The 144,179-nt window shown below is 37.0% G+C and overlaps 2 protein-coding genes and 1 non-coding gene across 8 annotated transcripts; 2 read left to right on the forward strand and 1 right to left on the reverse strand.

Moving 5' to 3' along the window:
• The first annotated feature begins 27,564 nt into the window (after window positions 1–27,564).
• LOC131154841 (extra-large guanine nucleotide-binding protein 1-like) lies at window positions 27,565–51,986 on the forward strand. Of its 5 annotated transcripts, none has more exons than XM_058107624.1 (8): window positions 27,565–29,282; window positions 29,443–29,580; window positions 29,672–29,776; window positions 30,084–30,269; window positions 31,914–32,088; window positions 48,588–48,832; window positions 49,192–49,364; window positions 50,009–51,986. In XM_058107624.1, the coding sequence occupies exons 1-8, from the start codon at window positions 28,050–28,052 to the stop codon at window positions 50,592–50,594; spliced, it is 2,841 nt and encodes a 946-aa protein (XP_057963607.1). In that variant the 5' UTR covers window positions 27,565–28,049; the 3' UTR covers window positions 50,595–51,986. The 5 variants fall into 5 exon arrangements, with proteins under 5 accessions (XP_057963607.1, XP_057963609.1, XP_057963610.1 ...); XM_058107626.1 differs by having other exon boundaries at window positions 27,567–29,282; window positions 48,591–48,832; XM_058107627.1 differs by having other exon boundaries at window positions 27,568–29,261.
• A 1,955-nt stretch (window positions 51,987–53,941) lies between these two features.
• On the forward strand, window positions 53,942–54,014 carry TRNAA-CGC (transfer RNA alanine (anticodon CGC)). Its single transcript has one exon. It is a non-coding gene; the product is annotated as a tRNA-Ala (tRNA).
• Window positions 54,015–60,846: 6,832 nt separating this feature from the next.
• On the reverse strand, window positions 60,847–111,393 carry LOC131154843 (uncharacterized). 2 transcript variants are annotated; one of them, XM_058107630.1, is made up of 17 exons: window positions 110,962–111,393; window positions 105,565–110,551; window positions 105,293–105,481; window positions 100,283–100,397; window positions 83,545–84,601; window positions 80,869–81,316; window positions 80,099–80,152; window positions 77,137–80,002; window positions 71,073–71,186; window positions 69,919–70,049; window positions 67,396–67,488; window positions 67,018–67,287; window positions 66,252–66,891; window positions 62,582–62,657; window positions 62,290–62,501; window positions 61,772–61,850; window positions 60,847–61,406 (listed from the first exon to the last, which is right to left on the reverse strand). In XM_058107630.1, exons 1-15 carry the CDS (start codon window positions 111,204–111,206, stop codon window positions 62,402–62,404), a joined length of 11,385 nt encoding a protein of 3,794 aa, XP_057963613.1. In that variant the 5' UTR covers window positions 111,207–111,393; the 3' UTR covers window positions 60,847–61,406; window positions 61,772–61,850; window positions 62,290–62,401. The 2 variants fall into 2 exon arrangements, with proteins under 2 accessions (XP_057963613.1, XP_057963612.1); XM_058107629.1 differs by having other exon boundaries at window positions 61,772–61,932.
• Between the last annotated feature and the right edge of the window lie 32,786 nt (window positions 111,394–144,179).

The raw sequence follows: 144,179 nt of genomic DNA on the forward strand, positions 1-144,179 counted from the left end.
CAGCAGATTTGGAGAGAACTCCATCAGGAGCGTCGTGGTAGCTTCGAATTGTCGATCCGACAATCGGTGGGGCTGGAAACGAAGAGAGAAGGGAGAGAGAGTCGTAGAGAGATAGAGGCTTCTTAAAAATGATATTTTCCCCGAATTTTTCATACTTATAAAATAAAAGATTTCGTCGACGAGGCCGACCTTCGTCGACGAGTCCTTCACAAATTTCATCGACAAGACCCTGTATTCGTCGACGAAATTCAGGCTGTCTCAGAACCCCCTCTCGGTATTTTCTCGTCGACGAAGCCTTGCTGACCCCTTTTCCTTTAGTCCTTCCAAAGTTCAATGAAGCGTTCGTTGACGAAGTCGACGGCCTCCTTCTATTTCCGGTCTCCATTTCCCTCTCTTTATTATTTGATTACCATTTTATTTGAGTCGTTACACTGACTATCACACTGCAGCACCACACCATCTTACTGTAACCCCAGCTCTATGACTAAACTAGTAAGCCATAAGGTTTGCTTTGTAGCTTCAACAACTGTCATATACTCTACCTCAGTTGTGGACAACGCAACCAGAGACTGAACCATGGATCTTCAACATATCGGTCCTCCTACAAGGGTAAACACATATCTCGTTATAGGCCTTCTGTCATCCATATCTTCAGCATAATCTGCATCAACAAACCCCATAACTAAAGGACAACCCTGTTGCTTGTCGAACATGATGCCATATCCCAATGTACCCCACAAGTATCTAAGTATCCATTTGACAGCTTCCTAATGTTGCCTTCCTGGATTAGAGAGGAACTTGCTCACCACACTTACCGCATGAGCCAAATCTGGCCTCGTACATACCATGACATACATTAAACTCCCCACAGCACTAGCATTGGGGACCACTGACATGTCCTAGATTTCCTCATCCGAACTTGGGTAATCTGCAGTAGACAACTTGAAATGATTCACTAGAGGTGTACACACCGGTCTTGCATCATCCATGCTAAACCTCTCCAACACCTTCTGCACATAACCGCCCTGAGATAACCATAATCTCCCTGCAGTCTTGTCTCGGCGAATCTCCATCCCAAGTATTTTCTTAGCTGAACCAAGATCCTTCATGTCAAATTCCTTATGCAACATGTCCTTTAACTGATTCACCTCAGTTAAATCTCTTGCATCTATCAACATGTCGTCGACGTACAATAACAAGAAGACAAGAGAACCATCCTCAAGATTGTAACGACCAGAAGAATAATAGTATTTAAATAATAAAGAGGGAGGGAAATGGAAACAGGAACAGAAGGAGGCAACAAGCGTCGTCGACGAACGCTTTGCATTCTTTGATGACATTGCACTTTGAATATAATAATTCGGAAAACTTTACAGAAGGCCTCGTCGACGAACATAGGGAGTTCGTCGACGAGCGCATAAGTAGGCCTCGTCGACGAAGCTACACCTCGTCGACGAGAAGATACCGAGAGGGGGTTTTTGGGCAGTCTGAATTTCGTCGACGAGGAGGTAGGGTTTGTCGACAAAATTACTTAAGGACTTGTCGACGAGGTGACGTGTCTCATCAACAAATCCGGCCCTATAAATAGTGAAAACTCAAATTTTTATCAGATTTTCAACGCAAATTACCCCTTCTCTCTCTCTCTCTCTCTAAAACGCACCCCTCTCCTTTTCTCTTCGATTCCAGCCCCGTTTCACGCCAGATTGACGATCTGAAGCCACCACGACGCTCCTGGCGAAGTTCTCTGCAAGTTTGCTGGAGCTGATCGTTGGTGGAGTTGGTTTGGATTTTGTCACAATCTCAGGGTAAGACATTTTATTCGGTATTTGTCTTTCCCTCAGTTATAAGAAATACAATACAAAAATAAATACTAATGTTTTGTTCTAGGGGATGTGGTTTTTAGGGTGTTGAGTGGAGAACCCTGCGAGTATAGGACTAGAGTACAGTAGGGACTTTTCGGAGATAAGGTAAGGGAAATATGCTATGCTAGGAAATTTGAATATGTTAATAGAAATTTTACCAACATGTATGTATACCAGTTATTGTAGTTTTCTAAATATGTGTTCTTAAAGTATGTGTGGCCTGAGTCGATAATATTTGATGTAGAACTTTATACAGTTTTTCCAGTATTTGAAGTTATACAGAACATATAGATATAGCCATATATTCACAGAGATTATATAGAAAGATATACGGACATATACAGCTTTTATTCAAATAGTTTCACAAAACATATATATAAACATATATATATATATATGTATACATATGTTTACTCAGATCAGTATGTTATAGTTTTATACAGATCAATATATTACAGATGTGTATCCAGAATAGTATATTACAATTTTACTCAGATCAGTATATATAGCATATACAGTATGTCATGTTTCCTATTACCATAACATTTAGAGTATACAGACAGAGTATATAGATATATATTTCATAGACAAATATACAAAGATAGCATCAAGATGCTACAGATACAGAGTATAGAGATTACAGAATTTATAGTACAGAAAGATAGCATTATGGTAATTTTGGAAATATGATGAAAACAGTAAAAGAGTAGATATGTATATATATATATAGTATCAGATCGCTGAGGAATGATTACAGACAGATACAAATAAAGAATACAAAGCACGGTACCGTTGCTATATACAGAATAAAGTGCAACCACATATCTCAGATAGTGTGTGGGTACCGTCAAACTGTGCTCGGAGAGGATGCAGCTCCCTAGTTCACTAGGTTAAGGGGGCTAGTTTGACGAGGTAGCAGCCAGTCTCGAGTGTGACAACCCGAATAAATATGGAATTAAATAATAAAAAGGAAAGGAAATACCCAGAGGACTCGTTGACAAATACAGGGAATTCGTCGACGAGGGTAGAAGAGAATTCGTCGACAAAGACTGAATTTCGTCGACGAAGAAATACTGAGAGAGTTTTGAGTCGACTGAATTTCATCGCTGAGGACTGAATTTCGTCGACGAATTTATTGAAGGATTCGTCAACGAATGACGTGGCTTGTCTACGAATCCAATTATATAAATATGAAAAATCCAAATTTTTAACTTCATTCTTAAGCAAGCTTTTCTCTCTCTCTCTCTCTCTCTCTCTCTTCGATGTTGGGCCGGATTTACGTCAGTTCGACGTTCTGAATTCACCGCGACGCTCCTAGGGAAGTTCTTTCCAAATCTGATGGAGTGGATTGTTGGTGAAAGCAAGTTAGAAATCATCCCTGAGTTGAGGTAAGACTTTTTAAGTCAAATTTGGTCTTGTGATAGTTATAAAAAATGATGTAAACGTAGGAATACTGAAGTTTAATACGGAGAGTTTTCAGTTTCAGGGTATTGATTAGGAAATTTTACAAGGGGTAGACCAGGATATTATAGGGGCTTTTCTCAGTAGCCAGGTAAGGGAATAAATTAAAGCAGTTACTTTCCATGCAAATTATTATTAATTATAAGTAAATTTAGTTTCGGAAAAGTATATGTTATATTTGTATATTATGGTTGAAATGTACGTTTGGGAAATACTGCTATTATGTTGAAATGTATATGTATGTATGAGATGCCAGAGGATTACGATTTTTGAATAAGAAATATGATTTTATACAGCGCATGTATGACATGAATATTATTTTACGTGAAACGTATTATGATATGAAAGATTTTATGAGCAAAGTATGTTTTCAGGTATTATGAAAAGATAAGTTATGTTATGATGATTTTGACGAAGACATGATAATTGATTTATTTTCAGAATGTATATACTTGAAATGATTTCGCCACGAGGCAGTAGTTATATTATGTTCAGCACGAGGCTGTCATTACGATATGTTCGGCACGAGGCCGTAATTATGATATGTTCGGCACAAGACCGTAATTATGTTATGTTCGGCACGAGGCCGTATTTACGATATGTTCGGCATGAGGCCGTAATTACGATATGTTCGGCACGAGGCCGTAATGATGTTATATATGATCACGTATTATATTTTATCAGAAGCCGGATGTTAGTTTAGTTAAGTTCAAGGGCTCGGTACCGTAGCTTATAGATCAGATGTTTATGATCAGATTAGTGCTAACCACCCCACGAGGGGGTGGGAGATGGATAGTCGATGTGACTTTCAGTAGAGTGTGGACATCCACCTGGCAGTCTGGACCAGGGTGCGGTGGGCCCATCGTACTTATCGATATTTTTGACTCGTCAGTGGTCGGCCAGCCATTGTCGGGTCCCGCTTTTGGGCTTCACAACCCGTCATAGGGGGTAATACATGACACCAACTAGCTATTCATCCTGGGTATGTTTTCAGTATTATCTGTATAACGGATGTTTACATACGATATGATTTATCAGCAATTGTGAAAGTATATGATTATTCAGTATATGATGATAAATGTCTACAGATATATGAAATGTACTGTATATGTATAGTTACATTAAATATTCATGTTGTCACACAACTATATTTAGTTTATTTTACCTTACTGAGAAGTGTCTCACCCCCGAACATTAAATGATTTTCAGGAAATCCAGAGAGATCGGCGGGTTAGGGCCGCTGTTAAGTGGTTGGAGCTTCCCTACTAGAAGGGTAAGTGTTGAACTAGGATCAGGAGATTTTTATTGTATGATCCTAGTGTATTTTGACTTTTTGGAGGTTGTATATAGGAACAATATTTTGATGATATAGTAAACTCTGGTATTATGTCTTATGGTTGGAAGTTTGAGATTTTATGTTTACTACTGCTTAGGTTTCCGCTATAATTGACAGGTGTCCTCGTTACCCACGGGTTCGGGTCGACTTTTCCATTTATTATGTTACATTATATATTGAGAAATTGAGGTCGTTACAGTTTGGTATCAGAGCCTAAGATACTAGGTTCTGTAGACTATAGAGTGCAACAGTAATAATACCAGAGTATAGGATAAGGGAATTTGAGGTCTAGTTTTGTAGTCTAGATGCAAGACTTCCGTGGTGGTTTGTGTGATTTTCCTGGGGTGACGATTTCAGGAAAGTCATTGTAAACTATTGTTAGGTTGGGTATCTAGGTTGCAGGATTAAGCCTTAAATTGAGACCAAGAGAGATAATTAATTAGGAGAAAAATATTATATGAGTTGGATGAGATGTATAGAGAAAGGAGTTTTAAGTTAAGTTATTTGTTTTCAGGATGGACCTTGGTGGCAATAGTGCCCACACCAGTGGGAGTGAGGGTGTTGGACCCTCAATCGCTGTGGGTAGTGATTCGAATGCCGTCCTATGCAGCGTGGCACAGCAGGTTATGGCAAAAATTGCTAGGAGTTCAAAGGAACAGGGTGGTCCATCGATAGGTCACGGTAGCTCGATCGAGAAATTTATAAAGATGAGTCCTCCAGATTTTTCAGGAGGGACAGATCCTGCAGTTGCTGAAAACTGGGTGCAGGAGATAGAGAAAATATTTACAGTGCTGTAGTGTTCAAAGGAGCAGAAGGTACTATGTGCCACCTACAGACTAACTAGAGAGGCCGAGAGATGGTGGTCGGCAGTGAGACTATTAAAGCAGTAGAGGACTATACCTGTGGAGATGACGTGGGAGCGGTTTAAAGAAATATTCTTCGACAGGTATTTTCCAGCCTTTTCCAGAGAAGCTAAGATTGAGGAGTTCCTGAATTTGAACCAGGGACAGCTATCAGTGCAGTAGTACGCGGCGAGATTCATCGAGCTATTTTGCTTCGCGCCGTACATCATTCCAGATGAGGTAAAGAAGGTACGATAGTTTGAAAAAGGCCTGAGAAGAGAAATATATAAGCAGGTATCAATTCTGAAGTTGTAGGATTTTGCTGAACTAGTGGATAGAGCCACTATAGCAGAGATTGGTGATCGGTTAGAGGCTGAGGAGTAGAGGCAGAAGAAGAGATCCATACCTTCTAGATCCCAGCAGGGGGTTGAATGTGGTTTATGGAAGAGAGGTGGCTATTATAGAGACCGGAGACAGGAGACCGAGAATCGCGGTTTTCAGGGTGTGCAGCCATCTCTAGCTTGCCCATCTTGCGGGAAGAGACACCTGGGGGAGTGTCGTGTCGGGCGAGGTGTCTGCTACAGGTGTGGGAAGTCAGGACATATGATGAGGGAGTGTCCGACACAGAATTGTGCTGCTCCTACTCCTAGACCTGCACTAGGAGGTTATGAGGCACCACGTGGAGGTCAGCAGAAGAATATGGCCCCAGCCATAGTTTTTGTTTTGACGTCGGGCGATGCTGAGGCGGTCGATGACGTGGTGACAGGTACTGTTAATGTGTTTTCATTTAAAATTATTACACTTTTTGATTCTGGTGCCACACACACGTTTGTGTCCTTAGGGTGTGTTAAATTAGGTGGGGCGGAAATGCAATCATTAGATGTCGAGTTATTAGTGGCTACACTAACCGGGTCAGTAGTGAGATGTAGTAGGATGCTCCGTGGTTGCCCAGTTGATGTTCAGGGGAGAATTTTATCTGCTGATTTGGTGGTACTGGATATGCACGGGTTTGATATCATCTTTGGCATGGATTGGCTAGCAGCTAATTCTGCTATTATAGACTATCGTGCAAGAGAAGTGATATTCAGACCTCCAAGGAAACTAAAATTCAAATTTACAGGGTCGCAAGTGCAATAATTACCTCAGATGGTCTCAGCTATTCTGGCGAGGAGACTACTTCAGAATGGTTGTATGGGATTCATGGCCTTTGTGAAGGAAATGTCAGAAAATGAATTGAAGCTTTTCAATACACCTATGGTAAAAGAATTTATAGATGTGTTCCCAGATGAATTATCATGTTTGCCACCTGATTGTGAGGTAGATTTTCCTATTGATCTACTTCCAGGTACAGTGCCGATTTCTAAAGCACTGTATCGAATGGCGCTAGTAGAGTTGGCAGAATTGAAAGATCAATTGCAGGAGTTGCTTGATAAGGGTTTTATACGACCTAGTGTATTGTCATGGGGAGCTTATGTGCTATTCGTAAAGAAGAAGGACAGGTCTATGAGGATGTGCATAGATTAAAGAGAGATCAATAAAGTGACAATCAAGAACAAGTATCCTCTACCCCGTATTGATGATTTTTTTGACCAACTCTAGGGTACACGGGTGTATTCCAAGATCAATCTCAGGTCAGGCTACCATCAGATAAAGGTGAGAGCTGAGGATGTATCGAAGAAGAATTTGAGGACCAGATATGCGCATTATGAGTTTCAGGTTATGCCATTTGGTCTGACGAATACTCCTGCGATATTTATGGATTTGATGAATAGGATTTTTCATCCATATTTGTAGTTGTTTTTATTGATGATGTACTGGTCTATTCGAGGAGCTATGAGGAGCACGAGATGCATCTGAGGAGGGTTTTGCAGATGCTTAGGGAGAAGAAGTTGTATGCAAAATTCAGTAAATGTGACTTTTGGCGCGAGAAAGTTATGTTTTTGAGGCATGTAATATCGGGAGATGGAATTTCTGTAGACCCTAGTAAGATTGAGGTGGTAGTGAATTGGGCTAAACCGAGGAACGTTCAGGAGATCAGGAGTTTCTTGGGGTTAGCTGGTTATTATTGTCGTTTTGTAAAGGGGTTCTCAGCTTTGTCAGGACCTTTGACACGACTGACGAAGAAGAATGCCAGATTTGAATGGGACAACAGTTGTGAGCAGAGTTTTCAGGGGCTGAAGCAGAGGTTAGTCACAGCGCCTGTATTGATCATCCTGTCTGGGGGTGAGGGTTATACCATCTACAGTGATGCATCCTTGAAGGGACTTGGCTGTGTGTTGATGCAACATGGCAGGGTAGTGGCGTATGTGTCTAGACAGTTGAAAGAGTATGAAAAGAACTACCCTACCCACGATCTTGAGTTGGTTGCAGTGGTACACGCGTTGAAAATTTGAAGGCATTACCTGTACAGTAAGCAATGCGAGATTTTCTCTGACCATAAGAGTTTAAAGTATTTCTTCACCCAGAAGGAGTTGAATATGAGACAGAGAAGGTGGTTAGAGTTAATTAAAGATTTTGAATGTATTATCAGTTACCACCCAGGGAAAGCAAACGTGGTAGCTGATACACTGAGCAGAAAGTCTGGGGTATCAGCGTTGGCAACTATGGAGATCCAGCATCTGATCATGATGGATCTAGACAGACTCGGTATTGAATTGATAGAGAGTGATACTCCAGTATGTATCGCCAGCCTAGTGGTACAACCTACTCTGTAGGAAAGAATTAAAGCCGCCCAGAAAGAAGATCCAGAATTGATAGAGTTAACGGACAGAGTGTAGAATGGTCATGGAGATGAATTCTGCATTTCAGATGATGGAGCTTTGCGGTTTCGTTCCAGACTGTGTGTTCCTGTTGATGCTGACATTAGGAGGACTATTTTAGATGAGGCTCACAGATCTTTGTATACAGTTCATCCTGGCAGTACGAAAATGTACAAGGATCTGTGAGAGTTTTATTGGTGGAGTGGTATGAAGAGGGAGATTGCCGAATATGTAGCCCAGTGCTTGACGTGCCAGCAGGTAAACCTGAGCACTAGAGGCCGGCAGGCCAGTTGTAGCCGCTATTTATCCCAGAGTGGAAGTGGGATCATATATCCATGGACTTTGTTTTAGGGCTGCCATCAACATCGCATGGTCAGAATGCGATTTGGGTGATAGTAGACCGATTAACTAAGTGCGCCTATCTCCTCCCTATAAAGATCAGCTATTCCCTTAGCCGATTGGCGGAAATTTACGTTCAGGGGATAGTTTGTTCTCATGGGGTGCCTATATCTATTGTGTCAGATCGAGAACCACGATTCACGTCACGATTTTGGAAGAGCTTGCAGGAGGCTCTCGGGTCTCAGTTATCATTTAGCATGGCATTTCATCCTTAGTCAGACGGACAGACTGAGAGGACGATACAAATATTAGAAGATATGCTTCGTGCATGTGTACTAGATTTTGGGGGTAGCTGGACTTAGTTTATGCCACAGGTAGAGTTCACGTACAATAATAGTTACCAGTCCAGTATTTGCATGGCCCCGTTTGAGGCATTATACGGTAGGAGATGTCGATCTCCTTTGTATTGGGATGAGATAGGTGAACGACGAGTTGTGGGACCAAAGCTGGTACAGCAGGCGTATGATAAGGTTCGGCTTATCAGAGAAAGAATCAGTGTAGCTCAGAGCCGACAAAAGAGTTGTGCCGACCATCGCCGCAGGAATTTGGAGTTTGATGTGGGTGGTCACGTATTTTTGAAGATAGCTCCATTAAAAGGAGTTATGAGGTTTGGTAAGAAAGGTAAACTTTGCCCTAGGTTTATCGGTCCATTTGAGATTTTAAAGAAAGTTGGGTCGGTGGCCTACAGGCTAGCTTTGACACCTACACTATCCAGGATACAAGACGTATTCCATGTATCTATGTTGAGGAAATACATCCCAGATCCTTCTCATATTATCAGTTATGGTGAGATAGAGCTCAGTGATACACTAGTTTATGAGGAGGTACCAGTGCAGATTCTGGACAAAAGGGAACGAGAATTACGTAGTAAGAAGATTCCTCTGGTAAAAGTTCTATGGAGGAATCATGTAGTAGAAGAGGCTTCTTGGGAACTCAAGGAACAGATCAGACAAAAATATCCGCAACTATTCCCAGAAGTTTAAATGTAATTTGAAATGTGAGTAAATATGTAATGTTTCTTGTACAGGTACTTGTAATGTTATAGGTAGTATGAGATACTTATTTCTGGAAGAATTTTCTTTTAGTATATGTAATCTTCCAGAACTTGAGTTGTAACCACGGTGTTCCTCCGCCATAAGTGAGGGTGAGTAATAAAATAAGTAGACCAATTTGCCTAAGGGATGATAAACTATGTGAATAGTGAATTTCGAGGACGAAATTTTATAAGAAGGGGAGAATGTGACAACCCGAATAAATATGGAATTAAATAATAAAGAGGAAAGGAAACACCCAAAGGACTTGTCGACGTAAACAGGGAATTTGTCAATGAGGGTAGAAGAGAATTCGTCGACGAAGACTGAATTTTGTTGACGAAGAAATACCGAGAGAGTTTTCAGCCGACTGAATTTCGTCGACAAATCCAGTTCTATAAATATGAAAAATCTGAATTTTTAACTTCATTCTTGAGAGAGGCCTGAGGAGAGAAATTTATAAGCAGGTATCGATTCTGAAGTTGCAAAATTTTACCGAGCTAGTGGATAGAGCCAATATAGCAGAGATTGGTGAGCGATTTGAGGCAGAGGAGCAGAGGCAGAAGAAGAGATCCACACCTTCTGGTTCCCAGCAAAGGGTTGGATGTGGTTCGTGGAAGAGATGTGACTATTATAAAGACCAGAGACAGGAGACTGAGAATCGCGGTTTCCAGGGTGTGCAGCCATCTCCAGCTTGTCCATCTTGTAGAAAGAGGCACCTGGGAGAGTGTCGTGCCGGGCAAGGTGTCTGCTACAGGTGCGGGGAGCCAGGACATATGATGAGGGAGTGTCCGACATAGATTGGTGCTACTCCTGCTCCTAGAACTGCACGAGAAGGTTACCAGGTGCCACGGGAGGCCAGCAGAGGAATGTGGCCCCAACCAGGGTTTTCGCTTTGACGCCGGGCGATGTTGAGGCGGCCGGTGACGTGGTGGCAGGTACTGTTAATGTGTTTTCATTTAAGGTCATTGCACTTTTTGATTCTGGTGCCACACACTCGTTTGTGTCCTTGGGGTGTGTTAAATTATGTGGGGCGAAAACGCAATCATTAGATGTTGAACTATTAGTGGCGACACCGACTGGGTCAGCGGTGAGATGTAGTAGGATGCTCTGTGGTTGTCTAGTTGATGTTCAGGGGAAGATTTTATCTGCTGATTTGGTGGTGCTAGATATGCACGGGTTTGATATCATCTTTGGCATGGATTGGCTAGCAGCTAATTCTGCCATTATAGACTGTCATGCAAGGGAAGTGATATTTAGACCCCCAGGGAGATCAGAATTCAGATTCATAGGGTCACAAGTACAATCTTTACCTCAGATGGTCTCCGCAATTCAGGTGAGGAGGCTGCTCCAGAATAGCTGTCTAGGATTTGTGGCTTTTGTGAAAGAAATGTCAGAAAATGAATTGAAGCTTATTAATACGCCTGTGGTGAAGGAATTTACAGACGTGTTCCCAGATGAATTACTAGGTTTGCCGCCTAATCGTGAGGTAGATTTCCCTATTGATATACTTCCCGGTACAGCGCTAATCTCTAAAGTACCATACCGAATGGCGCCAGCAGAGTTGGCAGAACTAAAAGATCAGTTGCAGGATTTGCTTGATAAGGGCTTCATACGACCTAATGTATCGCCGTGAGGAGCTCCAGTGCTATTTGTAAAAAAGAATGACGGATCTATGAGGATGTGCATAGATTACATAGAGATTAATAAAGTGATAATCAAGAACAAATATCGTTTACCCCGTATCAATGATTTATTTGATCAGCTCCAGGGTACACGGGTATACTCTAAGATTGATCTCAGGTCAGGCTACCATCAGGTAAAGGTGAGAGTAGAGGATGTATCGAAGACGGCTTTTAGGACCAGATATGGGTAATAACGACCTGCTTAATTAACTGGATTTTTTATTTCTTTTTTTATATATACTATAATATTCTACATGCTCTGATACCATACTAGGGTAAACCCAACCATAAACCTAAGCAGCGAGAAGCATAAACCACATAAGCATTATCATTTGAACATATATATACATATCTCTGTTCCCAAAGCACCCTCAACTAGCTAGGGTATACAAAATCATTCCCAAAAATGTATTCAAGCCCCTCTACCTGCGAGCCTGATCTGCTCGCCTACCTGGATCACCAGAAAAATAATTCAACACTGGGATGAGCCAACGCTCAGTAAGAAGAAATATGTTATTACTAGTGTGTGGCAAATGAACTGCTATATCATGAAAATCTAATTTCAAATAAACACGTATAACTGAAGATATACTGAAGTATAAGTGATAAAATCCACCACCCCTGTCCCTATTGCTTAACATGACAGTATTGGAGTTTATTATTCAAAATACTTCTGATATAAGTAAGTATGTTCCCTGTTCCTGCAAATATATACATACATAATAATAACTGAAAATGTTCCCTGTGGCTCTCTATGTATCATGACTTACCCCCTCATGACAGGGTTGTGCGACCCGTAGGCGGGATTTACCCTGACTGGCCAACCAGGAATAAATCACTATACTCAATCTGCCCACCTCAACCCATATCTGGATGGGGAGCCTAACCTTTTCAAGGGTCTAGGTGATTGACCTTACCACGTATTATCTGAATAGGTGGTTGCACTCATATAGTAACATAGTATCTGTAGCAACGGTACCGTGCTCTGTAGCTGCAAGTTCAACAGGGTCTGATATCATATAATATATTTCTATATATATATATATATATATATATATATAATTTACCATGATTCTGCAGTACTAAAATAACCATGATGCTGCATAAACTGTAACTGTAGTTCATACGTAATACTGAGAACTATATAATCATAATACTGATATTCGTGTAATCATGGTACTGGGATTCATAAAATCATGGTACTGAAATATTGTAAAATCAGAATACTCAAATATCGTAAAAACATATATTCGTACTATATTCATATTCAAAAGCCACACGATACTGTAATACATAATTTTCATCATTTAATAAACTATATAATATTTTAAAAATACCTAGCATAGCATATTTCCCTTACCTAACTACTAGAAAGCCCCTATGGAATACTAGCCTAATACCCGTAGGGCCTTCTACAAAACACCCTGAAACCAACATATGCCAGAACAAAATATCAGTTTTTTTCTACTTATATCGTTTCATATAACTGTCATAAGGCCAAAAATAGGTTAAAAGGCCTTACCCTGAATTTGGGATGAAATCCAACTTCGATTCCCCAACAATCCGCTCTGGTAGACTTGTGGAGAACTTCGCCAAAAGCGTCGTGGTAGCTTCAAATCTTCGATTCGGCGACCGGCGAGGCCAAAATCAAAGAGAGAAGGGAGAGAGTGACGTAGAGAGAGAGAGAGAGAGAGAGAGAGAGAGAGGATTGAAATATGCTTAAAAATCTAGTTTTTAGCTATTTATAGGGGCAGATTCATCGACGAGACACGTCACTCACGTCACCTCATCGACGAGTCCTTCATTAAATTCGTCGACGAGACCTTGTATTCGTCGACGAAATTCAAAGCAGCCAAAAACCTCGCTCGGTATTTTCTCGTCGGCGAAGCCCTGTATTCGTCAACGAATTTTCTTCTGCACTCGTCGACGAACCCCTGTATTCGTCGACGAAGTCTACAACCTCTTTCTATTTCTGTTCTATTTCTCTCCCTCTTATTATTAAAATACTTATTATTTTTAGGGTCACTATAAGTGGCATATTAAATAAGTGTTCTAACTGCATCTAGAATAAATATGTTAGTGGCGACTCCGTTGAAATTTAAATGACTCATTTCTCAGTCCCATATATTAGACCAAACTTCATATATTATCAAGTTCACCACTTAGTTGAGGCGATTTGGAGATTCGATCCTATCCCTTTTGTAACGACCTGCCTAGTTTACCAATTTTTTTTTCCCATAATAATACCTAATATAACCATCCTAACAAATCATAATCAACCTGGACCCATGGGTACTAGGGATGTACTTGAAATACAACACGGATGCTTAAGCAGCAAGAAACGTAAAATCATATACATATCAAATTATTCAACCAACACAATACCAGAGTTTTACTACAATTGTCATATATATACGTATCCCAAAATATCCAAAAGTGGCCTAGGGTCACCACCCAAAAATCTGTCAGACCTTAGCAAAATGACTTAAATATATATATATATATATATATATATATATATATATATATACGTATCCCAAAATATCCAAAAGTGGCCTAGGGTCACCACCCAAAAATCTGGCAGACCCTAACAAAATGACTTACCCTTTAAATAGGGTAGAACAACTGAACTCTAACGCTACGGAGCTTTATCCGCTCTTTTATCTGGAGCTCCTGAAATGTTTATATAGTTAGGGTGAGACACCTCTCAGAGTAAGAAATAAAACCAATATAAGTGGGGGGCAAACAGGAGGAGTGGCGTTGGGAACAGACACAAGTACAAAAAGTCAGACGTGAGAAAAGGAGCGAGAGAAGATTGGTGGGAAAAAAAAGTGGAGAAGAACAGGATATAACAACCAGACTGAAGGCGTAACATAGAATCATCCGCAGAAAGTCCTATGCTGGCCATTCAATATAAATAAACAGTTAGAGGCGAATCAAACTCTCTACCAACCAAAAGGAATAATACAGTTTCTTCAAACCCAATACGCCATATCAACACACAAGTAGATAGTTTCTTTATAATTTCCCACGAAGAGGGAACCTGTATAAGGGATACTTCCACTCTTCCAAACCACCATGGACCAAGGAACCGTAGTTCCTTTAGTTATCCAGAAGTTATAGCAAATGAAAGAGCTAGAATGATTGAGGTCTCATTCCTCAAAAAGCTGAAGCAATGCATCCAGGTGGTTCGCACATCTTCACATAATCTGATTCTTAATTCTAATGAGCTTTTTGTATAGTGAGAATTCATCATTTGATATCCTGGCCTCCCACAGACTTGAACCTTTCAGGTAGATTTAATTGACGCATTTGGACCAGACAAAGCCTTTTTAGAGTGGATATTCCAAAGTGTTTTTGTGAGCAAGGAAAGATGCCAGGCTTTCAGATCCAGCACATCCAGACCACCTATCATTTCACATTCTCTCTCCTTTCCCATCTATCATTTCACAGTCTCTCTCCTTTCATTCAGTAGTAGTTGCAGGTCACCATCTGAGGGATTGTCATGCAATTTTTGTTGGGAGAAATGGGAAGCATTAAGAGCTTTTACAGGTTTTTTTAGGCCCTTAGATCCCCCAGAATCCATCTCTGATTAGCAATCACCCTGGCCAATTTGCTCCAAACCGTACCATTTGTCCAAGTAAGGGAACACCCTAACGATCTCAAATCAGATAGACTAGTCATTACTCCTCCAATGACTACTACAATTATACTTATGGAGTCTTTTGCTCATTTCAAAACTTATTGTTCTTGATGTTGGGAATTAACATGAAATTCCCCAAGTGCCAGCGAGGAAGAAAGTATCAAAGGCTGCAGCATAGAAAAGTCGTTAACTGTTACAGAGATATCTGATGGGGAAGATGAAAACGATGATTTCAGCGATGAAGATTTTAAGGTGGATGTGGTAGCTGGTCGCCCAGAATATGGAAAGAATGGGAGTCGAAGAAAACAAGTAGCAACAAATGCCAAATCGACAGCAACAATTGCATGAAAGAAAAGAGGACAAGATAATAAGCAGCAGCCTCAGCTAGTAGGACAGAAGCTACTGACGGACATTTTGAAGCCTGTAGAGAATCCATGGATTTCACTAGAGAAGAAGAGTAGTTCAGTGTTCGGCAGGGTAGGTGGTAATGAAAAGAAGGCAGCGAGTAGCTGAGAGAAGGTGAATTCTAATTCTGCTTCTCCTTCAGACGACAATCCCCCTTTGGATTGTCTTTACATTTCTGAATGTTAAATGGTTTCACCCTTCATGAATCCTACAAAATGTAGAGATTTGTAAATTATTTCCTTCTTCTATGTTATTAACATGTTCTAGTATATAAAGTTGGGACAACACTGTCCTGCATTTAATGTTTTTTAATTTTTACTTCTTCATCATATATGTATCCATTATCGATAGGAGTTAATAGAACTTCCTCCTTTACAGATCATAGGTTATAATTTTCGTCTGGCTCATGTTTAACTTTCTACATTTTGGATTGTCATTAAATTTCTGATTTAATGATTGGTTCTATTGTGCCTTTGCTTAGCATTTGGTTTGTGCATTCAATGATTCCAAAGTATTCCAATGTTTTCCCTCATTTAGTTCGAATTCCATTATCGAGAATAAAGATTTTTCATTGAAGTTGTTCATTCATATCTAAATTCGCAACATGGTATTAATTAACAAAAAATCTTAATTTATATTTAAAATAATAAGACATACCCTCCTTTCCATATCAATCTTATTATGAACAATAGATTAATGCTCCATGCCAAGGAATCTATTAGCAATATGTTTGTGGTCAAAACATCAAAATTCTTATGTTCATGAAAATTTTGTATCTTCAGTAACACAATTCTGAAGCATCCGAAAGTCAAAGGATACAATGATGCCACAAACCAACTGTTGTAGAAATACAAATGGCTCGGTATACACTTTTTAGGATTATATTTTTTTGGGTAGTTCTAAAGATAAATCATCATATCATACAACTCTTTTACTGAGTATACATTTCAACCCTATTCAAGTTGAATTGCACCTAATTGAATTCTTTCCTTTTTCCTCAGGGGCCCATTTGGTGTTACTTTCAATATTGTGAAAATAAAAGTAGAAATAAAACCTAAGAAGCATACATAGAGAGACTAAATTATATTTCACAACGTTACATTCACGAGATTCGTATACATTGAACCTATCAAATTACTATACTAATTTCGGCAGAGTCCTGTTTACAAATTGACCATATCCATCCACGCACCTGTGCAAAGAAAACATTATTCAAATACAATTGATACCATTATGTTCACAACGTTACATTCACGAGATTCGTATACATTTAACCTATCAAATTACTATACTAATTTCGGCAGAGTCCTGTTTACAAATTGACCATATCCATCCACGCACCTGTGCAAAGAAAACATTTTTCAAATACAATTGATACCAGTATGTTCACAACGTTACATTCATCAGATTCGTATACATTCAACATATCAAATTACTACACTAAATGATGCCTGCTTGTCACTTTACCTATTGCTGCTCTATAGATTTAGAATTAAGAAAATTACATTATGTACAAATGATACTCCAAACAATTACATTATGTACAAATGATACTCCAAACAAATACATTATGTACAAATGATAGATTCTATACAAATAGATGTTGTACAAATGAAGTCATTAATAAATACATTATGCCCAAATGAATAATGAATAAATACATTATGTACAAATGAAGTTGTAAACATATATCTGATGTACAAATGAAAGTATGAACTAATTAACAAACACATATATCGCCTACTCGGTACCGCATGGAGGTCGTCTCCGATGTCAGGGTGGCTGCCGTCTGTGTCTACCCTCACCCAACTGCTCGTCCGTGTCTGGCTTCCGGTCACGTCGACGAGCTACATGTCTGTTGTCTCCACTCATACGTACTGGATAATCCATCTCTAAGTGAAGCGGACGGGGAGCTATGTCGTATGTAGTCTCTGGACGAGTCTGAGCTGGCAACTCGGGTGCGTCCACCTCCTCCGCATCGAAAGGGTCGTCTAGTAAGTACGACATCGACGGCATCGCGGCAGAGTTAGATCGATAATCCACCGGTTTACTAGAGGATCCCGCAAAATTAGCAGCTGTTGATGGGGCATACTGTGCGGACGGCCTAAACACATACTCCTTATGTACAATGGGCAGTGAGAAGGTCGGACTCGATGGACGGCTGGAGGTAGCTGCTCGACCCCCACGTATTGGAGCTGCTCAACCACCTCGTGGGGCCGGGGGCCGGCGTGGGGTAGGGATCCGTCGCCCGTCCTCATAGACAATGTTCAAACCAACTCTCGCTAAATCGCTCACAGCGGGGTTTGATGATAGCGAGTCGACCTGGTGTAATACGTCAGCCTGCAGCATACGAAAATAGTGCTAAGAACATTGAACTACTAATGTAAACGATAACAAATTAGGTATACGTTTGAGTAAGCGTACGAGGCTCATGTAGAACACCACAGTCCTATCTACGAAGCGACATGTGATCGACCTATACCACGCATAATACGGATCCTCCGAACGCATCAGGCCATTTGCCCGCACTCCCTCGACGATGTACTCCCGCCTATGTCCCCACATACTCACGTACATGGCATGTTCCGTAGCCCAATCTGTGTTCCCTCGACTACGACCATCAATCTTGTGCAAGTCCTCCCCACGTACATCGACCCCCGAAGTACAGAAGCGACCGGGGATGCCCTGTCGAAAGCCAAACTAGCGCATCACTCATTCTGGGAGATGCCACTCGACAATATGAAAACATATGAGTGGCACTCAGGCAACCCAGAGGTCCGACCCAACTGCATAGCCAGTTGGTAGGTCGGCAACAATGTCATCAGTGTAGGGCGCCCATACGAACTGCGCGTATACATATAGTAAATGTCAGAGGTGGGATGAGAATATATGCAAATATTGAAAAATACTATCAATACACATAACCAAGACTACCTTGTGCTCCCGGTGCATGGCCAGCTCGAATTTGTACTAGGGCAGCGTGTGTTGCGCAACATTAGGCGCCAACAACTGATCCCTCCACCTGTACACAATGAAACGTAAGTTAGCAAGGTGTAACCACTAGTACGTAGTACAACTAAAGGAAATGATTTTAAGTGGAGTTACTAACCTCCACGCGCGAGTGGAGCTGGGTCAATCGGCCGTCCGTCCTCGTCCCTTTGAATAAGACGCCGGAGACCGCGGCATGTAGGAGCTAACGACGTGAATCTCTCCCACGCCCAAACCTGCAATAAGTAGAGTGCTCCTCCGATCTGTGAGTGCGACACCTCAGCGGCGCAGCACATCTCCCGGTACAGCCAAGCTAACGTCGCAGCACCCCAACTATAATGGTGTATCTCTCCTCACTCCGCGAGCAGTGGAAGGAACATCAAGTGTGCGTAACTCCCCGATAGGTCGCAGAACAGCGTCCCACATATCAATCGCAGCATGTGGGCACGTGTGTGACACCCTATAGTGTGATCATCAGCATCAGCCGGAAGCTGGCAAAACATCTCCCCCTCTAGAAACCGCATGCGAATGCGGGCACCAACAAGCTCACCATCTGGAGGCACCACTCCTAACAATCTCTTGCACATGCGGCGAAGTCATCCCCCCTGACCGACGCCTCCATCCTGTACTGGTCCAGCTGTACGACTAGTGATGGGCAACCCATCAATCGGTAGCCCGAACAACACCGCGACATCCTGTAATGTGATCGTCGCCTCCCCGTGCGGCAAGTGGAAAGTGTGTGTCTCTGGCCTCCACCGCTCGACCAACGCAGTCACAAGATGCCAATCCAACTGGATATGGCCAATCTGATATATCCCATAAAAACCTACGTCACGTATCCAATCAATGATGCGAAGGTCTGCACCTATCCTATCCTGTACGCTCTAACTGGCCCCTCGGAAATATAACACATTAGTATGCGAATGGGTCCACGCCCGACTAGACCGGTGTCGATCGCCCATACTCTGTATAGTAGTGTCGGACGACCCTGGATCGATCCTGCAAACAAGCCAGAATATTGAAAGCATTAACATAGAAATCATAAGAATTGAGTATCTGTCCCCGGTGCTTTGTATGGTGGAACCGAACAAAAATCTCAGGGTTTATCCTATATGTGTACAAATGAAAATATCTCACCAAGTTTTCATCTGAACATACACTATTCTCGATTGATGGACACAGTGACTCAATTGCTCAGAGACAAATTGAGCATTGAGCATGGAGCATTCGCGTGTTCACTGAAAAATGAAAGCGGTTTGAGGATTTAACATTTGGAAACAAATTGTTTAGAAGGAAGGAGTAGAATGGCAACTGAAAACTTGTCGTGACGCGAGGAGTATGAGTACGCAAATCCCGGATAACCTATAAGTTATAAGTCAGTGCGAAGGTCCAGCTGCATCCCCAGGTTGGGTCCTTCTCGGACATCTTGTGCGGTTATGTCCTTCTTGACGGCATATGCTACACGTGATATGTTTCCGACCTTCCCGAGCATCCATCTCGTTATGTATATGTGAGCTCCTAGGCCGACCTTTATGTCAAGCGTATGCAGGATTTGCAAGTTTGGCAACGAGCAAGTTGGCCAATATGCCTCATGCATGATTGGATAAAATTCGGCAGCATATGTTGCATAGTGCTCGGCAGTGCTCCAATATGGCTCAACAAACTGGCTCGCATTTAGCCGTGTCTCGGCATAGGCTGCAAGAAGGTGCGAGTAGAGATAGTGTAAAGATTGCCACTTCTCGCAGGAGCATTCGCGCCTCTGGATGCTCAAAGTTTGGACATTGTTTCCTTTATAGGGTCCCCGCTGTGCGTTCGTGATGCTAAAAGTACCCCTAGACCGGTTGAACGTCATGACTCGTTGTCCGGTCGCCTTCAGCTTCCTTCTTTCCATCGCTAGCAATATATGCGGAGTTAACGTATTTCCTCCAGATATTGCGTTACGAGCAGCCTCCCATTGGCTATTAAAGTAATGTGCAACGCGATAAAATGTTAGTTACACGAGAGCCGTTATGGGAAGGCTACGTGCGCCTTTTAATACGGCGTTGAAACATTCGACCAGGTTGGTGGTCATGTTTCCATACCTCTTTCCACCGTCGTGGCACTAAGTCCATATATGAGGAGGGATCTGATCGAAGAACGACTTGGCTGGCTCTCCACCCTCATCGAATATCCTTTCCATCTAGGTGTCAAATTTTCTCACCTGATGCTCCCTTCCCGCTCGCTTAGCCATTCGCTTCATATTGACACTCTACACTTTTGTATTAAAGTTGCTCATGACATGTCGAAGGCAAAATCGGTGGTGCGCACGTGGTGGTTGCCAATCAAGATTGTGCTGCACCACAGCTATAATCCCTGGATGTCGATCTGATATGAGGCAAATATCGTCCCTGTCGGTAATCAAACGCAGAGAACACAGAAACCAATTCCACGCGTCGAGGGTTTCCTCTTGCACAATAGCGAATGCAAGGAAAAATATTTGCCTATTTGCATCAGGGCACGTCGCAATAAGGAGTTTGCCCTTATACTTACTGTACAAGTGTGTCCCGTCCACACATATAATGGGAGGGCAGTGACGAAAACCCTGAATAGATGCTGCAAATGACCAAAATACAGATACGAAGGTTGCGCTATTAGTGCTACCTGGAACAGGAGTTGACCTCCACCTGACTATAGTCCCAGGATTGTACGCACGCATCGCTTCTATCCACTTCGGTAACGTTTCATACGATTTCTCCCAATCACCGAAGACTTGGGCTATTGCCTTCTGTTTTCCCAACCAAACCTTCTTATAAGAGATTGAATACCCGAATCGATGATCAATGAACTCCTTCAATGTAACGATCGACGTCGATGCATCTCCCCTGATTATATTCACTATCTCCCCAGCAATGAGGGACGACGTGATTTGGTTATGGTCCTGCGATATAAGTTCATTCAGACACGTATGCGGACCACTATATTGGGTGATTTCGAAAAAACGGTGTATCATCCGATACATGGCACGCAATCTCCACGTGCAATCGTGGTCCTTACACTTAGCAACCCACAACTCAGGAGTAGATTGCACCACGTGGAAGTCATGGTGGGTGTGAGTGTGATATATTCGCACTGCGGCGATCAGCCGATCCTTCGAACCGAAGAGCATCCCCTTACTCAACTCAGAGGATTCTTCCCAACAAGTGACGCGTATGAGAAGCTCATCAACCGTAGTTAAATCTGCAGCAGCTAGGTCAATATGACCGTACAACGGAAGCTCGCAGATGAATTGCGCGTCAAACGTTGCGTCGTCCGTGTCATGGTGAGGTAAGTTCACATCATCGGGGACATCATTTAACCCTTCACCCATTTCCTACTCGTGCATGTGTTCTTCTTCAATATGAACATCGTTCGTAATGTTCATGCCCTCGTCCAATGCGTCGTTCGCAATGGCGAACAACGATGCTGGTCCCGCACTCGGGACGTCTTCGCAACCTCCCTGCAGAAACGTGTGAGGAACAGGTGCTTCGTACTTCGACGGCTGGAATGACGATCCCGGATATTCGTTAAAATCAACCGTGGACATAGCACGAACCTCCCCACCAACATCGACCTGATGTGTTTGTTCGGTGTCTTCACCGACTTCATCCAATTGCTCCGCGAGCACATCTGGTTGCCTAACTGCGATTACACCCACTTGAGGAATGGTCTCGACATACAATTGCATCGTTAAATATGTCTCACCGACACAGTGTGCGTCCAATACAATGCGCAACCCATAATCATCTGATATCGGAACAACCTCGTAGAACGCTGTATTATTTAACTCTCACGCAGGGTATCTCGCGGTCACCCGCAATACATATTGATCTGGATCAATATGCAAATATTTATATATATTTGTATATAATTTACTTAATTTACACCTACGGCCAATTCGAATAAGTCGAACTGGCAGACTACTATATCTAACACCATCTAATGCGGTTATAATGTTCCCCCTATATATAAAAATACCGTGACTGGATCACTGCTTGAGCTTCCTGCCATTTAGATCGGCGATCGGGAAATAAAAAAAATCTACGCAAGACAAAATTGTATATATAAGTGATGTGTAAATGAGACGAAATAACTAATAACTATAAACCAAATAGATGTATAGAAATTCTAATGAATGAATGAACTTAGAGTTTGGACCTAACTTTCCCACCAAGAAAATAAATAAATGAATTCAACGTCTATGAATAAACAACATGAATATGTATTGATTTTCCCCATATGACATATACTTCGGATTTTCCCAAAATTGTAATTCAACTTAGAATCCAAAGAACTATGAAATGGTGCTCTTAAGAGTAATTTTTCCAAAATGGTACTTCGTACTCTGCCTCATTATGGGTTGAGTTGCCACTTATTTTGAAGTTCAATTTTGTTAAGTAGCCTTTTGAGGATTCATTGCTAATCTAAACAGCCATATTCAAAGGAGTTGAAGGGATCTTTTGGAAAAATGTTACTTAGGACGCATAACATCCCGATTCATGAAATGGGAATGGGATCGTTTTATGGCAAGTGCTTTAAAATGTGAACACTACATTTATATCGATATATTGGTGAAAAATACATAAATTCGGAGAGGAAAAAAACTCATTACTACTCTCCTCTAATAATGTGACCTTTTAGCTATCATCTCTACGGTGTTCCCAATCAGCGTCATCGACGGTGACTAGTCGAGGCCGGCTTCGCCCTTGTGCCGTTGGATCTTTAATGGTGCTCTGTGGACTATGGCCTCCTCAGGCACCCCCCACCCTAGGATCTTATACATATGGGGCTTGTCTCATGATGAATTCCCCACCTTATCTGCTCTTACTTCCTTTGGATATTTTTATTTATTTATTTGTATTTTAAATATAATTTTTGTAAGTTTCAGTTTTTTAGTGTGATTGGTGAACTAAATTATTAAGTAATTTTAATAAAGTATATTAATTTAAACAAAAACACTAATCTTCCCAAAAATTTGATAAAAAGACAATCACATATCCTAAGGTTTCAAGAATTTTAAATATTATACCAGAGGTTTTAAGACTTTGTAGAACGTCCGCTGACATTTCAAGAATTTCAATGATCTCTCTTGAGATTTGTTAAAAATGCACAAATCTCACTTTTAAATTTGCAAAAAGACAAGTTTTTTTTTTAAGATAAATTTCATTTTCTTTTGACAAACATCAAATGAGGTTTTTAACATTTTTGATACTTTAGGAGACGTCCGTGACATTTTTGAAATTTCAGGAAAGATATTTGTCTTTTAAGCAAACTTAAAAAAAATGAATATCTTTTATCCTATTAATTATTGTATTCTAGTAATCATAAGAGAGGGAGAGGGGACTTAATCCAGTCACTAGGACCTCTTATTTGACAATAAAAAATTTACAAATGATACTCCTTATATTATAATTATAAAGTTCTATTCTAATCTATTCCATATGTTTGAAACATGCGGCTCAACTTGAACTTTATTATGTGGTTGGTTCAAGGTATGAGATTGATTAATTAGGAATTGAAACTAAAATTCAAGGAAAACTAAAGCTTGAAATTAAATATAAGAAACATCAAAGGCACGTGTATATATATACTCTATGCGTTATCTATGAAATATATCATAGGCATTACATTCTTAAATGAGCTAAAATTATTAAAGTTTGTGTAGGAAATAAAATAAGTCAAAATTTAAATTCTAAATTTTGTTAACTCATAGAAAAGTATATGCACTTAATACGATAAATGACAATACAATTTATAATTACAATGTGCACTCACATTAACTCAAAGCATCAATTAAAATCATACAATTTACATGTTCTTGAAAAACTTTAGTGGATGTGCCCAATTATATTAAAAACAGCAGAAGAAAATTCAAGGATTGAATAACAAAATTTCCCATTTTGAAGGTAAACTATATGATCTAATTATAATTGCACAATTATATTAAAAAGATTAGAAGGAAATTCAACAAATTTAGTGAGTGGAGGAAACTTCAACAAATTTTAGGGCTGGAAAGATAATGCATTTTAGAATGAAACAACAATCCAAAAAAAATAAATAAATATTGAACAACAGTTTGAATGGAAAAAATAAAATATTATCGGCAAAAAATTAAATTCAAATACCAAAAAAATGAAATACAAACCTTAAGAAAAGTGTTTATCCACGAATCTTTCAACACAAATCACAAACTCTGTCTCTCCGATTATCAAAGCTTTGGATGAAATAAAAATAATTTAAAAATTTATGCACTGAACATGGAAAACATAACTTACCCCATCTCCTTATATAACTCTCGATTTGATGAAACCCGCAACGGTCACCTGCTCCGGAGTCTTCCTTCAACGGTAACCTGCTCGGCTCTGCAACAGGTACTGTCTGTTCGCGCAAGAAAGGAGGAAGAACGAGCGAGGTTATTCTGAAACAAATCTTGCTAATCCAAGTAGCGAGATTTGCCACGCGTCGAAAGCCGGGTGGATGGTTATTTAAATCTCGCTACTCGAAGTAGCGAGATTTACCACGCGTCAAAAGGCGGTTGGCATAGGATTAATTATCCCAACAAAATCTCGCTACTTGGAGTAGCGAGATTTACCACGCATCAAAAGACGGTTGGCAGAGATTTACCACGCGTCAAAAGGCGGTTGGCAGAGCATTAATTATCCCAATAAAATCTCGCTACTTGGAATAGTGAGATTTGCCACGCGTTAGCACGAGCCCTTCAGTCAAAAGTAAATCTAGCTACTCCAAGTAGGGAGATTACGTCAGAGTCAGTCTTGGAAATACTTCCCAGAATGAGGTATTATTTAATATATATTTTTTTTAAAAAGTTAAAACGGGAAAAAACTCCACAAAAACTAGTACCTCTTGGGACGAGTGATGAGATGGCGGTGACGTCAGCCGCTCGTCGTTGTTGACATTGGGAGTCTCGCTATGCACCAAGTGGTCCAAGCTGCAAATGACAACTAGCGCTTTGTGCGACACATTCATGTGATTGTTGATTTTTGATAAGTTAGATTTTTTGGACTTAGGTGCCAGAGTAATCTCGCTAAATCGTGGATGTACGCTGTAGGCAATAGAGTTTGAATCCGAAATTTTACCGTTGTCCAAAACCGTCTAAGGAACCTCCTTATCGTCTGAGCTTATGCCCGGACTTTTCCTTTACCTATTTTTGTGTGTGTATATATATATATATATATGTGTGTGTGTGTGTGTGTGTACACGCACAAATATAATATTGGTTTCCTTAGTTGCCTCTCTTTGACTCACTACTCCCATTTTTTATTTTTTAAATGTGCTTGGAGCCCTACCAGAACAAATGGTTTGACCACGAAAACTCATGATTAAATGTTGGGCAGGGGCTTTGAATCTATGGCTCTATATATTATATACTATTCAAAAATATATTCCTCAATTTCTAATAAATAGTTTTAAAATATATATTAAATATTAAGAATAACAAATACAATTTTATATTTGGGAACACTCTATAAACAAAAGGATTTTTAATCTATTGTTTTTTTTAATCCTTTTTAAAATAAAGAGAGTGAAACCTAAAATGTGAATGATCATTAAAAAAAATGATACTTAATTAAATCTATTTTATAAAAACTAAAACAAAAAACTTTAAACGCTAGATCAATTGCCTAACTTTTTCGATAACTAAAATAATCTACCAAAGAATTATAAGTTCATTTAAATTTTACTTCCATCTAAAATTATGAATTCATTTCGATTTGAAATTCTATTATATAGTTAAAAAATTGTATTGGAAATTTTCAAGAACCCATACAATAATTTTTAGAAACTTGTACTTAAAAAAAAAAATAATTTTCGTCTTAAAACGGCTTTTGCAAAATTATTCTCAAAGAATCAAAGAATGCATATATAAAATTTTGCAAAGAAACGCAAATTAAATTTACTTTGCAACTTTTTTCTTTCCATTCTCTACTTTCTATTTTTCTTTTAGATCCTGTTTGGAACTTAGAATATCTCGAAAAAGAAAGAAAAATATCATGAAATTCTCATTTTTATGTTTGGTTATCAAGGAAAATTGGAAAAAAAATAATAAAAAAATATAGTAGATCTATAAACAAAAATTTGATCTTATACACAATTAATATTTAGTTTTTTTTTCTAATTATTAATCATATCTAAATAATTTTCATTTTTGACATAGTAATTAGTAGAGAAGGAAAATATAAGGAAAAATGAGTTTCCTCCTTATTTTCTCTTCTTTTCCTTTTCCCACATGAGATCCTTGATCCAAACAGACCATTAAAATTTATTTCATTGAGGATTTTGTTTCAAAAAAAATAATAATTAATTTTTCATTAATTTTTTCTCAATGTCGAATTTCACTGCAAATTAAAAAAGTATTCTAAAAGAAAGACGAAAATAGTAATGACTATGAAATTAGAATTTATTCACTCATTTCTTATATATATTTTATTTTTATTCTTACTTTTCTTGGCATTTAAATACAAAATGAATAAATTTCTTCATATTTTTTTCTCAAATAATTTAAGTTCCAAATATGACATCATAAATGAACATATAGAAACTTGAAAAATATCGGATCACACTGTCAACTTAATTTTGAAATCAATCAAAAAGATTGATTTTAGGTTAAATATAAAATTAATGCAATCGTTTCGATGGATTCATCTAAAATCGAATATTTGAACATCAATACCTAAGTACTATAATTAATATCTATCTGAATAGGTTACAGGATTACATTAAAATAGACCCCAAGGTTGATTCGGATCGATATTTGTTTGTATCAAACTTGGTCCCTAAAAAAAGAAAAAACTAAACTACTATTAAAAGAAAATAAAATAAAATTAGAGGGACATGATCCTAGGTTGAAGTTCAACGTATAACAATTTGTTTTAGACGTGGTCGAAACGCAACAAATTAGAATTCTAACCAATCCAACGTGTCAACCACGTGATTCCATTGACTGAGGCAACCAGCTATGTTCCTCTGTACTCGAGCACACCGAAATCACGATGGCCTGCTATTCTGACATGCACTTTTATGACAAAGATACCCTCAGTTTAATCCCAAAGTACCCAGAAAGCCCCCAAGTACAATTGACAGATGCAGCATATCTATTCCCGCGACAGGGCCTTCGTCCTCGTTTTGATCCCTTCTTCTTTTCCACCAATTCTGAGCAACTGCCTCTCGTTGAAGAGTTGAAAATTGGCGTTGGGTTTCTGAAAAATTTCCTGCATCAGTCCTCTCCCCGGTCTCAGCTATTTGCTGGTAAGAGAAGACTCGCTCATTGATATCTTCTTACCGGTTAATGTGTTCATACATGTGTAGATATCCATGTAGTCGTGAAAGATTTTCATTTTCCTTCTTGAAATTCTCATGGACGAAAAATTTTCATTTCTTATGTGTTTTTAAGAGCTGGTTTGGGTTAGATGTTTAATTTCCGAGAAACAAGGAAGAGAGTGGAAGAATTTCATGGGAGGACTCTTTTGCTAGAAGTTGCTTCTCTGTCCTAGCTGGGGAGAGAGTGAGAGAGAGTTATTGCTTAATTTCATGGCTATGTTTTAGGGTTTTTGTGTTTAGGTTCAGGATTTTGTGTTAGAGTGTGAAAAAAACCAAGCAGGAGGATGAGAAAAATTTTGCCCATTGTGCCTCCTACTCCGGAGGAGGATGATGATAATATTGAGTACTCGTTTGCTGCGGAGTACTGCGGTCCTCCGGTCTCCCACAATATTCCCCAGGCGGTTCCAATCAATGTCCAAAAAATCCCAGTCGCTGCCGCGGTCGCTGCAGCTTCTGTATCCAATAATTTGTCCTTACCAGTTATCCAACCAATTGTAAAGAGGGGTCCATTGAGCAAGAAGTTGTCAAAGGAATCAAGACCTAGGTTACACTCCATATCGGCAAATCCTGAGACCCTTTTAAAGCAGAGAGTTGAAGATAGCCATGGTGGTGTGTTGTCAAATGAATTGGTTTGTTATGGCAAGGTGAAGGTCTCTAATGGTCATGATATGTCTTGCAAACCCTCTAATGCAATTGATGATATGGAGGCATTAGGCTCTACTGATAAATGTAATCACAACGTCTCAGATGGAACTGCAAGTTCCACTACATCTTGTTTTTCCAATAGTCATGATAATTCCCACGAGTCAGTGGAAAGCTCAGACGCATTGGGGCTGCCTGAAAATTGCAAACAGAGTGCAGAGTTTCAACAATACCTAACTCCTGCGAACTGGGTATCAACAGAGTCTGCCATGAGCTCACGAGCTCTTTCATCAGAGATTTCTTCTTGTGACAGGGATGATTCCAATAATGAGACTCCTTGCAATATAAGAACCTCAGTCGTAACTTTCCACAATCCTGAATTAGGCGATATGGTTCATGAGGTATCTGGTGATGTGGAGGCCGAAATTTCCCAGGAAAGGCAAAGTCCTGAAAGGACAGTGAGGAAAGGGTCGTGCTACCGATGCTTGAAAGGAAATCGGTTCACTAAGAAGGAGGCTTGCCTTGTGTGCAACGCTAAGTATTGCAAAGAATGTGTGCTGAGAGCAATGGGATCAATGCCAGAAGGAAGGAAATGTGTCACTTGCATTGGTTATTCAATTAACGAGTCAAAACAAGGGGCTGTGGGGAAATGTTCTCGACTGCTCAAACAGCTGCTTACTGAGTTGGAACTTAAACAGATAATGAAAGCTGAGAGATTGTGTGAAGCAAATCAGATGGAAGCAGAGCGTGTTTGTGTGAATGGAAAGCCTCTTTCTCAGGAAGAGATGCTTCTACTGCGGAGTTGCTCAAATCCACCAAAGAAGCTAAAACCGGGAAACTATTGGTATGATAAAGTATGTGGGTTTTGGGGAAAGGTGAACATTGATTCCTATATTCCTGCTTATTTGTATTCTCTCTCTCTCTCTCTCTCTCTCTCTCTCTCACACACACACACACACACACACACACACATGCGCGCCAAACTCTTTAAACATTAACTGATATTAATTTATGGCTATGGGCCATGTCAAACAGGAAGGACAGAAGCCTTGCCAGATTATTACCCCCAACCTGAATGTTGGGGATTCCATCAAGCGAAATGCTAGCAATGGAAATACAAATATACTGATAAATAATCGGGAGATTACAAATGCAGAGGTCTTTATGCTGAAGGTTGGTTGCTGGACAGGATCAGTTTTTGTTATAAATTTATAATAAATGCTTTTAAATTTGTAAGATCAATTCTGCTATTAATTGTTTGCAGGCAGCTGGAGTCCATTGTGCAGGAAAGACTAGTTTTTGGGTGAGTGCAGATGGGTCCTGCCTGGAAGAGGGACAGAAGAATGACATGGGGCCAATATGGGATAAGGTGCGTTTGCATAAGTTTGTGCAGTGGAGGAGCCTGAAAATTTTCTTTCCGATGCAGAGTAGAACTACAATACATACCTTCCAAAAAATTGTGGATACAACTACAATTTTTTTGGAGGGGGCAAGAGAAATATCTTTGATTTTTTTTTTTTGGGGTGGGGGGAGGGGGGAAATGCCAACCCCAGCCCCTTGCTCTGCCAGTGAGGATGTGCATTAGCATATTTATTTATTTTTCTCTTTTTTTTTTTTGGTTACTTGTCAGTCATTCAAGTATCTGAAGTGCCTTTTTTTTTTTTTTTCTCCAACAGAGTCGAACCAAAGTTGTTTGTGCTATCTTTTCTTTACCAATTCCTCCTGAGCCTAGGAATCGTTCTGGGGAAGAAGTGAATGGCCTCATTAATGGAAATGTGCCAAGCTGCCTTCAGCACAGCGAGCTTCATAAACTTTTTCTTGTTGGTTGTAATGGATCTGGGACAAGTACCATGTATAAACAGGTAAGACATGAACAGGGCAAACACTCATTTTCCTGTATTTTATTCTTTTTGTTGATTATCGGACAATGGTGAATCCAGTAGCGCAATGTCTTTCGATATATGGTTTCATACAATATTTTAATTATATTATCAGGCTTCTAGGGAATTATGCCATTTGTAAGTTTTTTCGGGCCTATTTGGCGTCATTTATATTTTCTGTTTTTGTTTGTGTGTCGTGAAGAAATAGATTATGAAAATGCATTTGTTTATGTTGTCAGTTTTCAGTTTCTATTGTTGGTTTTTAGCAGCTTTATAAAAAACTGAAAACTAGATTTAGTGATTTTCAATTGTTTTGGTAACTTGTTGTTGGAATATTTTAATATCCAGAATTAATTTTTTTCGATTAAATCATTCATTTAATACATACTTTTTAATTAAAATTTAAGTAAAATAATAATATGAATTTAAAATATAATTAAAATAAAAATATCCATAAATTTCATTACGAAATATATATATTTTTACTATTTTTCAAGTGTCATGTACAATAATAAGATTGTTCTTCTAAAGTGAATTTTGAAATATACTAAGTAAAATAAACAATAATTTAATTTTTATTATAGTATTTTAATTTTTATTATTTTAATCATATTTTAAAACTGTTATTTAATTCAAAATCAAAATTGAGCATTTGTTTAATCAAGTTTTTAATTTGTTTTTGTTCTACAAATATTAACCGAACAAGTTGCTAGTTTTTGGTTTTTAGTTTCTGTTTTTGGTTTTACATTTTCCTTTTAATTTTGATAGTGATACCAAATGGATCCTAAGATATATAAGCAAGTCACCTATGGGAAAAGAGGTTCAAACTGGGTATTGAACAGCAGTGAAAGCTCAAAATCAAATGTTATTTATTGATTCATATGTTCCACCAGTAAAAATAATTTTTTGTTGCATTTTAGTCAAAACATGTAAGAAGTTATATGACAACGGAATTCATTCCCATTTGCAATACTGCCATTAAATATTTTTTTGAGGTACACAAAAGAGCAACAATATCATTACAGCTATATGTCTGTACTACACAAAGAGGCAGAGAGAGCGAGAGTTTAAATTTTAATTATCATTTTATGCTGTTAGATTGAGTTTGGTGTGTAAGATGAGGTTTTATCTTTAAATGACAACTTGTTCATATATATAATTTAAAGTTTCAAATTATGGCTGTTAACACCACATAGTGGATATATGGTGTTCTTTTGATGTAATCATCCCTTCTTGATAAGCTGATTGTGAAGCGGAGGCCATAGTTCTTTCGTGGGCTTTTATTTGTTAGATGTTTCTATGATGATATTAATAGGGAAGCTCTATGTAAATAGTTTGTGTTATCCTGCATATTGGATTCAAAATTTTATTGCACTGCCCCTTTCCACACTCCCTAAAAAAATGTTTTTGAGTATATGCAAATATGCTTTTAATGATATTGAGTTTTTATCCATGGTTGCACCAAGTAGCACTTTGAAAGTTGTAGGAAATGGATATATTGCTTGAAAAAGTTCTCATCAAGTGTTGGTCAATATTCTCTCTATATTAGTTTCTGCTAATAAAAAATATAACTTTTTGTAAGGTAGAAACAATTGGTGCACATATTCATTTATGAGCTTTTCTCAGGCAAAGATTCTGTATCATGTTCCCTTCTCAGAAGATGAGCGTCAAAATATTAAGCTCATGATCCAGAGTAATCTGTATGGCTATGTTTGTTTACTTCTTGAGTGGCGTGAACAATTTGAGGAAGAAAGTTTGAGTGCGATGGAAATACAGTCTAGTGATCAACCTGGTCCTTCAGGTACATGGAGATTTGATTTTTATATTTTATCTACTTTCCCCATTTCTGTTACATGGGTTGTTGTCTGCATTGATTCACTGGAATTGTGGAAAAGGGTCTGTTATTGATATTTGTAAATTAGTTAATTTCATATCTATATTTAAAGCAAACAGAGACTTGGAGTGAAACCCTTTAAAATAGGTTCACTGTATATTCATGTAAATAATAATGCATCATATTTGAGAGCTGTGATGTATTTTATGTGCAATGACCACCAAATTATAGTATTTTCATATTTAGAAGATGAAGCATAATATTCAAATTGACTGCATTACAATTTTAATTCAGGAACAACAACTTCTTATTGTATATTTTGTCATTACAGAAGCAATCTGCATTTGTCAGAAAATTCCATTAAAAGAAACACTATTGATCAGAATTTTTGAGCCAATGGTTTAAAATTATTGATGTTTTCCAAGTCTGCAGTTGTTAAATGAGAAGTCAGTATATCTTTACCAACTTTTTTATGTGTTCAGCTTCTATCAAAATCAAAAAATTGTACTTCTAAGCTGAGATCATTTTACAATCCGAGCAGCTTCTTCATAGAGAGAAGTTTTCTTTTGGTTATACTTATACCAAACAGTGACAAAACCATGCCATAATGCACCCCCAAAAAAATATAATAATAAAAAAATAAAAAAAATCGAGGTTCCCATGTTTAGTATTGAGGAATATTAAAATTCTTTTATTTCTCATCTAATTAGGGTAAAATGGACATGACATGCGTATCAAGTACAGTATAAGATATAGAAATTCTAACTTTTTGATCTCTTAGGTTGTCTAATGTCTGAATAAAATGGACAAACAGAAAACAACCCATGGGATTAATCCTGATAAGGTTGAGATAAGGTTTTGTTAGCACTGGAGGAGTCCATTGGTGGGCTTGATTCACATGGGTGAATACCAACTTGACCCAAAAGCTTAAGCCTATTAGGTCTTGGGCCCAACCATGTATATAAGCACCTATCATTCACTCAATTTTTCCAATGTGGGACAAACTCACAAATGGAATTCTCACCAATCTCCTCCCCTCACTTGTGAGTTCCAACTGCTCCCCCTTGATTGGAAACCGTCTCCTTTATATGGGAGTAACTCCAATTCCCCAACAGTTGCTCAAGTAGGCCTTATCACTGGCGCCTTACGTGTCTCGGATTGCATTCCACATGCCTCTAAACCAATCTTACCTCCCACGTCTTGACCTTTTCAGATCCATCCCAAGCCTAGATGATCCTTTGTGGCCTCGGTCACACACTTGGTCCTCCAATTGTTAGCACATAAGGAGAATTAGTTTCATGTCTCGACTTTTGCGATGTTGCTCACCCAGAGTTATGTACAGTCGGCTCTAATAGCACTTGTTAGCACCGGAGGAGTCTATAGGTGGGCTTGTTACACATGGGTGAACACCAATTTGACCCAAAAGCTTAAGCCTATTAGGTCTTGGGCCTAACCATGTATATAAACACTCATCATCCACTCAATTTTTCCAATGTAGGACAAACTCACAAGTGAAATTCTCAATAGATTTTGATGAAAATGATGGCATTGGCATTGTCCCAAATTTTCAATTTTATTACATGTTTTGCTCTTGTTCGATGTAGCATGCATGGTGGAAATAGCCAGTAGCATCCATCAGATTAGAGATTAGGATTAATTCCAAGGCTACTTAGGGGAAATGAGACTAAGAGAGCAATTAGTGGCAACTGGCAGGTGAGATCCCTGAGGCAATGGTGGAGGACTGTGCCACTGGGTGAATCGTCAATCCACACATCCAACTCTCAAGAAAATTTTGAGCAGATCAGAATTGGTAAGCAAATGGAAAGGGGAAATTCTGTATTGCTGAGATCCAAAAGTGCAAGTTGAGAATTCACCTCTGGCACCTTTTTTGTCCTCCACTGTATTTCTGTGCAGGAATATCTTGCATTGCCAAAATCTCTCTCTTCTCTTGAATATTCTTGGGATTAAGCCTGAGGTTATGTTTGGCTCACAAAATGTTTATTCCTAGAAATGGAATATTTGTACTAAAATAATTTGATAGTTTACGGGAAAAAAGGTGTTATTTCCATAAAGCAAATAGCAATGTATAAATTTTTATGAATCCATTGTTAGGACTGTGTGAGCAATAAACAAACACCAGAAAATTGAGGGACACTAGAAATTTATGTGGTTCGGTCTAGATCGACCTACGTCCACGGAGCACACCACAATCCACTATACAACCGGAAAAGAATACAATCTCTCAGACAGCTCTCTCCTCTTCTCTCTTCCTCACTCCTCTACACTCTCTCCTTCTTCTCTGTACATTAACCTCTCAACAACTCTTCTCTATTTATAAATAGTTGGAGTAAATTACAATAAATGAAATTAAGGAATTACAGTAAATCATCTTCAATCAATAGCCGCGGATTATAGCTATGTCGTGGACTCAACCAGTATCAGTATATGAATAAATGATGTGCTTAAATATGTCTTCAGGCATGAAGACCAACTGAAGTTGAACACAACTTCAGCTTCTTTGTAGTCACCACCTTTGTTAACATATCTGCCGGAATCCTGCTACCTTGGATTTTTTCAAGTGTCAACACGCCGTCCTCTATTAGAGATCTGACAAAGTGATAACGCAGTCCAACATATTTAGTTTTGGAATGAAATGTGAAGTTCTTTTTCAGATGTATCGCACTCTGACCGTCACTGTACAAAACATTCCTCTCCTGCTTTAATCTAAGTTCTGTTATCAAACCCTGAAGCCAAATCATCTCTTTTCTAGCTTCTGTGACTGCTACATACTCAGCTTCTATAGTGGATAGAACAACAATCTTTTGTATCTGTGACATCCAACTAACAGCTGTTGTGCCAACAGTGAATATATATCCAGTGGTGCTTCTGTGATGATCAATTTCACCTACAAAATCAGCATCTACATACCCTTGAATTTTCAAATCGCTTTTGCCGAAACATAGGCACTTATCAATAGTGCCATGTAGATATCTCAAAATCCACTTCACTGCTTCCCAGTGAGTCTTTCCTGGATTTGACATATACCTGCTGACAGCTCCCACTGCTTGGCCAATATCTAGTCTGGTACCAACGATGTAGACACCTCAATTTTACCCAGACCATTCTGAGAAGACCCGACATGCTAAAAAGATGACCTTGTATTCTCGGGAATGGAAGGATCCGATTGAGTCTCGGTTTATTTCAAAATTGAGTCCCGTTTTATCTCAAAATTGGAGTCCGGGTTGTTTCTAATTGAGTCTTTTTCAAAATTGAGTCCTTATTTATTTTTATTGAGTCCCGGTTATTTTATTTTAAATCGAGTATCAGTTTGATTTTAAGTTGAGTCCGGATATTTTAGGTTGAGTCTTTCATTTTTAGAAATGTTGATTAAGTTTCGGAAATTTTTTAGATCGAGTATCTGTTTTTATTTTTATTTTTGGCTTCATGTTGGCAATGAAATTAAAAGAAAATAAATAAAAATCAAAATAAAAGAAGAAAAAAAAATAAAAAGAAAAGGGGTGCTAGGGTTTTGAAAAAATTTATAAAAGGAGGGGAGAGCTGCTGGAGGCAGGGAGGCAACACAAAGAGCCGGGGCGGGGCCATTCAAAACAAAAAAAAAACCTAGTTCTCTTCCTCCTTCCTTTTCTCTCCTGTTCCCTGCCTCTCCTCCGTCTTCTTCCTAGGCACCAGCTAACCTCCCTCCGGCTGCCACTGCTGCCCCCTCCTCACTCCCTCAGACCAGGCCAGACCACCCTCTTGCTCCATCTGCTGCAACCACCCAAAGACCCAGCCACCTCCTTCCGGCCACCTCAGCTCTTGGCCAACCTCAGCAACTTCTGCTCCACTGCGACATCACCGGAAGCTGCTGCAACATCAGACACACAGCCAAGGCCAGCCACCACTCCGTGGAGCCCAGCAACCACGGCCAGCCATCACCCAACCAAACCCAGCAAACATGTTGCTGGCGTCACCTCACGGCCACCCAGCAGCTCTCCGGAAACTCCCGCAGGCTCTCAGCGCACCATCTCCCTTCCAGCAGCCCAGGCAGCCTCCTACACTACCGCACGAACCACACCAAGCACCCATAACAGCAGCGGCCTCACACACGATCACTCCCCCCTCTCCATCACTCTCCTCATATCTCCATTCTCTAACTCTTTCCTTTGTACGCAGGGCAGCAGCAGAAAACACACACATGGCCTTGCCCATCTCCGGCCATCATCTCACCATTCCTCTTCCCAGACCCTAACCGTGAGCCACCCACAAGCTTCACAGCCACTCAACAAAAAACCAGCGGCTCTTCTGCTTGAGTCTCTGAATCTCCAACTCCGGCGGTGCCTCCTCCGGCTACCCAGCTCCGACAGCATGCCCCCTTTGAGTTTCCTGCCTGCATGCAAGCACACACTTGCACGTATTCATTGGTATATTATTTCTTGTATATACTTACTGTGTTGTATTAAATTATTATGGTAGGATTTGTTTTTTTTGTTTTAATATTTAAAGTTTAAATTTTTGTTATATTTGTGTATGAATTAAATGATTAATATTTGTAAGATTTTCAGTTGTTGTGTATATTAAATAATTAATAATGTTTTTGTAGGATTTTGAATGTCATAATATTTGTTTTTATAGTTAATATTCATATTTATATTTTTTGTTATATTATTATTGTAAAGTTTCTATTATAGAAATTTGTTAAAGTTCAGATTTTTGCTACATATGTAATATTGTTGTAGAATTTTTATTGATATTTTTATCATATTAGTATTTTGGTGTTAACATTTTAACAATATGGAATACTTATTATTTTGGTAATATTGTATTACATACTTAATAACTTAGTGTTTTATTGATATATTATATTTGGCAAATTAACATTTTTAGCTACATACAACAACAACAATAACAAAACCAAGCCTTAGTCCCACTAAGTGAGGTCGGCTATATGAATCATTTTCCGCCAATTTATGCAATCATGAACCATTTCTTTTGATAAATTTAAGGATATTAAATCCTTACTCACTATCTGCTCTCAAGTTATTTTAGGTCTACCCCTACCCCTTCTACTGCCCCCCCACAGTAACTAAGTCATTCTTCCTCACATGTGCACTATAAGGCCTACATTGCAAGTGTCCATACCATCTGAGTCGTCCCTCCCTTATCTTATCTTCTATAGGAGTTACACCTAACTTACCACGAATATGTTCATTCCTTAATTTATGTTTCAATGTTATACCACTCATCCATCTAAGCATTCTCATCTTGACAACTTTTACTTTTTGGATATTATGTTTCTTCATCGCCCAACATTCCGATCCATATAGCATAGCTAGTCTTATAGCTGTCCTATAAAACTTCCAATTCAATTTTAAGGGTATTCTACGATCACATAGCACACTTGAAGCACTTCTCCATTTTACCCAACCTGCTTTAACTCTATGCATTACATCATCTTCAATTTCTCCTTCAGTTTGCATAATAGATCCAAGGTATCAAAATCTACAAGTGCTATTTATTTCTTCATCATCAAGTTTAACTTTGTCTCCAATATTCCTCCTATCATTACTAAAATTACATTTCATATATTCTGTTTTATTTCTACTTATCCTAAAGCCTCTAGATTCTAAAGCTTCTCTCCATAATTCTAACTCAGCCTCTACTCCATCCCTAGTTCGTCAATTAATACAATATCATCTGCAAACAACATACACCATGGAACCTACTTTTGAATACTCTTAGTCAATTGGTCCATCACTAAAGCAAAAAGATAAGGACTCAAAGCAGATCCTTGATGTACACCTATGGTAAATGGAAATTCTTTAGTTTCTCCATCTATAGTCCTTACACTAGTCATTACTCCATTGTACATATCCTTAATGACATTGGTATACCTACAACATATACCCTTTTTTTCTAAAACCCACCATAGAACTTCTCTAGGTATCTTATCATATGTTTTCTCAAGGTCAATAAATATCATATGCAAGTTCCTCTTCTTTTCCCTAAACTTTTCCATTAATCTTCTTAAAAGATAAATAGCTTTTGTGGTAGATCTCCCAGGCATAAAACCAAATTGATTTTCTGAGATCTTCGTTTCTAACCTTAATCTTTGTTCAACAACTTTTTCCCATAGTTTCATCGTATGACTCATAAGTTTAATTCCCCGATAGTTATTACAATTTTGAATATCTCCTTTATTTTTATATATAGGTATTAAAGTGTTTTTCCTCCATTCATCTGGCATTTTCTTAGTTTTTACAATTATATTAAATAAATTAGTTAACCATATAATTCCGTTATCACCCAAGCATTTCTAAACTTCAATTAGGATGTTATCTGGTCCCATAACTTTCCCATTTTTCATCTTTTTTTGTGCAAACTTAACTTCGTTAACTCTAATTTTGCGAATAAATCTTATATTGTTAGTCTTTCCCTCATTTGACAACTCTAAGTTTAAGCCTTCTATTTGGTTTTCGTTAAACAACTTACTAAAGTAACTTCGCCATCTTTCTTTAGTATTCTCGTATTTTTATAGTACTGTAACACATATTTAGTGACTTACTGTTTAATTGATATTATATATTTAGTATATATTAGTATTTTAGTCACATATTTAGTATTAACTATTTTTAGTATATTAATATATTTGGTATCTTAATATATTTAGTATTAACTATTCTTAGTATATTAATATATCTAATATTATTTTATTTCTAGTATCTTAATATATTTAGTATTAGCTATTTTTAGTATATCAATATATTTAGTATCTTAACATATTTCGTATTAACTATTCTTAGTACATTAATATATCTAGCATTATTTATTTCTAAATGTTTAGTATTACGTATATTTAGTATGTTAATATTGTATTATTTATTATAGTATTTTTCAGTATATATAGAATCATGTATTTTATTATTGTTAATATTTTTCTAGTATTTTAGTATGTATAACATTACTTATTAGGGTATTAATATTTATCATTCTAATAATCATTATTACTATTTTGGTTATACCACATGGGGTGTTATATTTAGTATTATATATATGTATTAATTTAATTATTATTTTGTTTATTTTTATATTTAAATATTTTGTCAATTTTATCCCTATGATTTTAAAAAGGGGTAGGAGCTTTCGGGCTTCACGTACCTTAGTTCTGAGGGAATATATATGATGTATATTTTTGTGATTAATTTCTTTGCTCGTGTATTTTGTAAATTCATAAAAGGAGTAATATAAAAGACTTTTTAAATTTACTTTGGGATAATTTCATAATTAATTAGGTACTGTTCGTAAGAACGGGCGCATAGGGGGTGCTCATACCTTCCCCTAGCGTAACCGAACTCCCGATCCTGGCTTTGGTAACGCAGACCGATTCTACCCTTAATTGGGTAGTAATTAAGTATTCTAACCACACTAAAAGGTTAGTGGCAACTCCATTCCTATTATTTTCCTGAAAATATAAAATAATTTTTATTTCGCCAACCCCGGGCCACTCGCGCTCCGGGATGTCGCGACAAACCATAGCATACATGAGACTTCCAACGATTGAGGCGTATCGTACCTTAGCCATGAAATCTTTTTCTTAATTTGTTTGGGGAGACTAATCCTTAGAGAGACAGAAGTGACTTGCCAATGATGTATTTACAGTTTTGGCGCTACTCATGTTAAACCTCTGTAAAATACGGCTGATATACTATGACTGAGATAACCCCAACATTCCTTGTTACTTATCTCTAGAGATTCGCATCCCAAGAATCTACTTTGCAGGACCCAAGTCAGTCTTATCAAACTCCTCTGACAATTACTGCTTCAATTTTCTGATCTCTTCTATATCTGATCCTGCGACTAGCATATCATCAATATATAACAATAGGATAATAAAGCTAGTACAATACCTCTTGAAGTAGCAACAGTGGTCGGCATTGCACTACTGAAAATTGTTTCTCTGCATACAGCTGTCAAATTTCTTGTACCACTGCTTAGGAGTTTGTTTGAGACCATACAAACTCTTCTTCAATTTGTATACAAGATTCTCTTTACCTTTAACTGAAAAATCTTCTAGTTGTTGCATATAAATTTCCTCATCAAGATCACCGTGAAGAAATGCCGTCTTCACGTCCAACTGCTCAAGCTGTAAGCCCTCTGAGGCAACAATACTCAAGACAGATCTGATGATTGTCAGCTTTACAACTGGTGCAAAAATATTAGTGTAGTCAATTCCTTCCTTCTGTTTGAAATCTTTGACTACTAACCGGGCTTTATACCTCTTGGATCCATCATTGTTGTGAAGAACCTTCTTACCTTTGGGCAGCTTAGCTAGTTCCCATATTTTGTTGGAGGTAAGAGACTTCATCTCGTTTTTCATTGCAAGCTCCCACTTGCTCGAATCTCCTGACTGACATGCTTCAACATAGCATTCAAGTTCTCCTCCATCTATAAGAAGTAAGTGATTCACATACCTCCTATTTGGTACATGCTGCCGAGAAGATCTCCTAAGCTTTGGTGCTGGAGTAGGAGGCAGTAGTGCAACAATCTGCTCCATAGGTTTCTTTGCCTAAGGATTCTCGGTGTTCCGCTATCATGTCCCTACACCTTCTAGGACATCATCCACATCTACAAAAATTGTTTCAAACTCTGTGGATTCTGTTGTGTGTCTATCTTTGTACATTACCTTTTCATCAAAAATCACATCTCTACTTCTGATCACTTTTTTGTTTTCATCATCCCAAATGCGATACTCATATTCATCTCCACCATAACCGACGAAGGTGCATTTTCAGGATTTCGGATCAAGCTTATTCCTGACATGATCATTGATATGTACATATGCAACACAACCAAAAACTCTCAAATGTGAAAGTCTTACCTTTTTTATCTCTCCATATTTCTTCTGGTAGACTATAGTCTAATGGTACTAATGGACTCCTGTTAATCAAGTAAGCTACTGTGTTGACTGCTTCTGTCCAAAACATCTTTGGTAAGCCTGACTGCATACGCATGCTTTTGGATTTTTCTGTCAATGTTCTATTCATCCGCTTGGCTACGCCGTTGTGCTGAGGCGTACCTGGCACAGTTCTTTCCATTCTGATACCATGATCATAGCAGAATTTCTTGAATTCGGTGTCATCATACTCACCACCGTTATTGGTTCTCAGCTTCTTGATTTTCAAACCAGTTTCATTTTCTACCATTGCTTTCCAAATCTTAAAAACATCAAAAACATCAAATTTTTATTTTAGGAAGTAAACTCATACCTTCCAAGAATGATTGTCAATAAATGCCACAAAGTATTGCTTCCCACTTGTGGATGAAATGGTCGTTGGTCCTCATACATCTGAATGGACTAGCTCAAGTCTCTCCTTCGTCGGGGTATTGATGTTCGTCTGAAAACTGACCATTTTCTGTTTCCCAAATATGCAATCCTCACATGTGTCAATCTTCACTGACTGTAAATCACTTAACTTTCCCTTTAAGTGCATCACCTTGAGTCCCTTCTCACTCAGGTGTCCGAGTCATTAATGTCAAATGTTGCTATCATCATTTCTTGTAGTAACTGTATTAGACATGCATGCATTAGGAGTTACATAAAGAGTACCACTTTTCTTACCTCGTGCAATCGTCAATGCACCCTTCGAAATCTTCCATTCATCACCAATGAAAGTTGTGTTATATCCTTCAACTGAGATCAAGTTCTTCCTCAGGTCTAGAAAATATCTGCCATCTCTCAGCTTCCATACTGAACCGTTCATCTTGATCTTCACTGTTCCCTTGCCGACTATGTTGTAAGGTTGATCATTGCTAAGGTATACTTTACCGGAATCACCTGATGTATACTCCTAGGCAATCTCTATTGCAAGTGGCATGGAATGAAGCTCTAGAGTCTAACACCCAAGACTCCTTTTTGCTCTCCAATGAATAGATCAACATATCATCATTTTCTAATGCAACATTTGCTTCTGTCTTCGCTTTCGTCTCATATTCTTTCTTCAAACCTTTGCACTGGTTCTTGTAATGACCAGTTTTTCCACAGTTCCAGCACTTAATATTTTTTGTGCTTTGGGAACCTGTGTCCTGAAAACCTTTGGGATTTATGGATTTAGACCGCCTGGGCCTAGATCTGTCGCGGTTATTTGATCGTCCATGCCAGTTTCCTCTGTCTCGACTTTCCATCTTCAAGGTTGAACTCGAAGTGGAACCATGGTTTGACTGCATTCTGATTTCTTCCGTAAAAATTATGCTGATGACCTCATCGTATACTAGCTTTGATTTCCCTGTTGAGCTACTGATTGCAGTAACAATACCATTCCAACTTTCGAGTAACTGATTGAGAATCAGTTAGGCACGAATCTCATTGTCAAATGTAATCCCAATTGAAGCAAGTTGATCCGACAACTCGTTGAAACTATTCAAATGCCTGTTAAAACTTTCACCTGCAAACATGGACATAGTAAATAACCTTTTCATAAGATATGCCTTATTAGCTGCTGACGGCTGCTCGTACATGTTAGCAAGTGCATCCATCAGAGACTTGGTGGTTGATATGTGCTTGATATTAAATGTCACAGACTTCGACAACGTCATTCTGATAGCTCTGAGAGCTTTCCGGTCAAGCAACTTCCACTTGTCCTCGTTCATAGATGTTGGCTTACCCTTTAATGGTAAGTGCAATTCCTTCCCAAACAAGTAATCTTCAATCTGCATCTTCCAGAAACCGAAATTGTTGCCGTTAAACATCTCGATCTATGAGCTCTTTTCGTTCGACATATCGATTCGCTGATCTAGAGATGAAATTAGCTCAAATGGATAGTACGGTTGGATCCGGAACGGTCGAAAACATTAGAAATGGTTCTAGTCGTTCTAAAAACGGACCCGAAACGGCTTCAAAAAACCCGGTCAAACTTTCGGTCAAATCTAGTCAAACACAGTCAAACTTAACGGAATATATCTCCGACTGATGAAATATTCTTGACAGTGTCACTAACACCGTTAACAGATGTCGTCTGTTGACGTGGCCGGGTGTGCTGGCGTAGCGCTGACGTGACACTGTGGGGCCCACCTCATGCCTACTTCTGTGGGTCCTAGTGTTGATGTGGCGGCTGACGCTGCGTTGAAAAGACGCGGGGCCCGTTGACATGGACTGCTGGTCTGGTCTAGATCAACCAGATACGGATCTGGGTCTGGATCTGGAGCGGGTTACTGGGTCGGGTCGAAGCGGCCGTGTGAGGAAGACGCATGCGGGCGCGTGGCCAGCAGGTTGCCGATGCGTGAAGACACGTGAAGACACGGATGACTCCAGCGTGGCGCATGTGGTGCCGTCTGGGCTCCTTTCTAGCTCCGGTTTGCACCGTTGACTTTGTCTCGAGGAGAGGAACTCAGTGGTGCTCTCAAAATGAAATTTCGAGACACTAGACAGGACTCTGTTTTCGGTGAATTTTCTTTGATTTGGCGTTTTTGCTCCAAACCAGGCTCTGATACCACTTGTTAGGATCCTGTGAGTAATAAACAAACAGCAAAAAATTGAGAGACACCAGAAATTTACGTGGTTCGGTTTAGATCGACCTACGTTCACGGAGCACACCACAATCCACTATACAATCGGGAAAGAATACAATCTCTCAGACAGCTCTCGCCTCCTCTCTCTTCCTCACTCCTCTACACTCTCTCCTTCTTTGTACATTAACCTCTCAACAGCTCTTCTCTATTTATAGATAGTTGGAGTAAATTACAATAAATGAAATGAGGAATTACAGTAAATCATCTTCAATCAATAGCCGCGGATTACAGCTATGCCGCGGATGCGTCTCCCGCTTGTAGTTCTACAGATCACAACTCACATGTGTCTCTTGGCTCCAGCTACGCAACATCCATAACAAGGTATAGACAGGGAATAACTATTCCCAAATTTTACCATTGGAATGCCTATTGCTGTCCTCTTTTAGATGGAATAACATAAACTTCTGCATGAGCGTTTTGTTTCTAAATTATACATCCATATACAATTTTCATTACATTCTCATTGTATCCCATCCTATTCCTGAGAATAGATATTCCACAAACCAAATGTAACCTAATTTGTCAGAGTTCTAATCTGACAAGTACCATTTCTACCACAAATGCTGCATCAAAGAGGTATCAGAGCTAAATTGTTAGTAAAAATATCCTAATCCACCAACTCTTATAGATGCATTCTTTCCTTATTGTGCTACATCAAGGTAGCATCAGAGCTGTTCCTTCAGTTTGTCTCAGTTGCTTGCTGTTTGTTGTTTCATCTGGGAGTGTTCTTCTCCTTGTTCTTCACATAGCCTGTTTTAGTTATTCCTCTTGTTTTAACCAAATCCTTTGGTTTTTGGTATTTTATTCAAGCTTCAATCTTTAAATATAGCTTTTGATCCACATTTTAAAAGTAAAATTTTCCTCTAGGAAACCTTTAGTTACAGCTACTAGGATGAAGACTCAGTTGCTAAAATGGGTAATGTGGCTGTAGCAATCTCTGGAGAGGAGCAAAGGATGATGGGCTGTGAAGTGGTTGAGAGGGATGATGACAGGTTGCAGAAGACTTGTTTTAGAACAAGATGCACAGCAACAAGAAGCTTTGTGAGTTAGTAATTGATAATGGCTGTTGCAGTTGCAAAAGATCTGCTTGATGATGTAATTGGGGGGTGGGGGGGAATTGACTCTATTGCATCCCTTGGTCCAACTACACGAAGTGTACATTACAACAAGATGCATGATCAATTTTTCACTTGGAATCTCTTACAAAGAATCTGATTGGTATGATGTAGTATCGATGGACACATGCCATTGTCTTCTTGGTTGTCCTTGAAAATGACTGAAGTGCTGTTCATGACAATCACAACAGAACCTACTCATTCTATCTCAATTGTGGTGACAAGAAGAAGTTGATTTTGAAGCCTATGAAGGACATTGATGTGATGGTTGAAATATTTTCTAAAATAATCGATTTTATGGGTTTTCAAAGTCTTCCATTTATGTATTCTCTAAAGCATTTATGAGGAGCACTCAATGCTGTGTGGGTTTTTGGGAGGAATTGAAGCTTATTGGATCACCCACAACTCTATTGCATCCCTTGGTCCAACCATGCGAAGTGTACATTACAACAAGATGCATGATCAATTTTTCACTTGGAATCTCTTACAAAGAATCTGATTGGTATGATGTAGTATCGATGGACACATGCCATTGTCTTCTTGGTTGTCCTTGAAAATGACTGAAGTGCTGTTCATGACAATCACAACAGAACCTACTCATTCTATCTCAATTGTGGTGACAAGAAGAAGTTGATTTTGAAGCCTATGAAGGACATTGATGTGATGGTTGAAATATTTTCTAAAATAATCGATTTTATGGGTTTTCAAAGTTTTCCATTTATGTATTCTCTAAAGCATTTATCAGGAGCACTTAATGCTGTGTGGATTTGTCCCACATTGGAAAGAATGAAAAAGGAAAAGTCATTAATAAATGATACGGTGGAATATTCTCTTAAAGTTGGTTAAGAGATAATGCTAGTGTGTACTCTAGTGCAGATCAAAACAACCAGTTATTAATGGAATTCCTTGTCGGCTCTCTGTAAAATATTCGTTTGGACAAGGACGTCCAAACACATCGTAAGCTAAGCCCTTGCTAACGAATAACCAATCCGCAATGAATAGAGAGGGTATAGTAATGCTACGAATGACGTAGTATCGAATACTAGTAATAATATCAGCAAAAGAACGTTCTCCTGTGCTTCCAGACATGCTGAGCTCCACATATTCTTGTTACCGTCCACACACGTACGCACGTACGCGTGTGGCGTGGGTTGTAGGGCGCTAGTGGTGCATTTAGTTGGCGCACAAGCACTTAGCGCTTGCATCGTCGCAAGAGCATGATCATTGATCATGATCGGATGACTTAAAATTAATCTATATTTTTTATAAGATCAAGTGGTGTGATCTGAACCGTATAAATAATCTAACGATCAAATTTTAATATAGCAAGTGAGTTAATAAAACAGTTATTTAACTGATTGTTTAAATTTGAATAGATGTAACTATATATTCAAATAACCACCTTTGTAACTATTGGGAATAGGTATAATTATGTCTATTTAAAGACAAAATTAACTCAAGAGTCTAGAGAAATATTCAATCATTCTCTTCTTTTCTTTCGCTTATAAGTCTTTCACAAATTATATCTTTTTCAATTCTGGGTTCTGTTTTATGCAGAAACTGAATTCTAGAAATTTGTTCAGATTCTTTTAAGGGTGTTTGTGATCAGTTTTTCGTTTGTGTATAATGCAAACTGATACAGATTATATTATGAGCTTCATTATATCCTAAAAACGTATTTGTTGACTCAATACACACCAATCTGGTGGGGGCAAATAACATTTTAAAGAAAACGACATTGTAATGTGTCTTGAAGCGTTTTCTGTTCTGCAGCATTTTTTCTATTTATTTGTATAGTGATAATAAAGGAGAAGGATTATGCAAGCTGATATTTTTAATAAAAGCAACCAACATATGGCTACAATCAAGGACTTGAGGAAGTTAGTAGGTGCTCCCCCAACAGAACTTCAAGCTTCAGGAGATTGAGATATCACCAATGAAAGACTGCCTGTGGAATTGCTGCATCCGACTCAAATAGCAATGAAGATGGTAATGAACAGGACATATGCTGGTGAAAATGATTCTGAAGCATTAACTGCAGAAAAAAGCAATTTCTTTGTTTTTTGTTAATTCTACGAGAAAAGGATCAACATGTCATGTTAATTCTAGAAGAATCTCAGGTTCTTGAAGAACTGCCTCAAAAAGCTTTTCATTCTTACAAAGTTCAACACAATGACATTCAATCTATTAGGAAAGAAGAACAGTAGTATCCCAAAGCCTCTTTTACTGAAGAGATGCTACAGCAATCTTATATTCCAATTCGTGAAGTACAATCTGGCATCTCTCCAAAGAGAGCTGCAATCTAGGTCTTATAGCTGGTTGTAAAGAATATTGAACAACTGATCCTGAACAGTTGGTGGAAAGGCAATCAAGATGATGGAAGTTATGCAAGAAACCCCAAGTCTGAGGACTCGTGGATAGGCAATAAGGAGCTTGTGTTGGGTGATGTCAAGATGTGTGAAGCATCAAAGACGAAAACTTGCTTACAGTGAGTTTCTTCTAATGAGGAGGGAATGATGCAGTGATTAGACCAATGAAACATAAATTAATTTTTTCAGAAGGCAGTCCACTGTTTGCCTTGTCAGCTGCAATAATATTTATTAATTAATGTTATCTAGGTGTTAATTTTTATGATCTAGTCAAGGTGAGCCATATCTTAAGATCTGGAAGAGTGGGTTGATGATTCACTGAGCAGAGCCTTCCACTCTCCTTCACTGTGGTTCCAAGTGAGAGGATCTGACCTTGCCGATAGTCTATCTCTATTCTCGTAAATCTCTCTTCTGAACTGTTAGGAAACTATCATCTGAGACATGCTACAAATTTTCATCATGCCTACATCAAAGTGGTGTTAGAACTAACCCCAGCAGCTCTTATTGTTGAATTCTTTCATTACTTTTACTGCATCATTGTTGTTGCTGAATATTTCTTTGTTTGAAGTCTTATGTAAATGAAGGAATATTCTTACCATGAATTTTGTTATCATGTTTTTTGTTGTCAAGATCCCACAATCGTTAGCAACAATTTCATATTTTGGCTTTTCTCTCAAATTTTAGCTGTATTTAAGATGCTGTTTCAAGATTTCCTTTTGCCATTTTTCTGTTTTTTGAACCTCCACACTTCTACTGCAGCATCTCCTCTCATGGTGCTGTCAAATTTGGTAATTTCATAATGCGTAACTCTGGAGAGAAATATCTGTTAATGTTCTTTTTTATTGAAACATGTTTGTTATCATATGATTTGAATGTTAGCTGTGTGGACCATGGAATTTTATCCCGAATCCCATGTGGTTCAGGTATTTCAATATGTGTTAAACGAATTCTCATTATGAACATCATGTACTGAAATTGCCACGTGGTCAGATGATTCTCTCTGCTAAGTTCAACTTTTTCCTTTCTTTTTTTTGCTTTTTGTTTTTTTTTTTTAAAATCTTTTACCTTTCAAAAGTGAAAGAATTATACTATCAATCAAAAGAGTGTAGTACATTGAACCCTAAGGATGATCTCAAAACCATTTAAAGATAGATCTGTAATGTGATTTTCTCTAGGCTGTCTGGCCGCTTCCTTCACCACATCTGCATCATGCATTCAGTTGGAACTTGGATGCTTCATAGAGAGTCCAGGGTTCTCATAATGTGGATTTTGTATGATCTACTTCTGTTAGTTGACATATATTTTGCTGTTCAAAATTCAATCTGCCTTATCAAGCCATAAGAAAGTTGCATCAGTCATGAACATTTGTCATTATTAATAATTGTTTTATGATGGTGGAGCCTGAAAGTTTTGGTTACAGCAGGAAATGTTGGTCAGGTTGAAGATAAAACAATCTATTCCATCGGCTCAAAACTCAAAAAATTTTCTGATTGGCTTCTCAAAGTTAAGGCATCAGGAAATTTGGAATCAACTTTCCCAGCTGCTGCTCGTGAATATGCACCTCTTGTTGTAGAGTTGTGGAAGGATGCAGCCATTCAAGCCACATGCAACCGTAGAAAGGAATTACAGATGCTACCTAGTGCAGCTAATTATTTCTTAGATCGGGTAAAATCATGCTTTCTGTTTTGCTAGTTATGGCATTTTATTAGTACTTTTGAACCTTAACAGATAAGTTTAAAGGGTACGTTCCTTCTAGTTTAGTTAGTTATATGACTCACACTTAAGAATATGAAGTTAAGATTACACATAAAATCAAGACAAGTACTTCCTGGTAGCTGACCTGCTGGTTTTCTTAATAAGTTTATGATAAAAGTTGGGACTCTTAAAACTTAAAAGGGGACAAATAAGATTCATGTCCCATTCTATGCAAGTTCTATGTAATGTGGTGGTGTTGTGACAAGATCTTGCTTTTTACCATTCAAATCTAAAAATTTAAAACAAATCTAAAATTATTTCCTATGCAGGCCGTTGAGATTTCAAGGACAGATTATGAACCCTCCGATCTGGATATATTGTATGCAGAGGGTATTACTTCATCCAATGGCCTGGCTTGCATGGAATTTACATTTCCAAAGTCAGCACAAGATGAAAGCAATAACAGTCTATATCAGCAGATTCAGCACGATTCATCATTAAGGTCAGTTCTCCATTTCAATGTTGCATATGAACGATGAACTCCTCATGCTTTATATCTAGGTCCCTATTTGTCCAAATCTCTTAGTCAAGGAGGCTGAACAACTTAGAATTTCAGATGTGAAATATTAGGGAATCAGGCATTCCTCTGGACTATAAACTGAAATGCCATTCAGCAGAAAATAGTAGTATCGTTTTGATATGCTTGGAGAATGCAAAAGAAAACTAGGAATGAGTTTCCGATTAAATTCATGGGTCTACAATGTATTTAATTCAAGTCCTGTTACACATTAAATTATATATATTTCAAATTGGCTTAGATTATTAAACCAATTTGTTTTTATTCATGGCATTTGGCCAGAGTTTTTGGTTCATCTACGTAAGGAGGGATTCTCTAGTTAATTTTTCTAGAGTGACAAACTAACTGAATGAATGGTATAGTGTAACCAAATCATTCCCTTCCACTCACTTTCTGAGATTTAATCACGATATTCATTAGCTTGCTTCGAGTTACTCCATAAATAAGATAAAAAATTGCTAAGCTTGATACTTTCTTCTGCAATTTTTATCATCAATGCCAACTGTTTCACAGCATATCACCAATTGCTGATTAGTTACCCTTGATCAAATCCTGGTTTGTACTCGCAGATATCAACTCATAAGAGTACATCCAAAAAACCTTGGAGAAAACTGCAAGCGGTTGGAGATGTTCGAAGATATTGAGATCGCCCTGTTTTGTGTTGCCTTAACCAATTATAGTCAATTCTTTGATGATGTCAATGGGATTTCTACTAACAAGATGTTGGAAAGCAAGAAGCTCTTCGAAAAGATTGTCACTCATTCTACCTTTAGTCAGAAACACTTCCTTCTGATACTCAACAAGTTTGACCTACTTGAGGAAATCATCGAACAAGTCCCTCTCACTCGATGCGAGTGGTTTCATGACTTCAATCCGGTGATCAGCCTCCACCATAATAGCAACAGAAGTGTTAGCAATGGCACCCCGCTGGCTCAACACGCTTTTCACTACATTGCATCCAAGTTCAAGAGACTGTTTTACATGCTAACTGGACGAAAGCTGTATGTCTCCCTTGTTACTGGGCTGGAGCCTGATACTGTCGATGATGCTCTCAGATACGCAAGGGAGATTCTGAAGTGGGATGAGGAGAAACCCAACTTTAGTTTCAATGAGTCATCTTCCTATAGCATGGAAGAAACCACCTCTAGTTCATGAATTTTGAGTTGAAGATGGATCAGCTTACCAATGGTTCAGTTTCTGTACATTTAGCTGATTTTTCTGCGTATGTGCATACTCATACACAAGCTACACAGAGAAAATAAAAAGGAGAGAACAACATTGTGTTTTGCGATGTTTGAGAATCACCTCAACACCTGTGTGTAGGTCCGGGAAAACAAGTTGATTTTGTGACGGCCATGAATTGTAATCCTTTCATAGAGCCGAAAGCACAGCTCGTGTGTGTACCACTTCGATTATAGCTTTGTAAAAAAGTAGACGGTATATTCAACAAAAGTTCTACTTTCCTTTTGTTGTACGTTTTTTTTAGACAAGTTGTAATTGCGGAAAAAGACATGGTGCAACAAGAACATTTTTCCAGCGAGTACAATCATCAAGAACAGTGTATCCTTGACTTTAAAGTCATGAAAAGAAAATTAAGATTGAAATCAGAACTTCTGATTAATACATAAAATTATTTTTGAAAAATATCTCAATTCTTTTGAGACGTTCAGACATAGATTGCATTACTGCTTGCTTTCCATCATTAAACACTGAAACAAAAGATCACCATCCAAATATGAACAGGGTCATCTTACCCATGAGATCAAAACCCTAAGTCCAAACAAATAAGAAATAACATAGAAATTAAATATAAGCGCTTCACTTTTGAAGAGTAAAATTAGCCTTCAAGTTGATTGAAGTTGAGTGGTACTAGCTAGCCAAAATTAACACATATACATGCCAAAACTCAAATCTACATATTCATATCAATTTAATCAGAAAGATCAAAATAAATATATCTACATATATATATATAGGGCTTTATTTTCCTCCATGGCCTGGCTTGGAGCTTGGTATAAAAAGTTGATCAGGCGGGGGCAAAACGGTCCATGAGCATGAAAACGGTATCTTCAGAGAGGCCGCGAATTTCTTTTGGCGGTGGCGGCGTAGCCTTTGGCTTAGAGGCTTCCAGCTTCTCTTCAGCGGCGGTGTCGTCGTCGACGCAGTCACCGGCGGGGGGTTTGGCTTCGGAGCGGAATGGCTTCCGAGAGGGCAGACGGACCTTGTCCCTGAGCTTGGCAACCTCACCCGTCCACCTCTCCACCATCAAACACACTTTGGCAGCCATATCACCAACGTTGATTGCTCAAAAATCTAACTGAAATTAGAATACTACTGAGAAACCCAAGATGGGTTATATATATATAAAGAGTTAGAAGAAGAAGAAGGGGGTTTTGGAAGGTAGCAAATGGTATTGAGAAACAAGATGAAGAAGAAGAAGAAGAAGAAGAAGAAGAAGAAGAAGGGGGGTTTTGGAAGGTAGCGCAAATGGTATTGAGAAACAAGATGCCAAGGAAGAAGGGAGATAGGAAGAGGATATTCCTGCGGCCGGCACCCCCAGATGTATTGGGATATTCTAGATATTTCTGATATAGGAATAGGACACATTTTGGATAAATTTCTTTTCTTTTCTTTTTTTCTTATGCTATGGGCGTTGGTATTATTTTATTAATATGAGATGTTTTAAATTAAAAATAATAATTTAATAGTCATAAATTTTATTTAAACTCAATTTATATTAAATTTAATATATTAGATTTAACAATTTTATAACTATTTTAATGGTTTCATATTTATGATACTTATTTCTCACTATATAAATTGTGATCCATTTTTATTTCAGGTATGATTATTTTTCTGAAATAAACTTATCTTTCACTTTTTCTTAAAATTTATATTTTATTGGATACTCTTATAATTCTGGTATTTGCGAGTGCATACAAAATTGAGGAGCTGAGTAATTCGAACAGTGACTATATCCACTAAAAAATCTTTTTTATAAGTATTTATATTTTTATTTTATATTAATTTTATTAGTAAATATTTTTCCTTCTAGATTTCCCACTAGTGCACTTTCTAAATAAGAACATATTGGGTAGCAGTTATAATTATTTTTTATAGGAAAAAAAATAGTAAACAAGTATAAATAAGAACAAAAAAATGGCAAACAAGTATAAGCATAAATTTTCAAAAGTCAAATAAGATATAAGTATTTTTTAAACTAATATTCTCTTTAAAAATAAAAAGAAAAATTATTCTCTACATAAGATTTGAATCAATTATTTTAATATTTAAACCTATTAAAGTAATGCAAGACTCACATTATTTAGATTTATTCCAAATCTTACTTCATATAAGTATAAATGTTAATGTGATATCTTGTGATCGGTAAGTTTCAAGTCTTTCTCGTTATCTCATTTAATTAGTTGGTAGAATCGGAGTTAAAATGAAATTGAGGATTTAAAATAAAACCTTATTTTTATATTTAGTTTGTATAAATGAATGTAGAGTACATTTTGAGTCCAATTCCCCGATCAATGATTTGTGGAAAATTTATACTTGATTTTTTTAAGTTCCGAAAAAAATACAAAATTTAAGCCGTGTCTAAATTGAACTGACACTAATAAAAATTTATTATTATTATTATCATAGGAATAATAATATTTATTATTTAAAAATATAATATTAATAATAAAGAATATTATTATTCTAAAAACAATAAAAAATAACAATAATACTAAAAATACCATCACAACCACACATAACAACAATTAATATTGTTATTATTATTAATCAAATTTTGTTTTATGTCTTATATAGGTGCTCATGTTTCTAGAAATTAGATCAATATTCTTTTCTTTTGATTAATAATTTGTTTTTCTGCTAAGATGGCTGAACGTTAATTTTGATTGTTATATATTGTGTATTTTCTTTTATAATTTTAATACACCTTTTCTTATCATATTTTAAATAAATAAATAGAACTAGTGACTATTCCTTATATACTTTTTATTATTTTAAGTTTTCGATCAATATTTAATAAAAAGGGAATAAATTTTCAGTAATGAAATTTTAAAATTTATATTGTTTAATAAATATTTCAATAATAAAATTTAAAAATATATATTCTTTATTTATTATTTATTATGAATTTTACTATTATTTTATATATTCTAATTATAAATAAACTTAAATAGTATTTAAGAGCATAAATTTTAAATTTTAAATTTAAATTAATTCAAGAAACTACATCTCTCTCTCTCTCACACACACACACACACACACACACACAAACCTAGAAAGTTAAAGAGGACAAAAAAATTAGAATATTACAAAATTTTGATATCGTAATGGCATCACCAGTTCTTTCGATTCATTCATTTTCGGTGCATGTCTACAAATAGTTCTTTTAATAAAAAAATATACAAAACATAGTTTGGGTTATCCTAGTCGCAAGCAATGATTAAAAAAAAAACCCAAGTTGGTGAGCCAAACAACAGTCAGGGGGTGTAGCTCATATGGTAGAGCGCTCGCTTCGCATGCGAGAGGCACGGGGTTCGATTCCCCGCACCTCCATTTGCTATATTTTTTTATCTTGGTTTTTTGCCCTCTGTGTTTATCAGAGGAATGGATATGGAAATGGAGCTGTCATCAGAGGAAGCGAAGCTTTATTTACGTGAACAGATATTTACAAGGGGGAAAACCCAAAAGAAAGCTCACACCAAAAAAACAAAAGAAGAAGAAGAAGAAAACAGCATGTAATTGATGATCTTCATTCAAATAGATCAAGGGCTAAACCACTCAACCAGCATAGAAACTGAAGCTTCAGAATAGAGAGGCACAGGCAAGTTGAGTTTTAGGAGACGGGTGCCAAGGGGTGCTGCTGCTGACGCTGCAGCTGCAGCTGGGCTCACTTCTTTCCCATGAACCCCACCCAGGCGGCTCGACCGGGGGCTGGCAGTACTGGCAGCTGCAGGGTCCGACCCAGTTCCCAAAGTGGTTCGAGCCTCGGCTTGCCGCTTCTCTACCTCACTGGTCCACATATCCACCACCCCGGACATCGATCTGCAGGCACAAAATGGGTTGCTAATATTTTTGAGATATGGGTATGAATCTTGAAGCTGCAGCCTGCAGGGGCTTGGGGATGTTTAGTATTGTGTAGATCGTATAGAAGATGTGGATGGGGAGTTCTCTAACTTCTCTTTTATATATATAATTCAAATGTGATGGGTATTGTATTCTGTGTGCTCCAAATGAAGACAAGATTGGTATTTGTTTTGTCTATTTGTTTATTTATTCAATTGGATAAGTTGTAGCTTAGTAAGTACTTGAAATCAGAAAAGGAGCCACCAAACAGCAGCTTGGCGAAGTGATTTGATTAAAATACAAAAAGAATGGTGCTTGATGGTGGAGTCATGCCCCCTGTTTTTTAGCCCAAACTCATGACTTGGGTACATTGCCAACTGTTTTTTGGGCTGGGTGCCCATTGATTTCCCAACTTTTGGATAAAAGAGTCATGGAGATGACTATTTCTGCTTTTTGTGTGTGTGTGTGAGAGAGAGAGAGAGAGAGAAGAGAGAGAGAGAGTGAAAAAATTAACGAGGGAGAGGCCACGTTAAAAGGATACACAAATGAACAAAATGTGATATAGAGGTGTCTTTGACTTCAACACAGATTGGGTATGCTAAGAATTAATCAGTTGGACTGTAATTGGGAGTTTTTTCTTAATTTGTCTTTTTTTTTTTTTAAATATATATTAAATAATACCTTTTTCAAGAAAATAATTTTCGGAATAATCCTGACATAATCTCGCTATTTCAAGTAGCGAGATTTAAGCAAATCTCGCTACTTCAAATAGTGAGATTTACCACATGTTATTTTGAGTTATTTAATTTTTTTAAAAAATATATATATAAATTGGGAAAAAACTCGGAAGATCCAACAGCAGGAAAGGGGTGGAGTTTTTTCCGATTTTAACTTTTTTAAAAAAAAAATATATTAAATAATACCTCATTCTGGGAAGAATTTCCTGGAATGACTCTGACGTAATCTCGCTACTCCAAGTAGCGATATTTTACCAAATCTCGCTACTCCAAGTAGCGAGATTTAACACGCATCACCTGGAGACTTATTTGTCTAAAAATAAATCTTGCTACTTAGAGTAGCGAGATTTAATACGTGTCAACTGGAGACTTATTTGTCTAAAAACAAATCTCGCTACTTAGAGTAGCGAGATTTAACACGTGTCAATGTAATAATTAGTTTTGTAAAAAAATTTTATTTTATATCTATATTTTAAAAAATGATAAATAAGGAATAATTACTAAATATTTTTATATACATTATATTATTTTTATTGCTTATTAGTATTCGTAGTTGATGGATGCTAGCAAAAATAAGATGGTAGGAAATAATTGCTATATGCAGGCTACTGTGCATGCTCTGCAGCAACTGTTCAGAATTCTGACCTGCAGATCACATCCATTATACTGACATGCACAATAAAAATGTAATTCACCTTTTTAGTAATTCATTTCTTAAAAATAATAAAGTTTCTTTAATAGGGAGGCCTAAGGGTGGTTATCGCTTGAAAATAATTAAGAAAGAGGAAGAGGAGGTCATCTGTAACACAATTCCTTAGTCCCAATTTTAAGTCTTAGTTACTTTTAAAAATAAAAATAAAAAAATTGAATCTAATTTTGTTGAATTTAGCCTATTTTTTAAAAAAATCTTTACTCATATTAATATTTAAATTAGAAGGATCCGACAGTTTCATTTATTAAGTCAAATGACAAAAATACTTATCATAGGTAGTGCTGGATCTTGGGGATAATAATAATAATAATAATAATAATAATAATAATAATAATAATAATTTTACAAAAAATTCATTAATATTGTATTGCTGCCTCCTTATATTTTTGGATCCATTTAAATGTTTATTAAGATCAGGGAAGACAACAAAATTAAGAAGTGTATGCTCATTTCAAAATTGTTTCATATACTATTCAAAATTTTGAATTTAATATTTTTCATATCAAATTTGTATGATATCCCCCCCCCATAGTAGAAGCATGAAGTTATCTTTTACTTTACAAGCATGAAGTTAGACTTGCGTTCATGGACATATTAAACCATATAGAATGTTGAATTCAAGATCATTTAGTGTGAACCTGAAATCTTTAAGAATTCAGACTTTAGACTAGACCAATGACATAATAAAAAGGATAAATGGCATGAAGTCTTGCATGCATGCCTTTCAGAGATAGCCCTATCACATATAATGATAAAATCAAGAATAAGCCTGCAACCTATAATCCCCAAGACTTCCAGCTTCTAAGCACCAGTCCCATGCATGATGATTAATGGCGCTAAATTATTGAAATTGATATGCTCTTACCTTTCACATTTAAATTTACCAACAAATGTTCTAAACTTCAATTATAATTTCAGAATGGAGGAAATTTCCCCAACAAATGAGAACCAAGAAGCTCCCCAAACCCGCAGTGAAAAGATAATATATCCATTGTTAGATTACCACTTATAGAAAATACAATAGTTTTAAAAACCACACAATAAACGCAAGCAACAAGACTAGACCCCAAGACCTCCTGGTAACCAGCGGCAGAGTCCATGTTACATTATCACTTTACCTAAAAGCTTAAACTATTATGTTTTGGGACAACAATGTATATCAAGCTTTAACATCCATATCCCTCAATATAAAGGAGACATAAATGAATATAACATTCCATATGTAACTTATGGTTGTATGCCTATAAATATTTGTGAATGACTAATTGAGAGGCTTCAAAATACAATGAGATGAAAACACGAAGAGAAGTTGTAAAATAAAACTTGAATGATCTAAAAGCAAGAGGTGAGTGGGAAAAAGGATGTCTCTAAGGCACCATGTATTTTACAAGAACTTGGCTCTTATTCGGTTTAAGATAGAATGGGATTGTGTTCTCCAACCAACAACTTGGGTGAAGGCACTCTAGCTTAATAATATAAACAATATTTCAGAAAAAAAAAATGCAAAATGTAATATATCTTACCGACAGTTCTTCCCCAAAATTTCTTCGCGCGTATACTTCGTCAATTGAAGAAAGCTATCAGATGCAAATATCTGAACATCAAGGACCATATTCAGTTGATTTCCAAAAAAAAAATGCACAATATCACAAATTGAAATTGCAAACTAGACATTCCATATTGGTTGTAAAAATACCACTATACCTAAAAGCTTAAGCTGTTAGGTTGTGGGCTAACAATGTATTGCAAGCTTTAGGATTATATTTTGTTTGGTAGTTCTAAAGATAAATCATCATATCATACAGCTCTTTTACTGAGTATACATTTCAACCCTATTCAAATTGAATTGCACCTAATTGAATTCTTTTCTTTTTCCTTGGGGGCCCGTTTGGTGTTACTTTCAATATTGTCAAATTAAAAGTAGAAATAAAACCTAAGAAACATACATAGAGAGACTAAATTATATTTCACAACGTTACATTCACGAGATTTGTATACATTGAACCTATCAAAATAGTATACCAATTCCGGCAGAGTCCTGTTTAAAAATTGAGCATATCCATCCACGCACCTGTGCAAATAAAACATTATTCAAATACAGTTGATACCAGTATGTTCACAACGTTACATTCACGAGAATCGTATACATTGAACCTATGAACAAACTATACTAATTTCGGCAGAGCCCTGTTTAAAAATTGAGCATATCCATCCACGCACCTGTGCAAATAAAACATTATTCAAATACAGTTGATACTAGTATGTTCACAACGTTACATTCACGAGAATCGTATACATTGAACCTATGAACAAACTATACTAATTTCGGCAGAGCCCTGTTTAAAAATTGAGCATATCCATCCACGCACTTGTGCAAATAAAATATTATTCAAATACAGTTGATACCAGTATGTTCACAACGTTACATTCACGAGAATCGTATACATTGATTTGATGAAGCCCGCAACGGTCATCTGCTCCAGAGTCTTCCTTCAACGGTCACCTACTCGGCTCTCAGCAACAGGTACTCTGTTCGCGCAAGAAAGGAGGAAGAACGGGCGATGTTATTCTGAAGCAAATCTCGCTACTTGGAGTAGCGAGATTTGTCACGCGTCGAAAGCCGGGAGGAGGTAATTCAAAAGGCAGTTGGCAGAGCATTAATTATATCAAAAAAATCTCGCTACTCCAAGTAGCGAGATTTACCACGCGTCAAATGGTGGTTGGCAGAGCTTTACCACGCGTCGAAAGGCGGCTGGTAGAGCATTAAGTCTTCCAATTAAATCTCGATACTCCAAGTAGCGAGATTTGGTAAAATATCACTACTTGGAGTAGCAAGATTACGTCAGAGTCATTCTGAGAAATTCTTCCCAGAATGAGGTATTATTTAATATTTTTTAAAAAAAAAAAGTTAAAATCGGAAAAAACTCGAAAGGGGTGCCTTCTAACATTAATTGTTCGGGGGCAGCATTGCCAAGTGTTGCCAGGCGGATGGAAGAAGCAAGCACTCATGATGCTTCTGACACAAGAGTGATACTGACCGCAGCTAAGATCAGACGGTTTATATGGAAGGGCATTGAATGCGGAGAGATGTGTGGGCGACTTAGCAGAGAATGGTAGAAGAGAAAAGAAGCTAAAAAAATTTTGCTGTTTGGCTTGAGCATTGCAAGAGGAGGTAAGGGTCATTAATGGGTCGCTCTGATTTTTAATTTTTTTCCTAAAAGAATGTTTAGGTTTTCTTTTTCCCCCCACGCCCATTCATGGAATTTGATATGCATAGCAATACAAGTGATGGGCCCTCACGACTGCCTTTCCCACCTGTAGTTGGAATCTAAGATTCAAAGACAAAAAGGATAAGAGTATGAGTTTTTCTAGTTGATGGATTTTCTGTGTTTTCCCTCCTCTTCTTCATCTTCAATTTTTTTTTTTTTTTTTTGGGATTTCAGATACTCAGGAAAATAAGAAAGGGTTTTTGTTGAATTTTTATTTTCTTAAACCTTCTAAAAAGAAAAAATTATCCGAAATTAAGAGATTTTTTTTTATTACTGTATTTTTCTTTTTCTTTCCTTTTTTAGATTTAGTGAATAAAATAATACTTTTAAGTAAAAAAAAATTTCAAAAAATATATTAAATATAAAAAAATTGATATAATTAAATAGGAAATTTCTTTTTTTCAAAAATTTATTGTTCCAAAAGTAATAAGAAAAAGAATTAAATTTTGTTTTATTTCCCGATTTATTACGTAGGATATTTATTTCCCAATTTATTATTTTTAAAAAATATATATATTAAAAGAATTTATTTTCTTATTTATTATGCAAAAGAACTTATTTCCTAATTTATCATTTTTTTAAAAAAACATATACTAGATAATATTTTTTTAAGAAAATAATTCTCGAAATGACATGTGTCAAATCTCGCTATTTGAAGTAGCGAGATTTGTTTAAATAAGCAAATCTCACTACTTCAAGTAGCGAGATTACGTTAGGATTATTCCGAAAATTATTTTCCCGAGAAAGGTATTGTTTAGTATATTTTTTTAAAAAAAAAAGACAAATAGGGAAAAAACTCCTGTAACTGGGCCTTAAAATGAGAATAGGTCCACATTGAAAAAAGTGGAAAGTTAAATTTAGTCTTTTCGGCAACTCTGGATTGAGAAGGTTGAGATGTGAAAATGTTATAAGATGCTAAAAATAGTAATATTATCCTTTTATTACAATAAAAAATAATACAATAGACCATATTCTCAATCTCTTGAAATGGAAACTAAATAATAAATGACCATTGCAATTCCCCAATCCCAGTAAAACCCAATTTCAAGTTTCAAATGAGACCTTAGGATAATCCAAACAGGCAAGTATAACCATCAGGAATGACTAGATTACTGGATTGAGATTTCCAACTCCATTTGTTGTTGCTCAAATTTCAAACGAGGCCAAGCAGACTGGTTTGTTATGATACAAATTCTATTGGAAACTTCGAAAAGAAATGAAAAGAAAATACATGTATTGAAATTAGACTCAATCCATTCTAATTGGCTTCAGGTCAGATGTCTATTGGGTTGATAATATACACAAATGCTCAGCCTAGTTGGAGACAAATCAACCGCCCATGTACATCAAACAATTCTAGCAATACTTTGAGAGATACAATGAGACAAAAGCTTCAAAGTTCAAACCATCAAAGGCTGCAATTTCCCTCGCAGAAATGAAGGACGCAAGACTCCCCCAGCAGATGAAGGTGAACCAAGTAGCTAAAATGACTCATTAAACCCAAAAAATATACTTTGTAATCCCACAGCATAATTCCATCTTTACAGTCTTGTTTCCAGGATCTTCACATAAACCCATATTTTTCTCAGAAAGTGCATTAAGTGTGGTAAAAAAATAAATAAATAAATTTGCATGAAGTGTGTTGCGTAGCAAACTGGAAACTATGCGAGTCCAATCTGACATTTACATCATCAATTTTGCAAAGGTTTTACAACTTGGGGCGTTCATAGAATAAAAAATCAGTGATTAAGTGGTCAAAGATGCTTACTGAAATATGCTTGAAAATATAACTGGTTATATCTGAACCCAAATGAAATCATGACGCCAAGGCACACCAACTAATGAGAAATAGAATCATGTGCTAGTATTCATTCTCAGCAAGTCCAAGGCTGGGCATCCTGTCAAATTTATGCTCCACTATAGTTGGTGAATTTCAAAAGAAGCATAGTGGAGACACATGACACATAACATGCTGCTCTACCCTTCCGGGCATTATTGAGGAAGCTCAGTGACCATTAGTGCAGTACTGCAGAGAGGCCCAGGGCCCACCATAAATAGAATGCCTCTTCGTGCCCCAGCTCATGCAAGAATCCCCACCGGCAAATTCTGCACTGCAAAGATGATCATCCACTAAGATCATCATCCAAGGATACAATCCAAACTCCTGTCCATCCAAATATGAAGCAGGGATATTAGAACCAGACAATGGATCAGATAACATGTTAAAGCACGTGTAATATTGCATTTGATCTGAATGATTATTCTATATTTTTGGAATAATCAGAATTTCAGAATTCAAAAACAGACCCTGAATAGAAACAGAGGAACAAAACATGCTGAAACTGTTGAAGAGGTAAAACAGTGCAAAATAAGACCACATCAAAGAGATGTGTGTGGTGGGGTTAATGAAAAGGTTATTTCATCCAAATTGAGATCAACATGTCATTCTAAACTATTAGTGTTTTATCATTGAAAAAAAATCAAATTTTATTACTGGAAAAAAGAAATGATATGATAAACAATACTCACATTAACTTGACTGAGGTACATAGAGTACCAAGAACCCATAATCCTCTCAGAAGCACACCGTTCTGCGTATTGAAGCACTCTGCAGCCATCCAATCCTTCGCATTTTATTAAGCTTTAACCAGCAATGAAAAGGATGCAAGCTCTTGCAGGTTGCAATAGTCCTAAAATAGAGCCCCACTGCAAGTCTTCAGGCAGTTTTAAAATACATCAAAACACCTAAGCTGCTTCCCGCTAAAAGGGAGACATAAACAGGCCTAGTGTATGTTTTCCGGTGAGAGAAAAAGATTCCTCAATGAGAAAGGTCCAGCCAATAAGAGCTGTACAGAAGAGTATTTGGATGGAACTCTCTGTGCTGGCTCTAAGTATCTCCTCATTCTAATTTCCTAACAAAACTGGCGGCTCATGCTATGCACTATGCAGTGAACCTCAGAATCGATAAGCCAAGAAATAGGCATTCTTGAGGCAATAAATGCAGTGGCTCAACCTCCGGAAGGAAAAAAGATTTGAAACACAAGTACCTGGCCGTTTAGAAGTACCAGTGAATGAAAATGACCCAACATGCCCAAGAATTCTCTTCAGAACATGATCTGAGTCCAGGTCTTGTTCATAACATGCAAAAGCTTCATTAGTTCAAATCCAAGGTGTCCAACCTTCATACATATTACAAAGATTATCTACACTTGTTGCTTGTTTAAGTAGATAATCCACTTGCTCTGCAATGCTTATTTCCCTGAAAACAAGAACAGTTTATCTTTAACACATTTCACCAAAATAAATAATTAGTGAAGCTTTGCCAAGGAAAGCAGTTACCTGTTATCAGCAATATCATGACCATCAAGTTTCATCTCGATTCGCCTTAAGACTGAGATTGCATAAGCATTTTTACCTATAGGTAACAACAAAATACAAACAAAAAATAATTTAGTTGTCATTATCTCAAGTTTGATGGAAGTTCACAAACATATAGGGAAAGGGGGGTTAAAAGACGGAATAAAGAGAAGTGTTGAGAGGTTAACAGTGACATGTATTAGTTGTTCAGGTGAAGCATTGAAAGGCTAAAAGTGTAATATATTAGTTATTAGGGCTATTTTTATTTAAGATGGACTCTCCACATGCATAATAGTATGAAAACAATGGGAATGACGCAAGATACCAGCCTTCTCTCTTTCTCTCTTCTTCCTTTTCTCTATTTTTCTTTCCATTTTTCTCTCTATTACTTAAAGATCATCAAAAAGAACTTGGTATTACAGCTCAAAAATCAAGTTGAATGACTAGTCTTTTTTCTTTATTTTTTTCTATATAAATTTCCACTGAGCATGACCTAGTCTGCTGAGTCTATTGTTTAGATTTTTGATCTGGTTTGCTCTGTGTTCTCCATTAGCAGATGAGGTTCTCTCAACCTCCTCCTAATTACCATATTGAAGAACTTTGAGTGGGAAAGAGCAAAAGGAAAAAGAGAGGCTAGAGAGAGAGAGAGAGAGAGAGAGAGAGAGAATTAAGAGCTTAGGCCAGCTTTCTCTTTTAACTCCCAGAGTTCGAGCATTTTGTTGCTGGTAGGACAGAGAGTAGATTTTAGCCAAGATCGAAATTTTGTTATTTCAGCTAGGTTCTTGATCCATAATCATTCCTATATCTGTATTTTTTTCTATCAAGGAGATTGAGGAGGTGGTTTTATGATTATTTGATTTGTGTTTGGCCATTTTCCTCCAACTTCTACTTCAGATTTTTTTCAGGACAGTATTGACATGATTTGTTCATCCACTCCACTTTGTGCAAATAAGGCAAGTTCTAACACTTCAAAGTTGCACATCTGCAAATGGCAGGTGTCATTATGTCCAAAAGTTGGTATAGCAACTTGATTGATTGGTCAAGGTGGAGAGCAATAGATTTATATAGACTTTTCACAGCATGTGTAGCACATTTCCAAGGTTATTTATTTGCCTAATAAGTTTGCATTTTGGTGGATGCAGATTCGTGCCAAGAAATGTGACTTGGAGACTTCAATGCCCTTGGATTGAATCATAACTACAATGCCAAAACAAATAAAGAGAAATTGAGCTTTTAGGGAGCCTTCTCCAAGCCAAAAATTATGCTAAAAAGGAATAGCCATCTGTTTCCAATAATCCACCCTCATGAGAGTTAAAGAAATAGCCCAAACCTTGGGCAACAAATTTCCAAAGAGTCACCCCGTAACCACCTACACCACCACCAAATGAAAGAGCCCATCCATTTTAATCCACTCCATATCTTAATTGCTACAACAACAGTCCAAAAAGCCTTCCACCCCAATGATGCTCCAAATACATTTCTCAAGAAGAGTTCTTGAGAGAGAGAGTTACCAAAAACACTAACCCCTAGTGAACCACAAATTGATATAAAATTTTCCAGTCATTATTTATCAATTTCACCAAAACAAAGCTCTTTGCATCCTCTCCTAAATAGGTAGTGCTAGTACGCATTTTTCACCTATGTGTCTGCAAGGATACCTCAAACATACCCACTTTGGAGCACATTCCGTTTCATGATCCCATTCCTGTTCTACGAACTGAAACATTCTGTGTTCTTTGTAATATTGTATGTATGCATATATGAATGTTTTCTTGGGATCATAGGCTCTTGTACTGGAGTTCACTACATGAGGCAAATGGAGTTTGTGCACCACAAAACTTAAAAGTCAAATTTCATCATGCATACTTCAATGCCAAATGCCAAATGCCCATGTTTTCATCGTGTGTCTAGATTATCCTCTTTTATGTTCCTCCAGAAACCTTTGGGTGGAATTGTTATGTCCATATCCACAATTCTAATTCTAGAAAAGTTAATCCCAAGGGATTTTGAGCATATATGCTTTAAGCATTCCTCCACTCAAAGGGGTTGCAGAATTTTTCATTCTCTCTAGAAAGCTGTTACATATATCATGTTGCATTATTCGATGTCTATACTAATACCTCAATAGAAAAAGCAAACCTCAGGGTAGGGGTGAAGATAACACTCGGATGTCGTCAATGTTTTGCCTCCTATTCTTAAGAAGATTACAACAGGCATCTTATGCTTGAGAAAAGATAACGTAGCACAACCAACAATAGATATCCTACTATAATGAAGGTAGAAAACATATCCTGGTTCAAGCAAACAGTTTGTATTTCTTTTTTATTTTTTATAAGCAAGCAAACAGTATCAAGTCTGATAATTTTTTTTCTTCCTAAAAGGAACAAGCAAGCAAATAGTTTGACTTTTAACAAGCTGAAATGACATAGACTTTTAGCCCCAGTGATTAATTCAGCAGGAAATAATTAAAAATGAAATATACCGTAAACAGCTACTATTCTGTAAGAATCTTTCTTGCTATCTTATATTTACAATCAGTTATTTTTACCCTAGGGAAGCAGTGAGGTGATAACAAGGACAAGGTTTTCATTATTAGCTGTTAGAGTTAGCAGGAAGTAATACAGTTATGTTAAACTATTGAATCCCCAATACAAGATAACACCACCCCGGCACCCCCCCCCCCCCCCAAAAAAAAAAAAAAATTGCAGACCACATAGCAGGTCAATTTTGTTTCCTCCAGCAACTCAAACTGAGTCAAAAAGTTCAGTAACAAATACAAGCATAATCCCGTCCCAAAAATAGCCCTTCTTGATCTATTTAAGGTGTAAGATCACTGTACAAAAGTTTGGCATCCCTTTGATGCCCTTTTAATGGATACCTTTTCTACTGATTGAAAAAAAAAAAGATATTTGGATCACAAGTTTTTGACAATTTTGATAATTTAAAGCAAGTAACATCTCTACTCTTTCCAATTATTACTGCCAATTTGAAATGACATTTAGATCAATTAGCTTTTGCATGCTCTGACAAAGAACAATGAAAGCTGCAGTGAGGAGCAACCTCATTCAAGTTGGTATAAAAAAAGATATAATGGGCCATGGACAACAGAAAATATGATGCCAGATATCCAAATTGCAAAAAAAAAAAAAAGATTCAAATAGCCAACCATAAAATTTGGATGATCATGTTGAGTTGAGTTTTCCTGAAAATTTAGGGCAATATGTGGATTGCAACAGCAAGAACCAGTTAATGACTCATCAGCCAGTTTGCTATCAGGAATGAAAAAAAAGGACTCATCAAACAGATGAATGAATCTTCTGAAAGAATTTCTTAAGGAACAAGTGATTCCTTCTCACTGCCAGTTGATCCTCAAAGACCCACTCCCTCATTTAAACTAATCTTATTCTTGATCTACACACGCACAATGTATGCATGCATGCAATATTTTTTTTGAACTTTAACAATATAATATGTTCCATCATCGACCAGTTTTCAACCATCACTTAAAGTTTGAAATGCTAATACCCAGCCTGGAAAAGATTAATAATTTCATCTGCAAAATCATCCCAGTCCATGTGAATAATATCTAGATACAAATGAAACAACAGGAAAAAATATAAGGATATTTTGGTGATACAGATTTGATTCTTACCCCTTGCTATTCGACTAACAGCATCTGTATTAAGGAGAGTTTCTTGGACTTCATCCTCGTTCCTAACTTTGCTTATTAAAGTTGCCACTTCATCTTTACCCCCAAACATTATCCCTGAGTTTTCATAAGGATGTGAAGTTTCAATGCTGGCAGTTACACATTGGTTATTTGGAGATGTCAAATCTTTAAGATGTTCAATTGATTCATTAATTAATGATCTGACCGAGCCGGAATCGCTGTTAATGGCCTCCACATGCTTAGATTCTGATTGCCCACAAAACGAAACTTCTTGGGAACCAGTTCCAGAAAATGGAACAGAGGCCTCCCTGGCATTAGACCCCAGTGAAAGCTGTTCCATCACTTCTGCTGCACTATTGAAGCTATCTGGAAGACTTGATTCATCCAATGTATGACTAGATTCTGAGCTGCTATAGATGGTGTCTGGAGGAGATATCCATCCTTTATCCTGGGAAGTCAGTCCAGTAATTCCAGGAAAATCTTCTTCAAGTTCTCCACTAGATCTGGAAAAGTTCTCTTTCTCCTTGTTATCAAAATCAATTGCATCACCATCCAGGTCTGGCCTTAACAAGTTGATCTCTTGTGACCTTACTTGCTGGCTTTCACCAAGTCCTTCAAGAGCCTGATAAAGAAAATGATGGGAAAAGAACAAACAAACATTATAGATGGGAATTTTTGTGTATATTCAGTAATTGATATTGAAGCATCTAAAAAATATGAATCTCAATCTTCACAAGCAAGACATTACTTTATGAAGATTTCCAGCATGCAGACTTGCAGTTCGTGCAAGCCTTGTCAACATGGAAAGAAGCCCCTTTACAGATGATGTAAGTGATGGCACCAAGGGCCCAAAGGTTTGATAGGCTTCCCTAATTCTTAAAGAATACGACTGGTATATGGCTTGACCATGAATGGGAGATATTTCCATCTTTGTCTCTCTTTCCCTAGCCATGGCATCAGTCATTGCAGCTACATCCTTAGACAACACTGATTCAAGTGGAATAAGGATCAGACTCGCCTGCCCAAAAATTAAAATCATCAGCACATATGGTAGTGAGGACTTCAGAAAAAACCTAGATCAAGAATCCAATACAAACAAATTAGCAAGGAAAAAAAAAATGAAAACCTTTGAAAGATCATCTGTCAGAGAATGGTGAGCTGCAGCAGCCTCCTTTCCCAAATTGTGAACATCATGTAGACCCTCAGTTATTGCCAAAACCTAAAAGAATTACAAAGCCATAACCGGAAACCAAATTTATCTGGATTTCATAAGTTATAATCCATTTAAAACAGTTGCTGCAAATGCGAAAATAGACAAAAGACAACTAACGCAACGGCACATATATGGTATAGATAACAGTACCCATGTTTTAAAATCACTTTCACACCCTCTTGTTTTAAGTGGCAGGGGCCACAATCAATGTTCAAGAATAAAGTTTTGGTAAATCTTTCTTAGGGTTTTTAATCTGGGAGAATCGGTCTTTTTCACTATTCATAGTGTTTGGAAGGTCAAAGTTACCTCTAAAACTGAGGCTTTTATTTGGTTGGTTGTTCTTCATAGAGTTAACCAATGTTTTAAAAGGCATAATCAAGGCTTGCCTTGAGGCTCGCCTTAAGGCAAGGCATGCCTAAAACTCCTTGAGGCTCAATCTAAAATACCAAATCCCAAAAAGGCTAATGCATTACACGCTGAAGCTTACGCATTTGTACAAAAAGGCACACCTTTTGCGCCTTTTTACTTGAGAGTTGCGCATTTTGGGTGTGCAATTCTCAAGTAAGATTTGGCTAGAAAATATTGATTCCATGTTTATATAAAAGGAATGTTATAACATGAGTTGATTTCTAAAACTCTTGAACCTCAACCTTTTCAAAAAAATTGAGTTGCATCTTAGATCTTGAAAAATAATTTGAACTTTGTAATGTTATAGCTATCTCGTCATGTTTATGTAATGAATTTAAGCAATTTTTTTTTTTTGAATGGCCAACAAGTAGTTTGCAAATTATATTTGATTTTTTTTCTTTACATTATTTTGTGATTTTATTAATTTTTTATTTATTCTTAAAATATATAACTTATTTACGTATTTTTATCTAAAAATAAAATCTCAAAAGGCTTACACCCCAATGCCTTAAGGCTTACACCTCGCCTCTTAAGGGTTAGAGCCCCCCACCTTACGCCTTCGCCTTTTAAAACATTGGAGTTAACACTAACAATCTGTTGCTGAATAGGAGGCATTGTAGGGCTTTATTCCTGGATGTTTGTGTACTTCAAATTGATAGTCCTAAATCTGCCTCCCATTTGTTTTTGCATTGTTCTTTTTCCCCAGAGAATTCAGAAAATACCCTTTGGTGTTTACAGGGGAAAGTTAGGTTTATCCAGGGTCGGTGGAGGATATGGCAACCATTTCTATTTCAGGTTTTGGAAGGAGTAAGGACAGATAAACCCTTTGGAGATGTGGGTTGTATGCTGTGTTGTGGGGTGTTTGATTCAAAACGAACACCTGTATTTCAAGGGGACAAAGACTTCTTTGCCTTTGGTTTGGGGTAAGATTCAGTATTTGACTTTATTATAGGCTATTGCCGCTGGCTGTTTCAAGGGTTTGTCTTTTCAGGATGCTCAGCGTGCTTGGTGTGCTGTTTTGTATAATTTATTTAGCTTTTCTATCTTTGTTCTTTTGTTCCATTCAGGAGGATTTCTATTCTCCAGTTCTGTGCATTCTTTCTCTATTAATATTTTAGGATTTCCATTCTCCAGTTTTGTACATTCTTTCTCTATTAATATATTCTTCTATTCCAATCTTTAAAAAAGAAAAAAATATATATATGCATAACATGCAGAATTTATCAAAGTAGCAAATTTCCCATAAATTTAGTAAATTGGCGTACAAATTTTGGTGAATGGGCCCAGCAAATTCAAAAAATTGAAACGACGAATCCTAATAAATGATCTCAGCCATGGATCAAAATTGTGAATTGAATAAAAAACACAGTTCAGCCTTAACCCAACAAATGTTATCAGTAATTCAGTGCTTACAGGTCAACAAAATAGAACCAACACTTTGATAACAGATTATGAAAGAATCAGCACAAATAAATGAATATATGCATAAACACACACATGCATAAAAGCAACATTGAATTTAGCACTTCTCCGAATTTAGTATTCCCCAACCATGCAACCCACATTCAACTATAAGTAGAGATTAAAGACCATTATTCATATTGCATTACCAAAGTAACTAAAGCAGTTAATCTCTTCAGTTTTCAAATAGAAACCTAATGCAGTAAATCTCGAAAATCCAATTAACAAAATATTGGTTCACCACATATGTTTTACAGTAATAATACCTCTTCAAGCATGGAACCACATTCTGAAGTCAAAGCAGTATGACCCTTTGTGACACGACTGAATTTAGCATATACATAAAAGCAACATTGAATTTAGCACTTCTCCAAATTTAGTATTCCGCAACCATGCAACCCAAATTCAAGTATGAATAGAGATTAAAGACCATTATCCATATTGCATTACCTAAGTACCTAAAGCAGTTAATCTTTTCAATTTTCAAATAGAAACCTAACGCAGTAAATCTCAAAAATCCAATTAACAGAACATTGGTTCATCACATATGTTTTACAGTAATAATACCTCTTCAAGCATGGAACCACATTCTGAAGTCAAAGCAGTATGACCCTTCGTGACCCGACTGAATGCAGATAGTGCCATACTTGCTTCATAGGCACAATCCCTCATGGCAACAAGAGTGCTTTGTAGATCACCTACAGAAGGAAAAAGTAGCAGGTCATGTTTAAATGATGCACATCTTCAAGTATATCAGTGACAATGATTAGTGTACAGGGAAGTTTGTCGAAAATGCATTCTGCATGGGATTATTGAGAGGATTGGCAGGATCCGAACTTACGACTAGATCAAGGATCATAAGATTCTATTAACGATAAAAATATATATATAAATATTATAAACCTAAAACATTGGCTGATGAGTGTTCATGACTGAGAAAATAACAGGTAGCTTATAAACTAGATTGCCCATGTAACAAAGAGGTCAAGTGTTCAAATTGTTGAATTCTTAACTCAATCAAATCCTATTGTAATTAAAAAAGAAATAAATACAAATAAAACATAATTTTTAACACATTAGTCAACAAGCAATTATATAACATAAACATCTAAAGTATATTTAAAAATTAGCGAACAAATAACAAAAAGCCAAACTATCAAGTTAGTTCATTAAAATTAGTGGTCAACATTCAAACAACTATTAGGTTAATCAATATCACCGAGAATAAAATGGGTGACATCATGAAACCCATCATTAAAATCATCATCATGATCATCATTATCATCATCCAACCCATTAGTGTATTAAATATCTACATATATCCTCAACCTAAATATTGATGTTTGATGTCTAAACTACTTAATGAACATCTCTTAAAAATAAAATTTTGAGTCTATAATTTTGTTAATATTAGATAAACCAAATTGCCCATTCCATGTACAAACTATACACAACAAACACTATGTAATTTACTAAAAATTAAAAAATGTAACATATTGTATGATATTACGACCAAACACAATCCCGCAATGATCCAACTCGAATCCTACCAAATTGTGATTCTATGCAGGATCAAGATCATTTTGGTAAAGTCGGATTGTAGGATCCTACGATCTGGGATTGCAATTTTAATAAATTTGTATACAAGGGTGGAACTAAATCTTTTTATGTGAATGCTTATGTATGAATGCAGTCATGAATGTTGATTAAGATGATGTTACCTGAAGCTGACTTGGCTTTCATAGAAGCAATACAGAGTTCATTAGATGCAGAAAACAAACCACTGGAAGCAGCTTCCAAGCTACTCTTTGCAAGCTTCCATTCTTGTTCAGTGCCTGATACAGGAAATGGGAAAGTACAAATTCAAAACTAAAATAAGTGAAATTAACATCAAGTATAACTTGAAATGCCTAATGCATCAAATGAAACCAGCCTCTTGCAAAAATGCAAGGTAAGGCTGCATACCCATTGTGGGCCGTCCCTTCCCTGGGCCCCGCATGCGCGGGAGCTTTGTGCACCGGGCTGCCATTTTTATGTTTTCCCATTATTGAGAAATTGAAGCCTAATTGAGCTTTTCTTTGCTTCATTTCAAATTTTTCCCATTACTTTTTTTCTTATTTACCTTCGTTTTGTTTCCTTATTTTTCTTGCCAATTAATCCTTAATAACCATGACAAAAATTGCATTGGTTTCTCAAGCCTAGGACACTTTGGGAGCTAAAAGAAAAATGATTTAAAGCTTCCTTTTATTTAAAGTTCCTCTCCAGTCCTATCTAGTTTAGTAAGACATTCATTTATGACGTTCTGGATATTTTATTAGTTCATAATTTCATGGATGTAGGGCAGTTCCAGAATATCAACAGAACATTGATATTCAGGAACAGATCAAGCATCAAAGCAGTTTTCTATATAATATTTTTTAAACACAGGACTTGGGGTCCCTGCTAAAACTAGAACAGAGTCTTTCAGGCTTGACATAGAAGAGGGAAAAGACTCACTTTTCATTCTGTAGTAGGGGGCAACTACCATGAAGCCTACATAGGAAGAATACAACAACATAGCCTGTTTTGTCAGATGTTACTGAGCAATATGAGGAGATCACACACACACACACACAACAAATAAACAAAAAAGAAGCGCACAATAAAACAAAACAAACAGAAAAGCTTATGAGTACCTATTTGAGTCCACTATTTCCAAGTCCTATATCAAGATTTTCTTATTCAGGGGAATTTGGAAAGCTTCTTAATTGAGGATCATAATAATGACTCTTGGATAGCCTCTCTTCCTCTCCAGTCTACTCTTGTAGCGCATAGGTTTCTCAAGTCTGGGACACTTTGGAGCTAAAAGAAGAAAGAAAAATGATTTAAAGCTTCTTTTTATTTAAAGTTCCTCTCCAGTCCTGCCTAGTTTAGTAAGACATTCATTTATGACATTCTGGATACTCTAATCAGTTCATAATTTCATGGATGTAGGGAGTTCCTGAATACCAGAATATCAACAGAACACTGATATTCAGGAACAGATCAAGCATCAAAGCAGTTTCTTATATAGTCTTTTTTAAACACATGACTTCAGGTCCCTGCCAAAACTAGAACAGAATCTTTCAGGCTTGACATAGAAGAGGGAAAAGACTCGTTTTTCATTCTATAGTAGGGGGCAACTACCATGAAGCCTACATAGGAAGAACACAACAACGTGGCTTGTATTGACGGATGCTTTTGAGCAATATGAGGGGAACACACACACACACAAACACACAACAAATAAACAGAAAAGAAGAGAACAAAAAACAAAAACAAACAGAAAAGCTTATGAGTATTTATTTGAGTCCACTATTTCCAAGTCCTACATCAAGATTTTCTTATTTAGGGGAATTTGGAATCTTCCTAATCAGGGTCGTAATAATGACTCTTGGATAGCCTCTCTTCCTCTCCATTCTACCCTCCTAGCGTATTCCATCAATAAATATTGCTACTGAGGCCGTTGCATGCTATGACAGGAGGACACAGACATTTAGCTCAGCTCAGATCCTTCAATATGAGATTGAATAAAGTGAGAAAAGGGGATTTTCCTTTCGTACTTGAGCATAAACCAGTTCATAATCAGTGGCTGGGGATTTCTTTGGTGGCAGTAAAGTGATTTTCTGATGGATGGCTGTTGGTTTTTGGTAGGTGGGGAATGGGTTCTCAAAGTATCCAAGTTGGGAGGGTGATCTACTGGATGGCGATACAGCCTACAAATATGGGGAAGTTTTTGGAGTTGAGGTAGGGCTGGAATGCGAATATAGACTTAACCGCTTAAATTCCCACATGGGCGCAGAGCTTTTTAGGTAAACATGTCGGATCAGACCAGGCCTATAACAAATCTAAATATGCAGGGGCCCAAAAATTTGGAAAGAATGATCATCAGAAGAGATTTTGTGGCCCAGCATAATCCACAACTTGTCACAAGTTACGGAGAGGTCCATTCAGTGAAAAAAGGGGGAAATATAAATGAGTAGGGTTAAATAGAAAGATTTACAAATTTTTGCATGAGTGACTTTTTTCTAAATTATTATATCCTTATACAATGGAGTAGGCATTATTATAGACAAAAACTTAAAAGATAGCGTTGTGGATGTAACTAGAGTAAGGGATAGAATTATAAAAATCAAGATGGTATTAGGACAAGAGATAATATCATTAGGGCTTATGCTCCTCAAGTTGGCTTAGCAGAAAATCTTATAAGACAATTTTGAGAAGATATGGATAGTATTATACAAGGCATACCAGGGATTGAGAAAATATTTATAGGCGGAGATCTGAATGGACACGTTGGAAGGGATAATAAAAATTATGAGAGGATACATAGAGGATATGGATATGGAGACAAAAATGAGTCTGGGGAGATGATCTTAGACTTTGCTATGTCATATGATTTTAGTATATTTAAGACGAGAGAAGAACACCTAATAACCTTTAAAAGTGGATAAAATAGAAGTCAAATAGATTTTTTTTTAACTAGGAGGCTAGATAGTTTATCATGCAATGATTGTAAAGTTATTCCAAGTGAAAGTCTAACCACACAACATAGAATCTTAGTGTTAGATATATGTATTAAAAAATGGAAGAAAATGGATAAAATAAACCAGTGTACGAGAACTAGATAGTAAAACCAAAAAGGAGAAAATAAAATAAAATTTAAAGATAAAATGATCAAAGATGAGGATTGGACCATAGAAGAAAAGATAGATACAAATACTCTTTGGAATAGATTAGCTAGCTTTATTAAAAAGATAGCAAAAGAGATTTTAGGTGAATCAAGGGGAAGATTCTCGAATAGCAAAGAGAGTTAGTGGTGGGATAAAGATGTACAAAAAATCATAAAGACAAAAAGAATTTGGTATAAAACGTGGAAAAAAAGTAGAAACAGAGATAACTTTGAAAAATATAAGGAGGCAAGAAAAGATGCAAAAATGGCAGTTAGTGAAGCTAAATATAGATCTTTTAATAGTTTGAATGATAGATTATGTAAAGAAGGGGAAAGAGATATATTTAAACTTGCTAAAGTTAGAGAAAGAAAGAGCAAGGACTTAGGAAATAAAAAATGTATAAAAAGTGAGGATGATATTGTCTTGGTTAAGGACGAAAATATTAAAGAAAGATGGCGAAGTTACTTTAGTAAGTTGTTTAACGAAAACGAAATAGAAGGCTCAAATTTAGAATTGTCAAATGAGGAAAAGACTAAAAATATAAGATTTATTCGCAAAATTAGAGTTAACGAAGTTAAGTTTGCACTAAAAAATATGAAAAATGGGAAAGCTATGGGACCAGAAAACATCCCAATTGAAGTTTGGAAATGCTTGGGTGATAACGAAATTATATGGTTAACTAATTTATTTAATACAATTGTAAAAACTAAGAAAATGCCAGATGAATGGAGGAAAAGCACTTTAATACCTACATACAAAAATAAAGGAGATATTCAAAATTGTAATAACTATCGTGGAATTAAACTTATGAGTCACACGATGAAACTATGGAAAAGGGTAGTTGAACAAAGATTAAGGTTAGAAACGAAGATCTCAGAAAATCAATTTGGTTTTATGCCTGCGAGATCTACCACAGAAGCAATTTATCTTTTAAGAAGATTAATGGAAAAGTTTAGAGAAAAGAAGAGGAACTTGCATATGATATTTATTGACCTTGAGAAAGCATATGATAGGATACCTAGGGAAGTTCTACGGTGAGTTTTAGAAAAAAAGGGTGTATGTTGTAGGTATACCGATGTCATTAAGGATATGTACGATAGAGTAATGACTAGTGTAGGGACTATAGATGGAGAAACTAGAGAATTTTCAATTACCATAGGTGTACATCAAAGATCTGTTTTGAGTCCTTATATTTTTACTTTAGTGATGGATCAATTGACTAAGAGTATTCAAAAGGAGGTTCCATGGTGTATGTTGTTTGTAGATGATATTGTATTAATTGACAAAACTAGGGACGGAGTAAAGGTTGAGTTAGAATTATGGAGAGAAACTTTGGAATCTAAAGGCTTTAGGATAAGTAGAAATAAAACAGAATATATGAAATGTAATTTTAGTAATGATAGGAGGAATATTGGAGACAAAGTTAAACTTGATGATGAAGAAATAAATAGTACTTGTAGATTTCAATACCTTGGATCTATTATGCAAGCTGAAGGAGAAATTGAAGATGATGTAATGCATAGAGTTAAAGCAGGTTAGGTAAAACGGAAAAATGCTTCAAGTGTGAAATGTGATCATAGAATACCCCTAAAATTGAAAGGTGAGTTTTATAGGACAATTATAAGACCAGCTACGCTATATGGATCAGAATGTTGGGCGACAAAGAAACATAATATCCAAAAAGTAAAAGTTGACGAGATGAGAATGCTTAGATGGATGAGTGGTATAACATTGAAAGATAAATTAAGAAATGAACATATTTGTGGTAAGTTAGGTGTAACTCCTATAGAAGATAAGATAAGGGATGGACGACTCAGATGGTATGGACACTTGCAACGTAGGTCACATAGTGCACTTGTGAGGAAGAGTGACTTAGTTACTGTGAGGGGCAGTAGAAGGAGTAGGGGTAGACCTAAAATAACTTCGGAGGAGATAGTGAGTAAGGATTTAATATCCTTGAATCTATCAAAAGAAATGATCCATGATCGCATAAATTGGTGGAAAATGATTCATATAGCCGACCCCACTTAGTGGGACTAAGGCTTGATTTTGTTGTTGTACAATTTTGATTACCGTTCCAATTCATTCCATTCTATTATTAGGAATAGGCATTCCAAGAACCTAAAGTAACTTCACTGTTGTGGTGATAATGCATGAATGAGATGTTAATCAATTGCAAATGCTGAACAAAGAACAGGGGGTGCTAATGAGGGAAATAAAGCAATTAGTAAGTCTTCGGATGATGGAAAAGTAGGCAATAAGGTAAAGTATACCAAGGTTTATATACATATAAGGCACCATGGTAGAAGCAGACGAGGAACTCTCTTGCTGATAATCAACATAACTCTAATGTGAGGGTGAAAAATATTTTAATAAAGAAATATTGATTGCAGTTTTTGTATTGAGTACACTCCAAATATTTCAAAGCTAGGCTAAAGTAAGAAGGCCAGTAAAGAAATAATCTTAAGGAGAATATGAAAACAGAGTCATGCATCTGAAAATGAGAGTGAGTTCATTAGAGATTTTGCTCATGCCAACACTTTACTACTGGATGACACTCATGATCAACTAGGAAAGTTTCAAATTCATCTGATTTAGTTGGTGATGCTTCCCTTGCACCACCATCTCTTCTTGAAGATTTAGAGTGTTTCTATTTTTGGGGACGAACAACTGGGTAAAGATCAGCAGGTGAGAAATCAGATTAGAGATGGATTTGCCCACCCTTACATCTCCTACGATGGAGATTACTGGTAAGGACTTAGAAGTTCAAAAACTGATGGACAATATTGCTTGTGGTTGTCTGATGCTAGAGGAAAATAAGTGTGATTTGACGGTGGTTAAAGTAAGGTGAAAATGGCGCACATGAATCAGCACTGTTCAAATAATTACGAAGGAAAGAATCTTCAAAGAATTTTTTCTTATTTAGCTTTTGTTAGGTTTTTTTCTTTGTTTTTTCTTTTGTTGGTCCTTTCACTTGTAAGGATTTCTTGTTCTCTCTTAGGTTGTAATTTCATCTTCTTTCTTAATACATTTTCTTTTATTATACAAAAAAAAAAAATCTCATTTATGGAAATGCCTACAATTGAAAACTCACGTGTAAGTGAATGATAGGTAACTTCCAATCTTGTCAATGCATTCAAGTAAGCTTGCTGCCATGTCCTGCCATCCCTACTGGCTCTAAATGGATAAACCTCTCCAGAAATTCGATAAATACCATCTCTTGATGCTTCAAACTCCAATACTGACATGCAAATTTTCATAATATCTGATGCTTTTTCACGAGCATCCCACAACAATTTCCGTCGCCCCATCAGGTGGTCATGGAATTCAGAAGGAATTCCTGAACTCTTGGTTGAGGTATTTCCAGTTGCACTTGGATTTGGGGCACCACAAGCCCAACCCATGGCCCTCTCAAGCTGCCCTTCTGCTGTGACAGAAGTTCTTTCACATGCTTGCAGGCACTCCACTGACCTTGCTATCTTTGATATAGCAGACTGTATGCTTTCCAATAATCTAGGTCTGCTAAGGTTCATAATAATGGGAAACAAGTCATCGCCACTAGAGAGAAATTTCTGAAAGATGGTCCTGTTACTATGCGATGGGGTCAAAGCAACATCATGCATCCATTCCATCTGAAAAATCTCCAGGCTAGTCTTACAAAGTGCCTCTCCTAGTTCATTCACCTGTTTTTTCATAGCAGAAGCTGCAGTTCTTGCTGCTCTGACAGTTTCATGAGCATTGCAGTATTCTTCAAGCATATGTTGCACCCGTTTTACAGCCCCAACATCCTTTTTCATTTGATCAAGAGCAAGTCCCTTTGCTGTGTCTGTAGGTTGATTTAAATTCTCATTTTCTTTATCTAAGCAACATATCATAACGGGAACAACTCGTTCTTTCAGGTATTGACCAATATGTTCTTGAAGTTGGATTTCAAGCTTTTTCTTCACAACATTAAAGAGCTGGTCAAATCCTAAATTTTGATCAACAAATGAAGCCACATCATGTATGCAAGAATCAAGAAAAGAATCCACAACACCCACTTTCCAAATGAAGAAGCAATGGTTGTCTAAAAGGCTTGAAAACTTCCAGATATTTTCTGAGATTGTGAACCCAGAACGTATCAAATCTGAAAAATTAGAAATTCCTTTTAAGTGAGGACCAGCGGAACTTCCAAATGAAGACAATAGTTTATCAATTGATTCCAACACAGAGAAGGGCTTGACCAGTGAGGATAGCAGGACTTTTCTCCTCAAAACATGAGGCTCCCTCTCCCGCTCAGTATTGATTAATGAATCAAAATGGTGTTCAGAAGATATCAGGGCATTTCTAATAACAGCTTCTCTCTTAATCACAGAAGAAATTCGAAGGTCTTTCTGATTCCACGACTGATGGAGTTGATCCAGCTGTGCTCTACAAGCTTCTTCTTGGGAAGCAAGCTCCTCTGCCTCTTCCCAGGAAAGATGATCCCTACCCTTCACAGCAGCCTCTTCAAGAGCCAACTGCTGCTCTGTGATAAGACCAACCTTTACAAAGTAGTTCTGTTCCAATTCTACCAAAGATGCCCTCTCTAACTCAACATCAACAAGCTGCTCTAGAGCCATATCAGTGGACCCTCGGATTTGTGAGAGAGATCCTAAGGCATCCATGACTTCTGAATTGAAAGAAACCACAGATTTTATTATGTCTGGCAAAACAACCTCAATCAATTGCCCAATCAGACCCTTACAGGAAAGTAGACTGCTTTTGATTATGGATGCCCAGTTTCTCTCAGAAGGATCCTCTATACTAACTATATCTGGATCAACACTGGGTATATCCCTGCCAATGAGCTGCTGCACTTCATTGACAAAACCTGCTATGAGTATGCATTTCTCTACTTGCTCTTCAAACTCACAGAAAAGTGTTTCAAAATCAGACTGTAGAACATGGTCTGCACTTTTCTCTCCAGTGGAACTGCTAAATATCTCCATTACACAATGCCTAACCTCATTATACACAAAACTTATAGCTATATTCAAAACCGATAACACCTTCTCCATCTTCTCTTCAAGCTCCCATTGTAATTTGGTATCTTTTGCCTCATCATGTTTAAACTGTCCTGACCGCATAGATGACATGGCATCTTCTTTCCTTGTAAAACCAGCTGACTGCATGTATTTCATGAAAGCAGACAGGAGACGATCCTTAGCTTTTGATTCAGTCTCTAAGCCAATAGAATTTTCCAGTTCAGCACACTCTACTTCAATTTTCTCCATCTCCACTGCATACTTCTGCACTTTAAGACAGAGTTCATTGTGACTACATTTAATAGACTCAAGATCATCCCCATGTGCTTTTGCAATAAGGTCAGCAGCCTGTCGCCTGGCAATGGAGAGGATATCAGAGGAAATATTATTCACAGATAGTTGCAAAACTTGTGCCCATCCATTGGCTGGGTTGGTTGTATGATAATTTAATGGTAATATTCTTTGTAAAGACACAGAATATGTTTCCAGCGCTGTCACTGCACATGAAAGTCCATGATCCAACTCTACCATGAGCTGAGAAACTTCCCCATCTATATCACGACATTGTGCTAGTGTTGGCTCAGGAACAATAGTCAATGGAACCCCTGCCATCATAACAGCAGATGTAAGAGATAAAGCTTCTCCCATATTGCACAGTTCTCTGCAGGCTTTAATTTCTGGAATTGAACCACTTCGTAAAGCATCAAGGATCCTCCCATGTTGCTCCATCCAGGTTGCTGCCTCCTGGGCTAACTCAGCTACCACAGCCTTTGCTTGACCAAATTCCCGTGCTTGCATTTCATATGAGGCGCGAGTTTTTTCTGAATTACAAGTTGCTTCAGCAACAATTGACTTTGCCGAAGACTCATGCAGAATAAGGTTAGATCTCTCTTGGTCAACACGATAAAAAAATGCAGAGACAAGCTCGTATTGATTTAGGACATCTGCAAATCTCTGGTACATAAATAACCACCATTAAAACAAGCTCCCTTCAAAATGAATTGCAACTAAAAAGCATCAAAAGAAAAGATAGATGATATTCTTTCACACCTCAAGAGCAGATTCAACAGCTGGTAAAGTAGCCAATAAAAGATCATGATGCTCCTGCCCAGTTGAAACAAGTTAAGCATCAGTCCAAATAATTTCCAGATGAAAACAAAAAGATAGAATGGATGCCAACAGAACTGCTCTGAGCAAAAGTCGAGAAGCAACTGTCATGCCATGATGCTAGACAAATGCAGGGTTTAAAAATGTCAAGATATTGCCCCAATAGTTGTGGAGCAATCCATCATCAAAACATTATACCAGATAACAATAGTCCAAGCATGTGGAAGTTATGTATCAATATTTTACACCATCAACAAGGAATGTATCAGTTACAAGTATACTTGTTAAGGCTTCAGAGACATTGTTGGCCCAAAACCAAACAGCTTAACTCTTAACTCTTACGGTAGAGTGCCAAAGTGGTAATCTAACAAGGTATCAGAACCATGGTTGCCCAGGAACTTTTAGCATAGATGTGTTGAAAAAATTATCGTGTTCCCAATAATGGTTGTTATTCATTGTTTTGCTCATCTCTCCATGTGTATTCAGGCTGCATGAGCAGGGGAGAGTTAATTTTTGATATGCATTGTTGGCCCAACACCTAACATCTTAAGCTTTTATAAAGAGGAAATCTAACAAATAGAAATAGAATAATAACTCAAAAGTATGGCAGAAAATGAGACATTTATTTGATATTGCCATTAGAAAACAATTTTTCACCATCTTTGTTAAAATCAAGTTATAAATAAGCCAAGGTCTTAAAATAATCAAGTTACCTGCAAAGGAACACGAATTTCTTGAACTCGAGATGCAAATAAACTCAAGCTAACTGCTAACTCCATGCCCTTTCGTTCTTCACCACCAATTGTGGCATCATCATGAAAATCTCCACGTGTCCATTCTACAAGTGGATCCCAGACAAATACCTCCAATAACATCAAGAGGATATCTTTATTCTTCTTCAAAACACTGACGACTGCTTCACAGTTTGCTCTAAAGTTACCTTCAATTCCAGTCAAACCAAGAGCAGCTTCAATTGTCTGGGTAAGGCGGAAAGGAACAATCTCAGGAATCTTTAATCTCTGCCCCTTATCAAAGCACACATTGTAGTCAATATGTACAATGTCCCCACTTGTAAAATCCATAAGAATATTATCCAAATGTCGATCTCCTAGGCCCAGAATGTGGCCAACAATACTCATGGCTGCAACACTACCAGAATACCTACAAGAGAACATTAAAAAGCTCAATTATTCCAAATTGTATATATTTTCAGATAAGGAAGCTAAAGCTTTTCTACGCTGTAAACTGCTGAACCAGTTCAGCATCAAGAACAAGTTTTTCCTTTTTGTTTGTTTTTTTTTTTTTTTTTACAACAATTTCTGTTCTACAGTTTTTATTTGCTAAGTTTCATGTGTGACACAGGACCCAACATGGGGTTATTACTAAGATAACAATAACTAAGTCTGTCAATAAACATTGTAGTGGTAATTATGGATTTAAAGAGGTTTACAGCCAGGTGGCCAAGTCATGTACTAATTTTACACAAATAAACCCGAGAGTATTTAAGCTTCAAATAAACACAAAGGCCATTTCAGTGAATTCCAATAATGAACCATGCTCAGGCCATTCACAGACAAGCAGCCTACACTTGTGTGTACACACTCATGCCCCTATAAATGCATGTGTGTGTTTGTGTGTAAAGTGCTTAATGTGCCTGTGTAGCCTGACGAGAGTGGCAGCATCATCAACAACAACAACAACAAACCCAAGCCTTAAGTCCCATTAGGTAGGGTCGGCTATATGAATCATTTTCCGCCAATTTATGTGATCATGGACCATTTCTTTGACAGATTCAGGCATATTAAATCCTTACTCACTATATCCTCCCAAGATATTTTAGGTCTACCCCTACCCCTTTTACTGCCCCCCCCAGTAATTAACTCACTCTTCCTCACTGGTGCACTATGTAGCCTACGTTGCAAGTGTCCATACCATCTGAGTCGTCCCTCCCTTATCTTATGCTCTATAGGAGCTACACCTAACTTACTGCAAATATGTTCATTCCTTAATTTATCTTTCAATGTTATACCACTCATCCAAGCATTCTCATCTCGGCAACTTTTACTTTTTGGATATTATGTTTCTTCGTCGCCCAACATTCCAATCCATAAAGCATAACTGGTCTTATAGCTATCCTATAAAACTTCCCTTTCAATTTTAAAGGAATTCTATGATCACAGAGCACACTTGAAGCACTTCTCCATTTTACCCAATCTGCTTTAACTCTATGCATTACATCATCTTCAATTTCTCCTTCAGCTTGCATAATAGATCCAAGGTATTGAAATCTACAAGTGCTATTTATTTCTTCATCATCAAGTTTAACTTTGTCTCCAATATTCCTCCTATCATTACTAAAATTACATTTCATATATTCCGTCTTGGCCTCTAGATTCCAAAGCTTCTTTCCATAATTCTAACTCAAACTCTAAGATTTTTTTAACTTTGACCCTGTACACTGTTAGATGAAAATCATCTATTTAACACAAATACATTTTTTCTCTGAAGTCAACTAGCTTATAGAAATACTCTTTGCCTCTTGATCTTTTATACTTCTTGTGTGAACTATCTCCTTTACTTTTTCCAAAGCAGGATAGCATATCAAGGTATCAGAAGTTCCATCACAGCATGGATTCTGTTTATGACTTGAGGCAGTTAGAACAGGCTATAAAACCAAGATGAATAAGGCAGTTGGATGGAAGAAAAAAAAAAACACAAACACGTAACAATGCCCCATTGTATGAGAGCGTAATAATATCTAGTTACAAGTTACACATAAAGTATCATCAATTCACATTATAATATAGTAATATTCAGTGCACCTCTTCAAAGTATAATTTTTGTTTCTATATTCTTAAGAAGCTTTATTTTAACACTCCAATATATATGTTTACACATCAAAATTGGTATACAGCCTAACAAATATGTGTGACATCATTTGTATGGGTAGCTCTTTTTAGCTCCATTCATCACCTAGTAAGAAGTCTACTTTGAGGTAAGCACAACTATTTTAAATGATCAACGCCATACATCAAATCAAAGTGACAACCCTCCCCCTACCCTTGCAAAGCAAAGAGCCTTGTTCCCTAGGGATGCCCTTTTAACACCATACCAAATCAATGCACACTAATATGAACAATCCTAGACATCTAAACTTTTACAGCACAAATCCCTGAGAACACCAACATTATAAATCACAGGAACAAGGAAACAACATATACAACAGAACTGACTCCACAAAAATACATTATAGATACCTACAATTGGATATAGAGGTAGTATTCCATTTTAAAAGATAGCAAAATTTCATGTTTGACATGCATTTATGTATATTAGTGCACATGGATCTAAGAAACAGAGGAAAATTTTCCGAGTTTTCAACTAAATACCTTTTCAACTTTGAGCTGAAGGGTTTGAATCCTTCACTAGCACACCAAAGTTCTTGATGAAGAAGCTGCTTAGGAGCCTCCTTCATAAGATCAAGAAGAACCTTCCGTTTTACTTCATGAGGCCAGTCTCTTCGTGAAATTACTCTCCTTATGCCTTTCTCTTTGAGTGCTGGTATAATCTTCCCATAGAACATATCACTTGGCCGGGGAACAGGTGGAGGAACTGTAACTTTTGTATTGCTAGCACCCAGTGCTGACAGCTGCGCAAGCTGGACACGGCTTTGCCAAGACTTAAACACACTGTATATACTTATTACATTATCTACCCACTGGATAAGACCAGCCCGACCACTGATAGGTGTTACAGAATAATAACGAATGCTGAGACACTGTCTACGAATTTTAGGAGAGGAATGAAGAAGGCCATTTATAGCCTGCAACAGCTGCATGATTCGGGCATCAAGGCGCAAATCCTCTCGTCCTTTCAAGAGATACGTGTATTTTTTACCATCAGAGCCTAGCATAACAATTTTCTTTGGTTTAGTCTTGGTAGACAATATAGACACTTGTTCTGAGAAAGAAGCAATTTTAACAATTCCCTGGAGTGTGTTATTAAGAACCCCATCTGACTCAGACAATGTGATTTGCCTCTCCAGGCCAGGCATTGGAACATCAGAAGAGGATAGCAAAGCAAGTTGTGGTGCAACTTCTCCTAATGAAATTGAAGACTTTCTCTGATAAGATGCTAAGGATGCGGCTATATTATCAAATGGTCGCCAGACATCCTCAAGTGCAGCTGTAGATGCTGGAGGAGTTTTAAAGGTTAATATAGCTGATTTGAGCTGCTCTATATACTCCTCATTGAACCATTTCTCATGAGGTGTTTCTGGTTTTTGAGAAGTCGAAGCTAAACGGCGCTCCAAGGCCACAACAATGGGTGACATCATGGCAGCATATTTTGCGGCATTTATCTTATTCTTCTCACTACGACTAAGAGTGACATTCTCCACAATCCGTGCAGCTTCCTCTTTCAGCACATTTATTCGCCTCATTACATCTTCCAAAAAAAAAAAAAATGATAACAAAAGAATTGTATTAAGGAGAAAATGAATAAATTACAAAGGGAAGAAAAGGGACCCTCAAAATAGAAGAAACCAACCAAAAAAAATACAATACATCTTTGATAAGTTAAACCCCAAAAAATTAAGTCACTGCATGTTTGGAGAAAATAAATTGGCAAAGTAACAAGCAGTATGCATAAAATGTTATGAGCTCATAATCACCAAGACTAGTGACAATTCACAAGTTATGAGATACACATGATTAGAGATGACAAACACCAGCCCAACCCACAGAAATAGTATGCATAGGCCATGCCATGGCCCTCCAAATTTATGGTCATCTTTTTCCGTGCTAAAATTTTACAAGAGTGGACACACAGCCATTGGCCCATTTGCCCCTATGTGCGAGGCTTTGGCATGTTAGGACTTTTAAAATGTTTTTATATTTTATTTTTGATCTTCTTATTTTTATTTTATAAACCAACTAAGTTTCTTAAGTTTTTTATTTAAATCCAAGTGCCTAACCTTGTTTGAGTACCAAAAAATAAAAAGTTTGTTATTTCTTTAAGAAATGTCTCCCCTTTGAGTCTAAAAACAGAAAGTTCAACAATGTTTCATATCAATGCAAAATGTAGAGTAATAATAGTAAATTAATTTATTCCACCATAAAACATAATATCGGGGTAGTTATATTTTAAAAAAATAAACAAAGAAATTTATTAAAAAGAAAGAAAGGGATAACACAGAGAACAATATATTTCCAGAAAACAGGATAAAATACAGGGAACAGAACATGTTAGTAAAGCAATGTCTTCCTATCTTCTCTGCATATCTGAAAAGGATAGTCATTGAAACCCACCAAAAGAAGAACAACATAGCATTGCAGGAAAAATAACTCCACTCACCAAATCAAGCAAATACTTATACCTTTAAAAATCATAACATTTTGCTCAGACATGCACTGAATGATTGCCAACAAAACACACTCCAAAAGAAGTTTCCTCTCCTTATGCCCACTGAAAGCCACGAACTTTTCAACATTTAAAGTCCCTCAAAGAAAGGCAAACGCCGCAAACCTAATTCTCCTCAAGTATACCAAACAATCTTTCTCAAACTGTTTTGTCTAGACCTGAGCCTGATCATTTTCCTGTCTTGTTGGAATTTAGGAAGCTTACGTGGGTCCATATCCCTTTCAGTTTGAAAACATGTGGCTTGATCATGATTCCTTTTCCTCTTTGATTAGGAATTCTTGGAGCAACAATCTGGAGAGGGGTTGGGAAGGGTTTAGGATCATGAGGAAGCTAAAGCATCTTAAAAGGACTGAAAAAATGGAATATTGAGGTTTGGGGGAGATTAGCATTAAGAAGGCTAGAATTTTGGGTGCATTGGAATTTGGATTATCTAGATAGAAAAGAGTAAGGAGAACGTCTTTCAGAGAATGAGGAGGTTAAGTGTGTTATCCAACTAGGTTTCATGTTGATTTTGATTATGAAAAAACATATAAGAATTAGTGCATGTGTTATATGAATTTGTGCTCCATGAATTATTATGTGATAGATATTTCCTTTTTTGTTTATATATGAAAATCATTTTTGGTATTTAAGGCTAAGTATGTTAATACCTAACTAGAAACCAAATGTACAAACTTGAGTATCATATAGTAAAATGACCATATATTTTTATTAAAAGCTCCAAATGTGACAAGGCCCTTAAATAAAATTAACTCATAAATCTTTTCAAGAACATTCAATTTGACTCTCATATATCTAGAGCCAAAATGGGTGTTTTTTTGTAAAAGTGCACCCTATGTCGTTAAAAATAAAGGTCAAACTATAATTTTGTACTATTTGTGAATCTAATTATACATTTTATTCCACGTGAGTCCAAAAATTATAATATTATTTCATATAAAACTGGACTCATCATTCTCTCCAAAAAAATTTCATGTAGACGTTTTGGAGCTATAATGTAGGATTAATGATTAATACAATATGGTCATTTTGCATGCCATAAAGTCAGAAGCAGAAATAAGTATGCTGCAATAAATTAGACATATCTTACTGTAAAAAATTTGAAAATATTTCATTCTTTTAAAATATGAAAATAGACGTTATGGGGCTTCTATAACAATATGGCAAACTTAAATTGAATAAATATTCTATTTGTTATAAATTATACAAATCAGCCAACAGATTCTAACTTCTGTCATAAAAGCAGCTCAACATATCTATAGTTTTTGAATTTTTCCTCTCCAACGGCTACTCCAATTGGCGTGATTCTCTTTTTATTGGAAACTAGACTCGTTGGCAAGTCAATGTGAATTTTTATAGAATTTTATTTGGTATTTACATTTTACAAAATATATCATCTCACCTGAAAATCAGATTTCTTGTCATATCATTAATTGTTTAGCTCCAACTTTAATCACATGGAACCAAAACCTCTCCAACGTCTAGTGGACAATTTTGGCTATAAAAGGAGTTCCAATTTCAAGGAAGAAGGACAAGAGAAATGACTATAAAAGTGGTCTCCCATTATCCTCCATATTTCTAAGCGATGAGTGTTTTGTTCTTGCTTAAGAGAGCACTTTCTTGTAAAAGTTCTTTTTATTAGTTTTAACTCTCTTCAAGTTCCAAGTCTCATTTCTTTGAGAGAGTTTGAGTTATAAGCTTGAGTTGTGGTATCAATCTACTTAGAAATACTAAGCCACATATCATTTGTAATTTCTCATCATTTTAAGTGTTATTTGAGGCTCATTTTGTATTCTAGTCCCGGTGAAAGGTTAGGTCTTATAATTGTGCTCTTACCTCGGTTGAAATGCAAGAAGTTTGCTTATGGAACCACAGCATGGATTCGGTTGAGAGAGTAGGCGTAGGTGCTCATGAAGGAGGCCGAACCACTATAAAAAAGTTTGAGCATTTCTCACCCTACTCTCTTACATTACTTATAATTTGATTGAATTAATTGCTCAATTGTGTTTATGCATATTTCATACAGTATCTTGGGTTATTGAAGCATATAAGCTAGACTTGTTTGTGAAACTTAAAAGTGTCGGTTAACTAACCTAGGGTTTGTCTCTTTGTGTGATCTAAGTTTGTTTTCGCGTGTACTTTGATGTGTTGTATAATACAACACTTAGCTTGGATTGCTTTCCTTGTTGCTTGAAAAATAGGCTCATGATATGTGATATGCAGCATGCTACATATGTATGTGAGTTGTCGGTGAACATAAATTTATTTTTATCTAAGCTTCCGCAACGCATTCACTAGAATATACATACTAGACTATTACTCACCAAGAGTTTGATAAAAGAAGTATCATAAAAATGAGAAAAAGACCTTATTCACCCCCCTCTTGGATTTCCTAAGGGACCAACAATTGGTATCAGAGCTAAGCTCTAGATATTGACCTTAGCAAGTCTCTAGGGAAAGATCACACGTCCATGGAAACCCCAATTGACATGACCTTGCCCGAGGGGCAATCCGCCACTAGACCACCATTGTTCAATGGCACAAATTACAACTTTTGAAAAACTAGGATGAAAATTTTCATTCAAGCAAACGGTAATGATAAGTGGAATGTCATGAAAAAGAGACCACATATTCCCATGAAAAAATGTAGAAAATACTAATGTACACAAGTTGAAAAATGAGTGGGATGATAATGATCTCAAACTACAAGTAAATGCTAGAGCAATGAACATTCTTTATTGTGTTTAGATGCAAGTGAGTTTAATAGAATATCCTCTTGTAGCTTGGCTAAAGAAATATGGGATAAATTGGAAGTTACATATGAAGGCACAAACCAAGTTAAGGAAACTAAAATTCGCATGCTTGTACATGAATATGAAATGTTTAAAATGCAAAGTGATGAAAATATTTCTCAAATGTTTACTCGTTTTACTAATATTATTAACAATTTGAAGTCCCTTGGTAAAGAATACTCAAACACCGATTTGGTAAACAAAGTCATAATGTCTTTACCAAAGAGATGGGAATTGAAGGTCACCGCCATTTTAAAGTCAAAAAACCTTGCAACTCTTGGGATGGATAAGTTTATTGGGTTCCTTATGACTTATGAAATAACAATGGGCAAATTTTATCAAGAAGAACCGAGGAGCAAGAAGCCTATCGCCCTCAAGTCTACTTTAAAGGAAGACTCTGAAGATAGCTATGATGAAAGTGACGAAGAAATGACCCAAGCCGCCAAGAGAATCTCAAGAATACTAAGAAGAAAAAAACCATTTAGGAGACTCTCAAAGAAAGGAGATAGACTTGAAGAATCAAGTCAAAAGGAAGTTATATACTATGAATGCAAGAAGCTCAGGCACATCAAGTCGAATTGCCCACTCCTAAGCAAACACAAGATAGACAAGAAGAAAGGGAAAAAGGCAATGAAAGCAACCGCTTGGGATGAGAGTGAAGATAGTAGCTCGGAAGATGAATCAAGCAATGAGAACAAGGTCAATCTATGCCTTATGGCGTTCCAAAACAATGAGGTACTATCTACTTCCTCTTGTTTATCTTGTGTAGAATTATCAATTGCATGTGATGATCTAGAAATTGAATTTAAGAATTTACAAGCAATTTGTAAAGAAACAAAAAGAAAGCTTTCCAAATTTACTCTAGAAAATGAAATTTCACAAAAGAAATGTGAAAGTTTGCTAAAAGAAAAAGATGATTTGATTAAAGAAAACGGTTCTTTGAAAACACAAGTTGCTTCATGTTCTAAAAATGAATAATATGACGCATTGACAAAAAGGGTGGATGAAGCCAAGTTCACCCAAGGGAAAAAAAAAATTAGATAAAATTTTGGCAGCACAAAGATATTGTTTTGATAAAACCAGAATAGGCTATAAGGTTGGCCAAGACCAAGAATTTTATAAATATTATTTTGTTAAAGGTTCTCATGAACATAGCCCTCTTTTAACATGTTATAATTGTGGAGCAAAAGGACACTACGCAAATGATTGTTCACCAAAGAAAAATTTACTTATAGGACCAAAAAGAGTTTTATTGCCTAAAAATTATAAATTCAAGGTAAAGTGCAATATTTATACTATTTGGGTTCCAAAAGGAACATATGCTAACATTCTAGGACCCAAGAAGTGTGCGTACCAAAGAACAAAACTTGACTTTACTTTTGTAGGCACATCACCTTAAGAGCACCAAGAAGAGCAACAAGTGATTTTTGGTTAGCGGATGGCCAAGGCACATGACAGATGACTACAACATATTTCAGTCAATTAACAAGATAGATGGAGGGCACATAACCTTCGGTGACAATGCCAAGGGAAAAATCATAGGCATTGGAGAAGTTGGTATTTCTAACACTCTCTCTATAGATAAAGTCTTATATGATGATGGTTTGAAGCACAATTTACTTAGCATTAGTCAATTTTGTGATAAAGGTTATAAAGTAGATTTTCAAAACAACGCGTTTAAAGTTTTTTATCAAAACAATAATTTAGTTTTTGTTTCTCTTAGAGATGATAACGTTTATACCTTTGATTTTGATGGCTTAATTGGCCAAAAATGTTAAGTGCTTGAATGCCTTGAAAGAGGATTCATGCTTATGACATAGAAGGCTTGGTCATTGTAGCATGGGTTCATTATCAAAACTTTTTAGGAAAAACCTCATAAGTGATCTTCCGAAAATCAAATTTTCTAAGGATAAAGTGTGTGACCCTTGCCAATTTGGAAAACAAAAGAAAATATCTTTTCAATCCAAGAGTGGCTTCAACGTCTAGAACTTTGCAACTTGTTCATTTGGACTTAATTGGCCTTTCACAAGTAGCTTCACTTGGTGGAAAATACTCTGCATTTGTGATTGTGGATGATTTTTCAAGATTCATAAGGGTATTATCTTTGGCACATAAGAATGAGGCTTGTTCACAATTTGAAATTTTTTATAAAAGAGTTCAAAATGAAAGAGGTAATATGATTTCGAAAATTAGAAGTGATCACGGTGGAGAATTTGAAAATCATGAATTTGAGAGTCTTTGCAATAATTATGGGTATGAGCATAACTTTCCTACACCTAAAACCCCACAACAAAATGGAGTTGTTAAAAGAAGAAATAGGACCTTACAAGAAATGGCTAGAACTATGCTAATGAATATAAGCTTCCTAAGTATTTTTGGTGTGAAGCAATTAATACGGCTTACTATGTCTAAATCGAGTCCTTATTCGTCCTATTATCAAGAAAACACCTTTTGAATTTTGGTATGAAAGAAAACCCATAATTGGATATTTTAAGGTTTTTTTTGTTAAATGTTTCATCTTGAATACTAAGGATAGTTTGAGTAGATTTGATACACAATCATATGAAGGTATATTTTTGGGTTATGCCACAACTAGTAAAGCATATAGAATCTACAACAAGAGAACTAGTGTGGTAGAAGAATCAATGCTAGTTAATTTTGATGAACATGATCCCTTTAAGAAACAAAAAATTAAAGATGATGAAAATGAGGAAATTGAAGGAAATCTAGAAAATTTGAGGATTAGTGATACCCAAAAAGATAGTGAGAATCCCCCTAACATGGTCAATATAGATAAGACTCCACACAGTAACATTCTGAGAGCTTGAAAATACATGTCTAGCCATCCTGCTCAACACATTATTGGAGATCCTAATAATGGTAGAAAAACAAGAAGTGACTATAGAAATGTGTGTGAGCATTTGACATTTATCTCACAAATAGAGCCCAAAAATATTGATGATGCTATTAAGGCTGAAAGTTAGGTTTTGGCTATGCAAGAAAACTAAATCAATTTGAAAGAAACAAAGTTTGGGAATTAAGTACCAAGACCTAATGATTATCTGGCTATTAGAACCAAGTGGGTATTTAGGAATAAGCTTGGTGAAATCAAAAAAATAGTTAGAAACAAAGTAAGATTAGTGGCTCAAGGTTATAATCAACAAGAAGATATTGATTAAGAATAAACATTTGCTCCCGTAGCTAGACTTGAGACAATTAGGATGCTTTTGGGATTTGCATCTCAGATCGACTTTAAACTATTTCAAATGGATGTCAAAAGTGCATTTTCAAATTATTATATTGTTGAAGAGGTTTATGTTGAACAATCACTAGGTTTTGAAAATGAAAAATTTGAAAATCATGTTTTTAAACTTTCAAAACCTTTATCCAGTTTGAAACAAGCTCCTAGAACTTGGCATAAAAGGCTTTCAAATTTTTACTAGAAAAAGATTTTCTATTGGAAAAATTGATAATACTTTGTTTAAAAGAAAACAATGAATTACTTATTGTTAACATTTATGTTGATGACATCATTTTTGGTGCAACAAATGGATCCATGTGTGAAGATTTTGCCAAATGCATAAAAGGGCAGTCCGATGCACAAAGATTCTACATATGCGGGGTCCGATGAAGGGGCGGACTTCAATGGGTCTATAGTACGCAGCCTTAGTTTGCATTTTTGCAAGAGGTTGTTTCCACGCCTCAAACCCATGAGTTTAAGATGAGTATGATGGGTGAGTTAAATTTCTCTCTTGGACTTCAAATCAAGCAACTAAAAAATGGGATTGTGATCGATCAAGCAAAATACACTAAGGAACTAATAAAGCATTTTGGGATGAAAAACTCAAAGATATCTAAGACTCCTATGAGCACCTCAACCAAGTTTGATGAGGAATTGAGTGGAAAATCTGCGGATATCAAGCAATATAAAGGTATGATAGGAAGTTTGTTATACTTAACTGCTAGCCATCCTGACATCACGTTTATTGTTTGCATGTGTGCTAGGTTTCAAGCAAATCCCAAGGAATCTCATTTGCAAGCCATTAAGAGAATCCTTAAGTATCTTAAGGGAATCATAAACCTTGGATTATTCTATCCTAAGGGCACCTTCTTTGAGCTTACTAGTAATGCTGATTTTGGAGGATGCAAATTGGGTAGAAAGAGTACAAGTGGAACATGCCACCTTCTTGGAAAATCTCGTCTCATGAGCTAGCAAGAAGCAAAATTTGGTTGCCTTGTCAACGGCTGAAATGGAGTATGTAGCAGCCAGTAGTTGTCGTGCTCAAGTGTTATGGATGAAATACACATTGGAGGACTATGGTCTTAAGTTTAAAAAGGTTCCAATTAAGTGTGACAATACTAGTACCATCAATCTTTCCAAGAATCCCATTCAACGCTCGAGAATTAAACATATTGACATTCGTCATCATTTCTTGTGAGATCATGTTCAAAAAGGTGATATTATATTAGAATTTATTAGGACCAAAGATCAGTTAGCTGAAATTTTCACTAAACCTCTTAATGGAGAGAATTTTAACTTCATTAGAAGAAAGCTAGAGCTTATAGAATTATAACTTAGCAATTTTACATTCATGTTCCAGGTAGATTTGCTCAAATTAAAACTCATAATTCTTTCTTTGCATATCATGATTCTTTATATATACGGAGGGGATTACATTAAAGGGGAAATTACATTAAGGAAGAGCTTATATTTAGAGAGAGCTCATATATTTGCATATTTTGAGAAGGAGGATCGAAATGTAAATCTTCTCACTACACACACACACACACACACACACACATAAATATATATATATATATATATCAAAATGTAAATCTTCTCACTACACACACACACACACACACACACATAAATATATATATATATGTCATATTTCTCTCAAGTACATTAGAAATGCAATTTTAAAGGGATATTATGACAAATTTTCTCTAAATTCCTTATTGTTTATCTTCTTTTTTGATAATGACAAAAAGAGGGAGAAAAATGCAAAGCATCACTATTTTGTCATCACCAAAAAGGGGGAGATTGTTAGCCCCCACTAGGTTTCATGTTGATTTTGATGATGACAAAATAAATAAGAATTAATGCATGTGTTATATGAATTTGTGCTCCATGAATTATTATTTGATAGTCATTTTCTTTTATGATTATATATGGAAATCATTTTTGAATTTGTGCTCCATAAATTATTATGTGATAGTTATTTCTCCATGAATTATTATGCGATAGTTATTTTCTTTTATGTTTATATATGGAAATCATTTTTGAATTTGTGCTCCATGAATTATTATGTGATAGTTATTTCCTTTTATGTTTATAAATGAAAATCATTTTTGGTATTTAAGGCTTAGTATGTTAATGCCTAACTAGAAACCAAATGTACAAAGTTGAGTATCATATAATAAAATGACCATATAGTTTTATTAAAAGCTCCAAAGGTGACAAGGCCCTTTATCTTTAAAAATTAACTCATAAATCTTTTCAAGAACATTCAATTTGACTCTTATATATCTAGAGCTAAAATAGTTGTTTTTGTAAAAGTGCACCCTATGTCTTTAAAAAAAAAAAAAGTCAAACTATAATTTTGTACTATTGTGAATCTAATTCTACATTTTATTCCACGTGAGTCAAAAAATTATTATAATATTCTATATAAAACTAGACTCATCATTCTATTTAGAAAAATTTCATGTAGATTTTTTAGAGCTATAATACAGGATTAATAATTAATACGGTATGGTCATTCTACACTGCCATAAAGTCAGAAGCAAAAATAAGTATGCTGCAGTAAAATTAGACATATATTTACTGTAGAAACTTTCAAAAAATATTTCATTCCTTTTTTATATGAAAGTAGACATTATGGGATTTCCAGAGCAATATGGCACACTTAATTTGAATAAATATTCTATTTGTTATGAATTCTACAAATCAGCCAACAGATTTTGACCTCTGTCATAAAAGCAGCTCAACATATCTATAGTGTTTAAATTCTATCTCTTCAACGGCTCCAATTAGCATTATTCTTTTTTTACTGGAAACTAGACTCATTGATAAGTCGATATGAATTTTTATAGAATTTTATTTGGTATTTACATGACCGTTTGTGATTTTATCAATACATCATCTCACCTGAAAATCAGATTTCTTGTCATATCATTAATTGTTTAACTTTAACTTTAATCAAATCGAGCCAAAACCTCCAATTTTGGCTATAAAAGGAGCCCAATTTCAAGAAAGAAAAACAAGAGCAATGGCTATAAAAGTGGTCTTCCATTCTCCTCCATATTTCTAAGTGATAGTGTGTTTTGTTCTTACTTAAGAGAGCACTTTCTTGTAAAAGTTTTTTTCATTAGTTTTGGCTCTCTTCAAGTTCCAGGTCTCATTTCTTTGAGAGAGTTTGAGTTATAAGCTTGAGTTGTGACATCAATCTACTTAGAGATATTAAGCCACATAATCATTTGTAATTTCTCATCATTGAAAGTGTTTTTTGAGCCCCGATGAAAGACTCATTTTGTATTCTAGTCCCATTGAAAGGCTAGGTATTGTAATTGTACTTTTACCCCGGTTGAAAGGCAAGAAGTTTGCTTGTGGAACCTTGGCTTGGATTCAATCAAGAGAGTGGACATAGATGTTCGTGAAGGAGACCAAACCACTATAAAAGAGTTTGAGATTTTTTCTCTCTACTCTCTTACATTGCTTATTATTTGATTGAATTAATTGTTTAATTGTGTTTGTGCATATTTCTTACATTATCTTGGGTTATTGAAGCATATAAGGTGAGTTGTCAGTGACCATAAATTTATTCTTATCTAAACTTCTGCAACACACTCACTTACTCACCATGAGTTTGATAAATGAAGTGTCATAAAAATTAGAAAAGGACCCAATTCACCACCCCCAACCCCCCCCCCCCCTCTTGGGTTTCCTAAGGGACCAACAAAGTGGCCTTTGTTGAAGAATGAGTTGAAGGATATGATTTTTAAGGAACTAAGGAGTTGGGCAAAAGATAAAATTTAAATAAGTGAAAGGTGGAGATTGTAATTCAAAATTTTTCCATGAGTTGTCTAATGAGAAGATGAGAAAAAACCAATATTTTAGGGGTGCGATGGGTTATTTCTGATTGTCATTTGTTGTGAATGAGATCATAGATTTTTTTCTTAAATTTTTACGCTAAGGAGGATACTTATAGGCATATGATTTGAGGGGATTGGAACCCTGTTGCTAGAGACCAGGTAATGTAGATGAAAAGACCTTTGGAAGAGGAGCAAGCGGGGGCAACTATGTTTGGATAAACAGGGATAAGGCTCCAGGTCTGGATGGTTTTAATATGGCATTTTTCCAAGATTGTCGGGATGTGATTAGGGTAGACTTGTTGAAGATTTTTAATGAATTTTATTGGATCCTAAGGAAGAGTATTAATTCCACTTTAATCACTTTGGCGCCTAAGAGGAGTAGGTCTATTAAGCTTGCTGATGTTAGACCTATTAGGTTGACAACCAGTGTGTATAAGGTCATTGCTAAAGTGCTAGCTAATAGGTCGAATGTAGTGTCAGATGTTACTATTTCTCAAGCTCAAAGTGCTTTTGTGGGGGGGGGGGGGGGGGGGGGGAGGCAGATTGCGGATGCTATTTTGGTTGCTAACGAGGTAGTGGAGGAAGTCCATCGGAAGAATGAGAAGGGGATTATTTTTAAATTGGATTTTGAATAAGCTTATGAAGGGGTAAGTTGGAATTTTAAGAATCACATATTTGTTTGTAATGGATTTGAGGAGAGGTGGTAGTTTTGGATGAGGGGTTGCTTATCTAACGCATTCGTTTTTGTAATTGTGAATGGTGAACCTAAATCGAGGTATAGACTGAGTTTGGGCCCCCTTTTAAAAAGAAAAAGCTGGGTCTGAAATAATTTTTCCAGCTTTTTAAAGCCAGCTTTAAGCTTTTCTAAGGAGCTTTTGAAAGTTAAAACTTTGAAGCTTTTAAAAACTAAAAGCTAGTTTTTTATTCAACAAACTATGATATTCCATTGTTGTCCTTAATTTTTTTCAAATATTACAAAACTATCAATGCATTGATTATATTCTCTAAAAATTCATATCCGTTTTAGTCAAATACCTATCCATTTTAGTCATTTTAAATACTTTAGGCACCTTACAACTTTTTTTACCGAACATTCAATACCAAATTTTTCTTTCTAACAGCTCTTTTTTCACAAAGGGGCCAAACATTCTTAAAATAATATCAATAAGCTCATTTTCATCAACTAATTTTTAAAAGCTCCGCTTAAAAAGCCACAGGGGGCCAAACTAAGAGCGTGAGGGGTGTTAGAGAAGAGGAACTGCTATCTTCTTTTTTGTTTGTGCTAGTGGTCGATGTCTTGAGTAGAATGATGGATAGGGTGGCAGATAAGGGTCTCATGGAAAGGCTCAAAGGCGGTAAAGAGGGGGTATTTGCATCTCACCTTTAGTTTGATGATGATACTTTTTTTCCTTAGGTGATCGCAGACATTCTTTCTTGAACCGTTGAACGTTCTAATCCTCCTTCAAATCTTTGAGCAGGTTTCCTGACTAAAAATTAATTTGGGCAAGCATGGTATTGCTGCAATTAATCTCCACCCCGGTACAACTAGGGAGTTGGCTTCATTAGTAGGTTGCGGTATTCTGGATTGGCCCTTGTCTTATTTAGGGGTCCTGTTGGGTGATAACCCTAGCTCGGTGAATTTTTGGGATCCAATTGGAGAGGGTGTCTAAGAAATTGGATCCGTGAAAAGGTGCATCATTTTCTCTAGGGGGCTCTATTACTCTTAGTCAGGCTTGTTTTGTTACTATCTCTCTCTCTATATTTAGGATTAAGGGACAGCCAACAATCTTGACAAAATTATAAGAGACTTCACTGGGTCTAGGATTCGGGAGAGGGCACTTAGGGGCCATTTGGTATCACTATTAAAAATTAGAGAAACGAAAACCCGAAACAAAAACTAAAAACTAGAAACAAAACTAAAAACTAGAAACCAGCAACTTATTTGTTTAACATTTATAAAACTAATACTAATCAAACACTTAATTAAAAAATGCTCATTTTCATCTTTAAATCAAATAATATTATAAAAATATAATTAAAATAATAAAATTACAAATAATACACATTAAAAAAATTACTATAATAAAAATACAATTTATTATCATTATTTTACTTAATTGTTCTAATTTCAAATTTTACTTTACAATAAAATTTTATTGGACTTGGCAATTGAAAAATAGTAAAAAATTATTTTGCAATTGGCTTTATTATTTTTTTTTTAAATTTATGTATATTTTTATTTTAATTATATTTAAATTCACATGATCATTTATTTTATATTTTAATTTAAAAATGTATCAAATGATTGAATGAATAATTTAATCCAAAAATACAATTTTTGGAAATTAAAATTTCTAGCAAGAGGTTGCCAAAACAACTGAAAATCATAAAATTTGGTTCTCAATTTTTTGGCAAACAGTTGAAAACCAGCAACAGAAATAAAAAACTAACAACATAAACAAACAGGTTTTTATAATCTATTTTTTTACTGTGCAGAAATAGAAACAGAAAACAGCAACAATACCAAACAGACCCTTAGTTAGTTAGGAGATTGCGCAAACATCTAAGTTGGATGGGGGCTTAAGTCATGGAAATTTGACGTCTAAAAACACAAACTCTAATGACTAAATGGTTATGGCGGTTTCCATTTTAGAAGTCCTTTCTTTGGCATAGAATTATTATAAGTAAATTTTGTTTGCATATGAATGGGTCAAATGCTAATTTGGAAATTAGTTATGACAAAAACCATTGTCATAACAAGTTAACAAAAATTGACTCCCCTACTACTAGACGAAACATCTTCCAAAGGGATGCAGGTGCCTTTTTGAAGTAAAGACTTTAGTCTCTGATCGTCCATTCCCTTTTCAACATATCTTCAATGTTGTGATTCATAGCCCCTTTAACTAAATCACCCCCCCCCCCCCCCAATTGAATTTGATGTAGTAGCTTCAAAAACAACACCCTTACACTTAGATAACTAAATTGTATGTTCTTCTAAAGTTTATCATTAAATTTGTCTCCTTTCATACTGCCTATGATCAAAATCCTAAATTCAACCAACTCCCCCTTCTAGCCCTCCCTTTCCTCATTGTCCAATATCTTTTTCTCACTTGGCTCTATCTAAGTGAATCGACCTCCTTATGTCCAAGAAAAAATGGGTCAACCTATTAAACTATGCTGGGCCCAATTCAACCCCTTCCCTCTAACGACCCATTTTGCAGCTGCTTTAGCTGGCCCACTAAGGAAAGGCCCAATCCCCCCTCTCCGGAGCCCAAAAATTGAAATTGGAAACAAATTCTAAATCCAAACTAGAAAGAGGAAATAATCTTCAGCCCCTGAAATAATGGAATGTACTCCTCCCAGAGATTCTCCTCCCCCTTCCTGGCGTCATTCTAATGATGTCTGCAAAGGAGCACTTCTCTAACAACCTCAATACCCAACTCTGCTTCATCACTTGCTTCTCATGACAGATAAGGTTTGAAGAGCCACACTTCGCACATCTTAAGACGAGGGACTGCGTGGCCATCATTTTGTTCAGATGAAAGCTTCAACAGGGCTTCGAAGAAACTTCCCCAATCTTCACTCTTCTTGTCCTCAGGGACACGTCGGGCCTGGCTTCGTCCACCTTTGAAACCCTCCTCCAGGCGAAGGATTCTCCCTTCCCTTTGAGTCGCAAGTACCCAAACACCTCCACCTTTGCAAAGCAAGCCCCCTTGATTCAACACTTTGACTCCTCAATTCCCTTCACAAATCATCCACATAGACTTTATAATCCATAGAAACTCCTCAATCTTCATCAAGATGTAGGAGAAGTGTCTCCCAGTGAACATAGAAATCCAAAAGAGTAAGGAATTGATACGACTCACAAAAGATTTTATCCTCCACCCTAATTGTAGAATGAGTTCCCGTTCCAAAAGCCTTCCGCTGCAAAAACAGCCCTGACTACCTAACTGAACTCTGTTAAATGGCTGTCAAGAATATAAAGACAAGGGCTTGGGTTTCCATACCAATGGAGTTCATATGTGATAGTTAGCACTTCAGATCCAGTATTCCATAAGTGTACTAAGAATATTGAAGCTGATTGTGACTTTGTTAGAGAGAAACTTCAAAAGAAACTTGTCAACACTAATGTGAAATCAGAGGATCAACTTGCTGACACAACACCTTTAGGAGGTTCCCAAGTTAAACATGTTTGTAACAAGGTGGGAGCATATGTATCATTCATACGCTTCTCCATTTAGATTTTTTAAACCCCATATTGCAGTTCATTCTGTTTAAGGGTTATCATGTTTTACACTACCATGTTAAAGTCGCTACCAGGTGGATTACTGTTAACAGCTTACTCCTGCATGGTTTGAAGGATGGGAGGAGAATTACAATCGCAGTGAGAAGTGGCTAACTGGATTTTAGCTCATGAAGTAAAATCTCATGCCTCCAACTCCTTACAGTGGTGGGCTGTGGCAATGGCTCAACTGCCTTAAGGGAGTGCCTACGGCTCTAGTGACAGGCCCTTCAGGCGGAAGAGTTAATGGTCTGCTTATGAGCTTGTTCATCTAGGACCTTCTTGGCATTGTTTCCCAGAGGTAGAAGGTTTTCCATGAACTCGTCACCCCATCCTACCTTTTTACTTGTTGCAGCTGGGGGATGGTATGTGAAAATAAATTAAGAAGCCCTTGCTAGTGAGGAGGAGATGAAATAAAATTTAGCTACCTATTTTTGACAAGAACGCCACACAGACCTTGAAAAGCAAGATCAAAGAAAATGATACCATGAAGGCAAGAACAAGCAACACCTCATTTATGTAACACAAGGCTACCTGTGTGAAGGTCTTGAAGTGTGCTAAGCCATAGCTCTTCCCAAAGAACAGTTACATTTCCAAGTTCATTTATCATGAGCTGAACATCTTGAACTAATCTGGGGTAAAGCTTACTCTGCATGTTACAAATGTATGCATTATTACCATCTGATAACTTGACCAGTCAAATTTACATTTCCAAATACGAAAATATTCTACAGTAAAACAAGTGCATCTTAAAGGAAAGAAAAAAGAAAAAGAAAAAAAAAAGATACAATCAGAAGCAACACAGTGAATATAAAATATTAGTAAGCAAAACTGACATGCATAGTCATTGAAATTAATTGGTTTGCAATTCAAATTAGTCGATTTGATTCAATTCACCAACAAAAATTATATAAATTATGGGTGTCAATTCACAAATTGACAATTTCAGCTCATCCTTGAATCTTGACTTAACAACCATGCTATTTCCTTCTACTATAGGGTTATTCCTTGTCCTCCAGTTCTTGTAATCTTCATTCTATCTTATTAAAATTTCTTCTTTTATCTTAAAAGAAAGAAACTGTATTCACATACTAAAGCAGAGATAGTACTCCAATGTGCACAGGATGGCATTTCATAAACTATTGATGGAACAGCAGAAAGCAGATAAAGATGATGTGGGTTATTTCAATTCTGGGGTTTCATGTTTTTTGGACCCTAAAACCCATATTACAGGTATTGATGTCCACAAAGGAGTTCAGAAAACCTGAATCAATGGAGGCCAAAGACCTGATGGTCTCTTGTGTAAAAGAAACAAAAATACCTGAATTTAACAGAGGGTAGAAAAGGATTTTTCTTTTTATACTACTTCTAATTTTTTATCGCCCTCATTTCAATTTCAAGAAAACTGAATCTGCTACTTTACCTTGAACTTTTTCATCCCTTTCTTTTAACCTTAAAAAGCTCACACCTTCTGATGCAATGTGAGCTTAGACCCAGCAACTCAAATTCGACATACTTAGAATTACTAAGATTTTTTGGAAATCTTATAATTTTATCATTTACAAGGATTTTTTCCCCTATTTTTTCAAAATTTTTATAATAATATTTTATTAATTAACAAACTAGTAGATTATAGGGTTTTGTTTATTAGGGAATTAGTATCCTGGTTTAATTTGGTTTACTTATTTTATTTGCTTGGGATTCCCAAGCAAATTAGATCTATAAATATATGATTGGAAGAGATTTTATTCAGAGTTGAACATTATAACTGAGTTATTAGATTTTATCCCTTGTGTGTAAGGACGTAGGTCCTGCAACAATTGGTATCAAAGCCTTGTTTGGCCACCACCACCCCAATCATGCAACAATTGTAACTCTGCATGCACCAACTGTAGCACACGATGATCTCAGCTGTGGTTGCTGCAGCCCAGTCAAGTCACCACAATCTCAGTCCTATGCCTTAATCAACAACCCCAGTTTGCTCTTGTGTTCCAACAAGACAACCTTGTCGGAGCCTCGCTTCACTGACCATCGTTGACTCACTGCATCCAGAGAAATTAGGAGCATCTCTAACCATGTCTTGCAGTTTCTGTCACAGCAATCCTGCCAAAATCACTGCCGTTTGTTTACCCAAGATTGAAGGCTCTGTTCCCCTTGTTCAATCGTCAATTCATCATCAAAAATTTAAAGACCCCCTTCACCACCGACCTTAATCACTCCCTAACAAGGGTTCAACCACCACCAAAGAACGTAGGAACTTCCTGACCTTGTCTCATGTTGTCATACACTCATACTCAATTAACCACTAAAAACTTGTCCTGCCAGAACTTCATCACCACCACCACCATCAAGAGACTTGAAGAAGATGACAAAGAACCATAAGCTGCTTCTTGAGTGGAAACACATTGAAGAAGATTATTCTTCACTTTTGCCCTAAACCAGTCTAGATTACAACTGCCAGTCATGGCCTGAGCAGGCTTGCAAAACAAAACTGGCAGGGCAAAAGAAAAAACAAGTGCTATCGCTCAAACCCCATGAGCTACAAGAAAGCGAACTCTAAGAGAGGCTCATGAAGGTTGGAAATTGCCTCCGCTCTCTGCCATATTCAGTTAATGACCTTTTGCTCCTGTTCAATCAAGTTGAGTGTAGTCAAAACTACCTTCATTCTGGCTTGTCAAAACTACCTCACTCCACAATTGAGCGGGCTGGTGTGACTGTACAACTTCAACTCAAATAACAGGTTTATATCTCCGTATCTCTTCATCCTTTTCCTCAAAGACCCACAGGAACAAATAATGGACACTGCTTGCCATGCCAGCCTAACCCAAACTCCAAAGTAAATATGGAGTTCTTCCAAAAGTTGGGATGCTCTAAGTGGGGGTTAATGCCACTCATACAAGCCCCTGGCAATTCATTTCTGATGTCTATCATCTCTGTATCCCTTGGGTGAAATTGCATTTTGTTAATGCCAAGAGGATTTAATTTTAGGAGAATCACTGGCTACAAGATGCTTTGTTTTTTAATTGGTTTCTTCATTTTGTATCATGATTATCATCTTTCTAATCGTCACAACACTCGTGGAGTCATGTTCCAACCTTGGCTGAGACCAAAGTTCTTGGGTCTTCATTTTTCAGTAGAAATAGGACTGAGGAAGAAGATGAGTAATCTTGTCCATTTGTTGAATATTCTAGATTCAGCCTATTTCCTTGAAGGCAAGATAGAAGGGTTTGGACCAGGAGTCCTTTCATGTAAATCTTTTGTTCCTTCAATTAATATGTGGCAATATTGTAGATAATTTCCTTTTGTACTCCTTTATTTGGAAAGTAACACTCCCTCAAAAATCAGGGCCTTTACTTGGTCTATGGTTCTTAATTGCATAAATACTAAAGATTTGTTGCTGATAATAAGGCCCAATGAAGCTTTATCTTCAAATGTTTGTGTCCTTTTGTTTGTCATTCCAGAATTTCCATCCTTCTCATTGTTATTGGGTGGTTCAACAATTGATGAGGAGTAGAAAATTTATGGAATCAAGGCGAAGTTTGAAGGGGAAAGGTCATTTCATCTTTGTACCCAGGGTCTGACTGGCTTTTAGTGGAAACATTTTTTTGAAGCACTGCAGTCGGTTGAATCAAGGATTCGTGCAATTGTGAGGAAAGGAATTATGATGTGGTGATGGGAGTCAATTGGGTATCATCATTCAAAAATAGTGGCTGATGTGTCAATTATGGGTGGCCTGATGCTTGCTCAAGGTGAGAAGCTGGTGGTAGGAGAAGAGGTCCAGGGGCTAGTGTTTCCTTGTATTGCAGCAAAGGGAGATGATGAGTTGCATGGTTATCGGCTGGGAGCAAGGGCCTATTGGATTTGGAGCGGGCCAGATATTCTTTCTTTTCCTTTTGATTGAGGCCTTTTTTGTTTGCTAGTGATTTGGGCCAGCTGTTGAGAAGGGTCAGTTTACATGCCCATTTAGCCCAAGTTTGCAGTAAAACAAACTTTGAAAATTCAAATGCTTAACAGGAAGTCCATGGACCCAGATTGGTGTTTTAAATGGAGTGGAACACCCAGCAATCTCTTTAGAACAGAAGGAAATTTAAAACCTAATGTCCAAAGTCCGGGCTTTAACACAGATCAGGCAAGCACTGTAATTACTTTTGCTAACACACCTCTAATGCAGCTAGAAAAAGCTCATAATTTGTAGTTGTCCTATATGCAAGCAAAAACTTCCTCTCACACAAAGGGTGAGGAGAGTCAAATTCCCGGATTTCAGCAAAAGGGATCCAATGTCAACTTTGTGGGAAATGAAGTAGCACACAAACAAGATGTTATGGGAGCAAAGGCAGTTGCTGTGGACACTCTTAATGGCAAATGGGCGTCAATGGTACCCAAGGTGAAAAATAATGGTGGAAGATGTGCATACTGCAAAAAATTTAAATAGAAATAATAATGAAAGCTTCTCTCACAGACTGATAAGGGGAGGATCAAGGGAGAAGATTAGTTTGCATGTGATGGCCATTTATTATTGAATGAGTTTCATGATTAGAAAGGGTATGATTTGGTTTCCTCATATTCTGCGGGTGACATGTTCTGTACGCCAGTAATTCCTCAAGAAGAATGGAAGGTGTCCCTACTTTTGAGGATGATCATGTGGGTAAAGAATTGCAGGTGACTGAACTCAAAAAGGATGATATGTAGCCCACTCCCTTCTCTCTTGAGAAGGATGTTAGTGGGAAGGATATTGAAGCTCAACAACTGATGGATAACATGGGCTTGTGTTTGTCTACTCCTGGAGGAAAAAGTTAAGGCGAATTATTGTAAGCGCAAGAGGAAGAAAAGGTCAATTTGAGCTAGCTAAGTGTTCTATAAATTATAATGGAAAGGGGTTGAACAGGGGTTTTTCAGCTGTGATAGGTTTTCACTTCTTGTGCTTTCTTTTTCCCTTTATTTTCTTTTTAACTTACGAAGACCCCTCCCACAAAAAAAAATTTTGTACTTCTCTTTCCCAAATAAATTTCTTTTGTTATCTAAAATAAAAAATAAAAAACACATGCTTAACATAATAATTGGGTACAAAAAAAACTGACAATTTCAATGCATAACAATACTTCAATAATGAACCACCACTCTTGATCCTGTGCTTCCTAGGAGGATTCCTAATGGGTCACTCAATATGTTTTGTGAGCTCTAATAAAATTATTATCTGCCAAACCATTAATAATTTGAAGTTTTTAATTTAACAACATACTAATGAGAAACAATGAATACATTATAATGGACAACCAACATTGATGAAAATAGTCAAGGAGGTTAATTTTGAGACAGATAAAGTAGTCTAATATATTAATAAGTGTGAATACATATAGAACCCATCTTTTACTGGGCAAATAAATCTAGAACCTAAGGAATGTGATGCCTAATCTCTAAAATGATAGGAACAGAATGAAAAGTTTATTTTTTGGGTAAGTGGAAACAAAAAAAAAAAGACATGTTAAAAAAATATGCAGAAGTCACAACAGAAACAAACAAATTATAGGGAAAATTTTGCATTACCAAGCAACCCAGGATGTGCTGAAGCTCCTCTGACGGCTCCCCTTCATAAGCATTTACATCAACAAGCGTCGGGTACACTATGGACCAAGGAGATAACTTTGCCAGCATAATCAACAAGCTCCGCAGTTGCTGACGAATCACTTGCTCGGGATGAGAACTTAAGCGAGCAAACAGTTGGGGAGTTATTTCCTACAAAGAAAATTATAATCAGAACATTCTATACTATTATGGCTTAACAAAAATAGACAGTATTCAAAGAAATGGTGTCCCACCTGCCATGGCAATAAAGGAACTGTTGACAGAGCAGATTCAATTGTATCCTTTAACTCCACTCCGTAGTTAAGAAGAATGTGCAAAACATATAATGTAGCTCTCAGAGTGTAGCTCCCAGACTTTTGTAATGAAGGCTCACAGTCAAGACCAACTAATTGATCATCCCAAACCTTGGAAGAAGAATACGAAAGATATTGTATGAAACCATGAGCTGCATGCCCAAAAAGAGACACCCGCCGCTGCCTCAAAGACCACCAAACATCCACTAAGTTATCTACTGATGATAATACTTCTTTTCCTTGTAGGCCAGCAGTTGCATGTCTGAAAAACATCTGCAACTGAGAAGTTAGCGTAGCAGAAAGGCATTCACCACTAGAATTTTCTGCAGCAGGTGCTCCAGCAGCAGCTTCAATAATGTTCACTACTTGCTGCACCATAACCTTTAGAGGGTTCTCACTCATATTCTCTGCAGATTCAAGCAAAATGTTCAACCCTTCCCTTTCATCATTTAAATCCAGTAGATCTCCCCTTTCCTCAAAGAGACATGAAATCACAGATTCAACTCTTAAAATCTCTTCTCCAGTTAACTTAAATCTTTCAGGTAGGATTTCTGGAACAAGAATAGAAGAAAAAGAGCATGAGTGAAGGACATTTTCATTCAAAGCATATAGTGAGTTTCTGGCTTGACTATAACACCAAGAAGCATAAGAAATCCATGTCTTGCCCATGGTGGGGCAGATATGAGATGACAATTTTGTAGCTGTACCAACAATTTCCTCGGTAATAAGACCCACGCTTGGTTTAGAACTTAAATTATGCTCACTGAAGGCCACTCCAGCTTTACCAGGGGAAGAGCTATCAGTTATGTTAAAATCTGCTAGCATCTTTAGAACAATATTTTCTGAGCTCATCATATATGAAAGATGCTGTCTCAGCCATTTTGAGAGCTTCAAGCATGCTTTTGCTTTCAAAATACTATCATCTGCATCGGAAACTATACTTGCTGAAGAAATGATGCAAGGATGCACAAATGTCCAAAGATTTTCAATGGCATCTTCAATTTTGTTTTCAGCATGCATCATCAGGATGCCCTCGTACTGCAAATTTGACATAAGAAAATCACGGTACTTTCCCTCGTGACAACTCATAACATGATTTTTGAGACAGCTGCTCAAGCGGCTTGCCAAACCTAAGTTATCTTGTCTACGGGCTAAATTCAGTAAATCTTTACCAAGCTTTAAAGTAACTGGTGAACTTGGGAGAATGGTTTGATAAACACGTAGAATTTTTAACCATGGGTTACAATCTTGATGCGCTCTATTAATTCGAGACTGCACTGCTTGAATGTATGAATGCATAATTGACTGCAGTTGCTTTGGTTTTTCTTGGCTACATTTAAGCTTGTAGCCTTCCTCAAATGTGAAGATGCAGTGCAACTGTGTGGCATATGCAGCAGCCTCCGTTAACCCATCAAGTGGCAGAACAAATAATGTTTCCTCCAGCATTGACTTGGCCTTCTCAATTTCATGTGACACTTTGTCTACCTTTCCCTCAACTTGAAAAAGCATTGCCTGTAAAAGCATCTGTTCACTTCTTTGCAAGGCCAACTTGGGATCCAACGTGAGTTCACTGCTACTCTTAGGTGTCAAATCAAGGCAAGCCCATGCTGCCTGATAATCACTATCATCAAAACGCGCCAAAGCTTGAATCGAATTTACTTCATTGCCAGCTGTTGTTAGAGCACCAGAATAATTCTTCCCAGCATGCTTAGCGCGAAGAGTCTGCAGCTCTAACAGCCATGCCTCTAGAGACTTCCAATCAGAAACTGCAGTATAACTCTCAGTGATCCGTGCAATAGCAAACTGCACACCATCAGAACCCATAGAACTGAGTGACTCCTCAGTCTGTAGCAAGTGAGTAAAGTGAGCAGCAGCCTTTTCATATTGGCCTTCAGCCTGATATACAAGCCCAGTCATCCATGAGAAGGGCCTCGAGAACTCATTATGACCAACACTCTGATTTTCCTCAACAAACAATGAAGAAAATGTCATGGAAACCCATTTTTGTAGGCCAATCAGGGCCTCAGGTTCATGAATCTTACACAGAGCCAAGGATATGTGACGTAACACTCTCAAGATGTCTCCAGAAAATCTACCCCTGATACTCTGGAGGTTCTCAGCCACCTGTGCACGAGATTTGTCCTTCAAAGCAGAAGCCACAAGACTTTTTAGCTCCTGCAAACGTAGAGTACAATAATGGATTGTGGCATCATGACACTGTAGCGCCAATCCAGCATTCATCATCGGCTCACATATACGAGAAAACCACTCCTCACAAACTTTCTTGTTTGCCCGAAAGAACAAGGCACTTTGCCTAGTTGCTGATGGTAAAACAGAGGATCCATCATATGCATTATATACATTCTTCTTTAGGGCCTCAACAAAATCCAATAATAACCTCATTGGTAACAAGTGAGTACAGGATGAAGCTATTATATTCAAATTACTGTCATTCTTTTCACTATCAAGCTGCAGCATGTGCGCGATGTCCAGAAGCATGCGCTCCACTGCTGCAAAGGTTTGGGTGGGTCCACCAAGGTTGGTCCGAAGGCGTGTAGAAATGCAATATCTAGCTGCTTCATGTATAGCCCACCATGCACCAGCCAGATTATTAACAAAACAAATTTTTTCAAGGATATCTTCCCCCACCTTCACGTCCAACCATAAACCATTGGAACCAAAGTTTCCAGTTTCCTCTCGTTGACTCAAAACAAAGTCTGTTGCATGCCGACAGCTGTGAATGAGTCGTAGGATCCAAGAAGAAAGTGGTACTTTCCATCTTTGCGAAATGTAACTCAAAATGGAAACAAGTTGCTGTGAGTGAAGTTGCTGAGGTAGTTGCTTGAGAGCAAATACTTGCTTCCAGTGCAAATAACATCTATCGCCTAACCAAAGGACACCAGGCCTACATGTGGTAACCGTTCCATTATCAACTAAACCACATGCATACATCGTAATAGGCAAAACATGAGAAAGTAACCTGACAAAAGAATTTTTTATATTTATATCTGGATCACTGACTTTTTCAAGGACAACTTCAGCTGTGGAATAAAATAAAACAGGATGAACAAGTCTTGCTTGCAGAAGTAGCTCCAGAACTAATGCAACATGAGCTCTCACTTTTGGTTCCCTGTCAAAAGCAGCATTCAAAACTGAACAAACCAAATTCCCAACAACACAAACATGTCCATCTGCCTCACAAAAACCATTGATTTCATTTGAATTTTCATAAAGAGAAATAACATCCTCACAGAATCTATGGATCCATTCCAGTGCTTCAACTCTAACTATGATAGGAGAGGAATTATGAAGAGCTTTGATAAGGAGTGGGCCGTACTTGCCCAAATGTTCAATAATCATAAATGGCTGTCCATACCTGAAATTGCTCTCATTTGAGACTTTTTCAGATGCAATATCTACAGGACTTTTCTTGCTAAACTGTTTTCTTACAGCACACTTGTTTAAGAATTCAATTGCACTTAGCCTCTCCAACGTTTTGACTACGTTCGCTTGCAATTCAACACTTCCTTGGATGGGTAACTCAAAGGGATTCAGTTCATCAATAATTGAAGCTACCAATTTTTCTGACCTTTTAAGATACAATGCAACAATATCTGGCTGGCCAATCACACTCTTTCCACCACTGAGGGAAACACAGCTCAATAAAACTTTCAAATCAAACTTAATCAATGCAAACAACTCAAGTTTTGAATAAGGTTTAGAATCAACAATACTATTGGCCTCATCTCCTTGATTCAACATTTTCCCAACCATGCCCTTTAACAACTTCAGCTCTTCAGCCAACAAGGTCACTGCTTGTTCAACAACTTCAGTATTCCCATGTTGAAGCAAGAAAATATATGTAGCAGCAGAACTTCCTGTCACCAAGTGATTTGGATGCAAACGCAGTTGAGATATAGGCGCATTAAATTGCAATATTTTCTGAACGGATGATGGAAGAAGGCCAAGCTTTTGTAGAGACAGTAATTGAAGATTAGTTTTCAAAACCCCATGAATCTGAAAGGAGGTAATCTTCCCAGCCCCAGCAGCTTGGCCTGTACTGTCCATTTCCAAGCTTTGACACAATATATCAACTGTGGTTGGGTAAAAGGAAGAAAACCTTTCACCTAGAATTTCAGCCAACAGAGTCAAGCACCTCCAGGAATCCCCAATCCATTTGGCCCACCCAAATTTCCTTCCAACCATAGACAAACATCCCAACAACTGGGGAAGCATTTTGCTAAGAGGTTCCCTTATTTGTTCAAGCAGATTCATTTCCAACAACCCAGAAGCAGTAGACTGCAAAACTGTTAAGAAACAAGACAACAGTGCAAGCAACCTTCGAAATTGTTGTGGTGTTCCTGGACTTCCATCCTGAAGCAATACATCCATGTCACCCAGGAACTTTGAAAGCAGTCCAAGAGAAAACTGCAGATTATTCACCCAGTGTTTCTGAAACTGATAAAAACTATCCATAATTATACATCTATCTGATTCAGTAAGGTCTGGTACCAATGCCCACCCTAGAAGAAGATCAATGACATCAACAAAATGGGGTTGAAAGCATCTAGAGAACTTCAATGAGATCAAAGTCAAAATGCCTAGAAGCTGATGCAGTAGGCTCCAGGAGGTTCCCTCATTCTCAAGAAGCTCTTGGGATGCTTTAAGTATTGGTAAGACATATCTCTCAATTCCCCCAGCATCTCCAACATTGAGAAATTCTCTAAGGCTTTCCAGTGCCAGTTCCGTTGTACCATCTCTGGCACCGACATTGCTAAGCAGAGGCAATGCCCAACTAATGAATCGTTCAACCAAACTGCTAAGTATGACATGGTTCTGCCTTCCATTTGATGCTATAGGAATGGAACACGCTACAGAACATAGTGCCCCATATGCTGCAGCTGCTGACTGCCGCACCGCATAAGATCTGAGGCCACATTTAATTTTAATAAAAAAAAATATTAAATACACAAATAAACACCAAATGTTATAATATCAAACCGTATTATTCTTGTCAATCCAAATAATGTCGTGTGCCAAATTCCCCAAAACCATGGTGAATTTAATCGCCATAATTGAAAAATTACACGAAACAAAACAATTAACGAATAGGGAAACCGGAACAAGTAGCTATTTTGATCTCCAGCATGTGATTAAACTTAAATTCCATGTGGTGTGTACTGATAAAAACATCATTCACATTTAAAATGGAACAATTACTTTCCTCATACAATATCAAAATTTAAAAAAAAAAATGAACAAATAATAAAAATAACAATACACGCATGAATGTAGGAAGAATAAAACAAAAAATAGAGGAAGGAAACGGAATCATACTCGTCTGAGAGGAGTTGAAAGAAGCCGCCGGAGAGGAAAGAAGCGGAATGAGTCACGAGGAGCGAGTTGGGAGGGTAGATAATGGCGCGGTGGAGCGAGTCAATGGCGGCAAGTCGAGAGGAGTCATCGTTTTCGGAGGAAGAAGCAGCAGCAGCAGCCGAGGAAGAAGACGAATCGTCCTTGGGGAGAGCAACGGAGAGAAGAGCAGCAAGCTGCTGTTGCTGGTGGTGGAGTCCTTGCATCATGGCTGTGAAATTGCATCTCTCTCTCCTTCTCCTTCTCTACTCATTCTTCTTCCCTGCCTCTCGTAGAAACCCATACAATCTGCCTTCACCAATCCATCTAGAATTAAGCTGTGAAAGGTTTTATTCGGTTTGGATGGAGAAAGAATCATCGTGTTGGAAAACTGCAGTTGGATTAATCTATATTTATATCAATATCTATCCTTTCTATACTATTATCATAAAGGGATTCGAATTTGCTTTCAATCTTTCAAAAATGTCCATTTATTACTACAATTACCACCATTATTTCAAAATACTCCTTAAACTCATAACTTTTTAAAAATATTTTTATTATTATAAAATATATATATAATTAAATAAAGATAAGATAGAAATTTATATGATTCGACTATGCCTACTCCACAAGTGCATATGATCAAAAATTTCACTATTTCGGAAAGAATTACAAGATGATTTGGAACTGACCTTAAACAAAATATCTATCATCTTTTCCATATGCCTATTCTTTTAAGTATTTTTTTTATTTACTTTTTAAAATGGAGAGGAAGATGACCCTTTTATAGGACAATACATGAAAGATGAAGGGATGGAAAATCAAAGGGTGAAAGATGAAGGGGTGGCCTTCGTATTTTTCATAACACTCCCCCTTGAATGTCACCCATATATTAACTCATTCTATTAAAATCTTTAAGATGTCTCATTCCGATGAGATGAACCAATTTCTTAAATGTTGTAGTAGGTAAAGTTTGGGTGAACAAATCTACTAGATTATCGTTTGGTCGAATCTGCTGAACATCTATATCACCATTCTTCTGGAATTTATGTGTATAGAAGAATTTTGGAGAGATGTGTTTGTTCTATTATCTTTTATGTATCCTTCTCTTAGTTGAGTTATGCATGCAGCATTGTCTTCATATAAAACTGTTGGAATGTCCTTGATTGATTGAATACCACAATTTGTTTGAATATAAGAAATCATTGATCTGACACACACGCATTCTCTATTAGGTTCATAGATAGCTAGTATTTCAAAATGATTAAGAGATGTTGCTATAATTGTCTGTTTTACTACTTTCCAAGATATAGTAGTTTTTCCATGAAAAAATACATTGTCCAGTTTGAGATTTAACATTGTAAGGATCAGATAAATATCCAGCATCTGCATATCCTACTAGTTGTGATTTGGAATCAAATGAGTAGAATAGAACCAAATCAAATGTATCTCTCAAATAGCGTAGAATATGCTTAATTCCATTTCAGTATCGCCGAGTAGGAGCATAATTGTATCTTGTTAGTAGATTTACAACAAATGCAATGTTGGGTCCTGTACAATTGGCCAAATACAACAAAGAGCTGATAGCACTTAAATATGTTACTTCAGGACCAAACAATTCCTCCCCCTCATCATGAGGTAGAAATGGATCTTTCTTAACATCAAGTGATTGCACCATCATTGAAAATCTCAAATGATGAACTTTGTCAATATAGAATTGTCTTAATATTTTTTCGGTATATTTAGATTGATAAACAAGAATTCAGTCATTTACATGTTCAATTTGTAGCTCAAGACAATATTTTGTCTTTCCTAAATCTTTCATCTCAAATTTTGTCATTAAATAATTAGCAGTTTTAGTGAGCTATTCGGGAGTCCCAACTAAGTTCAAATCATCAACATAAATAGCAATTATAGCAAATCCGGATTCTGATCTTTTAACAAAAACACATGGACAAATTGGATTATTTTGAATCCTTACTCACTTAATCGATTATACCACATGCGTTCATATTGCTTTAATCCATATAAAGAACGTTGAAGTTTAACTAAATATAATTTTATGGGTTTTGCTTCAGGTAATTTAAATCCTTTAGGGATTTATAAATTTCATTATCCAACGATCCATATAGGTATTTTGTTACCACATCCACAAGACGCATGCTCGGTCGTTTAGCGACTGTTGGGCCAATTAAGAATCTAAAAGTGATTTCATCCATTACGGGATAATATGTCTCCTCAAAATCAATTTCAGGTTTTTAAGAGAAACCTTGTACCACAAGCCTTGCTTTATATCGAATGATTTCATTATTTTCATTTCGCTTGCACAGAAATGCCCATTTGTATCCAATGGGTTGGACATCTTCTAGTGTCTTGATTACAAATCTAAAAGCTTCACTTTTAATAGAAAGTTTAATTATAATGTAGTAGCCTCTTTCCATTTTGGCCAATCACTTCTATATCGACATTCATTAATAGATTTTGGTTTAGGATCCTCATTACTTTTGGTAATGTCAGTAACTACTACATATGCAAATATGTTGTTGACAACAACTTTATTTCTATCCCACATTTGTAATGAATTGAGATCTCATTATTATTTTCAGGCACCTGTCACTTTTCAAGGGATGTCACTTCAGGAGTTTCCTCTTCAGGAGATTCCTTTTCAGGAGATTCCTCTTCAAGAGGTTCCATAATAGGGATTTCATTTTTAGAAGAAATGAGTTTGTGAGTGTCGAATGGATTATCCACCTCTGTAACCTCTTCTTTGTATCATTACATCTCTATGATGTCCAAGATGATCATGCCAAAGTGTAAATAACTTTGGGTCATTGCACTTCTAGTGTAGGAACTCGAATCAAGAAAATAAAAAGAAAAGAAAATAAAGAAAACGTGTTGACCTTATAGGTCATTCCCAGTTTCGATAATGACAAATGCTTTGGTATTTAATGGTTGCCAAGTTTTCGTGCAGGTTCTCATTGACAAGTTTATATAATGGCATGCGGCAACTTGAAGAGAAGTGAAAACCCCGACACATTTATTAATTGTTGTAATGTTATTGGGTCTGTAATAGTAATTAGGATATCGGTTTACAATAATCTTTGCATGTCATGCATGTAGGATTTGTAAGCTCATAAATGCCATAGATTGACCATAGAGACTGAATGACCTTAGGGCACCCTTCGGTCGACCGACACCAGGTTTTTAGGTGTAACTAAAAAGACCCTAGGTCCCTAGACATTGTGGACAAAGTCCCCATAATCACTTAACATATCAGGGGAATTAATTGAAATGAAAATGAACTTAATAGGCATAAAATGAGTGAGGTCGAGCAACCGAACTCCAGGTGAACAAATCACCTCGTGTGCCTGAATTGTTGAGAAGTCAATAGTTTGACCTTGGTACGGGCTATCGAACCAGAATGAACACATTGCCCTCAGGCGCCCAAACCACCTGAAAAGGACTTTTCACCAACTCGGGCTACCGAACGATTTAGTTCAAATTAATCCCCAGGATACCAAACATACGAGTTCGGGCTACCGAACCTTGGACTTAACTCTCTGACTTTTGTTCAGCCGACTGAATGACAATTCGGGTACCCGAACTATTTTATATGAATTTTCAAGATAAGTCTATTCGGGCGATCGAACTTACGTTCAACCACCTGAATTCCTTCGAGTTGATTAATACTTTTACTGAGGTTAAAGGGTTAAACAGGGTTAATTTTTGCTAAACTTTTTTAACAAATTTAAGAATACCCTATGTGTCCCTAACGGTCATAATTTACTCATTCTCTATATATAGGGGTTCATTTGCAAAAATTAGTGGTGATTAGCAAATAAGATTAGCCAAAAATTCTCTCAAATTTCCTAAACCCTATTTGTTCATTCCAACCCCATAACACTCAAACACCTTCATTCCCTTGAGAAATCTTACTTTGTGAGTGTTTATTTATTGCTTGATATTGCTAGATACTCCCACTATTTTGCTTGATTGATTGTCATTGATTTTGGGTAGTTAAGTAAGAGTTTTCCCACAGATTTTTATTTGATAAATCTAGTATTGGGAAAATCTCGTTAGCTTAAGGATCTTTGCATTGTCATTGTAAAGATTCCTTGTAACGTCCCTCAATTTCTTAAAATAAAATATCACATAATAAATAAAATGGTCAACCCGAACCCGTGGGTAGCGGGGACACCTGTCAAACACAGCGGAAAACCTAGCAGCAGTAAACATAAAAATCTCAAACATCCAATCATAAAACATAATACCAGAGCTTTCTATAACATTATGATACTGTACTACTATACATCCTCATATACATCAAAATATCTCTAGGGTCAAACACAAAATAATTCTAACCCTAGTACAAAATCTTACCCTCCTCACGGGGTAATCTCACTAATCTCAACGGTGGCCTTGACCCGTCGGTCTCTCAGGGACTCCTGAAAAATGTAATAATATTGGGGGTGAGATACTTCTCAGTAAGGGAAAATAAACTAAATACAGCTGTGTGGCAACATGAATATTTAATGCATTTATACGTATATAGTACATTTCATAATTCCATAAACATTATCATATCGTACTAGGTAAACATATATTTTCACATCTGTTAATAATTCATATCATACATAAAATCATTTGTTATAACTGTAGTACTGAAAATAAACACAGGATGAATAGCTAGCTGGTGTCATGTATTACCCCCCATGACGGGTTGTGCAGCCCGAAGGCAGGACCCGACAATGGCTGGCCGACCACTGCCGAATCAAATATGTCTGTAAGTACGATGAGCCCGCCACACCCTGGTCCGGACTGCCAGGTGGACGTCCACACTCTACTGAAAGCCACATCGACTATCCATCTCCCATCCCCTCGTGGGACGGTAGCACTAATAAGGCCTCGTGCCAAAATGAACCCATAGCTACGGTACCGAGCTCCTAGTCTGAACTAAACTAACATCCTGGTTGTGAAAACATATAATACATGATCATACGTAACATCATTACGGCCTCGTGCCGAAAACATAGATACGGCCTCGCGCCGAAATCATACATATGGCCTCGCGCCAAAATCATAGTAGATATGGCCTCGCGCCAATAATATAAATACGGCCTCGTGCCGATAGCATAGATTCGGCCTCGTGCCGATAACATAAATACATGGCCTCGCGCCAATAACATAAATACGGCCTCGTGCCGATAACATAAATATATGGCCTCGCGCCAAAATTGTTTCAGGTATATATATACTGAAAATACATCATTTATCACAACATAACTCATATTTCCATAAATGCTTGGTTCGTAAAATCTTTCACATCATAATACATTTCACATAAAATAATATTCATGCCACACATATGCTGTTAAAAGTCATACTTCATATTCTAAAATCGTGAATTTCTTACATCTCATACATACATATACATTTTAATCATCATAGTAGTATTTTCCCAATCGTACATTTCATTCGAAATACACAATATAACATATGTTTTTCTGAAAATAAATTTACTCATAATCAATAATAATTTGTACGAAAAATTACTACTTTAGTTTATTCCCTTACCTGGCTATTGAGAAATTCCTTAGGACCCAAATCCTATGCCCTTAGCGCCCGAAATTCAACTCCTGAAATTTACACTTTTCCCCAGATTAATTAATCTATTTCTCCAAAATAATACTCATCTAGCCTTCCTTAAGCTCCAAATACCTCAAATTAATATTTAAACTATTATTTAATATCCCTACTTAATTTTCCAAATTTTGCCTGCGGGTTCCAAAATTATACCTGCGGCGCTCACCCGAGCCCTAAATTTCAGAAATCCTACTTCAGTCTCAGATGCTTAATATTTTAGCATTTCTAAATTAATGCTAACTAATTAAAAATAAGCCCCTTAATAATCGTCGCACCCCAAATTTGGGGTTTTGGCCCGACACTCCCACGAGAATTCCGTCCCACTAGACTTGTAAAGAATCATCCCAAGATTCTCGTGGTGGCGTCCGTTCGTCAATTGGGCTTATATTTTGCAAGAAATTAAAGAAAAAGGAAAAAATGGCTTACCCCAGGAAATACGCTTACGCCGCTCCTACCGCCGATCCGCTCCAGTAGAAATGACGGCAGCGGCGAATTGAGTCCAGTGGTATCTTTGGATTTTCGATCGGGCGAAAATCCGTCTCGAAATCGAGGAGAGAGGGAGAGAGAACGTGAGGAGAGAGAGAGAGTTCTGAGAGTTGCAGTAAACAATAAATAAATGAATGAATAAAGAAGAAGAAAAAGAAGAAGAAGAAGAAGAATAGTATGAATTAAATCATACTGGCGCGTGAATTAACTTTAGGAATCCACCTTAAGCTTCAAGAAGCTTCAGGTGGTTAACATATATATATATATAAAATTAATATTATTAATAATAATATATTTTATTAAAAAAATAAAAATTAATTTTAGTTATTTTTTTTTCTTTTTTTTTCTTTTCTTTTCTTTTTTTTTTTTTTACATTCTCCCCACCTTATAAAAATTTCGTCCTCGAAATTTGCCATTCCCCTCTTTCCCTTTCTTAGCGAAAGCACTTCTTATTTTTATTGATTACCCTCACTTATGGCGGAGGAATACCGTGGTTACAACGAGTGCTCTAGGAGATTACATCTATTCAAAATTCTCCCAAAACCATTCATATTTCAAAAACTGAAAACCCTATCTATCCTATGTTACACTATACAAATAGAAACTACACAATATTTTATTCACTTGACTGGCTAAACTCCACTGAATAAGTGCGGATATCTCTGGCGCATCTGATCCTCTAGTTCCTAAGAAACCTCCTCAATGGCATGGTTGTGCCACAGAACTTTTACCAGTGGAATCTTCTTCATGCGTAGCTCCTGTTCCTTCCAGTCAAGAATCTGCACTGGCACTTCCTCGTAAACTAAAGTATCGCTCAATTCCAGTGCTTCATATCTAATCACATGGGAAGGGTCTGGGACGTATTTCCTTAACATAGAAACGTGGAATACGTCATGGATCCTAGATAGGACCGGTGGTAATGCCAAACGATAAGCAATTGGACCCACTCTCTCAAGAATCTCGAATGGTCCAATATACCTAGGGCTTAGCTTACCCTTCCTCCTGAACCTCATAACACCCTTCAGCGGTGCCACCTTCAGGAACACGTGATCTCCTGTGTCAAACTCCAATTCTCGCCGACGAGTATCAGCATAACTCTTCTGCCGGCTCTGCGCTGTCCTGATCCTGTCTCTGATGAGTCTGACTTTATCCCGAGTCTGCTGTATCAGCTCTGGCCCCAATACCTGTCTCTCACCAACCTCATCCCAGTACAATGGGGATCGACACCTCCTGCCATACAGTGCCTCATATGGTGCCATCTCAATGCTGGCCTGGTAGCTGTTGTTATACGCAAACTCAACTAATGGCAAATACTGCATCCAACGACCTCCAAAATCCAGCACACATGCTCGCAGCATATCCTCCAAAATCTGTATCGTCCTCTCTGTCTGTCCATCTGTCTAAGGATGAAAAGCTGTGCTGAACGACAACTGAGAACCCATGGCCCCTTGCAGACTCTTCCAAAAACGAGATGTAAACCGTGGGTCTCTATCTGAAACTATGGACACTGGGACGCCGTGGAGTCTAACTATCTCATGGATGTATAACTCAGCCAATCTGTCCATGGAGTAGCTAACTCTAATCGGCAAAAAGTGGGCAGTCTTCGTCAATCGATCCACCACTACCCAAATAGCGTCCTGTCCATGCAATGCTGGCGGTAATCCTGAGACAAAGTCCATCGCTATATGCTCCCACTTCCACTCAGGAATGTGGAGTGGCTGCAACGATCCCGCTGGTCTCTGATGCTCAGCCTTCACTTGCTGGCATGTCAAACACTGACCCACAAACTGAGCTATCTCCCTCTTCATGATGCTCCACCAGAAGGAATCTCGGAGATCCCTGTACATTTTAGTGCTACCCGGATGTACAGTATATAGGGATCGATGTGCTTCCTCCAAAATGACTTTCTTGATCTCATGATCGGCAGGAACACATAACCTGGTATGGAACCTCAGAGCTCCATCATCTGAAATGCTGAACTCTGGTTCCTGACCATCCTGTACCTTTCGCATAAGCTCTACTAGTTCTGCATCATTCCTCTGAGCTGCTTTAATCCTCTCCTGTAGAGTCGGCTGCAAAACCAAGTCAGCAATGAATGCCTGGTGATCACCCTCTACCAGCTCCACACCGAGCCTCTCCAGATCCATCTGAATCGGATGCTGAATCTCCACTGCAGATACAGATGATTCCACTGATTTCCGACTCAAAGCATCAGCAACCACATTAGCCTTTCCTGGGTGGTAGCTAATAGTGCAGTCGTAATCCTTTATTAGCTCCAACCATCTCCTCTGCCTCATATTCAATTCCTTCTGCGTGAAGAAATACTTTAAACTCTTATGGTCAGTAAATATCTCACACCTACCCCCATATAGATAGTGCCTCCAAATCTTCAGCGCGTAAACAACCGCCGCCAACTCCAGATCGTGGGTAGGGTAGTTCTTCTCATATTCTTTCAACTGTCGTGAGGCATAGGCTATCACTCTCCCCTGCTGCATCAACACGCATCCGAGCCCCTTATGGGACGCATCGCTGTAAATTACAAACCCCTCTTCTCCTGAAGGAATCGTCAACACAGGCGCAGTGATGAGTCGCTGCTTCAACTCTTGGAAGCTCTGCTCACATTCATCAGACCACTCAAACTTTGCTCCTTTCTTGGTCAATCTGGTCAATGGGCCTGACAATCGAGAAAAGCCCTCAACAAACCTGCGATAGTACCCAACCAATCCCAGGAAACTCCTGATCTCATGCACGTTCTTTGGTTGTACCCAATCAACTACCGCCTCAATTTTACTCGGATCAACAGAAATACCACTCTTGGATATAACGTGTCCAAGGAAGGTAACCTGTTCTAGCCAAAACTCACACTTCTTGAGCTTCGCATATAGCTTCTTCTCTCGCTATACCTGCAACACTATACTCAGATGCTCCTCATACTCCTCTGAACTCTTCGAATACACCAATATATCATCAATAAATACTACCACAAACCGATCCAAGTACTGGTGAAAAACCCTGTTCATAAAATCCATAAACACCGCAGGAGCATTCGTCAACCCAAACGGCATAACTAGAAATTCATAGTGACCATACCGTGTTCTAAATGCCGTCTTCAGAACATCTTCCGCCCTGACTTTCACCTGATGGTACCTTGAGCGTAAATCTATCTTCGAAAAGATCTGTGTCCCCTGTAACTAGTCAAACAAATCATCAATACGAGGGAGCGGGTATTTATTCTTGATAGTTACTTTATTGATTTCTCGATAGTCGATGCATAATCTCATCGAGCCATCTTTCTTCCTCACAAACAAAACTGGTGCTCCCCAGGGTGACACACTGGGCCGAATGAACCCCTTATCTAACAGCTCCTGCAACTGCTCTTTCAATTCTTTCAGCTCTGCCGGTGCCATTCTATACGGCGCCTTCGAAATCGGTGCTGTCCCCGGAACCAGATCAATAACGAACTCTACCTCACGATCAGGAGGTAGTCCCAGCAAATCCTCTGGAAATACATCAGGAAAATCTCTCACCACTGGGATATCCTCCACCCTCAGTTCCCTTTCTGATACAGCCTTCACATAGGCTAAATATCCCTAACAACCTTCTGATAGCAATCTACACGCCTGAATAGCAGATAATAACTGAGGTGGGGTGCGCACACGTGATCCCACGAATCTGTACTCCTGTCCCTCTGGAGGTCTAAACACTACCACTTTCTGATGGCAATCAATGCTAGCATAGTGGGCAGCTAGCCAATCCATGCCCAAGATTACCTCAAACCCATGCATGTCTAAAATCACCAGATTAGCTAACAAATACCTCCCTAGAATATCCACTGGACAGTCCCTGAGTACCTTCCTACATACCCCTACGGTCCCAGTTGGCGTAGCAACAGACAAACTAATTTCTAACTGCTGAGGCTCAAACCCACACGATTTAACATAATCCTAGGCGATAAATGAATGCGTCGCCCCAGAATCAAACAAAACAGTAGCTTTAAATGACAGTATTGAAACAGTACCTGTCACCACATCTCCTGCCGCCTCAGCATCGCCCGGTGTCAAAGCAAAAACTCTGGCTGGGGCCGTATTCCTCTGCTGGCCTCCTCGTGGTGCCTGGTAACCTCCTCGTGCAGGTCTAGGAACAGTACCAATCTGTGTCGGACACTCCCTCATCATATGTCCTGGCTCCCCACACCTGTAGCAGACACCTCGCCCAGCACGACACTCTCCCAGGTGTCTCTTCCTGCAAGATGGGCAAGCGGGAGATGGCTGTGCACCCTGGAAACCGCGATTCCCGGTCTTCTGTCTCCAGTCCCTATAATAGCCACCTTTCTTCCACGCTGTAACACCCCGACCCCGAGGGGCCTGGGATATTAAATTTTTACTACTGATTTACAGTGGAAGCAAATAAACTCAATTTTTATTAAACCAAAGCGCTAATTATCCATATTACAATCATTTATTTCAAAAGAAGAAAAATTACACAAACATAAATATCTGAAACCATACTAATATTTCTAATCAATCTTTATTTTTCTAATCCCCACCCGCATGCTTGCTAAGCCTGATTTCCGACATGTCCTTCAGAGTTATCTGAAATAAAATATGATTGGGGTGAGACGACGCTCAGTAAGTAAATAAGATTATTATTAGTGTGTGGCCAAAATGAGCTTTTAAAGAATTTCGTAAAACAATATTTAATACTATAACTTCAAAACTGCTTTTAGAATAAACATAAATTTAAAAATTCCTGCATAAAACTTTTGTCATCAATTACAACAGTAAATTTTTATAATCATATACTATAACTATTAAATTAAACTTTTAACTTTAAAACTGTACAAATATTTAATGATAAACATACATATACTTTTTCTTATACGTTTTCCTTAGATCGTCATTTAAGCACCAAAATGATCCTTTTCACGTAAACTTACACTTTTCCTTTAAATCATCAGTAACTTTGTACACGTAATTAAATATATATATAAACATATATTGTAAAAACCACCCTTATGCCTGTTTGCCGTAAGTCATGTTTACCCCCATGACTGGGTTGTGCGGTCTGAAGACTGAACTTAGCTGGCTGGCCAACCAAACTAAATCAACGTACGTAAACTTTAAGTGAGATTTTCCTTATTAAGTCCTGGTCCGGAACCAGGTATGCACTCAGGAGAAATCCACTAACATAAATAACCACTTTGTAAACAGTGTGGGTGCACTCTGATCCGTATAAACTTTAAGCTGCGGTACCGAGCATCTGTAACTTTGAACTTTCGTTGCCATAAAGGGTTTTAAAATCATCTTATTATAATTTATGTAATTTAAAATAATATCGTGAAAATCTCATCTTTACTCATATTTTCATAAAAAAATGTAACGTAAAAATAAACTCATGCCACACAATTTTTGTGTTAAAAATATATATAATTTTATTTTTGAATAGAAATAAATGCTGAAAATTTACCCGAGGGGATTAGAACATTTCTTAACCCAAATATAGATGCAAGTATATTAAAGATAGAACTGGTATAATTAAATATGCGTAAAAATAAACTCATAGAAATTTTATGGAACTAAGTAACATAATTAAAATTTACGTACAAAATAAACTCGGGTATGAATTTAAAATAAAAAGAAACTAACATAATCAAAATTTACTTACCTTCTTCTTTTACCGTGTGCTACGAATACAATAACTATCTTTAAGAAATGAAATCGGAAAGAATGGGTGATTGAGAACTTATTTAAAAATTCTCTCTCCACCACAATTTCTTTCACTCACTAATCCTTCTCTTCCTTGGAAAATTATTGTGAAAAATGAAGGTTGAGAGCTCCCTATTTATAGGAAAATTTTGGGGAAGAAATGAAATTTATAAAAGTGTGGGGAGATGGGTGAAATTATAATTTTTAAAAATTAAAGAATGGGGAAGGTATGGGTTGAGTATGAGATAGGGATGGAGGCCATGTGGGAGTGCTTGCCACCATTCCCACTAAATAATTTTTTAATTAATTACTTACCTAATTAATTAATCAATAACTTAATTAATTATTCTATTATTTTATTATTTTTTTCTAATCATTATTATTATCATTGTTATTAATTTTAAACTACTTTTAGTATTTATTTATTTTATTATTTATTTTTGAACAATAATTAAATTTAAATTTTGAAAACTCATGTGGGCCCCACATGGTCTTGTGGGCCCCACACAACTTCGAGACCCGAATGGATCCTACGTAACTCGAATAACTCTTATACGATTTTATGCATCCTACATAACTTGAGACTTGTGTAAACCTCCATACGGCTTCGGGACTCATGTGGGCCCCACACAGTCTTGTGGGCCCCGCATAAGATACCTATATTATTATTATTTTATCATATATTTCTTCAAATTATATCAGTTAAAACATTATTTTATGTACTTATTTACGTATATAAACAGTGTCTTGTGGCTCCGAGACTCATGTGGACCCCACATAGTCTTGTGGGCCCCACATATGATATCTATATTATTATCATCTTATTATGTATTTCTACAAATTATGTCTGTCAAAACACTATTTTATGTATATATACTTATTTACGTGTACAAACAGTGTCTATCCTGTTTATCCTATGAAATTCCATTTTGACCAGGCCGACCTCCAGGGAACGACTGAGCCGCAATGGTCTCTGAGCACTCGCTAAGACGAGGTCTTTCTTAGGCATCAAACATGGAATCAAGGATCCTACAAAAAAAAAAACACTTCTGTATTGATATTAATTTAATGACTATTTTCATTATTTTATTATTATTGTACTTTAATCATATATATATATATATATATATATATTTTTGGGTCATCACACACGCGGCACGGTCGGCTCCCTGCTGGAAATCAGAAGGTATAGATCTCTTCTTCTGCCTCTGCTCCTCAGCCTCCAATCGCTCACCAATCTCTGCTATAGTGGCTCGGTCAACCAACTCGGTGAAGTCCTGCAACTTCAATATCAATACTTGCTTGTAAATTTCTCTCCTCAAGCCTCTTTCAAACTGTCGTACCTTCTTCGTCTCATCTGGAATAATGTACGGGGCGAAGCGAGATAGCTCGATGAACTTCGCCGCGTACTGCTGTACTGACAGCTGTCCCTGCTTCAGATTCAGGAACTCCGTAATCTTAGCCTCCCTAGAAGAGGCTGGAAAATACCTGTCGAAGAATATCTCTCTAAATCGCTCCCAAGTCATCTTTACAAGTATAGTCCTCTGCTGCTCTAATAATCTCACTGCTGACCACCATCTCTCGGCCTCTCCAGTCAGTCTGTAGCTGGCAAATAGCACCTTCTGCTCCTTTGAACACTGCAGTACTGCAAATATTTTCTTCATCTCCTGCACCCAATTCTCAGCGACTGCAGGATCCGTTCCTCCTAAGAAAGCTGGAGGATTCATCTTTATGAACTTCTCGATCGTACAACCGTGGCCTACAGACGGACCACCCTGTTCTCTTGAACTCCTGGCAATTTCTGCCATAACCTGCTGACTGCATCTGAATCACTACCCGCAGCGTATGAGGGTCCAGCACCCTCACTCCCACTGGCGTGGGCACTATTTCCACCGTGGTATATCTTGAAAGAAGAAATAACTTAACTCAAAACCTCATTTTCTATACATATCACTCAGCACATACGGTATATTTTCCTAATTAACTCGTCACTCTTGATCTTAATTCAAGGTTCAATCCTGAAATCTAGATACCCAACCCGACTATAGTTTACAATGAATTTCCTGAAATCGTCACCCCAGGAAAATCATACAAACCACCACGGAAGTCCTGCATCTAGACTACAAAACCAGACCTCAAATCCTCTTATCCTATACTCTGGTATTATTACTGCTGCACTCTAGAGTCTACAGAACCTAGTATCCTAGGCTCTGATACCAAATGTAACGTCCCTCAATTTCTTAACATAAAATATCACATAATAAATAAAATGGTCAACCCGAACCCGTGGGTAGCGGGGACACCTTTCAAACACAGCGGAAAACCTAGCAGCAGTAAACATAAAAATCTCAAACATCCAATCATAAAACATAATACCAGAGCTTTCTATAACATTATGATACTGTACTACTGTACATCCTTATATACATCAAAATATCTCTAGGGTCAAACACAAAATAATTCTAATCCTAGTACAAAATCTTACCCTCCTCACGGGGTAATCTCACTAATCTCAACAGCGGCCTTGACCCACCGGTCTCTCAGGGACTCCTGAAAAATGTAATAATATTGGGGGTGAGACACTTCTCAGTAAGGGAAAATAAACTAAATACAGCTGTGTGGCAACATGAATATTTAATGCATTTATACGTATATAGTACATTTCATAATTCCATAAACATTATCATATCGTACTAGGTAAACATATATTTTCACATCTGTTAATAATTCATATCATACATAAAATCATTTGTTATAACTGTAGTACTGAAAATAAACACAGGATGAATAGCTAGCTGGTGTCATGTATTACCCCCCATGACGGGTTGTGCAGCCCGAAGGCAGGACCCGACAATGGCTGGCCGACCACTGCCGAATCAAATATGTCTGTAAGAATGATGAGCCCGCCACACCCTGGTTCGGACTGCCAGGTGGACGTCCACACTCTACTGAAAGCCACATCGACTATCCATCTCCCATCCCCTCGTGGGACGGTAGCACTAATAAGGCCTCGTGCCAAAATGAACCCATAGCTACGGTACCGAGCTCCTGATCTGAACTAAACTAACATCCTGGTTGTGAAAACATATAATACATGATCATACGTAACATCATTACGGCCTCGTGCCGAAAACATAGATACGGCCTCGCGCCGAAATCATACATATGGCCTCGCGCCAAAATCATAGTAGATATGGCCTCGCGCCAATAATATAAATACGGCCTCGTGCCGATAGCATAGATTCGGCCTCGTGCCGATAACATAAATACATGGCCTCGCGCCAATAACATAAATACGGCCTCGTGCCGATAACATAAATATATGGCCTCGCGCCAAAATTGTTTCAGGTATATATATACTGAAAATACATCATTTATCACAACATAACTCATATTTCCATAAATGCTTGGTTCGTAAAATCTTTCACATCATAATACATTTCACATAAAATAATATTCATGCCACACATATGCTGTTAAAAGTCATACTTCATATTCTAAAATCGTGAATTTCTTACATCTCATACATACATATACATTTTAATCATCATAGTAGTATTTTCCCAATCGTACATTTCATTCGAAATACACAATATAACATATGTTTTTCTGAAAATAAATTTACTCATAATCAATAATAATTTGTATGGAAAATTACTATTTTAGTTTATTCCCTTACCTGGCTATTGAGAAATTCCTTAGGACCCAAATCCTATGCCCTTAGCGCCCGAAATTCAACTCCTAAAATTTACACTTTTCCCCAGATTAATTAATCTATTTCTCCAAAATAATACTCATCTAGCCTTCCTTAAGCTCCAAATACCTCAAATTAATATTTAAACTATTATTTAATATCCCTACTTAATTTTCCAAATTTTGCCTGTGGGTTCCAAAATTATACCCGCGGCGCTCACCCGAGCCCTAAATTTCAGAAATCCTACTTCAGTCTCAGATGCTTAATATTTTAGCATTTCTAAATTAATGCTAACTAATTAAAAATAAGCCCCTTAATAATCGCCGCACCCCAAATTTGGGGTTTTGGCCCGACACTCCCACGAGAATTCCGTCCCACTAGACTTGTAGAGAATCATCCCTAGATTCTCGTGGTGGCGTCCGTTCGTCAATTGGGCTTATATTTTGCAAGAAATTAAAGAAAAAGGAAAAAATGGCTTACCCCAGGGAATACGCTTACGCCGCTCCTACCGCCGATCCACTCCAGTAGAAATGACGGCAGCGGCGAATTGAGTCCAGTGGTATCTTTGGATTTTCGATCGGGTGAAAATCCGTCACGAAATCGAGGAGAGAGGGAGAGAGAACGTGAGGAGAGAGAGAGAGTTCTGAGAGTTGCAGTAAACAATAAATAAATGAATGAATAAAGAAGAAGAAGAAGAAGAAGAAGAAGAAGAAGAATAGTATGAATTAAATCATACTGGCGCGTGAATTAACTTTAGGAATCCACCTGAAGCTTCAAGAAGCTTCAGGTGGTTAACATATATATATATATATATATATAAAATTAATATTATTAATAATAATATATTTTATTAAAAAAAATAAAAATTAATTTTAATTAAAATTTTTTTTTTTTTGGGTTTTTACATTCCTATAGCTTTATTTTTGTGTGCAAAATAATTTTTTGCAAGTTGTATACTTCAAACTACTCTTGTGCTTTTTTCATTGAAAGAAAATATTTTGAGTTAGTTTGAATACTTGATCAGCATCTTTGAAACCCTAATCTAGTATTGAGATTTGTTATATCTAGTTTCAAAGAAATAGTTTGTTAGAACACTCTTGTGCTTGATCATTTATAGACATAACATTGAGTGTTGATGCACATATACACCACTAAGCTTATAGTTCCTACGTGTCTGGTGTGGATTGATTATTACATGCGCATATTGTAGTACATATCTGCTTAGTGTGAGAAGCATATTTCCGTATACGCAAATTTTATACACATTGGTTGTATTCCAAGCGTGGGCCTGAAGAGGGAGACTAGCCTTGTTGAATAGTCCCAGATTGGTTTAGATCTGGTTAGGAAAGTTAGAAGCGTCATCCTATTAAAGCGTGTCGGTTGAGGTCAGCCCCTTGAATTGACCTGGTTGTAATACGGGCCGCTCCACCCTTTAAGTGAGCCTTTAGTGGAATCCTCGGGCTTGCGAGCCAAAGGTGGGGACGTAGGCACAGTTGGTCGAATCTTGATAACATATCGTGCATGTACTTTATACTTTCCGCACTTTACATTTCAGCACGTGTATGTTATAGCGAATGATTTAATTTCCACATATTATCTACGCATTTGGGTGTGTGTATATAAGAAGACCCTAGGTTGTGAAATACTGCTAGATTAGCTGAACCTAGGGGATTAATTTTTAAATACCCAATTCACCTCCCTTTTTGGGAATATACGAAAGCTAACAAAACGATTTGGTACAAAGACCAAGCTGTCGACGATTTGAGGAATCTCATAAAAACCGTCGATGGTTTTGTGTGAACACGGTTTGGTATAAGACCAAACCGTCGACGATTTCAACAATCTCGAGAAAATTGTCGATGGTTTTGTGCAGTCCAGCATGCTTATAAATAAGGATAAGCTCATTTTTTTTTTTAGGAAAAACTCTCTCTCTCTCTTAGGGTTTCGGTTTCTTTCCCTCTATCTACATTTTCTGATATCTCACTCACCCTAAAGCCCTCCCAAGCTCTCTTTCGCTCTTCGATCGCCTTTTTCCCTTCTCTCGGCTTGCCAGTTCCTTTCTACTCAACAAGTTTAAGGAAAAACTAGGGTTTCCTCTGAACGTTGTAGGCAAATTTTCAGGAATAGGTAAAAGGAATAGATTATGTCGGTTATTTTGAAATATGAACAAATTAAACTGGAGTATTTGGATACAGAAATGTCATATATGATTTTCTGAATAAATCAAGCATATGGCAATGATGATTTTGTTTATTATATACTTATTTGGGGAAAACTAAAGTAAGTAAGGTAATCATCTCCTTTTTCCTGTAAAACCTATATTATGAGTTAAATAAAATTATGGAGATAATCATACCTTTGTTTTTAGTAAAATATATTTTCCTCGGGCAGTTAATTATATTATGAATTATCACTCAAATCGTGTGGCATGAAAATGACTATTATTACATAACTAAATCTGTTGGTTTTTATGGTATTATACAATGAAAGATATGGTTTTATACTAATCTCAGAAAATATTGAGAATGATGTGGATTTATGATATGACGATTTTATACCGGGTTATGATATGACAGTTTTATACTGGGTTATGATATGACGGTTTTATACTAAGTTATGATATGGTGGTTTTATACCGATTTATGAATATGACAGGTTTTATATTGATTTTTGAATATGACGGTTTTATACCGAATTGTGAAAATGAGATCATGTTACTGTTTTATTTTATAAATTGCATTATATGGTTTAAGAACCCTAATGGACCAGATATGTAAAGGAAGCTTGGTACCGTAGCTAGTGAGATATGTCCATGCAGCCACACTATTTTGAGAGTGTTGGTAATTGGATAGTCGATTTGGCCAGAGAATAGTAGTACCCTACTAGAGTCCAGACCAAGTTACAATAGGCAAATCAAACTTACAAACGAGTATGTTGACTTAGCTTGGTGGTAGGCCAGTCAAGGCTAAGTTGAGTCTTTAGACCGCACAACCCGATCATGGGGGTTATACATGATGTTAGTCCAGTCAAGGAGGTTCTTCTATGCATATATGTAGATTTATGTTAAAAAGGGTTTTTTATTGAGCTGAAGTATGTTTTGAGAAGAAAAGTATGTATTTTCAAATATATAGGTGTGAGTACAATTTTATATGCTATCTCATTTAAAGTTAATTAATGGATGTATTTTGCTTATACTAAAACTTATGTTAGCCACACACTAATAATAATCTATTATGTCTTACTGAGAAGTGTCTCACCCCAATAATTTTATCACATTTCAAGAAATACAGGGAGTCGAGCTTAGCGAGTGACTCACTCGAAAAATGAGCAGCCCGGAAGCTGTCCCAAGTATAGGAGTTCAGTCGTGTAATACTTAACCCAAGGGTCAGATCGTCTCCTTAGGGAATGCAGTTTAACTCCAAATTTTACGTAATTCCAATCAGAAAAAAAAAAAAAAAAAAAAGAGCACTAAACACAATTCAGATTCAGGTTTTTTGGTTTGTTGATATTTTCTTTTGATGAGTTAAAATAATATGCAATTTAAATTATAAATCCTAACACGCACGAAATTTATTAGCAAGAAATGGAAATCCTACGCTTAATCAGATCAGAATTGAAACACACATTTGAACTTCGGAATAAAAACTAAAGACGATAACTTCCCTATTTAATTTAAGCACACAATTAAAATAAACCCATTCAAACACAAATTCAAAAAATACCAAATTTCTAACGCATTTAAGAGCTCAAACCAAAATTAGAACTTTAACCACTAAACAATAATTGAGCACAGTAAAAAATTAGATTTTAATAAAACTAAACTTAAACTAAATCGAACTCAACAAAATTTAAAATTTTAAGAAGACAATTAATCTAAATCTATATATATATATATATTGTATTTAGGAGATTAAATCTAACTTAATAATAATACTCAACTAAACGCTAACTAAATACGAAGAAAAGGAGAGGAAATTGACTTTATTAAAAATACCCAAACAAGATTAAAAGGTTGAAACTTTAATTAAAATTCTACTAGAAAAAAATATATAACAAGTATTCAATCATCTAAAAATAAGAACAAAAAAAACTAAAGGAAAAAGGAAGGAAGAGAGAGAGAGAGAGAGAGAGAGAGAGAGAGAGAGAGAGATAGGGGGAAGAGAGTTGGCCGTATGGAGGTGGCGGTAGCTGGAGAGTTGGCTGTGAGAGAAGAGGCGGCCGCAGTAGCAACAAGAGGGGATCTTCTTGGGTGTAGCAGTTAGAGAGTTCGGCTAGGAGGCTTCACGACAGCAGCAGGTGCAGTAGAGGAGCTGAGGCAGCAGGGACCTTCTCGGGTGCCTTGGAAAATAGCAACAGAGACAGCAAAGTAGGGGGCTTCTCAGGTGCAGCAGCTGGAGAGTTCGACTGGGAGGTTTCGGTTACAGCTAGAGGGAAAGAAAAACCAGGAAAAAGGAGAGCAGGGAGACGAGAAGAGAGAGTTAGAGAGAAGATAGGAAAAGGGAGAGAGGAGGGTTGGGGGCTGTAGGGAGAGAAGGATGAGAGAGGAGAGGAGAGAGCAAAGGACAGAGAGAGCTGGAGAGGGGAGCCTAGGGCGCTGTAGGGAGAGAATAGGAGAGTTGAGAGGGGCTGGGGTGCAGTCTACTAAAGAAGAAGAAAGAAAAGAATAAATAATGGAAGAGGGGGGGGGGGGGGGAGAGCCCTACCCAGTGCAAGCCTTCAAGGACCCGGCTAAATCAACATTTTTTTCTTTTTTTTTATTTATTGTTTCTTCTTTTTTTCTTCTTTTTGTTTCTCAGCGAACAAGGGTGATTTTGACCATCCTAAAGCCCATATCTCTCAAAACTTGAAACACAAAAGTTGTAGAGCACTTCCTCAGCGTTCTCCAAAATTTTGAATCGTCTCGAACGAGGAAATTACGCATAGATTATGAAGTGGTATCGGTTTTAGCTTCCAATAATTGCTCTGCAATAAAAAAATACCAAAAATTCTTAATTTACTTAATAAAGCCCAAATATTATAAATAAAATGCAATGTTAAATATTGAGAGTAATTAGGTATTTAATTAAAAATATAATTCGTAATGCATAAATTAAAACACCTAATTATGCAATTTAAGCGCGTAATCACACCCCCTAACTAACGTTTTGCTAGTCTCTAGCAAATGACATGGATGAATTCTAAGGCGGTACCCACAAATACTAACTTCAATAAACATGAAACAGTTGCACATGCGACACAACCATACCGTTTTACATACAAGAATATAACCAAATTTCACACAAGCCTGTCATATACAATACTCGCAATTCTGAAGTAAGTCATTCATGCAACTTTCATCGTTATGTAGCCGTTAAGAACTGTATATTCACATGAAGTTAACCAGCAATACAATTCAGAGTTAATGTAGTCATATAAATCTGAGTATAAATAGGTGAAATCCCGAGGTATGTGTAATGTGTATGACTCGTTACACCCAGGATACCAGTGGATACCTACAGAATGGTTGTTTTGACCGGTCTAACTGGTATGCCCTCAAAAACACTTAAAAAGAATGGGTTCACTCGTCATATGCGAGGAGGAGTGTCGCGATCAAACATCCCACATATTGTAAGGAACAAACGCTAAATATATGGAGTGGACTAGTCTGAAAATGATCTAGCCTATTTATAAGGTGTCAGGTCATTCACTCAAACATCTTCTCACCTACTCCCTATGTCCAACCAAGACCACCCTGGATCAACTTATTCGCCAACTAGGCATGAATACATCTGAAGCATTGAGCGGTTGAAGAGTCTTCATATGTGGAGAACATGTGTCATGTCCCTAACTTTTTGTGGTATTTGTGTGGAGCAAGTATTAACCTTTCATTTCATGTGCATTTTTTTTTGTGTCTTCTGCTCATTCTTCAATATCTGTCTTTTCATTGTCAATTAGGACAATCATTAAACTTCTTTTATTATCTTCATACCACCAATGGAAATTAAGCTCGAACAGTAGTCCATGAACTAAGTCTATCTTTAGGGATGGTTTAGCCTTCACATTTTGAGTAGGCTACAAGACGTAGGTTTATATCTTCTCACTAGATGCCACTTCTAGGCTAGCAAACCAAAAACCATAGACTAGTGTACAAATAAAAGTCCAGAAGAAAAGAGAACTAAGTCTCGTGAACTCTAATTTGATGTTAACACTTGAAATGACGATAAATAGCTCAAGGGTACCTCACAAGGTTTCATAGTCGCCACTGGCGCTCTCTTATTGCTCACAAGGAACCCTAAGTGCTACAAGTCACGTGAACGTGTATTTTCAGCCTCGTGAGATACCATGTAAATACAAGAGTTTATATAGTCAAATTAACATGAGTGTATTACCAATCAATTCTTCATGAAGTTACAAAGTCATATAAAGAGAAATTACACATAAATGACTCAAGTGTGTAATTCTTAAGTTATATGCAAGTATGTGAAGGGTATACATTAGTGTTAATCATGACATAATCATCTATCTTTAATACTTTTTGTTTTATTAATACAAAACTCAACAAGTGGATGTGCACAATGTCACATGCAAATTCTCCCCCCCCCCCCACTAAAGTTGAATATTGTCCTCAATGTGAAAGCATAGGGAAAATAGAAAAACTGTGCACGAGTGAACAAACTAATAGAAAATCACTACCAACTAATGCAACAAAAAAATAAAAGAGAAATGCAAATAAAGAAAACAAATAAAATAAAAAAAAAATAAAATTAATGAGAGAGAGGTCAGAAAACTCCCCTAGGGTCTTACAGAGGCTTGAGCTGCTGTTCATTGACCATGAAACTGTTATTATTTGTTGGATCCACAAGTTCTACTTCGCCTTGGGAATGAGCGTGTTCAACTATGTACAAGCCACCCCATTGGGATCTCAGTTTCTTGGGAAACAGATAGTATCCAGAGTTGCAGAGAAGATCATGTTGATTTGGGAAAAGTTGTTTATCATTGATTTTATGTAGCAGCTTCATCCGCTTCTTCGCTAAGCGATCCTTGTCATAAACTTTCCTCTTGGATTCTTGAAATTCACACACCTGCAACTTTCTCAAACCTTAAGTTAATCTATTTTATAACCCATAATGCAAAATGCTAAATCTTAATAGGTACATAACATGTCTTACCGTAAATCAACCTATAGGAAGACGTCCCCAAATTATTCTTGAATGCTGTTTGGTAAACCCAGAGTGCATCAACCAGTTTCTCATACCAGGTGTTTCGATTAGGACAACCCATCTTCTCAAGTATGATCTTGATCTCTGCAAAGAACTAACGCTTATCCCGCATTACCCCATGTTCTGGCGTTCGATCAGTGGCAAGGTAGTTCACAGTATCATCAAACCAAGGGCCGCATGACATGTCGATAGTAGGATAGATGATGTCTAACATCTTCAGAACTTCTTTCTTTATCACCTTCGTCATGGTTGGGTTTAGTCTCCATCGTGCATCACGGACTGCAATTGCATCTATCTTCATGGACTGCCCCTCTTATTCTAGTAACTCTCTAATCAAGGGAACGTTTTCATCAAATACCTTAGGTAGCTCAAGAGATTCACCCTCAAATGCACTATCAGAACCAAATGGCGACAACAGTTCTAACATATCCAAGTCACATACCACATCTACTACATGTACCTTTGAATCATCACACCCAGTTGGCATCTTATTAAACACGTTCAACTCCAATGTCATGTTTCTGAACATAAGCTTAAGCACTCCGCTTCAACAATTAATCAAGGCATTAGAAGTAGCAAGGAATGGTCGCCCAAGAATAATAGGTTCTTGGTAGATGTTGGAGACAAGCTGCTGCATATCCAAAACCACAAAGTCCACTGGGTAATAAAATTTGTCAACTTGTACAAACACATCTTCAATAACACCTCGTTGAGCTTTTAGTGATCTATCTACCAACTGTAGCATTATAGGTGTTTTCTTCAGCTCACCTGAACCCAACTGCTCGTATATTGAAAATGGGAGCAAATTCACACTACTCCCTAAATCAAGGAAGGCTCTCCCAATATGAGATTTATCATAATAGAAATAGTGGGAGAACCAGGGTCTGTTAGCTTTACCGTGATCCCAAGAGGGGGGGGTGAATTGGTATTTTTAAAATTTATGCCCTAGGTATTCCTCCTAACAACAGTATGTTCACAACCCTACAGTCAATCAAATGCGAATAATGTAAATATATCAGAAATTAAATGAAGCAGTTTAATTAATCGCACAAGCACCAGAAAGCAGTAAATAAAGGGTGACACGCAGATATGTTATCGAAATTCGGCCAACTGCCTACGTCCCCGCCTTGGCTAACCAGCACAAGGATTATCACAATAACTTGCTCACTTAACCGGGTGGAGCGGCAACTATACAACCAGGTCAAATTATCACAGGGCTGACCTCAACCTTTACACCAATCCTTACAAGGCTGGATTACCGCCCCCTCAGGCCACGCTTGGAATCTCTAAGATCTACAATTAAAAGGTACAGTATAAGGGTGCTTTCACGAAAAGCAGATTTGTACCACAAATGCGCGCAATAGTATACACCACAAATGATTTAAAATGTAAGCTCAGGGTGGTTTAAGTAGTTCAACTCTCAAATATATTTTCTATCAATGTAATACGTACGTGAGAGTGTCAACAAGCAATCTTTGTATTTCTAAATGTTCTCAATCAAGAAGCTTAAACAAAGATAACATACAATATTCAAATGTCCCAAATAGCAGAAGATGTCAATCGCATGAATAGTGTATATGCTTGGTTTGCAAGATATATGTAATCTTTGTACTTTAGCAAATGGTATATACTTGAATGGATACTGCCACAAAGATTAATATAACACACACAAATATATTTTCACAAAAAAATCAATATGAATATCACAAGATATTTGAGTACGTTTGGAAATAGTTTTTGCAAGCCAAATACAAATGCAAACTTCCTAAGTTATTGCAATGAGAATGCAACACTCGGAAGTTTAATAAGTCTTCTTAGGATAGGCTTATTAGTAAAGTCCCCTAAGAATACTTAAGTAATGCTCTCAAGAAAATCGATTCAAACAATCAAAGAATGAGAGAGCAAAACCTCAAACCAATAACTCTCAAATACACTTACAAATGATACTGAGATGAAGTGGGTAAGTTTGAGTGGACTTGGAGATAGTATGAGCAATAGGAAATATTTAGCCTCAGAGAGAAATTTGATTTTTGGTTTTTGCTAATCGATATCTTATTCTCCCAAATGAAGGAGTATATATAGACATATTGAAAATTTTGACCGTTGGGGACCTATTAGGGATTGTTAGAAAAGTTTAATGATGTTTAAGACAATTTAACCCTGTTTAAAAAATATTAACTGTGGTAAAAAATCAGGGCAACCCTAGAGGTCCGGTCGACCAAAAATGTTTCAGTCGACCAAGTCTCAAATGGTTCGGTCGACCAAGGAAATATTGAACTAAGGGTACGGTCAACCAGGCCAATTTGAACTGCCTGGTTCGGTCGATCAAACCACTCGAAATTCTCCCGAGAACCCTTCGGTCGATCAGGTAGTTGAAGAACAAATGTTCTCGGTTGACCAGATGGTCAACTGTTGACCCAGGACTATTTCGGTCGACCAAGGCCTTTTGAACTACCTGGTTTGGTCAATCAGGTGGTCAAACTTTTGACCTAGGAGGTTTCGGTCGACCAGGGCCTTTTGAACTATCTGGTTCGGTCGACCAAGTGGTCAAACTTTTGACCCTAGGGAGTTTCGGTCGACCAATGCCTTTTGAACTACCTGGTTCGGTTGACCAGGTGGTCAAACTTTGACTCGGGGAGGTTTCGGTCGACCAGGCCAAAATGAACTGGCTTGGCTGGTCGACCGAAAGTGCACCATGTGTGCATTTCGATCTCTTATTGAAACAAACAAGCCCTATTCAAGTGCCTAACAAATATATGTGAAAGTGTGTGTGTCCTAGGGGCACTTGGGGTCCAATTTGAAGACACCGAAAAAGTCCGGTGTGGATCGATCGTAAGGTCTTTCTATGGTCATTTTTGGTTTGTATCTGGTTTGAGCTTACAAAATAAACCATGCATGTGATGTGTGTGCTTATTACAAACCAAATACCCTAATTACTATTATAGACAAATTTCACTAAAAAATATTACAATTAAGAGCATGAATTTTTCTTCAAGCTTTGAGCTTTCACGTGCCATTGAAGATATGCTAATATGAACTTGCACATGAACTAGATAATTATTAAATATAGGAGTATTTGTCATTATCAAAACCGGGCGTGACCTATAAGGTCAACAGGATCTCTGAGCTTCTGAGGAGTCTGACTCAATATTAATGCACTAGCTTGCTCGTTCAAGAAAGCTTTCTTCTTCACGTTCAATTTCGTTTTTACTGTGCACAAATCCTTCAGAAATTTTGCGTATGCAAGAACTTGCTGTATGGCATCAAGAAGTGGAATGTTGATTTTCACCTGTTTGAAGATTTCTTGAATCTCAGTACGATACTTATTCTTCTGACCAGATGTCAACCTCTTAGGATAGGGTATCACAGGTTGGTACTCCTTAATAGTCTCATCCTCTTTATTATCTGACTTCTTTGAATCTGAGCCCGCTTCATCTGATTTTTCATTTTCCTCATCTATCGTAGCTGTCACTTCAGATGTTGGAGTAACTGTTGTTGTCGATATACCTGGGGATTAGGCCGAGGTTATACTGAAGATTTCCCTTTTTCTAAGGTAGTCAGTTGTGTACTTATCTTATTCATGGTGTCTCTCAATTCACTAATGGATTGAGTATTCTGACTGTTGGTCGTGATATGAATCTGCATGAATTGTTGAAACATATTCACCATCTGCGTCATGCTATCATAAGAGGATTTCTTTGATGGAATAAGAGCTAAATTTGGTTGAAATCTCGGAGGTGTGTAGCTCTGAGAGACCTATTGTTGCTGATACTTCTGTTGAGGAGCTGCAACTGAGTGATATAGCAGTTGCATAGGTGGTGCATAAGATTGAGGAAATTAATGAAACTGTGAGGAAGATGGACCAGACTGATCATTCCTCCATGATAAGTTCGGGCGATTCCTCTATCCCGGATTATAAGTGTTCAAGAATGGCCAATTTTGAGATTTATTGGTCCAATTTACTGACTACATCTGATCAGATCCATTCTCCGCCAATACTGGTAAAAGCGGACAATCCTCCATCGATTTCGCAACTTTCACTTTCTCTGACTCCATAACCTCAAATTTTTTAGACAAAGCGGCAACAAAAGCTTGTAGACTAGTTTCCTCTTTAACCTCGTATCTACCTCCACCACCAATCGCTTTGAGAGGTTGTGTTGCCATTGGTGCTTGTTCATATCGTGTGTTCCATTGTTGGGCACTTTCAGCTAAATAATCAAAGAATGATAGAGTCACATACGGTTCCTTGCTGAAAAACTCCCTTCGCACATGATCTGGACAAACTGTTTACATTCAGGGGTTAGAGCAGTATAAAAATAATTCACTAACCTCCAAGATTCGAATCCATGATGTGGACATATATTCATCAGGTCCTTGAATCTCTTCTACCAAGCTTGGAAGGTTTTGTCACCTTTCCTGCATAAATTGACTGATCTGCTCCTGCAGGTGCTGGGTTCTCTAAAAAGGAAAGAACTTATGTAAGAACTCACGCTGCATTTCAGCCCATCTAGTAATAGACTTAGGTCGCAGAGAATTAAATCAGACTTTTACCTTATCTTTCAAAGAAAAAGGAAACAGACGAAGTTTGATATACTCATCGGTTCCAGCCCTATTAATAAAAGTGGTGCAGACCAACTCAAAATCTGTCAAATGCTAGTGGGGACTCTCAGAATCCATCCCATGAAACTGGGGTATCACAGATAACATGTTATGCTTAATTGTGAAGTTCGGTGCATCTTGTGGTAACACAATGCAGGAAGGTGTAGAAGTGCATGTAGGCTGTAGAAAATCCTGAAGTGTACGTGGTGCAGCCATTACTTCCTCAAAAATTTCGTCAAACAGATTACTCAAATCAATTTCAGAATCACTCGTAAAAGTAACAGGAGAACAATCATATTCTGTGTTCTGTGTGTCACTACAGGTGCTAAGTGAAATTTTGGATAGTCTATTCAAAATATCTCAGACCCAAGGCATCAAACATCAATTCAAACAGCAGAAATTCACCAACACATCAGCAAACAAACATGATCAAAATTTTTCAATTTTTTTTAATTTTTTTTAATTTTTAATTTTTATTCTTTTAATTAATTAAAAATAAAAAATAATTGAAAAAACACAAAGTTTGAAATTAAAGTTGGCACTCTCCGGCAACCGCGCCAAAAACTTGACTTACTCGAAAAATGAGCAATTCGGAAGTTATTCAAAGTATAGGAGTTCAGTTGTGTAATACTTAGCCCAATGGTCAGATCATCTCCTCACGGAATGCAGTTTGACTCCAAATTTTATATAATTCCAATCAAAAAATAAGAAACAAAAGAGCACTGAACACAGTTCATATTCGGGTTTTCTGGTTTGTTGATATTTTATTTTGACAAATTAAAATAACGTGTAATTTAAATTCTAAATCCTAACACGCACGAAATTTATTAGTAAGAAACAGAAATCCTACGCTTAATCAGGCCAAAATTGAAACATGCATTTGAACTTCGGAATAAAAACTAAAGATGATAATTTCCTATTTAATTTAAGTACACAATTAAAATAAACTCATTCAAACACAAATTCAACCAATACCAAATTTCTAACGCATTTAAGAACTCAAACCAAAATTAGAACTTTAACCACTAAACAATAATTAAGCACGGTAAAAGATCAGATTTTAATAAAACTAAACTTAAATTAAATCGAACTCAACAAAATTTAATTTTTTAAGAAGATAACTAATCTAAATCCTAAAGAAGATATATTTTTTTTCTTTTTGTATTTAGGAGATTAAACCTAACTTAAAAATAATACTCAACCAAACACTAACTAAATACAAAGAAAAGGAGAGGAAATTGACTTCATTAAAAATACCCAAACAAAATAAGAACAAAAAAAAAACTAAAGGAAAAAGGAAGAAAGAAAAAAAGAGAGAGAGAGAGAGAGAGAGAGAGAGAGGGGGGGGGGAAGAGAGTTGGTCGTATGGAGGTGGCGGCAGCTGGAGAGTTCAGTTGGCCGTGAGAGAAGAGGCAGCCGCAGCAGTAACAAGAGGGGATCTTCTTGGGTGCAACAGCTGGAGAGTTAGGCTGGGAGGCTTCATGGCAATAGCAGGTGCAGCAGAGGAGCTGAGGCAGTAGGGAACCTTCTTGGGTGCCTTGGAAAACAGCAACAGAGATAGCAAAGTAGGGGGCTTCTCGGGTGCAGCAGGTGGAGAGTTCGGCTGGGAGGTTTCGATTACAGCTAGAGGCAAAGAAAAACCAAGAAAAAGGAGAGAGAAAAAGGAGAGCAGGGAGACGAGAAGAGAGAGTTAAAGAGAAGATAGGAAAAGGGAGAGAGGAGGGTTGGGGGTTGTAGGGAGAGAAGGACGAGAGAGGAGAGGAGAGAGCAAAGGAAATAGAGAGCTGGAGAGGGGTGCCTGGGGCGTTGTAAGGAGAGAATAGAAGAGTTGAAAGGGGCTAGGGTGCGGTCTATTGGAGAAGAAGAAAGAAAAGAATAAATAGTGGAAGAGAGGGGGGGAGAGCCCTACCCAGCACAAGCCTTCAAGGACCCGGCTACATGGTCGGGTCAAATCAATATTTTTTTTTCTATTTCTTGTTTCTTCTTTTTGTTTCTCAACGAACAATGGTGATTTTGACCATCCTAAAGCTTGTATCTCTAAAAACTTGAAACATGAAAGTCGTAGATCACTTCCTTAGCATTCTCTAAAATTTTGAATAATCTCGATCGGAGCTTGGATGAGGAAATTACACATAAATTACGAAGTGACATCGGTTTTAACTTCCAATAATTGCTCTGCGATAAAAAAATACCAAAAATTCATAATTTACTCAATTAAGCCCAAATATTATAAATAAAACACAATGTTAAATATTGAGAGTAATTAGGTATTGTTGACCTTATAGGTCATTCCCGGTTTTGATAATGACAAATACTCTTTGTATTTGATGGCTTTCATGTTTGTGTGTAGGATCATACTGACTAGATCATATTGATGACATGCGATCACTTGAAGAAAATGAAGACCTTGACACATTTATTATTTGTTGTAATGTTATTGGGGTCTTTAATAATTTCATTTCAAAAGGTCTGTAATAATCTATATATCATGCATGTAAGAGTTATAAGCTCAATACCAGATTGACCTTGGGGATCACCCTTCGGTCGACGCTGAATTTTTTCGGTGTCCTCAAAAGACCTTAAAAAGACCCTAGGTCCCAACACTAGCACATAAGATGTCCCCAAAATCAATTGGTTTAAAATTGGAATTAAAGAAGCAAAATATGTGTGAGGTCGGGCAACTGAACCCCAGGTGCTTAAATCACCTCGGGCGCTTGAATCGCTGGGAAGTTAGTGGGTTGACCTTGTTTCGGGTGACCGAACAAGAAATGAGCGTATCGTCTACGAGCGACCGAACTAGTATTAGAGCACTTTTCACCAACCCGGGTGACTGAACCGCCGCGTTCAAAAATACCTCGGGCAACCGAACTTAGCTTTTGGGCACCCGAACCACGGACATAATGTTTATGACTTTTGTTCAGCCAACCGAACCTAGACTTAGGCGACCGAACTTTTTAAAATGTTTTTTAGAGTTGAGTCTATTCGGGCACCCGAACCTCATACTGGGCACCCGAATCTCTTGAGTTAAAATTAATTTTTACTAAAATTAAAAGGGGTAAATTGGGTTAATTTTTTTAAACTTGTTTTAAACTTTTCTAATTATCCTCATTGAATCCCCAACGGTCAAAAATTTCCCCTTGCCTATATATACATGTTCATTTACTTAGATTAGTAGGGGATTAGCAAAAATAATTAAGGTCAAATTCTCTCAAAATCAAAAATCATATTTTAGCCCATACTTGTAAGGACCCGAACCCGAGTGGGTTCTTACATATAAATTTTTCAGCAGATGCAAAGAAATCTAAATTATTTTTATTACTAGGGCACTAATTAGTTTTATTACAAATATATGTCTCAACTATTAAAATGCAAATTTCTAAAATTTTAAAATACACATACATATTCTAAATTGTATTATGCTAAATTTCTTATTCTACTATGTTCTTTCTATTCCCGCTCATGTACTTGTTACGCCAGATTTCTGATATACTCTTCAAAATAATTTGAAATGTAAAATAATGATTGGGGTGAGAAGACACACAGTAAGTAAATAAAATTATTATTAGTGTATGGCCAAAATGAGCTTTCATAATTTTGTAAAATAATATTTAATACTATAACTTCAAAAATACTTTTAAAATAAATATAAATTTAAAATTTTCTGCATAAAAACTGTTGTCATCAACTACAACAGTAAAATTTTATAATCATATACTATAACTGTTAAACTGAACTTTTTAACTTTTAAAATTATAATTATAATACTCAATCATGTATATATAGATATATACTTTTCCTTATTTAATCATTAACTAGGCACAAAAATGTCACTGTTCACATAAACATATACTTTTCATTCAATTCATCAATAGCTATACGTAATTAAATATGTATATACACGTACTGTAAAAACCACTCTTAGGCCTATTAATCGTAAGTCATGTTTACCCCCATGACTGAGTTGTGCGGTCCAAAAACTGGACTTAGCTGGCTGGTCGGCCTGCCAAACTAAATCAACGTACATCATCATTAAGTGAGATTTTCCTTATTAAACGCTGGTCCGACCCTGATGTGCCCTCAGGAGAAATTCACTACCATATAAAACCACTCTATAAACAGTGTGAGTGCACTCTGATTCGTTTAAACTTTAAGGTGTGGTACCGAACATTCGTAATTTTCTGTATCGTCTGTGCCATAAAGGGTTTTGAAAACATCTTATTATAGAAGTTATAAAATTACAATAACGTCATGAAAATCTCATTTCTACTCGTATTTTCGTGAAATACGCAATATAAAAATCAACTCATGTAATTGTTACTCATATTTAATATGCAACGTAAAAGAAAGCTCATGCCAAACAATTTTCGTGTTAAAAATATTTTATTGAATAAAAATTAATGCTGTAAAATACCCGAGGGTTTAGAATATTTTTTTTACTCAAAAATAAACGCAAGTATATTAAAAATAAAATTGGTATAATTAAGCATGCTTAAAAATAAATTTGGGAGAATTTTATGAAAATAACTAGCATAATCAAAATTTACTTACAAATAAACTCGGGTAAAAATTTTAAATAAAAATTTAACATAATCGAATTTACTTACAAATAAACTCGAGTATAAATTTTAAATAAAAATCATAACATAATCAAATTTACTTACCTCTTTCTTTATCTCATGCTACGAACACAACAAATATCTCTAAAAAGTGAGATCGGAAAGAGTGGGTGAGTGAGAATTTTAATTATAGCAAAAATTCTCCCTCTACCATTAATTCTTTCACTCACTCATCATTCTTTTCCTTTGGAATTTTTTTATGAAAAATGAAGGTTGAGAGCTTTTTATTTATAGGAAAATTTTGGGGAAGAAAATTGAATTTGTAAAAGTATGGGGAGAGGGATGAAATTATAATTTTTTTAAAATCAAGGAATGGACATGAGATGGGTTAGGCATAAGTTACGTATGGGATAGGGATGAAGGTCACGTGGGAGTGCTTGTCACCACTTCCATTTAATTAATTTTTAATTAATTAATTAATTAATAATTTTTAATTTTTTTAAATCATTAATATTATTATCATTGTTATTATTTTTAAATTATGTTTTAGTATTTTTTTTTTTTTAAAGACGAATTAAGTTTGAATTTCGAAAACTCATGTCACATGATCTTATGGCCCACACAACTCGAGACTCAAGTGGGTCTTACATAATTCCATTAGTCCTCACACGATTTTATGAGCGCTACATAGTTTCGAGACTCATGTGGACCCCACGCAACTTCGGGACTCATGTGGGCCCCACATAGGATGCCTATATTATTATTATTATTATTATTATTATTATTATTATTATTTTACCATGTATTTCTACAAATTATGTGTGTCAAAACACTATTTTATGTATATGTTCTTATTTACGTGTACAAACAGTGTCTATCCTGTTTATCTTATGAAATTCCATTTTGACCAAGCCAACCTCTAGGGAGCGACTGAGCTGCAATGGTCTGTGAGCATTCGTTAAGACAAGGTCTTTCTTAGGCATCAAACATGGAATCAATGATCCTACAGAAAAGCACTTTTGTATTGATATTAACTTAATGACCATTATTATTATTATTATTATTATTATTATTATTATTATGCTTTAATCGTATATATATTTTTGGGTCATCACATTCTCCCCTCCTTATAAAAATTTCGTCCTCGAAATTTGTTAATTTAAAATGAGTACTGTATATTTGGTTGAACTATTTGAAAGAGTAAATTGCTGAACGATTTGGCTAAATCTTAGAATAGATTGAGGGTCAATTTGGCAAAATATTTTATTTTGGGAACTGAAGTGTGAATTGTTGGTCTAATAGATGTTGAAATGGAAAA

This window comes from Malania oleifera, chromosome 5 (assembly GCF_029873635.1).
Source record: "Malania oleifera isolate guangnan ecotype guangnan chromosome 5, ASM2987363v1, whole genome shotgun sequence".
Classification (NCBI taxonomy): domain Eukaryota; kingdom Viridiplantae; phylum Streptophyta; class Magnoliopsida; order Santalales; family Ximeniaceae; genus Malania; species Malania oleifera.

Coding starts and splice junctions, on each gene's coding strand:
- LOC131154841 (XM_058107624.1), top strand. CDS start 28,050: ATGAGAAAAATTTTGCCCATTGTGCCTCCTACTCCGGAGGAGGATGAT. Junction 32,089..48,587: donor TGATCAACCTGGTCCTTCAG/GTACATGGAGAT, acceptor TTTTGGTTACAG/CAGGAAATGTTGGTCAGGTT. Junction 48,833..49,191: donor CTAATTATTTCTTAGATCGG/GTAAAATCATGC, acceptor TTTCCTATGCAG/GCCGTTGAGATTTCAAGGAC.
- LOC131154843 (XM_058107630.1), bottom strand. CDS start 111,206: ATGATGCAAGGACTCCACCACCAGCAACAGCAGCTTGCTGCTCTTCTC. Junction 67,489..69,918: donor GTGGTTCCATGCTTGAAGAG/GTATTATTACTG, acceptor TAATTCTTTTAG/GTTTTGGCAATAACTGAGGG. Junction 66,892..67,017: donor ATGCTGGAAATCTTCATAAA/GTAATGTCTTGC, acceptor TTTCTTTATCAG/GCTCTTGAAGGACTTGGTGA.